Source organism: Ambystoma mexicanum, chromosome 2p, assembly GCF_040938575.1.
Source record: "Ambystoma mexicanum isolate Mex_15411 chromosome 2p, UKY_AmexF1_1, whole genome shotgun sequence".
Taxonomy (NCBI): Eukaryota; Metazoa; Chordata; class Amphibia; order Caudata; family Ambystomatidae; genus Ambystoma; species Ambystoma mexicanum.
This window is the reverse complement of record NC_090923.1, coordinates 757,494,451-757,638,629: the sequence shown is the minus strand read 5'-3', so window position 1 is coordinate 757,638,629 and position 144,179 is coordinate 757,494,451.

Genomic DNA, 144,179 nt, shown 5'->3' with positions numbered 1-144,179 from the left:
CACCCTTTAAAACACTGGAACCCTCACATCCTCACCTCTTCTTCAACCCAGTTCCCAATCTGTACCTCTTTCCTATACCATCACAATATTCCTCCCTTCTCCCAACCCAGTTCACCCTCTTTACACCTCCCCGGAAAATGCCCCTTCAATGACATTTCTCAATCTGCCAACCCCTTTGTACACCAACTCCCTACTCCATCACCATCCACTACAACTAATCTCCCTCCCCCATAACAACCGGCCCTCCAGTTCACCTTCCTCTCCACCATCCCCTTACCCTCTGAAACCTATGCTAGACTGCTTCTTCCACCCCAGATAGGCCATCTCTCGAACCACTCCATCCCGACTACCACTAAGAATCCTTACTTCTCAAACACGTTTCTCATTCCGGCAAGACCAACACTGCCATCCGTCCTACTCCTTTACTGAGAAACGCCACCCCTTTCATCCACTACTCTCCCACCCTTGATACTGCCTCCTTCTATGCCCCTTCCATGCCCCTTCCATCCCCCTCCCATTGGTCCCTGACTCTCCCCTGGGAATTCCACCTACGAGTTCGCCTTCCTGGCATGCACTCTACCCCTTCTCCGATCCTCTTCCTCCTCCCTACTCCCGAGGCCCAACCACCCACACGGACCTTTGCCCTTTCTCTTGCATCGTTATGAACACCAGATCAGTTGCTAAAACCAGGTACAACTTTTTTGACCCAATTTCCTCTGAAAGCACAGACATCCTCTTCTTCACAGTAACCGATGACTTCCAACCCATTGCACACAAAGCATTCCCCCTGGCTACTCCCTGATCATGTACAACAGAACAGGAAGAGCAGGTAGGGGGTGTTAGCCATCCTCCACAAACTACACCTCACAGTCATACACTCCGAGAAACAACCCTGCAATGCAGACTGTCAATGTTATCTAGTGAAATTCCAAATCACCCTCACAAACACCCACAGATTTCTACTCTTTTGCAGACCTCCAGGCTACAATAGAAATTTCGCAGACACCCTCAGGGAATCCTTTGTGGCCATCCTGATCTCTCACTCCTCCCTCACCTTGTTAGGGGACGTCAACATTTGGTTTGATGCCCCTACCCATCCCATGACCCGGCCACTTATCAACAACATTTAAGCACTCAACTTGACCAAACTAACCTCAAGCCCCACTCATATAGCAGGGCACACTCTGGACGCAATATTTAACTACACCAACCTAATCTCTGCACTCTCTACCTGACTGCTAACATGGACTGACCACCCAACAATATTCTTCTCACTTACAACCACCACAGCCATGCCTCACCAGCACCAAAATGTTCTCCTGTGTATCTCTGTGGAACAAAGTCATTGTAACCCCCAAAGTGGCTAACTGCCTGCTTTCCTCCCTTCCAAACCACCCTCTCCAAGGAGGATTACCCTCTATCAAACACTTCAACCTTTGGCGCTCCAATGCCCTCTTCCCTCTCACCCCGACCAGATCCGCATAGCACAGACAAGGCCCTACCCCCAAGTGGTACACCCCCCCATCAAATGCCTCAAAACCCTTAAGAACTGCCTGGAGAGCAAATGACAGGCGAACCATTCCCCCCAGAAGAGAGCCATTTATGCCAGACCGATCAAGGCCTACAGGGCAGAAGTTAGGAAAGCCAAAAGATCTTTCTATGGAAACCAAATTGCCAATGCCTATATCTCTAGCAGGGAACTCCACCAGATAATTGCAAAATTCAAGGCCCCACTCTGCTCTACACCCTCCACTCCCAAAGTCTCAGTGATGCCTTCTTTTTGGGTTGCACTTTTTAATTTCTTTCATTTGAATTTTTGGCTCAGCTGCTGTTCAAGGAGGGTGCCCCACTGGTATAGAGATGCCATCCACATTCAGAGTGCCTGGTAATGTTTATGGCATCTTCAAAGGTACCTGGGACAAGAAATGTCAAAAGACTATGAATAAGGCGCCATTTGTTTCTGGATGTACTCAACATTGTACTACATGATACAATTAAACTCCTGAACGGTGCACATCTCTTGGAATTCTGTTTATTCAGATTTACAATCAGAAATCCATCACACATAAAGCAACAAGAGTGGTTTGCCTCAACCTCCTAAATATTGGGAAAATCAGGCACCTCCTTCCTTTCAAAACTGCCAATTATCTCTTCACCACTCTTGTCTTCTCGAAACTGGACTACTGTGCCACTATCCTCTTTGGTCTCCCCAAGTATCCTTTCTGTCCTCTCGACAAGATCATTAACTTTGCTACCAGGACTCTCTTTAAACCCCCCCACTTCACACTTACATCCTCGTACTGTCACCAGGATGAATGGCTGATGATGCAAAACAGGGTCAGATTTAAATGTCTTCTCCTGCTTCACAAATCTATCCACGGTAACGCACCACTGTATCTATTATCCTCTACCCAACTCTATAAGCCTTCTCTTAAACTCTTCTCTGCCTCATCGACTACCCTTGTGGCTCCTCGCCCTTCCTGTGCTTCCTCTCGCTTCTGCTCTTTCTTTTTTCTTGCTCCATTTGCGTGGAATTCTCTTCCCCTGGTCATTCGAGAAACAGTCCACATGTATTTGTTCAAGACCACACTAAAAGCATACCTTCTTGCCTCTGAGTTACCCTCTTAAAGTACCTCTCCTCTGCCTGCTAGCTAACATTCTCCCCTTGCCTCTAACCTACATCTGTCTCTTATGTCCTCTGCCTCCATTATAGCACTTCAACCATCATGGTCATATCCCGAGCACAGCTGGCCGTACCGCCTACCTGCATTTAAAAATGTCCAATATTGGTTGACCTTAATCTACGTATTTCCGCTTATGTATTGTCCCCGCTGACTGTTCCATTTTCTCCTTTCCACAACCAGGTCAGAATGTCCCTCAAACTCACCTCATTGTAAGACGCTCACTACTTCCTGTCACATTTCTTATCTATTGTATGTTCCTTTGTGATCAAAAGATCATTGTGCCTCCTGTATATAAATAAATAAAAAAAGTAAAACAAATGCAGTCCTTAATAAGACAGTTCCAAAAAAAAAATTATATTGCATCTTTTCATTGTTAGAAAATATATTTTTTAAAACACGCAACAGCACATGAAGATAAAAAGCGAGGAGAGACGACTAATACCTTTAAACATACCAGCATCATGATTTATCTGCCTCACAGTAAAGAATACTTCTTTCTGGCATGCTGATTTTAAAAAACAGGCAAAAGCCAAGACAGCTTCAACCTTGGGGAGAAATAGAAAACACATAAAGGCAGGTCTCCATTGGGGTAAACTACTTAATCTAAACACATGTTGAAGGCATATTTGCATGTGTCACTATACAGTGGGCAACACTACGCAAAATGTGACAATGTGGCACCCCCACACAAATATTTATCATCACCTATTTTGGAGCACCTCACCCACTTACAAGTGATAGCTTTGAAGCCCAAAGCACTGAAGCAGGCCCTAGTTAACAAACTCTGGTGATAAATATGTGACATCCAGATAAGATATTCTGCTGAGCCCCCCATAAATGCTCAGCGGAAGGTACATTCTAATGGTTGCTTTGAGCCAGTTTGCAATGCTACGCAAATTGCTCTGATCAGACAAAAGGCGTAATTTAAGCATTGATATTGACAGACTCTGAATGCTTTAGGGATTGCTAAAATAGCAAACTATTCCCATGCTGCCCAATGCTCTTTTAATATAGGTAACCCACTCTGTGGGAATTCCCTAGACTCAAGATGTTCTTTAATGTAAGCCTTGTTAAAGTTCCCTCTTTAATTGTCTACACAGAGTGCCACATCAGAATCACCCTTAATCTCAACACATCTGTAAGGAAGGGGACACCAGTCTGCATATGTGTCATATGCGTGGCCGTATTTGGGGGCACGCCTAAAAGACAGGCTAAAAAAGGTTTCTTTCCTCACTCACAGCCATAGGCCCCGACCCAATAGTCTTCTCCCCAAAAATCTTGAGCACGTGTACAACCGAAAACTGTCCGTAGACCTTGTGAATGTGAAAATACCTCCAATGACCTGGTTCAGTTTTACCCTCTGGTTATTTATATTAAAGTTCCAAATAGGCAAAGTCATGGCAGATCTGAGGTCTTTGGCCATTTAATATGATGCCTGCCCCCTTCTGCAATTGTAAACACTCGCATTTGCCTACTTTGCAGTTAGAACTCTTGCCTATATATACCACTGTAGGTATCCACCAGTACCTGCAAGGATTTATGAGTTCTGACGAGCCAGGCCACATTATCCGTGTAACTCAATGCAGGCAGTCTTCTGTCTAGGCATTGAGGAATATTGGCGTCTGTGACAGCCAGGGTTGACCCAAGAGAGTTAACATAAAGGTTAAACAGAAGGGATGCAAGTACGCACCGATGTCTGATAAGCTTACTTGTCTCACCCAGCTTGCTTAAATTGCCTTCTCTACCAAAGCAAACCCAAACATGAGAGTTAGTGTGAAGACACTCAATCAACTGCAATCAAAGACTTTCATATACCCAGCTCATCAAGAGTCTTCCAGAGCAGCACCCTGTCCACGTGGTCAAAGGCCAAACTCAAGTCCATAAGGGCCACATAGACAGGAGACTACATCATAAAAACATATTTGGACAGAATGAAGTATAGGTTGAGGCACTGTTTCACAGTCCCCACACCTGTCCTATATGCCAGAGTCTTATCAGTTAACAGATGGTAGTCCCCGACCTACTCATCCAGTCTTCTGATCAAGGTCCCATCAAAGAGTTTTGACGTGAAATCTAGCAATGTACCTGGGTGATGGGGAGAGGGGGTTTGGCCCTACAACCCTTTTTTTTTTTTATAAATGAGAACAATTATTCCTATTTCCCAACTCACAGGGATTTGTTTAGTGACTATGGTTGCATTAAAAACCTGTGTTAAGAACAGAGCACCTAAATCGAAGTTGGTGCAAAATAAATTGTTCGATAAGCCATGGAAACCAGGGACTTTAAGTGGTTTTTGTGTTCCCATAACAGCTATCAGTTCCCCCATAACTTAAAGGAGCAATGTCTCTGTAGACTCTGCAGTAACCTCCTCACTCGACTGCCTTGGAACCACACCAACATTGTATAGGGTTCTAAAATGTCTAACACAATCTTGTTCCTGAAAATGTATCTCTGGAACACATGACCAAAGTCCAATCTGCTGATGTTTCTAAACACAATTTTCCAGGTAAAGTTTGTGTCACGGGAGGCTGCTACAGAACTCAAAGCATCTCACGGTGCACTTGCGATTCCCGCACTTCTATTTTTCGATTCCTGTTTTTTAATCTTGCCTCCTTAATCTCATTGTTACGGCATTTGGAGAGGGTATTTTGACATCTTGAGTAACTATTTCCTATCCTACCCTAGGTGACGGACCCTGTCTTGAAGATGACAAGTTATTTATTGCGCATTGCATCTAACAAGCTCCTTCGCCTGCTGTACCTGATGTACTCTCTACCTTTCCTGTGATGCACAGTGTCCAATATCAGCCCAGAAATGAGCGACAATCTGAGGGAGCGTTTTAGTACTAGGTATTGTATTACAAAAATACATCAATGTAACTCAAGGGAATTTGCTGATGCACTCTGCTGCTACTATCACATCAGGGGAAGTGCACCCTCAAGAGAGGAAAATGAAGTATGGGCACTTGGAAGTGTTGTACTCTGTACTGTAGCTGGTAGTGGTGTTGGTGGGTGTTGTAGCGCACCCTGTAGAAGCTGGGAGTGCTTTGAGTTACACTGAAGGAGATGGGGGTGCCCAGACAGTAAATGCCAACCATCCCTTTTAGGGAGAATCATGACTTTGTTGACTAAAATGTGGCTATGTTATGTTGATTCTTTCTTTCTCCTGCCTTAGACACTCCAAAAATACCATGCGTCCCAATGCAAGTCAATGGGCGCATTCCATTCTCTGTTTCCTTCCATTCCAGAATCTGCCTCCTGGCTGATCTGAAATGTAGGCATGTGTTTGGTGCTGCCTTTCCTGTATGGGCAGTGCTGCATAGGGAGTGCAATGATATTTGTGCTTGGGTATGGTTTCTGTGCAATTTTCATTGTTTTCTGTACCTTTAGTTGCATGCTTGAAACCACTGATTCCCTGATTAAGGGATATGACAAATATACTGGTTACCAGCTCAAATCTGTTCTATCATTAAAGGATTAAAAAAAAGAGACATTAACCATACTCACAATCTCCCGTTTGTAAATAGTGGTCTGGCACGTCAGTCAGAATGTACAGATGTCTTAGGCTGAGTTGCGTGGTTGGGCAGTTTTCTGTTTCAAGTATTCCTAGCAAGGCACGATTCTCAACTCAACCTCGTTAAGGTGAAGGGTGTCATCTCACGTCAGTGGTATGACCTGCCAAACAATTGCAATCTGGACAGGCAAAATAAACCCTTTCCTCTTATTTGTACTGATGTGCACTATTTATGTGCAGCATATAAAGGTGCATTTTGGGTGGATACTAGAGTAGGGTCCCGGGGGTGCTCCGGTGGTGGGCGGGCCTGCATTGGAACTATAACCTCAGGAGTCAAAAAAGCAGCCTTACACTTTGTGCAGAGTAGATATGCATTGTTTGTATATGTAGTGAATTAATGGCACCTGCCCATTACATGCTAGGCTGTAACCTAAAATATATGATTTGAATAAGGCAGAGATAGTACTATAGACAAAACATTGAATCCAGAAAGGCAAGGACGTCAAAGACGTGCTGTTCGTGGTAGAGACATATGTTGCACTTCAGTTGTGTAAATGTAAGGGATTTCCGAAGTGAGAGTATCGGTAAAGTAACCATAGTTGAAGCATCCAGTGAAAGTCCATCCATGGGCGTGGGGGGCATCTCCTACAATGGCCATGCCCCATAGTTATCTTTGAAAGGATAATTAGCAGCAGATCATGTTCTGTGTGATGCTGATCCCGCATGTGCATATATTATGTCCCCATGACACCTGGACCCTTAGAATAATACAGCCTGAAGTAATGTAGAGTGTGTGTGATCAGTGCTTGCCCGTCAGTATGATGCATATAAACTAAGGGGGTAATTCGTGGATTATTTGCGCTGAAAAAACGGGATTTGTGCGCCATTCTGCCCGCAAATCCCCATTTGTTAAACAGGGATTTGCGGCAGAATGGCACACACATCCCGTTTATTTTGGCGCAAATAATCCATGAATTACCCCCATAATGTTACTGAAACAGATTGTCAATTGCTTTTGTATATAGATTTCCCTGAAGAAGCGCTGATGTGTCGAACACGTGTAGGCATTCACTTAGGATCAATGCAATAATCACAATGACTTCATAAGCTTAGATTTATGAATAGTTGTGAATGAATTATGTAGTTTAAAATGTTCAAAAGTAATATACTATGCTATAAAATGTATAGGCCAGCACTGATCACACAAACCCTAGATTACTTCGAGGCTTCTTATAGTTTCATTTCATGATATAGGTCAGTGCATATTATCTAGGGACTGTCTAGCAGCTAAACCTTACTAAATAAATCATCTTAGAACAGAGGACACAGTCACCTGTTCCTTTCCTTTTGTTTATGACTAAAACAGGACAGCAATCCAAACTAATGCTCAGCTGCAGGATTCATTGAGAGCCAGCGCCTTCATTGAGTCTGGACTCTGCCTAAGACTCCACGCCTAAAGCCAATCAAATGGTATGGGCTCAACTGAAGGAATAATTGTAGTATGTTAATAAATGCATGAACAAGTCTGAGCTAATCAATGCACAAGTTTGATTTCAAATACTTTCACAGGACATTTAATGCAGGACAATTCATCATGCTAAAAAGTCTGACCAGTGGTTATTAAAAGGTACTGGGCAGCAACAAATATGTAACGTGCAGATTGTGAGTACTTTTTTAATTAAGGCTGAATGCTTTCTAATGCTACTGATTTTTACAGATCAATGAAGACAGAAATAACTTCTATTTGTAAAGCACGGACAAAATGGAATGGCATGACACTTGCTTATTTCTCTGGGTTGTTACTCATAACTTGCAGGGTGATGGCTGCATTGAGTAACAGAAGGGAGAGGCAGACACTGAATTTGCTTCTCTCTGAAGTTATTAAAGGGCTCCAAACATGTTAACCATGTCAGAAAGAACTAAAGCTAGAGTTTTATTTTTAAATGTGAAAATGGATCTTGACTTGATGTGCAAGAACTCTGATCTGTGAATGTCCTATTGCAAGTATCAAAGCACTATACTTTTAATGTCCACACGTTTCAATAAATGTGGCATGGCTCGAAATTGAGGGGCACTGGGAGCTATTTAGCTCATGCCTGTAGAGCCTGGAAAGCTTGATACCTACCTCTAACAGGTGATAGTTTTGACTCACCAGGTCAACTGATGTCGAAGAAACCCATTTATGTGAATTTAAGTATGTGCATTTGGGATAATCTATAAATAAGTATTAGAACACACCTAACCAATATTTTAAGCATAGGGTCATGAATAATGGACAACATTGTATGTTTGTATTGAAAGTGGAAGTTAGATTTGTGGAACGCTATGTACTAGTTCCTTCACTATGTACTAGTTCCTTGTTCCCCAGTGGTAGCACCTGGTCACTGGCTAATGCTGGGCACCCATGAGCTAACTTTAGCCCCTGCTTATCCAATCGTAATTTTTATCCTTGTTTGATAAAATACTAGTTTTTAAAGAGAAAAATAAATAAATGTGGATAAATGTAGCAAAATAGCACACTATAATTGTGAATAAATACAATGCTTTTCAGCACCACCAACACAGAATGCATGTTCTATGAATGTGATTACTTATTATGGCCAGCAATAAAACAAAAAAAAAGTATGGGCATACTGGATGTCATTCTCAAGCTGGAGCAGCCTTTGGAGAAAGGGGATGGTCTGGGGGGCTAGTGCAGGGGTGATGTGGTAGGGATTTTGACCATGCATAGTTTTCCTTCACCTTCATGGCAGCCAGGGGAGTGGTAGGAATGGAATAGCAGTTGACTTCACTCTAAAATAAATCTGTGATCAAACATGTACATTGTCTCAGCTAAAAAGTGCACACTGTTTCTTATGAGGCACCATGCATGCTCTGGAAGTGCACAGTTTGCAACAAAAAAAAAAATACATTCTGGTGTGCAATGTTGGTGCTAGAGAAAATAATCATACAGCATGTTAATGTCATGATGCTTACACATGTGAAGACACACAAACACAACATACAGCCTTGTTACCTCTCCTCCCATATAAATCTCTTGTAGGCCCATATTATAGAAACAGGGTGGGATATGTACTAACTAATACCGTACTATTTTAGGGAAACAGAGAAACACATTGCACAGTAGAGCCTTTAACAGAAGGGGATTCATAAGTATATATTGTAATACCTGCAGTGGTGATACAATGAAATGTCTTGGTGGACTTGGGGATGTGGGAACAGACAGATCGTTCTATACAAGATTCTTTGTGGACACATATAAAAGAGAGATTTGACAATGCTAGTTAAGTTTCAAAATCACAAACAACGCACGCATAAATGCCTTTTATTTGCCTAATTGAACATATGATGTTGAGATGCTAGAATGCATTAGCTTTCAAGGTCCTGAAGTCCCACTGATTTCCTCATCAGATGGTGGTCACACAACAAAATGAGCAACAATGGAAACCACAGCTCTTGGCAGGCATTTCACATACAAAAGGAAAGAAAGACCTTTTCACTTTAAATTATATTAGCTGCAGGAAAGATTATGCATGGAATTCAGTACCCAGGTGGCCTCCTATCCACAGGGCAACACATCTAGTATATGAATAGACAGGCAACACTTGGAAAATAGTTCTCAACTCAAGCAGCGCTGGGAAATTATATTTTCAGCAGGGATGTAGTGTGTCCAACACACTTAAAAGCATGAAGTAAAAAAGTCGAATCCAGTAAGAATGAAAACACGCCTCTGGCACTGTAGAATAAACCCAAAATGCACGATTTCCACGGACCACCAATTTGAAAGTAGAATGTATTCAGACGCAGCCTAAATTAGTTTCCGTTGGCGGTATGCTTGAATTCAATTTTTTCAACCAGCGTCCGGATTTTCCGAATAGAATGTTTATCTGCCTGGCATGCACACACACATGCAAGTACCTGCAATAATTGCAACACCCAATCAAGCCTATTAATGGCACACTGCAGCAGTATGCTTAAAATAAAACAATATGTCAAGGGCAAGAGCATGTTTCTGCAAGACTCCTGCAGTGCAGGTCGCACAGTAGGTCAAACAGAGTTGCGTATAGCTACTAGTCTGCAAATAATAGAACCAATTAAGCAATATGCCCCAGGCAGGGGGGCATTACCACTTCAGGTAATGCCCCGGGGCCCATAGTTACAGGCCTGAGCAAAGCGAATTCCTTAACAAATGCCCCAGGCATTACCTGAAGTGGTAATGCCCCCCACCCTTGAGGGGTTTATTGCTCTTAGAACCCCAGCCCATAAGACTGGGGTAATAAAAGCATTTTTTTCTGTTCCAAAAGGCTGTGGCGTTTTGGAACAGAAGAAAAGTCACAAAAATGGCTGCAGGGGAAGGGAAAACAAAGTCTGTTTTCCCTTTCCATGGCTGCCGTTGAAAAGAAGCGAAAATGTAAACAAACAAAATGGCCACCATGGAGATGGAGAAGGGACTATGTGTAGTGTAAGAGGATTCAATTCAACACTACAGCTAAGTCAACGCCTAGTCTATAATACTGAATGAAAACCCTTATTGATATATCTTTATGTCCAGTTCATGCGTTCTGGATGACTACCCCTATATAACACCCCTCTCTTGGAACCCTCCTGACCCCACTGAGCCAAGAAGTAGTTCTGTTTTGCAAGTTAAAAGGTTTATTTGATAATTTAAAATATATATATATCACACTTTATAATAAATTAATAATTGAATATCACACTTAATCTGACATGATAATGATTAACAACGGAGAATCTGGCACTAGCACACTTCTTTATAATCACTAATGAGTTGACATGAAATGGATGAGATAGCACACTGGTAAATAGGAACAAAAGAAGAATAATGTGATAGAGAATGCTTTATAGAGTTCAAATGGATGGAATGTTGAATGAATGAAATGCAGTATAGAAAATACTCAATATGATTTCAACAAAACAATGTAATCACTTTTCTCTGGCAATCCCCTCCCCCCCTTGATGCAATGCAAGGAAATGGAAGGAAGCACACAGTTCTCAGAAATGCAATCAACTGTAATTCAGTTCACCCCAGCAAGCTTAGACTACAGAAGTTTGAAAACACAGGCCCAAATTGCTTTGATATGTGCTGGCAATGAATTAAAAAATATGCTAAAATGCTTTTAATTCCCTTTCAGAGGTTCAGGGTGAATGGTATCTAGTTAATATTAGCTCAGGCTCACTCTTGCAATGATTCAGGAATGATTAGCAGGTTAAACGAATTTCTGGCAAATGGAAGGCAAGCAGCAGCTGTTTTTACACGAGGAGAAATGTGCAAATCGCGGTAAAATTCGCGGATGCGTGTTCCGCGATTATGGCAAAACTATAGGGGGTAGGAATGCGGTTCTTAGTGCGATTAAAAGCTTAGATTCTCAACTTTCAAATGAAAGTTACTGCAAGTCTCTAAGACAAACGGTCGCGGAGATATGAGCGATTTTGTGAAGGTCGTTTTTCAGATTTGAAATTTTAAAAGCTCAAAATGACAAGTGACAGATTTTGCAGCTAGAATGACAGGTGACAGATTTGGAGCTATCAGGCAGTTCTACTTAGGTTAAATAGATTGAATTAGATGAATTTAAACTAAGAGATTGGTTCTACACAGTTTTCTAGGTACTCACACTATATTCTTGAATGAAATGGGCCTCGCCATGGATCTGGTCAGGTTTAGGACTGGATTCTGGTCTCTGCACTTCACAGTGATCTGGGTCAGCTCTCTCTGGTTCTGCTAACAGTGGTCTGGATCAGCTCTGCTCTGCTGGTCTGGTCTAGGTTTCTGGTTCTGGATATTTGATAGATTTGAAGTCTCTATGTCTGCTCTCTGAAGGTTGAGGAGGTAAGTATGGATTTTTCCGGCAGAGCTTCCAGCGGCAGATGGAATTGAAGGTCTCTACCTAAGTTTCAGTGGTCCATTTATATGTTCTGCAAGTGGGTGTGTGTGTTGGTCATAACTAAACTTGCCCCTCTCCCCTGTCATTGGTCAAATTTCCATTCCTCACTTGATTGGGGAAGGAACTGTGAGTCAGAGTGATGTCATTTTATGGCTTGCAGATACGTCACTCCCCTGTCAGATTGCACATATTCTATATTTGATAACAAAAGACATATTTCACAGTTACACAGTTGCTTGAAATTACATATACATGGTGTGGCTGAATTTAGCCATGTCTCTGTCCAAATCTGTTGTTTCTAAGAGCTTGCATTCAGAAATGGCACATAATTGACTTTTTAACTGATTTTTCAATTTCTGACATTGACCCAACTTTACATACATGTGCGCAGGGAGTATGGACATTAACTGATGAAGTTTCAGATTTTTAACATGCATACATTTAGAGTAATATCCACTTTTCCGCTAAAACCCCCCTGAACATACCACCGGTTCTAAAAACCTCTTAAACTGTGGGCAGAAAAATCACAAGAATTATGGTATCATTTATAAAGTTTTCACATGTCCGCTCTATGAATGATCCATCTTTTTAAAGTTATGTTCTGGCTCCAAAGGGGTGTGGTTTCCTCTCAGCACAAGGTAGAAATACGGGTTTATCCAGTTCTGCCAAGCCAGCTTCTGTCTCCAGTTTCTCCCCCTCCCAGTTTCTGCCAAGAGTAAGCCACTTTTACGACCCCTGCAATATAAGATTTGCTTGGGTCCTGAAAGGCTCATTGTTCAAGAGGAAGCCATTTATGATCCTCTCAATAAACCCTCTGCCTGGGTGAAGGGAGTTGCATTGTTCACTCTCCTGCAGAGCACAGGTAATTCAATTATCAGATAGATGGTATATTCTTAGTGTGGCCAGCAAAAAGGCAGATAGTCCTGGGAACACAGCTGTGACTCAAGTTTCACTCCTGATGGGGGTAGTTGTCAAGCAAAATCAAGTTCCTTAAGCCAGACTTTCAGCTAACTGTCATGTTTTTTGTTGCTTTTTAAATTAACTTGCAATTTTACACATGCAGCTAGAATGCTGATTCTAAGTGCAAAACTATGACATTTCAACAGTTACAAAGGCATGTGACACCAAACATAGGTCTCTCATTTAATCTAAACATTTTCGATTTTAGTGTCTTTAAATCCAGTGCAACTTAAACTGCTGACTCCATAGCTCAGCCAGTTTTGTTATAAGCATTGTTTTGGGCTCTTCATTTCCCAGATTTTGTAAGCACACAAAACTCCATTCTGCCAAATGTCTGCTGGTGTTCAGTGAATATTTTGCACATGTTGCAATGTTTGAAAATAGGCATTTTGAGCCTGCCTTCAGAGAAACACAGGGTGGTTTTAAACTGCCGGCTTTTGGATAGTGGTGAGTACTGGTACTGCACCCATTTTTGGGATTTAACAAATGAATTCCCCACAATTCTAGGTTGCATTTGGCAATCAGCATTGCCATTCCCAATGGTTTCAGACTACTGTGCGGGTAGTCCAATGGTGGTTTTAAAGCGCTTTGAAGCTAACCGGCGCTACTGTTTTTCCTTTGGCAACCCATTTCCCTCATGGCAACCCGGCCTTTCATTCTCGCACTGGTGGGTGGCAAGTGCGGCAACCATTTTGGTGGGCGCACAAACTGCGCAGCTTTCCTGGATTTCGGCGCACATGTGGGTTTTCCGCCATCTTGAACTTTCTAAGCCCACAGCACCAAATGTTGTGGCATGATAGCTTAAACGTGGGTCAGGACACCCAACAGTAGTCCCTTCTCCCTTCCCACATCGCGCATTAAAAAAATAGGTAAACAAGTGAACAAAATAATGGCCGCCATGGAAAGGAGAGAAGGGAATTCATGTAGTCCCTTCTTCCTTTCCATGATGGCCTGTCGCAGCTTGGGAGTGGACGCACTGGGGACAGAAGTGTTCCCAGCATGTCTGCTCCCAAAATGGAAAGAAATTAAGGTAAGTGGGGTTAGGAGGGCAGGGAGGGAATTCTGTGGATAGGGGAGGGAAAGACGTACCTGACTCCCCGGTGAGGGGAGATGGCGGCTGACAGCCCTGAGGAGGCTCAGGGTGACAGTATTACTGTTTGGTAACGCTAGCGTTCTGAGCCTCCCATTAGCTGGGAGGCCACCACCCCTCCCTCACCGTGGACTAATACACAAAAGTTCCTAAACCTCAAATAGTGCGAGTGTGGACAGCAGGGAGATCTCAATGTTATACTCTCCTCCTACACAAAGTGTGTTTATGGGCTTGAGAACATCACGCAGGTACTTAGACCCAGATGAATGACAGAAGCCACCTAGTGGTGAAATAATGGACAGTGTTTCAGAAGGCTGGGTCGAGGGTGTATCAGAGATAAAACATGTCAAAATGTGCCGCTGAGATGGCTGATTCAGCCAATAACAAAGATTGCCCTATATACAAATATTGCTCTCAAGAACAGTATATAAGACCATGAAAATTAGGGAATATACTGCTTGATAAGCCTTACTTGCAGCAAGATGAGAGCATTGTGCTATGCCAAAGGGCAGACACTGGTTTACCAGCCATGCTTAGGCAAAGATGGCATCACCATCATGCAAACATGCAAACATGCTAGTTATAAGTGTTGTAAGGAAGATCTGATAACATGAAGGCCATATGCCCATTTTGGCTGAGAAACATTTTTTTTTAAAACTTCATTTATAGAGTGCTTGACATTACAACAGAAGAAAAAGACAGTAGCATTGACAGGAGTAGGTATATAACATTTTGTTTGTTAATATTAACTGTACAGTGAATGAAACATAGTTTGTTATGAGCAGTGACTTATGCACAAGCAGACCAACAAAAAGTATACGGGGAGAGGAGGAATTGCTAATTGATATCATGTGTATACATTTGAGTTGATAACAAGTAATTGTGGAATGGGTGCCATATGCATATAGGCTTGCAGTTCACAGGTTGCAGTCAGGACCAACGCTCCTCCATGTCCTTTGCCCACGTAACATCCTGCAGCCGCTTTGCCACAGATAGGCAGGTGGGACATAGCCACAACATCAGAACACAATGTATTGCTAACAGCAAACAAAGGCCCGCCAGTCTGTGAAAGCTACATTGTAATTGTTCAGATTGATGGAACAAACAGTTGGATGGGGTAGGTTCTATAGTGCAGTTGAATATCTCTGACATGATATCACAAATCCAAATCCAGTATTCTCCCAATCCTGGGCAGCTCGAAAGAGCTCTTAAAAGTGATGACACTGTAAGTTCATCATTAACAACATGAACACTGATAGAGACTCATTTGCCTTGTAACACACAGATACCAGATATGGAATTGCAGAACTTTTGAACGTATCCACAAGTAACCACTCCTGATGAAGGAAAGTGTTTTTCCGAAACACGTTGAGTTTTTAATATGAACAACTTCTGACAGTCTTTAAGACCTACCAATATAACATTGTACCAACATGAAAGTAATATTGTAACTTTGTTTGAGTATTTGGAAGGTTGTTCACTCCACTTCTTTTAGTTAAATTAAATATTATGTTCAATATCGTAACTTCAATGCATTAAATTGATTTGTTTCAGTGATTGATAATTAATGAAGCTTTAAGATATGAATTAAGTTTATAGCAAGTGGGGTCCACTTATGGACTCTCACCAGTGAACATTGTTCCTTTAACAAGATATATTACTTCATTTGATGGGCTTCCCTCCACCAATAACTAATTGAATTACACTTATTTAATGTTTGTTACCATACATTCTCTTGAGTGTGCAGGGGACGTGAGTGATTCACTGACTGTGGACACTTTCTTTCTTGCTGTACTTTGTTCAACGCAATCTAGTGTCAAGGTTGCGTTACTCTCCTCTGCACATCACTAACTTAGTCAATATCCTCACATTTTAAAATACAAACAGGTGTGCACCCTACACACATTCTTGTTCTAGGTTACATTTTGTTATTAGGATTTTGCATAATTCACTCTGGTTGATCAGAACATGAGTGGGTGGGTTGTATTAGTTGGGGGCTGAGGGGAAATGTAATATGGTGGCACTTTGCATGGATTATGCTGATTGAAAGTACCCTAAGCTCTGAATACATGCCAGAAATCTAGGTGTGATGTTTTTGGACCATTGAGGGCCTTGTGTCCAGAATGGAGAAGTTGTGCTTGCCATGTTGCTGTGTGTTGGCCAGTTGGCATTGGAGCTATGTTGCTTGTAGTTTACAGAGAGGGTCTTTAAAAGCCATGTTTTCGTGGGTAACTTGAGTTTGCATGTAGTGTGCAAGGTGATGAAATTAAGGTTTTACGCATATTAAGCAATACAATAGCAATGCATATTTGATCATCTGTATTTTGATTTATTGCAATGCATGTATCGCTTTTGCTAAAGCGCTACACATAAAAAAGAATACAGTACAACATTAAAAAAAACAAATAATAGGCGCAAATGAATAAGTCCAAAAATCAGTTTGAAAAAGTAGAAAGCAGATGAGCTTTAAGAGAAGTGTGGAAAAGATGGAGAGAGGGAGCGAGCGAAGAGGGAGTGGGAGAGAGTTCCATCATTTAGGAGCTAGAAGTGAGAAAGAACGGAACCGAGAGGGAGGAGGAGGGGCAGGAGTGGAAAGCGGAAATTGAGATTGTGAACAATGTGAGCAAGAAGGAATACATAGAGAAATGAGGGAAGAGAGATAAAGGGGCCCAATACCTTGAATACAATTGTACACAATACTAAGAAAGTGAAAAAGAAGATGAGAATCAAAATGAAGGAGATAGAAATAAGAGACGGAGCAATAGAGGTGCGTGGAGAAAGATAAAAGAGAAGATGAACACGAGAGTTAAAGACAGAAAGTAGAGAGGTGATGGTGGGAGATAGGAAGACCCAGCCGCAGAGCAATAGCCAATATGGGAAATGAGGCGAGATGTAATGAGGAGTTTAGTGGCAGAGAAAAATAAAAAGGAGCAAGCACACCAAATGTTAAAGAGATGAAAGTGACAAGTGCGAGCAGTGTTAGGCATGTGAGAGAAAGACAGAGCATACTCTGAAGTAATGTCTAGATTTTATTTCAGAGGATGGGAAGGGTGCGGATGAGAGGAAAATGAGAGTGAATGGGCTCGTAGGAGAGGGGTGTGCATACTTGCAGGAAAGAAGAGAAGCTAAAATGAAGAAAGTGGGAGGCAATGCCAGATTGAATGGAAGAGAGACAGAGAGACACATAGAAACAGTAGTGTGAAGGTAATCAGCGAAAGAAGAAAATGAGTAGAAGATGTGTGTATTGTCCCGATAATTCAGAAAATATATATATATATTTTTCTTTTCATCGTGATATTGATTGCCAAAGCAACCTTACACAAAAGAAACACTATATTAGGCACATAACCAAACCATAGGCTGAAAGTTGTTATTCAGATAATTCCTAAAAAACTTCACATACCAAAAAAATAATACACAACATACCCATATTACACCCAATTTATACAATGCCACCTTAAAAAAAGAAATCGTTGGGATAATATGTTTTTTTTTTCAAAATGCTAATGTTACTATCTATGAAGAGTTACATTCCGTTTATGGTAATGCCAGCTTCACGGATTTAAACTTTTTTGTATTTCAGGTCATTTTGTGGATGTGTGATGGCTTTGGGGTGAGTTCAAGAGTTCCTAGAATGTGTGGGGGCTACTAACCACGTAATCATATTGTATTCCCTCCTGCTGAAGCCTTCGAGCCAGGAACAGGCTATGTGCAGAAGGAGTGCTGGGGGACAGAAAACAAATATTTGATGAAAAGGATAACCTCCGGTCATACCCGATTGACTCCGGATGGAGAATGATGAAGAATAACCATGATAAAAAAGAAGGATTATGATAAAGGAAAAGGACTATGTCGGAGAAGAAGGACCTGGACATGGCAGAATGCTATGGTGAAACACTATGATGGAGAAAGGCCTGGATGAAGGACTGCGAGGAAGGAGGGCTACGATGGAGAAGTACTACTACAACTAAGGACTCTAATGCAGGAGAAGGACTAACATAAAGATCAATGATGAAAAAGAAGGACTATGAAGAGTAGAAAGACTATGGGGAAGGATGAAGGAGGAATACTACAACGAACGAGAAGGGAAAAGGAGTAAGACTCTGATGAAGATGGCGAGACATAGCGACAGACGTTGACAAAGAACTACAAGAAAGAATTGTGAGCAGAAAGCCAAGCAAGTATTGCCAGTTGGCAAGCCAACCATATATTCTGGTTCTTGATACCCTATCTTTTCTGCCCTCGTCTGTAGGAATGTGTAAGTCACAGGCACCACCATATGTGCCAAAATCAACTACCGCAGTTGAGGACATCATACACATAACAGACAAAAGACAACGGTAACAAAATGATTGCTTCGTGGGTGAGGTTGTCTGCTTGTCAAAAGTAGTGTGGCTTCATGTGATATCATTCAATCTGCTACTGAGCTCATTTATTAAGAATGTGACCTCTGTTGCCAGAGAGGCCTGTAGTCAAATAGCCCTCTCAATTTGATGCTGGGACAGCACAAAGAAACACAAGGGTGACAGATGCCAGATGTGTGCGTTTAAAAAAAAGAAATAACCATGGCAAATTGCTGCCAAGAAATATTTGTTAAGATGACAGAACCTAAATTGCAAGGAGTTATTTTTTAGAAATGTTTTGGAGTTCAAAAAGCACTTTGCGGTGAATGCAGGGGGCCTTGTTCTTTGTTTTCTGTCCCAGGGGGCACAAAACCATCCACCCTGTGAAGCCGCAGCCACCTCAGTCCTGGTCCTTCCAGGTCTCTCTGACAGAAGAGGCTTCTTATTCTCACGCTGAAGAAAAACATGAGTTCATTGCAGCTTTCTGATGAGTCAGGCTTCAGGAAGTATTCGCACAGCCCAAAGTCTTTAATCTGAGTAAGGCCAAATGAGCCCTGCTCCAGCCTTCTTCCTCCCTCCTGTTTTGTTATTGTAATGACACGTTCTGTGGGACCTCACACAGCCTCTGCCAAGTCACCCATTAAGCCCAACTTCAGCCTCTCCCTTCACTTAATAGGTGCAGGGTCAGGATCACCTTTTGGGCTTACTGCACAAAAACACCCAGACTCGCTTGCAGTGGAAAAGGCCACTTTAATGTGACAGGCCAAAGCTCACACATAAACGCTAACCTGGCTTGTTGGCCTTACAGACTTACATAACTGTTTTTAACAACTTGCCAAACCAATTTAATAATTAAACACTTTCAATTCCCCCAACAATTAAATAATTAAATCAGTTCAACTTCCTCCCTACCTATCCCCTGCTCCCTACCGTCTCTTTACCTTCTTCTCAAGACTTCCTTCCTGCTTTCTCCCATCTTCTCCCCGGGGCTATGCTCTCCATCTTCTCATCTTCAATACCTGTTCCCCCTCTTTGCATCCCCGGGGTAGCCTGATCGTGCAAACAACACTCCATCCTTTCCCACGCTATTGCACCATTGTGCTTCCCTCTCCCCTCATCCAAAGGGGCCATGCCCCCAGCACCCGAAAAAAAACCTCCCGTGAGGTCTTCTTTCTGCCCCACTTAACCTAAACTTACCTCTACTTAAAATTCGTATTATGTCCTGGACCGCCCATGCCGCCCCCTAATTCACTAATATTCCCATATACCGATAGATGCACTCCCTCCTCTTGCAACAAAAAATTCTCAAAAGCTGTGCCCCTGAACCAGCACTTGTGCCCCCACCGCACTAATAACAACATCCCCCCACTACCCAATAAACTTTTTCCTAGACCTTCCCACTGCCCCTTGATTCACCATCCCCATGCAACCCTCCTCAGTGACAACTTTGTCCAACCACCTTACCTTGAGCCCCATCTCCTGAAACCAGTTAGGTCCCCTGTTATTTCCTGTAGCAATGCTACTCCTCATTGACTTACTAAGCCATTCCCACCTGTGTGAACTACTAATGCCTCCTAAACCCCATGATGCTCCCTTCCTCACGCTCACGGCATCAAATAGACCCACCTAAGCCCCTATATCTCAATAACGCACTGTTATGACTGCGTCCTCAGTTGTGTCCATACAATCCAATCTCTCCTCACATTCCCTGACCGATAACAATTTGCTGGCCGCAGTTCCATGTCTATGGCAACTCACCTATCCTCCATGCCCCATCTGCAAAAGAAAATAGTATAAGTCTCTCTTCGCCACTGTCAACCCCCCCCGCTCCTGCCCTTGTTCCGAATCTGCCCCACTTCCAGGAAATCGCTACTTATATCCCCTGTACTTCCCTTATCCCAGCGCACTCCTCCCCCCTTTCTTGCTAGCCCCCCTCCAACTACCTTCCGAAAGTTGCCCGCCAACCTCCTAGGCAATATTGCCCGCCTCTGCTCACTCCCCCACTTTCTCCAAAACCCTCCTCCTGACCCCTAAATACATATGCTGCCAGCTCTGCTGACCCCTCTTAACGCTGCAAAAACCACCGTTCTTTTACCCCCATATGTCTCCCCCAGGACCACCCCATCCTCACCTTGCCAACTCTTTACTCCCACTACATAAGCACCCCCTGGCCCTTCCCTTCCTGGACCACCTTCAATTTGTGCCTTTAACCCCCTTCTTCTAACGAATACACCTATCCCCGCTTAGACCTCCTGCCTCTGCTCTCCTATTACCCTCCGTTCTCACTTGCCCCCATCCCCCATCACCTTACTACTATTGCACCATGTTCCCACATTGCACCAGGGACGCACGTGCACTCTGTCCATGCAGGCCAATCCACTTAACCTGCCCCTCCAGCACCTTGCACCCATTACACCATATTTCCCAACTGCACCATGGGCCCTCGTGCACCCCCGTCCATGCAGTCACCTCTCAACTCTTCCCCCCACTAAACCAGGGTCCCTCGCGCACCCCTGTCCATGCAGCCACCTCTCATCACTTCCCCCCACTGCACCAGGGGCCAAACGAGCACCCCGTCCATGCAGTCCATTCCTCATAACCTGCTTCCTCATGTAGCTTCCCGCCACCCTTAATCCTCTTGAGTACCTCTCTCCTTCTGCTCCTACTCGAGCACCAACTCTGCTATAATCCCTTTTTTGCCTCCCAGAAAATACTTCCACTAACCCAAGCTGAACTTGCAACTCCCTTCACCTCAACTGCCTAGTTCCTCCTGTGATGTGCGTGCTGAATTCCCACCCTAGCACACTCCCTGTCACCTGCCCACATGCGGACCGGGGCTACTACCGTACACTCAAAATTACGATATCCACTTAGCTTCTGTGAGTCTCTCCGTATTGACTTTGTGCCACTATCAACCTCTCAAGTCCCCCCAAGCCTGTTCACCTTGTCGTGTGGCAAGCGTGAGGGCCATGGCACAGTCTTCCTCACCCCCTTTATGATGGCCACACACCCTATTGTTTTTTTGGTTATATCCCCCCACTGCCGTCCCCCACCCTACCTTAACATCTGCCTCCTCACCCACCTCCTACTTCTGTTCTCCCCGCTCCGTTGGGGTCACCCCGCTAATGTCCCCCCTACCTAGCCCACCTGTCAATAACCTTGTTTCACCCCCCACACCAACATGTGCTCCAGCACCTGGGAAATACCCAACCCTTAGGCACCACTTTGTCCACCTAACTTTGACCTGTGAATTACCTCCACCTCACCCCGTCCCTCGATAACTTACTTAAAATCCCGAAAACCTTTCCCCAAACTTTGCCCCCCCACCCTTTCCAATAAACTGAGGACCACCTACAGAAACCCCAACTTTAGCTGGCATACGGTCCTTCCCCACCACTTCCCTGCCCCGCTCCTCGCCCTTTCCCTCAGTCCCTTGCCAGAAAACAATGCGTAATTGGATGCCATCCCTCACATCTGCTGCACTTGTGTTTAAATTTGCACATCGTGCTCGTGCAGCCTTCTTTATTGCTGTCCCCTGCCTCCTCCCCCTTCCCTTCTTGTCCCCAACCTCATGCCCCCCATGCCATGCCACTGACCATTCCCCTACCCGCTCACCTCTTTCTGCCCTGCCGTCGTCCATCTGCAGCCTGGCCTCCACTCCAACCCTCCTCCTCTCCTTCCTCATTGGGCTCCTGCTTCAGGGACAAAACATGTCAACAGTCTCACCCAACCAGTCTCCCCCAACCTCTTGCACCCCAACCCCATTGCTCCTGGCTTTCCCCTTCCCACCTTAACCCCCTTCTCACCCTATCCTTCCTCCTTGCCACACTGTACCCCTCATCCTCCCACTGCCCCACATACTCTTCCACCCCGTCAAGATCCCTAATTCAATAACATGGCTGTTGCGAGCACATGCTCGGGCTGGGCAGCTCCTCTTCCGGTGAACTTGGGACATCCACTCCGCCGCTCCATTGCTGTCTTCTTGGCAGGGCGTGGAAACCCCTGCTTGCTCCTCACTTCTCGGATGAGGGGTCCTCACCTCCACCCTTTGATCCTCTGTGCTAGGGGCCATGCTGCACCTTCTAGTCTTCTACCAAAAGTCCTGCAAAGGGGCCGCTCTAAAACCCTCTCCTGTCCACTCCTCTGGAACTGTGGGGGCCGTACCATGCCCTCCGCCTGAAGTCATCCTAGCCGGGTAGGCAGTTCTGCACCTCTCCCTCTCCCCACTACTCGCTGGCTACCGCTCCCTCCTTCTACCCTAGCACTCTTCTGTAGGTATTTAACTCCCTTATCCCTCCGCACCACAACCTCTCTCTGGTGCCCGGCACCCCTGTCCGTAGCCTCTAACTGCCTTGCCCCGTCTTGCAGTCCCTTTCCCCCCTGAGACATCCGCTGGCTCCAATTCCCCCACCACACTGCCTGACCCTTCCCCCCCACCATCCCCTTGACTCTCTCCTGGGAATCTCCCTCCTACCTCTCCTGGCCCCATTATCCCAATACTCCCCTCTCCCCGTTGCCAGGCTGCAAGCCACCACTGTGGCAAGAGCCCCATCCGCCGCAGCTCTCCACTGCGGCCTTCCCATATCAACCTCTTTCTCCCCAGTAACCTCCCCCACCGCCCCCTCAAGCTGTGCCTTGGTTGCCCTGCTCATAATTGCCAGGGCTTCCCTCAATGCCTGGGCATCAATCTGCCCCTTCTTCTTTGCCCCTTGACCCACCATCCTGCTGCAGCAGTGCTGCTTTGAGCTTGAGCTTGAGCACTGCCATGACAAACCCAAAATTAACAGCAACCCCCGAGCCACATACTCCCTTAGCACACTGCCCGACAAGGGGAAAACAAACTTCTTATTTGAAGCCCAGCAATTCCACGTGCCACTAACCCACAAAATTGACCCTAATTAAATTTAGCCCTTCCCTATTTATGAATTAACAGAAACTGGCTGTCTATTAATCACATATTCCTACTTAACCTCTATAAGCTTTTGTCTTATTTTTATTTCATTTTATTATTATTTCTTATTTTTCTGTTATAATATTTTTTATTTTTGGATTTTTTATTTTGAGCCCTGCCTACCTGCAGAAAACTACAAATGCCCCTTGTAATCCCACACCCAGACTGATAGGTAAACTGCAGCCCCTATGCGCTGCTTGCTTCCTCCACACGTGAGATAATCTCCAGTGTGCTGCACTGCCACCCAACGGTGCCCCAGCGTAACCGCACAGCAGCCCGTGTCAAAAAGACAGGTGATTATTACTACAATTTCTGAGGCCCTCACACTGCTCTGATGCTAAAAACTATCCCCGAATGCCTATTAAGAGCACCAAGCTAAGCCGCCTGAGCTGCTACGTAGAGGAGCGGCTAACTGAAATGCCACCTACACGGCACTTAATACAAGCCTGACAAGCGCTGGCCCTTTAACGTGGCCGCACTGCCCCATGGCTGCTCAGCAGGGGCACCACACTCCCTACACAGCTGACAAGCCACGACACACACACCCCCGGCTGCCCCACTGTCCCCTGCCTGCCCCCCCACTGAATAGATAAGCTGTACCGCTCAACCCTGCCGGAATCCCGCGGGTGGACCGAAATCTCGCCAGGTGTGAAAAAGACTGGTGGCTCCTGCAAACGTCCCGCTGCACCCACCGTCCAAGGAAGTCCTCTACCAGCCATGGGGCACACCTGCTACCAGCTGCCGAAAATGCCTCGCCCGCCGGGAGTACCTAAACTGGTAAGAAAAAAGGGGGTACTTTATGTACAGTAAACCCCAGACTATGGCCCTCATTACGAGTTTGACGGTAGGCATGGAGCTATTAGCTCCATGGCTGCCACCAAATCGGGCTCGTTTACCGGGTTCCTGCAATGAGGAATAACCGGGTCATTCCAACATTGGAGGACTTGATAATTCCTCCTTGCAGGAACCATTCCCCATTCCCATTTGAGCCCCCATAGGGCTCAATGGGAATGGGGAGGGAGGTAAAAACGGGCACATTACAGGTGTCCCATTGTTACCTCCTTCTTCCCCTTGCGGGACCCGGAAAGCACGCCTGGTTTTACCAGGCGTGCGATCCGTGTCCCGCAATGGGAAGCTTGTAATCGGCCCTGCTGGAATGAAAGGGGCCGGTCCCGTACCAGCCCCCTTCATTCCGTCAGCGCCAGCCTTATAATGAGGCCCAATATCTTCAACAAGTAAACTGCATGCAGTCTCAATCTAGCCCCCCTCCACTATCCTCCGCTCACTCTACTGGATCTTGCCTCACCAACCCGCTAAGAAAAGGCCCAAAGCAGGGAAAGGCTCGGGAGCAGGCAACCCGACAAATGATCGTCCTCAACCGTCGCCTGCTCCCAAACCTTCCCTGCCCCCTTAAATACACCTGGGCGGCATGCTATGCACAGGCCAGCTCACTGGCCTGTGCAGTGCTCAAAACCACCCCAAGTGGAAACGCTTCACGTTCCCCCCGGTCCCCCCTTCCACATCCAGTCATAAGACTGTGCCCTTTCTGCAAGCAGCACGGTAACATTGATGCTCAGACCATTACAGCCATTCCTGAGCTGGGGTGGTGAAAGTAAGTTTGTGTCCCCTCACATCTCCAGCAATCACCTGAGCAGACAATGGTCCTCATTCCGGGTTTGGTGCTAACCATGCAGTAATTAGCTCCATGGTTGCCTCCGAAACCGTCCCAAATCCGGCATGGTGAATGGAGTAATTACCGGTCCATTCCAGGGTTGGAGGGACTGGTAATTCCCCATTCACCTTTTGCCCTTCCCCATTCCCATTTCTGCCCCATAGGGCTCAATGGGAATGGGGAAGGAGGTAATTATGGCACATTAAATTACGGTACCGTAATTACCTCTGAGGTACCTTTGCGGGTCCCGTACTTAACTCCTGCTAAAAGCAGGAGGTAAGGAAGGACCCGCAAAGGGAACTCGGAATACGGAGGTAAGGGATTACCGGCATGGGCACCCTTACCGGTGCCGGTAATCCCTTACCTCCAACCTCATAATGACCCCCAATGTGCTGCTCGCAGTAGCTCCCTCTGTTGACAGCTATCAAGATTTAACTTGACGAGAGTGTATGACATACCATGACTTCCCAGGAGATGGTGATGCAGGAGGGTTGGTGGAAAACAAATGACACTCATGAGGTGCTGTGGGATGCATTGACCCACTCTGCTATACTACCTGGCCTCACTCTGCTATCTATGGTGCAAGAAACAGTGAAATGGCGGCAAAACCTTTGTGCGCGCCAAAACCTCCAAAACTGCATTTTTCAACACACAAAAAGATGGCTGCACAACCGGCCATTCATGGTGCATGTGTGATGGAATACAGCACACGCTGCACAAAAAGTGCCAGTGGGCTCCATGACACGCAAACATAGAGTGCAGAGGGAAAAGCAACGCTTTGTAAGTGAAACTCCAAAATTCACCTGCAATTGACATTTACTTTGCTGCTAAAACTCCAAAGTGCCTGTACACAATGTGTCTCAACACTCAAAATATTGCTTGGCACTAAAATTCATTTAACTTAATGAAGCACTGTGAATGTACAAAGTCCTGAAATGTTAAGAGCAAAAAAAATCTGCAAAACTGGATTGCCTGTGAATGACAGTTCCTGTCAAATGGACTCTCCTGATTAGACTTTAAAGTTATCTAAACTAAAAGCCTGCCGGATTAGCAAATATAAAAGGATTGTTGCTGAAAGAAACAAAGATTTCAGTTGTTTTTCATCCCACAGGTTTAAATCTAAGAAAGTAATTTATCTATGTCATTTGATGCAACAAGTTTGTTTTCTGCTGGATTTTAAGTCAAGAAATTAAGAATAAATTAGCCTGACTCAGCTGCAAGAAGTGGAAAAACAGGTTTCCCCCAAGGGGAGGGCATTCTTCTCAGCACATACTCATTGACATATGATAATTGTGGGGTTGGGGCAGACTTTTGTCTGCAGCCAGAGACTGAACAATGGCAGATTCTCCAGGCCATGAAATGGACATGTGAAGAGGTCGTAAACCTGGCTTGCAGAAGGTTCCCAAAGGTGTGGCCTACTCCTTGAGCTCCAGGGAGAGACAAAAAGCGGACCATTTGCTGCTAAGAACATCTAATGAACAATTTTTAGAGACTCATAACTTGTTATCAGAAATTGTGAAAAATATAAAAAGGGCAGATTTGTTAGTCTAATTTTTGGCACTACGTTTCAAAACGTAGTGGAACTATGTAACATATTCGGAAGAGGAATGGCGAAATATGTGGTTTTATGGGAACTGTATTTATGCTAGAATGGTTAAACTTTACACACACATCCCTATGATAAACACACATATTTGTGGAAATTTGGAGAACGTTTGGAAATTGTTTTCATGAAAATGCTGCAAAAAGGCTAAATAAGATCTCACAGCTGCAGGATTTTGATGAACAGATACTCCATAACATATGGAATCCTTGTATGTATTTTTCATCAAGGTTACAAATGTATAAATATGTATTTAGGACAAAATTCGATTTTAATACTAGTGGCTAGGGGAGGTTTCTAAGGATTGTAAAAACCAAACCATAAACTTGACATCACCTGTGTTTGAGCCATTCACTCAGATGCAAGACGGAGATGAGGCTCTGATCCAATCCCAGTCCATAGGGGCAAGTTTAGTTAAGCTGGCCCAAAAACCCATTTTTGTGATGTCATTTGAAAGGATAAATAGAGACAGCTGACAACATATAGGAACTCACTCTTCTGATTCCAGTGAAGCACTCTGATCCAGCTTTCAACATCCAGCATTCAACATCCTTCCAGATCCAGATGCCAAGGACCAGGCCAAGCAGTAGCTGAACCATTTTCAGCAAGGCCTCAATCCTCAAACTAATTCTTACAACCCAGTGAAGCACTGTGGTGTGAGAAAGCATCCTGAAACTAGCATCCTGAAACTATCTGGCTTGCTACCATAATGCTTGCTTGATGAACTTGCCATCCTGCTGATTTAAAATACCCAGAAACAAGAAGGGCAGATCCTGTGCAGTTCCGGTGACCGGCCTAGCTGATCCAGTCCCGCGCCGGATGTGCTGTCTTTCCTTGATAGACCCAATCCTTTGACCAGAACCGTGACTGTCCAAAAATCTTAAATCCCAGTGGATTGTGAGTATTAACAGGACGCTAGAGAACTATTGTATACCGTGTTTATCTGTTCCTCTCTAATCTCTGAACTATCCCTACTTTCATAACCAGTGACAGTGTCAAAATCTTTAGTGCTATCTTATTCTGTCTAGTTGATAAAGTGCCATTTTCATAGTCATCTTTATTTGTGTAACTCTGATACATAAATCCCACTTAGAGTGTTTGGATTGGTGCCGCCGGTGAAGGTGATGGGGATCTGTTACTGAAGTCATGAATCAGTCTCAGAGCTTACTTTGTCCAGACTTGGTTGCCTAGCCTGAATGCGCTAGCCTTCAATGAAAGCATAGGCCATATTTTCTGATTCTAAACTGAAGTCCTTGTCCAAAGTTGTGTCTTTATTTTCGAAAAACACCTCTCACTAAAAACGTCATCACTCCCTCAGTTTTTAAGATAGAAACGAAATTTCAACTGCCATTTGTACCTAACATCATCAGCTACTTTCACAACTCATAATTGCAAAACAGTGCGGTTGACCCGTTTTTATTAAAAATCGCATAAGTAAAAGTTTGCTGCAAATTGACATTTGGAAAAGTTTTACACATGTGAATTACATTTAAATGATTTCCCACTTGGCCTTTGAGATCCCAATTGTTTCCTTTTGATTACATCATTGCTTGTGTTTTGTTTGCATCTGTTCAAAGTGGCTCCCATAGGAATTTACAATAATTTAAGCATTTTTGAACATATTTTGTGTTTGTGCTCAGCCAATTTCAAAGCCATCTTGACAGTTGAAAAGTCAAATCCGTATTTCTCTTGTGTTTAAAGGTGGATGGTGGTAGTGATATTTGGTTTGGCCTGTGTTATTCCTGAGTACCTGCTCTCTCCTTACATCTATTTAAATTGCCTATTGGTGGGTTGAGGGGTGTTGCAGGGGGAACCTCTAACCATAGTGCTATCTGTTCCAAACCAACCCAAAAGTATTCTTTTCTCGGCTGCATTCTTTTTGTGTTCATTACTTGATTCCAAGTACATTAAAGATATTATTCATTGTTCCTGTCACCCCATTGGTGATTGTTGTTACCTATTAAAACTATATTGTGATTTTAAATTCTAAATAAATAAACAAATATTTACCTTTACAACTAGCCTGATTCCAGGTTCAGTGTAACCTGGGGGGTATTTTGAGAAGGGTGTGATATGAGTGGTATATCATTCAGAATACTGAATTTATAGATACAAATAAATAAGGGTTTCATTTGCGCACTACATGCTGGGCGAGACTTGGGTGTGTGCCTGATTGAAATCACTTACAGTGCACAGATTAATTGATGCCTTCAGGGTTGCCCAACTCCAGGCCTAGAGGGCAGAAACATGCTAGGTTTTCAGGGTACTCTTCATTAATATTCATAAGATAAATTTGCATACAATGATTCTAAATGTATGCACATTTTTTCTCAAGAATATTAATGAGGGATATGTTATATTACGTTATGTGAAAGGTTCTTATACTATGCACTGTTGACACCTGGTGCTCTGCCGGATCTGTAAAACAAGGGTCAAAGGTGGGGGAGTAAGTTAGTAGGACTGAACTGGAGAAAAGAGCAAGAGAGTTTTGATGTGCTTTTGGTAGTTTCATCTCGGCTGACACAGGTCACTGAGTGTGGGTGTGTTTTTCAGTTGGTAGCCGCCATGTGCTGTTGGGCGAGTTTATGTGTGGTTTCTTTTGTTGTTGTCAGGATTCCAACCCTCAAGGACTCGAGCATAGGTAACCTTGCGTTAGGTGCACTTTCCCAAAGAAACAAAGAAAGAGACGTTGGCCATATAGTTTGAAAATCTTAAGCAGAGTCCAGTCTCAGTGGCAGAGTGGGAGCAGCTGTGCATGCAAAGTGACTCTTGGCTCCAGGCTCATTATAGTCTTGATCATCTGAAAACAGTAACAATGTATTGCCCTTGTACCAATGAAGGGTTGGTTTGGTCCTATCAGAATTCCGTCCCATGACTAGAGATGCCAAGGATTTCTGAGGCAAGCACTTAACTCATTGAGCTATGACATTCTAGACCAGGAATGGTCCCATGAGAGGTTTGGGTGCTCTGTGGGCCTTTCAGTAGAGTACTGATGGTTCAGACTGCAACAAGACTAAAAACTATGACAAGGATCCAGATTCTGAGTAGAGCGCCAGCGGTACATTTCACACCTAATATCCTCAGGTAGGTATTCAATTCTGGATCAAAATGACCAACTGAAGTGCATTTTGGGTACACATGCTCCTGTTTCTCAAAAACGTCAATTGCTGGTCCGTGATCTAATTTTCAGGCACCAGACAGCAGAGAGCACTCTTTGACATGTCACATCCCATTCACTGTGACCGGCTAACCTTCTAAGTAATCTTGCAGCTGCTTCCTCTTCTTGAGAAGGAATCCACTCCTTAGATTTGGGTGACGCTGGGCAATGGGTACCAGGACTTCACCATCTGTTGTTGTCCTGCAGACCTGGATGCTTCAATACCGGAGAGCGGGAGGCAGGAGGGCCTCTGTCTTTTTGTATTTTGTGTTTGTATTTATTGAAAGCACTGGGGGCAGGGGGTCGTTCTCTGTACAATCCTTCCACAGCCCTTAGATTCCTTGGAGAACGTGCCTTTGGTGCTGTGCTGTGCTTTGCAGCGCTTTAGCAAAGTGTGCCACACATCTTGAGTTGGATTTCTCAACATTAGCTCTGCCTTTATTTTATTTGTTTTCATTTGTAAAGCGCACAACTGCCCTCGGGAATCGCGGCGCTGTTAAGAAGGCTTACTTTAGTTACATAAGTGTGTTGTGGAACAGATATGCATACATGTTACCTAACCCCATCTTGCAGGGCGACAGCACATACAATGAATAAAGTCAAATCCTGTGGCATAAACAGGATGGCCAGCCCCATCTTGAAGGGTGGCAGCAGCATGTAATGCATGAGTCGGTATAGGTGGCGCAGACAAGCAACCTGACCCTATGTTTCAGGCGACGGCATATACAGTGCATAAGACAATCCGGTGGTAAAGGCATGATGGCCAGTCCCCTCTTGAAAGGTGGCGGCAGCAAGTAGTGCAGAAAGTGTAGGTGGCACAGACAGGCAGCCTAACCTTATGTTGAGGGCGCCAGCGCATACAATGCATAAGGTCAAATCCGGAAGCATATGTGTGATGGCAAGCAATTAATGCAGCAAACAGGCAACCAATGGGGTGAGGCCATGACGCAACAAACAGGCGACCATGAGGGTAGTGGGAGACACACACACAGCATACAGGCGACTATGGGGGTGGGGAAAGACACACGCACTACATATAGGTGACCATGGGTGGGGGGAGACACATGCACTACATACAGGCGACCATGGGTGTGGGGGAGACACACGCACTACGTACAGTCGTCCATGGGGGGGGGGACACTTGCATGACATACGGGCGAACATAGGATGGGAGGGTAGCACACACTACTACAACACGGAACCGGGAACGGCTGTGGTGGGATTTCATAGCATTACAGTGAAATTATTTCAGAATGGACATAATACGAGTTATAAAAAGCGAAGCCATTGAGGTCAGTAGTAATGTTCGGAAGGCAGTTTGTGAGTAACCATGGTTACGATCAGCTGGCTACTCGTGTGAGAAGGATTCGAAAGACAAGTATTACGTTACAGAGTACCTGCGGCAGGGTAGCAGAGACAGGATCATGGTCGTAGGGATGGGATCGGACGGGCATCCCAGTAAGACTGGGAAAGACTGGGCCCTTAGTGTAACCGCTGATTTGCTACATCAGGCGGCCAATCAGCATGCTGCTTTCCCCGGTGTGCTTCTCCAGGCAGGGAGAGATTGGGTCAGGCAAGACGAGAAACGCTATCGCCCATCTTGATGGTGTTTCCTGACCACTGCAATCAATGCAGGCTCAGTCTGGGTGTCCACACTGTGCCCTGGTGGGGTGGGGACACATCATTCTGTATACCTCAACAGAAGCAAAAGAAAAGCTGTATCACCAGACCCGACAAGCACCCAGGGCTCGTATTGGCCCTCTGGTTGTGAAGTGATTACACCATCAAGTGCACTGTACATTTGGACCAATTGTATCTCTCAATCAGTTACACATCACCTGTGGAAAGGGTGAACATTTACAAACGTGTCCAGGATGAATCAGTCGTTTGTCTTTCTAGTTTGTCTTTCTAGGGCTGGTAAAGCCATTTTGAAAGTGGAACAATGTTTTCAGAACATATCTGGTATGTCATGTACGATAAAAGCTCTACATTTAAACCATATTTAATATACTTTGGAAACAGTCCTATATAGACACTCGGATCTGCTTAACAGGTCCAGACATGCCCGCTGGTTTCTGCTTTTGGGCTGTTTACCAGACACGCCCGCCAGTCTCCGCCTTTTGGGTGGTTTACCAGACATGACCACCGGTCTTTGGGCCTCATTACGACCCAGGCAGTAAGTTAGCGCCGGGGCCGTGACTTTACCACCATGGCGTAAACTACGTTTACGCCATGGTGGTTGGCGGACTTACCGCCCCATTCCGAGGTTGGCGGGGCGGTAAGTCCCCAATCCCCATTTACCCTTCCCCATTCCCATTTTTGCCCCATAGGGCATAATGGGAGTGGGGAAGGCGTTAATTACGCCACCGTAAATTACGGTGGCGTAATTAACTCCATGGTCCCTTAGCGCCATGGATTTTAACACCTGCTAAAAGCAGGTGTTAAATCCGCCATGGCGCTAAGGGACCTCGTACTCAGGCGGTAAGGGTCGGCGCTGTTTACGCCGCCGTAAACCCCTTACCGCCTGAGTCCTAATGAGGCCCTTTGCCTTTAGACTGGTTTACCAGATACGCCCGCCGGTCTCTGTCTTTGGACTGGTTTACCAGATATGCCCACCGGTCTCTGCCTTTGGACTGGTTTACCAGACACGCCCGCCGGTCTCTGCTTTTGAGCTGTTTACAAGACACCCGCTGGTCTCTGCCTTTGGGCTGGTTTACCATAAACACTCGCCAGTCTCTGCTTTTGGGCTGGTTTACCAGACATGCCCGCCGGTCTCTGCTTTTGGGCCGGTTTACCCGACTCGCCCACCGGTCCCTGCCTTTGGGCTGGTTTACCAGACATGCCTGCTGGTCTCTGCATTCGATGCCCGCCGGTCTCTGCTTTTGGGCTGGTTAACCAGACACACCATTAAAGAAGACCCACAACCTCACAACAAAATAAATCTGGCACCTGGTAGAGTAGGGCTTGCAGTGCCGACCCACAGAGCCTCACTTATCACCAGTGGTGGAGCCAGGGTGTGGGTAGGAGGGGAGCCACCCCCCTCCTTGTTGCCCCTTGGTGCCCAGTGTGCCCACTAACCTCCTGCTGGCCCCCTATCATCCGCCCCCCAGACCCAGCAGCAATAACTCCCTCCACTACTGCTTATCACCATGGCCAACAGATAGAAACATATTATTCTCCACTGAAATCATTACATGAACATGATCGAGGTGTCTTCTTTGTGGAAAGCCTAAAAACCTTGAGCAGTGTTTCTATTCAGTAGGCAGAGCTTCTAAACTTTTTGGGAAAGGAATCATACAATTCCATGCTTAAACATTTGTAAGTCAGTTCATTTTTCAACATCAAAATACTGGTGTGCTCAGAATTATTGGGCGTATTTAAATTCTGCGTAGAAAATAATGTTTGGGCCTGAAAAGATATAAAACTATCCTGCCTCATTATTTAATATCTTTCAGTAAAATGTAGGACAAAGAATTAAATGGATTGGTACCAGTTCCATTATGGCCAGATGGCGTGGAGGCAGGGACTCTGGGAGATGGGCAAGAAAAATATAAATACTATTAGCATTTTTAAGAATACTTCTGAGACGTCCCAACTGACACTGACATTTTAAGCTTAGTGGAACTTTTGGGATCTCTGATATTGTGGAGGGTTTTGACCCATGTGGAATCATTAGACGGGGTAAATGTGGGGATTAAGCTGTCGCTGCCCATCATTTTACCCCAGAACAAAAATAAATTATTGGAGTGGGTAAAGATGGGGATGCGCTGTCGCCGCCCATCATTTCATCCCAGAATCCAGGAGAGCTGCGCAGTTGTGCGCACACCAAAATGGGTTGCCAAAGGAAAAACAGTAGCGCCGGTTAGCTCAAAACAGCGCTTCAAAAACCACCCTGGTTTCCCTGAATGCAAGCTTCAAATGCCCATTTTAAACATTGCACATATGCAAAATGTTCACTGAACACCAGCAGACATTTGGCAGAAGGAAATTTTGTGTGCATACTAAATCTGGGAAGATGAAGAGCCCACAACAATGTTTATAACAAGACTGGCTGAGCTGTGGATTTCAGCAGTTTAAGTAAATGTGGACTGAAAGACACTAAAAATCTAAATGTTTAAAAGAAATGAGTGACCTATTTCTGAGTGTCACATAGGTTGCAATTGTTTAAGTGTCATAGTTTTAAACTTAGAATCAACATTCTAGCTGCATATGTAAAAATGTTTAGTTTTATTTGAATGCAGAAAACTGGGGAACAGAAATGACATGTAGCTAAAAACTGGCTTAAAGAGATTCCAATTTTGTCTGGCAACTACCCCCCATCAGGAGTGAAACTTGAGTCACAGCTGTGTTCCCAGGCCTATCTGCCTTTTGCTGGCCACACTAAGGATATGCCATCTCTCTGATAATTGTATTAAGGGGAGCCCCCACAGAATACAGGAGCTCTGAACAAAGCCCTGTCCTGACTCAGGCAAATGTTTTATTGGCGGGAGTCGTAAATGGAGCTTCCTCCTGGAAGGACAGGGGAGGGGCACTGCCTGTGAGAGCAAGCTGGCTTGGCAGAACTGGAAAAACCAGAAATTCAACCTTGTGCTGGGGGGAAACCACACCCCTTTGGGGCCAGAACATAACTCTGAAAAGATGAATAACTCATAGTACGGACTTGTGAAAATTATTTAAATGACACCATAATTCTTGTGATTTTTCTGCCCACATTTTAAGACGTGTTAGGACCCGCTGGTATGTTCAGGGGGGTTTTAGCGGAAAAGAGGATATTACTCAAAATGTGTGCCTGTGAAAAATCTGACACTTCATCAACTAATGTCCATACTCCTTGCGCACATGTGTGTAAATTTGGGTTAATGTCCGATATTGCGAAACCAGTTAAAAAGTGCAAATGTCGCCATTTCTGAATGCAAGCTCCCAGGAAGAGCAGAGTTTGAACAGGGGATACCTCCTGTGATATGTGAGGGGTGCATGTAATTTTAAACAAATGTGTAGGTATGAAATATGTTTTTTGAGCAAATATAGATTGCGTGTAAAGTTGACAGGGGTGGGTTCTCTGTATCATAAACAGACCTCATCATGATGACACTTCATTTCATTCCCCCAATCAAGTGGAAGCGGATGAAGTGGCCAATGACAAGTGGAGAGGGGTAGAGCCTAGTGATGCTGCACACACACCCATTTTAAAAACAGATAAAAGCAGACAGACAGGACAGATAGGGACCTTCAAATCCATTTGCTGCGGGACGCTCTGCTGGAAAATCCATACTTTACCTCCATCAATCTCTAGAGAAAGCTGTGCAGAAAGATCCAGACTTCAAATCTATCAATATCCAGAACCAGAAACCCAGACCAGACCAGCAGAGCAGAGCTGACCCAGATCACTGTGAAGAGACCCAGACCAGACCGGAGTCCAGTCCAAAACCTGACCAGATCCATGGCGAGGCCCATCTATTTCAAAAAATATATTGTGAGTACCTAGCAGACTGTGCAGAACCAATCTCTTAGTTAAAATAATATAATTCAATCCTATTTTAATCTAAGTAGAACTGTCTCCTAACTGTCACCTGTCATTTGTAAAGCTGTCACTTGTCATTTTCTAGTTGCAAGCTGGACTTGTCTTTTTGAACTTTAAAATTTCAAATCTGAAAAACGACCTTTATTTAATCGCTCATATCTCCGTGACCGTTTGTGCTAGAGACTTTCCTCAGAAAGCTTAGAATCGTGGCTTTCCTACGAACCTAGAAACGCATTCCTACCCCCTATAGTTTTGCCGTAATCGCGAAAGACGCACTCGCGAATTTTGCCGCGATTTGCAAATTTCTCAACGTGTGAAAACACCGGTTTTCTTGCTTTCATTTGCCAAAAATTTGTTTAACCTACCAATTACTCCTAGATCCTTGCTAAAGTGAGCCTGGACTAATATTAACTTGATTTCACTCACCCTGAACCTCCTAGAGGGAATTAAAAGCATTTTAGCATATTTTTTTTCTTCATTGCCAGCACATTTAAAAGCATTTGGGCCTGTGTTTTCAACGTCTGTAGTCTAAGTTCCTGGGTGAACTGAATTACATTTGATTGCATTTCTGAGAACTGTGTGCTTTCCTTCCATTTCCCTGCATTGCATAAAGGGGGAAGGGGATTGCCAGAGAAAAGTGACTACATTGTTTTGTTGAAATCATATTGAGTATTTTCTGTATTGCATTTTCATTCAACATTACATCCATCTGAACTTATATAAAGCATTCTCTACCACCTTCTTCTTCTGTTCCTATTCACAAGTGTGCTAGTGCCAGATTCTCCATTGTTAATCTTTATCATATCAGATTAAGTGTGATATCCAATTATTAATTTATTATAAAGTGTGATATATATCTATATTGTTTAAATTCTCAAATATACCTTTTAACTTGCAAAACAGAACTACTTCTTGGCTCAGTGGGGTCAGGGGGATTCCAAGGGAGGGGTGTTATATAGGGGTAGTCATCCAGAACGCATGAACTGGACATAAAGATATATCAATAAGGGTTTTCATTCAGTATTCTAGACTAGGCGTTGACTTAGCTGTAGTGCTGAATTGAATCCTCTTACAAATTGGGGGCTCGTGCCGGACGTTTGGGTTAGATCTACCATTTGTGCAGATTAATACAGCGTGCCAGCTGACCAGATACACATATCCGGTCGGATCACCACGTTGTGTTACGCTGTAAAGCACTCCTCAAAGGAACGCTCTTAGGAAAAGGTCTGTTTTGCAAAAATAAAATACAAACTTCTGTAAGTCAGGACAGAGACCAATCTCTAGAATGACGACCTTAGTAGACATGAAAATAGCCAGAGAGCACTTCTTACATAAGTTATTTGTGAGAGGTGAGTGGACTCACCAGGACCAAACAGTCTGGTTGCAGGCCATCACGCAACAGGTCACGGAAACAGGGTCAGATAAATGGAGAGATCAGGGTCCCTTACATGTGGCCCTGAGTGAACTATATATATCCTCTAAGGCCAAGGATGAGCACAACAAGATTGCCCGGGTAGCGGCATATTTATATTTACATATGGGAGCCATGCAGGACAAATGTGCTGAAGGCCAAGATTTGGCGAGTAGGCAACTGCGGGCATTAGAGAAGGCCCGATCTGATCTGGCCTCTTCTGAGCAGAGGCTGCAGAGGAGCCAGGAGTCAGAAAATGATAGTAGGCAATATATCATTAAAATAAAAGAGGATATGGGCATCCTACAACAGGAAAAGACAGACCAGGATACCAGATTTCTGGCCCTGCAGAAGGAGCACCAAGACAGTTTGGACTCCTTACTGCAGAACCAGAAAAAGTTGGAGCAACAGATCAATTTCAACAGGGCATGTGCGGAGTAGGTAGTCACCCTGCAAAGCCAGCTAGATAGAGAGAAAGAGGAGAGCAATAAACTGATTCTGAAAGACCTGGATACCCAGGCAGAGTTTGATGAGGAGCGCCAAAAAGCTGGTGCCTTTCAACGACAGAGGGACGACCTGGCAGCACAGATGCAGGCTCTCAGTCAGGAAAGAGACACTTTAGGCCAGGAAGTCTGCCACTTAAAAAAGGAAATTGAAGAAAATCATCTGGCCCTCCAGGGGCTGGGTGACCTCCGAAAAGAAAACCAGAACTTGGTAGAGCACACCAGAAGGGTGGAAGATGCTCTGGCAAGAAAGGAGCAGGCCAGTAGGGATGGGACTCAGGAGGTAAAACTCCTGCAGCAAAGACTGGCCCAGTTCTTCAGGACCAACCAGGAAGCACAGAGGGAAAATGAGGCCCTCTGTCAACACAATGATAGGCTCCAACAACAGGTAGCGAAGCAGGAGAGACTGATAGAGTCTAATAAGGCCTTGACTGAGGAACTGAAAGCACAAATGCAGGCTCTTGCATTGCAACAGGGAGCAGGGGCGGATAGAGATGAGGTCCGCTGGGAAAGAGAGACTCCTGACCATAACCTCAGGAGCCCTAACACCAGGGGCCTTCATCTCTCCCAGTCCCTGGACTCTACCACCCCCATGTCCCCTGGTGCACATGAGCACAGGGCCACAGGGATGGCAGATTACTATCCAGCTAAAAGTATGGGGCTCATAGGCCAGTACCACTCAGGAATGGAGGGGTGGGCATCCGGGTATGGGCACCCAAGCACAGTGCAATTTGCTGGGGAACCCCAGGTGAGTAGGCCCATTAAGGGCATCCTGAAAACCTCTGCCCGATTAGGTCAGTGGGGGGGGGGTACCCAGCAAATCCTGGCCGCAAGGAGGGATCTGAAGACTCCTCTGAGCACCACAGGAAACAGGAGACCAGGTCCCCACATTCTGCCAGCCATTCCCAGGCTCGCAGAATCCGGGAAAACCTGGAAGATCTGACGGGAACCTCTGGGAGCAGTGCCTCTGAGTCAGAAGATGAATGGACCAGGGTTACCCGAACCAAAAGGGCCAGTAAGGCAAAAAGGGCCTTGCTTAAGGACCCCTTAAAGCAGATTAAGGCGATCAGGAGCGTCATCACGCCTTACCATAAGAACGCTAAGTATTCTGTTTGGGAGCACTTAGAGTTGTTTGAGCAAATGATGGAGACTTTCCATTTGAAGGACAGCCAAAGCTGTATTCAATATGTAAAGTGGACCTTCTCCCCGGAATACTCCAGTTTCTTTGCGGGGCTGGAGGACCAAAATCATTTAAGATGGTCCACCTATAAGGCGGCCATCTTGAAACATTTTTCTGTTCACAGAAATCCTCAAGAGGCTCGCAAGGCAGCCTACAATTTGCAATGTGGGGAGGATCAGGCCCCACAAGAATTTGTGCAAGAACTGAAACGTGCTTTTGCGCAGACCACCAGAAGGGTGCGCACAGACAGTAGAGAATTCATTAATACATTTTTTCATGCCTTGCCCAAATACATAATGACCCAGCTCGTGAGGGATTTTCACGAGAAAAGATCTTTAGACTGGGTCATTGAACAGGCTACCCGGATCTATGAGGTGCAGAAACCGGTAGATAGCAAAAGTGATGCCCAGAAAAACCCCAAAGCCAACAGCACCCCTGCTGCTGCCAAGGTGGCAGAGGTATAGGTCACCCCCGTTTTGGATTTGGAGATGGGGGGGCCTAAAAACCTACCTGCACCTAATAATGCTAGGCCCAGAAGGTCCTCGGGCCAGTCACAGACAGGGAGCCAGGGAGGCAGCCCCACAAATGGGGTCCCTCGCTCTCCTGATTATGTAAGCCCCCGTTACAAGGGAAACAGACCCATCCTGGGTTATGTGTGGACTCCTCCAGCCCAAGGGAGGGCGATCCAGCCAAGCACCTAACCCAGGGAACTTCCCTCCTAACTTCCCACAGGAGGGCAGAAATTCTCCAAATCCTGGGCAGAACTTTTTCCCCAGGTATCCACCCAATTTCCAGCCCCAAAATCCTCCACCCTTCTTTCCCCAATTCCCTGAGCCCAGACAACCGAATCCGGGAGAGGGGAGGCCAAGGGTGGAGGGGTATCCAAATCTTCCCAACCAGGGGTACTACCAAAGAAGGGATAGCTACCCTTCCCGGGATCAGCCCAGGGGAGAAAACAGGGCCCCGTATCAGCCTGAGCGGGTTTCCCAGTTAGAGCGCCAGGTCCAAAATAATGCACGGGATCTGGGTCAAATACTGAGGGCGCAGCAGAACCCTCAGATGGGCATGCCGGCACAGAATGCCCCAAACTCTGGACCTGGTACTCCAGAACAATGACGGGGGCAGCACCCCGATAACTCACCGGTTCCCAGGGAGGAGGCACAAAGGGAAGGGGGGTGTAAAGCCTTGGAGGAAGCTTCCTTCCTCACTTGTAAACAGCCCCTGGAAACCCAGGAACCGGAAACAAAATCTCCTACCCCTGAAAGTCTGCCACCCAAGGAGCAGAGAGGGGGTAGGAGAAACAAAAGACCCAAACAGACTCAGTTTGAGGAGGAGGTACAGATCTTCCAATTTGAGGGAGAGGGATCCTCAGAGGATCCTGGGAAAAGGATCTTCTCCTTCAGAAAGGGGGGAACTCCTCCCAAAGAAAAATGGGTCCCTAGGGATGCAAATCCAGACTGGGGAGATGGGGAGACTGAGCTACCGCCGCCCACCATCTCATCCCAGAACCAACAGCAAGAAAATCCCCTGGTTCAAACCCATCCTGGTGACTGCCTCCAAAAAGGGGGGGGGGGGCGGCCCAGAACCGGAGCCAGGGGAACCCACAATGGCTCTGATCTCCAGTTGCCAACTTTTTCTTTCAGATTCCCAAGACTCTCCACAGAATTCTGCCCAAATCTCTTCTCTCGCCATGTCCAAAACCAGAAAATTAGCCCACCAGTTGTCCAAAAATGTACATTATCTGTGCCCCCTTGAGGAGAAGGAGGGAAGATATTATGCCCCGGTACAAGTACAGGGGCAGGGTACAATCTCAGCACTGGTGGACACTGGATCTCAAGCTACCCTTCTGTCCAGAAGGGCCTTTGATGAACTGAATGCAGGAAGGGGAGAGAATTACCAAATTACTCTCACCTCTCTTCCTGGACAACTGCAGAACTTTGATGGGAAGGAAATTCCCGTCGAGGGGACAGCAGACTTGGACATTAAAATTGGGCGACACAAGTTGAAACACCCGGTCATAGTTGTGACTCCAGAGGGCACCCCTTGTTTACTAGGGAATGACCTCCTGAGAAGGTTGTCACCCCTCATAGATTGTGTAAACAAGGTCCTCTGGACCCAGACTAGCCGACCAATAAAATTAAAACAGAGTGTCAACCATGTTAGTTTAAACGGCACCTGCCACATGGTTGAACAAAAATCTGACCAAGTAGAATTTCACTTCCAGAATAGCCAAATTCCAGACGTGACAGTAATAGCAGTAGGACAACAAACTGGTGATGGAGGGTCCTCTCTATTTCTGAAAATCAACCTTCCTTCCAGTCTAAAGTGGTACTCCACGCTGGAGGGAAACACTCTGAGATTCTATACTAATCCACAATCAGAAACTCCCACTCCTATAGTCCAGAAAGATGTGAAATCAGCTCAGAGCCTGGCTGATATTCAGCAAATTGGAGAGCAGTTGTTCATCCCTGTCCAATTAAATGATGGGAAGGACTCTGTTCTCGCTCGAGTGTGTGTGAACAACGGTAAGAGCTTCATCAGCGAAGCCATGTTCCGCCAACTCCCAAAAGATCCAGCCATTCCCACCTTCAAACTGATAGACAAATGGGAAATGGACCTGGAAGCACCTAATTCCAAACATCTCCTGCCAAGCAGGTGTATGCTCAAAATCTCCATTGGCAACAAGAGCATAGTCCACAATTGTTGGGTCGTACGAGACGTCCCTGCCGCCTTTTACTTAGGCAGTGACATTCTCAATCGCTTTGCCATTAGTTTGGACCTAATAAACTTCAAAGCTTGGTCCCGGTTAGCGGATAATCCCATGGGCTTTGATGATCCAGAAAAAGCATTTAGGTCAGCTCAATTGCAACCTTATGCAGTTGAAATTCAGATCAAAGAGGAAGTCACCATCCCAGAAAGGACCCGACAATTCTCCCTGGAAGTGAAAGTTAAAAGAGGACAACATTTGAAAAACCCTGATGCTTACATACATCTAAATGCTTCTCTCCAACTGCAAGGGTTAGGGGTAAACCCAACTCCATTAGTCAACATAGAACATGACACCATTCCAATAGAGGTGGATAACAGCGACTTAAAGAGTATTACTCTAGCCGCAGGCACCATTATTGGAATGGCGGTTGATGACCGACATTTTTCCATAGATTTAGGTAATAAACTGTTAGGGCCAATCCCCAAGGACTGCTTTGACAGTGACAGGGATGACAATACAACACCAGACAGGATTTTTACCCGGCATGGGTGGAACTTCCTGGTGTACACTTCTTGCCCTTATGGTAAGGAAGATGTGACTTGTGACTTCAGGAGGGATGAGGTGATTTTCCAGGTCCATGAGGGATGCCTTTCCCACCTGAAGCCTCCAGTCCAAATCAGCACTCTGACCAGGGACTTCTCCACCCAGCTGGAGGAGGCCGCTGAGATAGCCAAACCAGAAGTCTTTCCAGGCTTCAGGCAGATGGTGGAAGAGAGAGTCAACCTAGCTGATGCCTGTGTGACTCTGGAACAAAAGCAAAAGTTGAAACAAGTTTTCTTGGATTTCCAAGATCTCTTTGTGGTAGACTCATATGACTGTGGTCGCACTGACATCCACACAACAACAATCCCCACGGACCCTGGCATGACTCCTGTGTTTGTGAAGCAATATCGCTTGCCTCTCACATCAATGGAGTCCCTTACTGAAATAATTAAGAACCTGGAGTCACGGGGAATAATCCGTCCAGTCCACAGCACCTTCAATAATCCGGTGCTGGGAATATTGAAGCCAAACGGCCAGTGGAGACTCTGCGCTGACCTTAGGGAGCTCAACAAACGGGTCCATACTTCCCGATGGCCTCTGCCCTACATTGACCAAGGGCTGGCCGAGATCCAGGGGTCACAGGTATTCATTGCAATAGACCTGACCAATGGATACTGGACCGTGCCTGTCAGCAGGGAGGACCAATACAAACTGGCTTTTACCTTTGGGGGCCAGCAGTATACATGGACCCGGACTCCCTTCGGATACCTCAATTCCGGTAATGAGTTCAATATTTTCCTACATAAGGCCATGCCCGACCTGGGTGCGAGGGGTAACATGGCTTATGTAGATGATGTCCTCATCAAAAGTTCATCTGTGGAGGAACACATAGCGGAGATCCGTTATGTTCTGACACAGTTGAGGGCCGCCGGAGCAAAACTTTCCTTTCAGAAAGCACAGTGGTGTAGAACCCGTGTTAATTTCTTGGGGCATGAGATTACTCCTCAGGGTCTCTGTCCCCAGGAAAAGAAAGTGGAAGCACTTCAAAAACTGAAAGACCGCACAACTCTGCGGGAACTAAGGAGCCTCCTTGGACTGACTAATTACAGCAGAAAGTTCATTGAGGGCTACGCAGAGATCACCAGACCCCTGATTCATCTCCTGAAGGGGGGTTCAAGTGGGAATGGGGTCCAGAACAAGCCGAGGCAGTAAAACAACTCAAAAGAAGCCTCTCACAAGCGCCTTGCCTAGCTTACCCTGTCAGAAACAAGGAGTTCTTCCTGGAGACGGGGTTCTCTAATACGTGCTTGACGGCAGTATTATACAAAAAGCATGACAAGGTCAATAAAGTAATCTCCTATGCGAGCAAAACTTTATCCTCTGTGGAGGAAAAATTCAACGATTGTGAGAAAGCACTCTTGGCAACGGTGTGGGCATTGAAGAATTACCGCCCGTTTATCCAGGGGGAACACATCATAGTGGAGACTCCACACCAGCCTCTGCAATATCTCCAAAGTGACAGAATCCGGGCCGGAAATGTGAGTAATTCCCGAATTACTTCCTGGATTCTGTCAATGCAAGGCTTTCCTGTGGAGGTCCGATATGGCCAAAACAAGAAGAGTCCCCTCGCGCAAGGTCTGGCTGACTTGCAAGATTGTGCCAGAGAAAACTGTCTCGAGGACGAAAGTCTGAAAATCAAGGACAACATGGAGGCATACCTTAATTCCCCCCACAAAGTCTTTGAAGAGGACAAGTGTGAGGGAATGCCCACTGTCTATGTGGATGAATGCTCTTACCATGTTGACAACAACGGGGAGAAAGAACTGGTGGCCGGCGTAGGGAATGCATGGGTGAATGACTCCCCAGAACCCTCCGCTGGATACAAAATTGGTCCCCGAAGTAGTCAGGTGGCAGAATTGATGGCTGTGCATCAGGCCATCCTGACTGCTGTCCAGCATCAACTCCACGAACTGGTCATAATCACAGATTCGGATTATGTACGGAACGGGTTCGTGGAGCACCTGGTTAATTGGAAAACCAGAGGCATGGTATGTGCCAACAACAAACCCTTGAAACATGGGAAGTTGATCCAAAACATTGATGATCTGGTCACCTCGAATGAGATGACCATCTATTGGAAAAAGATCAAGGGTCATTCCAAAGTAGAGGGACCAGACAAAACTGGAAATGACTTAGCTGATCAGCTGGCTAAAACCGGAGCCATCCAAGGGGATCTAATTGAGATTGAGTCCCTGTTGGGGGAAATCCAGGTCACTGCTATCACTAGGTCCCAGACAAATGCTCACAACGACCTTTCAATTGCACAATGGAGTAAGGAGACCCCTGATGCTGATTTGATTACAGCTCAGAAGGGGGATCCAATTATTGGTAAGTTTTACCAACACCTTGAGGACCCTGAGAACTTTCCCCTGACGGATACCGATTACATTGGGAAAGAGGACCTAAGAGTGTTGATGAAATGTCCAAAAATGTTCCGGATCCAAGACGGTTTGTTGGTAAGGAAATCCAAAGCTGGACACGATCAGTGGGTGGTTCCTACCTCATTCCGAAGCCTGATGTTAAGTCACGCCCATGATGCGGCCACTGCCGGTCATAGGGGGTTTCATACAACATTGGAAATCTTAAGAGAGGTTGCCTACTGGCCACACATGGGGCAGGACCTTGACCAATATTTGAAGGGGTGTCTCGTGTGTGCACAATTTCAGCCATCATCCCTCACACACCATGCGCCTCTCCAAAAGAGGGGGATGACACTGCCATGGTCAGATTTAAAAATCGACTTTGTAGGCCCTATGATTCGCTCTGCTAGGGGGAATAAGTACATGTTGACTGTGACATGCTTGTTTACCAAGTGGGTGGAATGTCTCCCAGCCCCAAATTGCAAGGCAGAAACCGCAGCTGCCCTGATGATTAACCACATTTTTTCCCGTTTTGGTCTACCTCAAAGGATTGAGTCAGACCGGGGTAGCCACTTCACCAGTGAAGTAATGTCAAAGATGTGGGAGATACTGGGAGTCAAAAGAAAGTTGCATATTGCTTACCGGCCAGCTTCTTCTGGGGCAGTAGAGAGATATAACCGAACCATTGTGAGCATATTAAAGAAGTTTGTGGCAGATTCTGGGCCAAGTTGGGATATCCGATTACCCCTGGTCCTAATGGCCATCAGATCTACCCCTTCATCTGCAACCAAAATGTCACCATTTGAGTTGATGACTGGGTGCAAGATGGTGCTTCCGCAGCATTTGCTCTACAGGACCCAAGAGCAGACACTGATAAATGCCTCCACAACTCATGAGTATGTGGAGAATTTAAGGAAACACCTTCAACATGCTTTTGCTTATGCTCAGCGGAATCTAGAAAGATCGGCTGATAGCATGAAGACCCATTATGACCTGAAAACTTCCAGGAAGGAATATCAGGTGGGAGACCGGGTCTATCTATACAACTTCCAAAGGAACCAGGCAAAACAGCAGAAATTCTTGCCTACATGGAAGGGACCCTTTGAGATCATCGACAAGATCTCCCCTGTGGCCTACAAAATCCACATCCCCAAAGGTCCTTTGGCAGCGGGGGAAGACAAGTGGGTCCACATAAACCAGTTGAAATGTTGCCATCCCAGGCACACTCTGCAACAACTGGAGGAATCCTCTGGAATCCTAGCGGGTACTGTCTCAGACTAATTCAGTTCCAACCATAAAACATACCACATCTAGTCTCTAAAATATTGTGATTTGCATGAAACTGTCTCTTAGTTATACTGTTTTTTTTTCAAAATAAGAATGTAATGTTTCGTTATGATGAAATGCATATGCTGCCCCACTATCTCAACAGTGGTGGAAAGACGTCTATGAGTAGGTATTGCCGCTTTTGCTTCATCATCCTAGGAGAGATGAAACCATGGAGAATGACCAAGGAGGACGACCCAGGGACCGGGAACGAATATCCAAGGGGCCCGGGGTACCACCCAATATTCCCATCAGGACCGGCAAGGAGAACTGACCGATCCGACCGGATGGAGAGGAAGATGCTGAACTGTGCCATCTACAGAATTGGAAGAAGATAATGTGGACATACCAGCGCCAGGGTTCAAAACCTCCCTTGCAACCGACTCCCCCTCGACTCAAGTCAAAGCGCAGTCGGGCGGGGGGGTTTGTGGAGGGTTTTGACCCATGTGGAATCATTAGACGGGGTAAATGTGGGGATTAAGCTGTCGCTGCCCATCATTTTACCCCAGAACAAAAATAAATCATTGGAGTGGGTAAAGATGGGGATGCGCTGTCGCCGCCCATCATTTCATCCCAGAATCCAGGAGAGCTGCGCAGTTGTGGGCACACCAAAATGGGTTGCCAAAGGAAAAACAGTAGCGCCGGTTAGCTCAAAACAGCGCTTCAAAAACCACCCTGGTTTCCCTGAATGCAAGCTTCAAATGCCCATTTTAAACATTGCACATATGCAAAATGTTCACTGAACACCAGCAGACATTTGGCAGAAGGAAATTTTGTGTGCATACTAAATCTGGGAAGATGAAGAGCCCAAAACAATGTTTATAACAAGACTGGCTGAGCTGTGGATTTCAGCAGTTTAAGTAAATGTGGACCGAAAGACACTAAAAATCTAAATGTTTAAAAGAAATGAGTGACCTATTTCTGAGTGTCACATAGGTTGCAATTGTTTAAGTGTCATAGTTTTAAACTTAGAATCAGCATTCTAGCTGCATATGTAAAAATGTTTAGTTTTATTTGAATGCAGAAAACTGGGGAACAGAAATGACATGTAGCTAAAAACTGGCTTAAAGAGATTCCAATTTTGCCTGACAACTACCCCCCATCAGGAGTGAAACTTGAGTCACAGCTGTGTTCCCAGGCCTATCTGCCTTTTGCTGGCCACACTAAGGATATGCCATCTCTCTGATAATTGAATTAAGGGGAGCCCCCACAGAATACAGGAGCTCTGAACAAAGCCCTGTCCTGACTCAGGCAAATGTTTTATTGGCGGGAGTCGTAAATGGAGCTTCCTCCTGGAAGGACAGGGGAGGGGCACTGCCTGTGAGAGCAAGCTGGCTTGGCAGAACTGGAAAAACCAGAAATTCAACCTTGTGCTGGGGTGAAACCACACCCTTTTGGGGCCAGAACATAACTCTAAAAAGATGAATAACTCATAGTACGGACTTGTGAAAATTATTTAAATGACACCATAATTCTTGTGATTTTTCTGCCCACATTTTAAGACGTGTTAGGACCCGGTGGTATGTTCAGGGGGGTTTTAGCGGAAAAGAGGATATTACTCAAAATGTGTGCATGTGAAAAATCTGACACTTCATCAACTAATGTCCATACTCCTTGCGCACATGTGTGTAAATTTGGGTTAATGTCCGATATTGCGAAACCAGTTAAAAAGTGCAAATGTCGCCATTTCTGAATGCAAGCTCCCAGGAAGAGCAGAGTTTGAACAGGGGATACCTCCTGTGATATGTGAGGGGTGCATGTAATTTTAAACAAATGTGTAGCTATGAAATATGTTTTTTGAGCAAATATAGATTGTGTGTAAAGTTGACAGGGGTGGGTTCTCTGTATCATAAACAGACCTCATCATGATGACACTTCATTTCATTCCCCCAATCAAGTGGAAGCGGATGAAGTGGCCAATGACAAGTGGAGAGGGGTAGAGCCTAGTGATGCTGCACACACACCCATTTTAAAAACAGATAAAAGCAGACAGACAGGACAGATAGGGACCTTCAAATCCATTTGCTGCGGGACGCTCTGCTGGAAAATCCATACTTTATCTCCATCAATCTCTAGAGAAAGCTGTGCAGAAAGATCCAGACTTCAAATCTATCAATATCCAGAACCAGAAACCCAGACCAGACCAGCAGAGCAGAGCTGACGCAGATGACTGTGAAGAGACCCAGACCAGACCAGAGTCCAGTCCAAAACCTTACCAGATCCATGGCGAGGCCCATCTATTTCAAAAAATATATTGTGAGTACCTAGCAGACTGTGCAGAACCAATCTCTTAGTTAAAATAATATAATTCAGTCCTATTTTAATCTAAGTAGAACTGTCTCCTAACTGTCACCTGTCATTTGTAAAGCTGTCACTTGTCATTTTCTAGTTGCAAGCTGCACTTGTCTTTTTGAACTTTAAAATTTCAAATCTGAAAAACGACCTTTATTTAATCGCTCATATCTCCGTGACCGTTTGTGCTAGAGACTTGCAGTAACTTTCCCCAGAAAGCTTAGAATCGTGGCTTTCCTACGAACCTAGAACTGCATTCCTACCCCTATAGTTTTGCCGTAATCGCGAAAGACGCACTCGCGAATTTTGGCGCGATTTGCAAATTTCTCAACGTGTGAAAACAGCAGTTTTCTTGCTTTCATTTGCCAAAAATTCGTTTAACCTACCAATTACTCCTAGATCCTTGCTAAAGTGAGCCTGGACTGATATTAACTTGATTTCACTCACCCTGAACCTCCTAGAGGGAATTAAAAGCATTTTAGCATATTTTTTTTCTTCATTGCCAGCACATTTAAAAGCATTTGGGCCTGTGTTTTCAACGTCTGTAGTCTAAGTTGCTGGGTGAACTGAATTACATTTGATTGCATTTCTGAGAACTGTGTGCTTTCCTTCCATTTCCCTGCATTGCATAAAGGGGGAAGGGGATTGCCAGAGAAAAGTGACTACATTCTTTTGTTGAAATCATATTGAGTATTTTCTGTATTGCATTTTCATTCAACATTACATCCATCTGAACTTATATAAAGCATTCTCGACCACCTTCTTCTTCTGTTCCTATTCACAAGTGTGCTACTGCCAGATTCTCCGTTGTTAATCTTTATCATATCAGATTAAGTGTGATATCCAATTATTAATTTATTATAAAGTGTGATATATATCTATATTGTTTAAATTCTCAAATATACATTTCAACTTGCAAAACAGAACTACTTCTTGGCTCAGTGGGGTCAGGGGGATTCCAAGGGAGGGGTGTTATATAGGGGTAGTCATCCAGAACGCATGAACTGGACATAAAGATATATCAATAAGGGTTTTCATTCAGTATTCTAGACTAGGCGTTGACTTAGCTGTAGTGCTGAATTGAATCCTCTTACAATATCTTGCCTGCTTTTTGAGGATTTTGTTAGACTAGGTTTACAGAAGCATTGTAGTTAGATCAATGGACCTCATTATGATTCTGGCGGTGACGGTAATGTCATTGCTAAGATGTTTTTTGGTGGTAATAAAATGACCGTAATTTTACTGCACTGCCGAATTCTGAGACTGGAGATGAGGTGGAGGGTTCACCTCCAGCACGTAGATGGAGGTGACTCCTCAATTTTGCATACAATGAATCATCAGATCTACCATGGTGGCTTTAATGCGTGTGATAAATCCATCAACAGCCCCTTGGAGTCCCATGGATTCTAGAAATGTGTTTTAAAGTGCCTTACCACGACTCATAATCCAGTGGTGAAGACACCACAAGGAGTGGCAATAGCAGTAATTCAGTGGAAAGAATCGTGATATTACCACCACACTGGTAAAGAGGCCTAGTGCCCAACTCTACAGTGGTGTTCACTTGGACAGGCGGTAAAGGCCTAAAGAAAACACTGGATGTTGGAAAAAATAATATTAATACTCAGAATCGCTGAACTTTGCACAAAACCTGTGTTCAAGCTGTCATTCTGAAATGCTGTAGTGTATGGTACCTGTCTGCCTTTGATAGCCGGAAGTCACATAGGGAAAAGGGTGAGCTCTTTCTGTTTATGTGGGTGGCTGTATCAACGCGGCGCAACGCGGGTTCGAATCCCGATCCTGCGCCGAGAAACCACTCGCTGGTATCAAACGCGTTATACATGAAAAATGCCAGTAAATAAAAAATAGGCGGATGCGCTATATCAGAGAAAGCAGAATTGTTGGTTCTGTGCCAGTGCATGAGCCATGCCCAAGAACACAGTGCATGCAGCGCAAACACATACCACAATGCCCTGCAATGGGTTTCTAGGTGGGAGCGTGCAGAAACCCCTCGGATTAAATACTTCTGCGTTTTGTGACGTCAAGTTACCTGAAGAGTAGACAGCATGAAATCAAACCTAACACAATGCAAAGGGAAACTGTGTGAACAAAAATGTTTTTAGCAGAATTAAATGATGTGCATTTTTGGGGAGGGAGTGCTGAGTTTAATACCCCCAAGTAGTAAACGAACAGCAAAACACCAGAATTATTCAACTCATTAGTTCAACAGGGGGACACTAATATAGCACTTTGCATCAAGGAACGTAGAAGTGTGAATGTAAGCGGTGCTGGTTGTTGTATTATGCAAATATAGCTGATAAACCACAGAGCCTTGTGTGATAAAAGGATAAGATGATAGAATACAATGATAGGGCGAAGATAAGAACGATATTAGGGGACGCAGAGGATTACAGGCAGGGGGTAGGAAAGCTGGCCCCAGCTTGTATTTCTCGGTCCTAGCACCAACTGAAGCATTATTTGGGGTCGAGCGAGCTGAGGTCGCGCAGTTCGGGGTCGGATCAACTCTTACTGTGAGTTCACCTCGATCCTTTTACTCCCAGAATACTCGCTGGGGGCGAGTGGCCGTGCTCTGAGGTCACCCTCCACCACCTCCCACAGGAAGCGGAGGTCGCAGGGCGGCCCCCGGATTCGCAGAGCGTTCCGTTTGTTTTCCTTCTGTTTTTGTTATTGTTGCAGAAAACAGCTGGACGGATTCCAGGGCCACATCTGCTCCGCGAGAACGGGCTGGCGGCACGCCTGCCTCCGGGGGCCGCAGGAGGCTCCAGCTTTCAGGCCGGGTGCGAAAAAGGCGAGCTTGGCCAGGGTCGGGCCTTTGTCCCTGTAACTGTAACTACCGTTGCAGCCTGGGGAAGGGGTGCATACATGCCAAAAACATGTCCCTTTCCAATTGCGAGGTGCTTTTCTAGCCCGGTTGTTTTCGTTCCATCCCGGCACTTGCACTCATGGAATTCCAGTTATAAATACGGGACTGCGAGTCCCAGAATGCTGAGGAAAATCAGGACCTGGCCAATGGAATTGGACATTTATTCCACTGCAGAGAGTGTGGGGGTGGGGAGAGAGCGATTCTGCTGTGCTGAGGACCACATCGCGCAGACCTCATTTGTGGAGAGACCTCTTTCTGTTGAGGCCTCTTTACGTTTTTGCTTCTATGCCAGCATGGGATTTTGGACGTTTAAAGCGATGTGAGCAGTGACATGACTGAAGCTCATTCTTGAGTCAGGTCGTGGAAGGATACCGTTTTGAGTGGCGATAGCAGGATATTCGTTCTTTGTCCCTTTCCTGTTTCCAGAGCACCATTCACAGCCCTGTGCATTTTGTCACCAGGCTCCTTTCTCTGATTCCTGTTGTGGATATCCAACAGCAAATGTAACTGTGTAACAAGACACTACCATGCCTTCATGCTGGTTTCCTCAGGCTTCTAAACATTTTAATATAGGTTGTCACCCGTTGTATTGCTACTCAATGGATTGACCTCATGTGACACATAGGTCTATGAGGCAACATTTAAATATGTGTGTTATCTTAGCAAATTTCAGTGTTTAGGGACACACTACATAGCCGTTTACCCAATGCATGTTTTAATATTTACTATTAGCACAGGTATGGAGAAAGTGATGGCCCTCACCATCGTGTGACTTACGCCGCCGCCTGTACCCGAGTTGGTAGTATCAGTCGAGTTCCCGGTGGAGGTGCTCTCTTTACTAACACTAACATCCCAACTGTTTCCATTTGACAGCTTAGTTGCCAGCATCAGCCGAGAGTCCAAGGATGGTATGGGAATGGAATATGAATCTCCCGAAAAACAAATCATGACGACTCGATTAGGAGGATCACAAGAAATAACAACGACAAAGAAGCAAGTTGCTACGAGGACAGAAGCGATTACAGGCAACGTACAGCATATACCAAGCATTTAATCTGGAGAGACATGGAAACAACAGGAATCCACCATCACGAGAGGGAAAATGAACATCAATAGCCACTAACCAAACCAGAAAATTCCCCCCTCTCGCTATGTTCATGGAGTACCCGCGGACACACTCACCTATTCAACACTGAAAGATTAGATCTGGTCAATTTCCACATAATCTGCTTTCAAGAATCACGGATCTCCCAACAGCTGATCTGCGACGGCTACACCACCTTGATGAATCCAGCGATAAAGAGATCCAAAGGACGCTCATCGGCAGGACTACTGTCTCAAATAAAAGCAGGGGTGAACCTGGAATTACTCAAATCGACTAAGATACATGCCTGGATACAAATAACCGTAGTTCAACAGCTACGGTCGCAAACCCAGAAAAACTTATCTCATACAACAGAGATATTCGGAATAGTAAATCTCTACTGGAATCCAGCCGCAATCTCAGACGAAGCCTTCATAGATTGCATATCTTCAGCAATAGATCGAGCCACTGAAAAATACAAACATACACACTTTATAGTATTCAGTGACCTAAATCTACACATGTTTGACCCAGCCGGCTCCCTATTTGAAGACTCCTGGCTCTCCCCACGAGCCTTATGCTGGAACAAAAAAAATGGCAGCTAGAGCCCTCTCTAGAGTTGACATCATAGACAGAAATACAGGTCTTCCAACGCCGACATGGGCACGTGGCTCCACTACAGCAACAATTGATTACATCCACCTCTCAGTCCGAATCGACACGAAAATCAGCAACAATGAAAATATTAAATCTGTAAACTGTGACCACTACATCATGACCATATCTTGGACAATAGAAAATGCACAGAATGAGAAACTAAAGCTACCTGTGCTTGAAATCTACAATGGGATGAACAGGCTCAGAATAAGCCAAAGGGAATTGGAAAAACTGCCAGAAAGATTCGAGGCAAGAAAACTTAACAATCTGAGGAGATTAAACTATCAATGGCTTCTCGGCCCCTTCAGACAGCCTATGAAACAACAAAAAAGCATCAACCAGATACACACCCATGCATTTAACCGTCTAATTGCAGAAAAAAAGAAAGAACTACGAAGGACCTTAAAACACATAAAACAGACTGCTCCTGACAATTTCCAGATGATCAGACAGGCTAAATAACATCACAGAAACTGGCAAAAAAATACACAAATAATGCAAAACCAATTTGATGCGGAAATGATGCTGCAATCTCTAAACAAATACAACACAAGGGATCTGTGGAAAACATCTAAATCCCCAAACCTCAAGACAACAGATGATGATCACAGACGTACCAGAGGCTAGCTGGACGGCTCATTTCAAGGAGTTATACAAATCGAGGCCATTTATTGATCAGCAAACAGAGGCAGACCATACCAACAGCTGGGTCTTTGCCTGGGACACCGAAGATATCTAGAAGGCAATTCATAAACTCAATCCATCAAGGGTCCCTGGTCCCGACGGCCTATTCAACAACATCATCAAACGTAACCCTGAGATCTGGATGGAAATATGTGGCAAACCTTTAACGCTTATTGCCAGGACAAACACCATCCCTCGTTCCTGGCAATTAGCCATCATCATCCCCTGTTTTAAACAGGGTTCGCCGAAACAGCCACAGAACTACAGGCCAATAGCCCTCCTCGACCCCCTCGGCAAGATCTTCACCACCATTCTCCTAGACAAACTAAACAGATGGGAAAAAAAAGAAAATAGACATCCCATTAGACAAACTGGCTCTTTGAAACAACTTGGAATGAACATCAACCTACTCTTGCTTAACCTTTTAAAACAAGAAGCAATAAAGAACAAAATGCAAATCTATGCAGTATTTGCCGACCTCCAGCAAGCATTTTACCTGGTAAATATAAATATACTACGGAAAAAGCTGCACTCGTGGGGATGCCCCAATGACATACTGGAACCCATAAAGAAGCTTTATTCGAATACGACTTTCAGAATCAGACTTTAAAAGGAAGGTGCACTCACGGACCCTAAAGCAACATGGAACGGTCTGAAACAGGGCTGCCCCTTAGCCACAACCCTATTTAACCTTTTCACAGCAGATTTTGAGAAGAACATTTGCACTCCTCAGATGAATCCACCAAAACTGAATGCAACAATCTTGCCTTGCCTAATGTATGGGGACGAAATTGTCCTATTAACTAAAACTCCACGAGGTCTTCAGATCGCTTTCTATAAACTTGCAACATACATGGAAATAAACCAGCTCAAAATAAATACACAAAAAACAAAAGTCATGCTCCTCTTACAACAATCCATGCAAAAGCAGAATAGTCACGCCTTCTTTCAGCACAACCAAAAATTGACGCAAGTCATAACAATAAAGTACCTGGGCATATGGCTAAATCAATCTTCAGTAGAAAAAGACTGGGCGCAGCCCCTGAAATCAAAGGCACTCTCCATAGTCCACCAAGGGTGAATACTTCACCACAGATATGGGAAATGTTCGGTACAGCCACTGATTACATTCTACAGACAGAAGGCTGCATCTATCCTTACCTATGGTGGAGAAACGATGATTAACATCAACCGGAGAATATGGCAGCAAGTTGAGGGGATATTCTGGAGGGGTGTCCAGACATTTGGTCGACCTAAAACTGGTCGAATGACATTTGGTCGACGCAATTTGGTCGAAAACCAAATGGTTGAATTTTTTTTTTTAATTATATATTTATTTTTCGGGTTTTCGGTTTTTACAAAAATGGGTTTTTAGAAAAAAAGGGGGGTTGGGGGGGACCCCCCCAAAAAAAAAAAGGGGTGAAAATGAAAATAAAAAGAATTCGACCATTTGGTTTTCGACCAAATTGGTTCGACCATTTGTCTGGTCGACCAATTTTTTTCGACCAAATGTCTGGTAACCTTCTGGAGGAAGGTATTATCCCTCCCTACTTCACTCCCGATGCCCTGTTTATGGTTTGAACTGGCTCTCCAATCCCTAGAATCAATCATTACGTGGAAACAGCTCAACCTACACAGGAAAATAATCTCAGAAGAACATATTCCAGCGCTCAAAATCCTCCACACAAAACTCATCACATCCAATGCTTCAACTCTAGTCGCATGGAAAAGTCAAGTTGAAATCAAAAGAATAGCATCTGAGATCTCCTTAGAAATGCTACTCCAACGCCCCGAAAAAGCCAAAATAAAAAAAACACCCGCAATGACTGGATCAATATAATAGAACTGAAACCCCGATACCAGTTAAACTTACACTGCGAATATGACAGAAGACCGCTAAATACCCTACCTACCTATATACAAATTGTATGATTATATGAGACTACGTCTGAATCTACTTCCAACACAAGAAATCTTGGCAAAAAGAAAAAAACATACAAAGGATCTGGAGAACTGCTGGTTCTATAGGCAAAGAGATGTACCTGAAACGTTATATCACATACTAATGACATGGCCAGCTCTATTACAAAAAAGAAGTCAATTCAGATGCATGTATATCAAGTCTTCAACACAGCTTGAACCGGCAGAGCGATGGGGTCAAATTCTTCTGGGACATAACAAAATATTGATCTTCTCCATTGTCAAATTTTGGAAGGACATTATAGAAGAGTCAGAAAAAATCTAATTGCGAGCTTTAAATATCTCAACATAACACACGGAGTAACAGCTCATGCAGCCCCACCTCAGCAACATGACAAGCATCTGTACATTCATGAAAATAAACACAAAACAGAGCATTGAGACAGAGAAGAAAAGGTGAAAGGTTTATCGAATAAACCATATCATCTAATAAAAAATAAATAAATAAAAGAATCTTGAGTAGAGGAAAGTGGTGACACAGAGGGCTTCAACCCGGCACTTGCGTCTCTTTTCTTCAGCCTTCTCACTAGGTATATACAGGATGGGTGATCTCAAGTTTCTGAATTCTGCCCTGTGTACAATTACTTGTACATTTCCTATTGCAATGAAATGCTTCTTCAGACGGACTGCCATCACAATGACCATACCGCACACCCCAGGGGCCAATCTACTATTGCACAGAGTTGCTATTACAATTGTTTAGCCTAATTGCGCCGCCACAGTCAGATAGCTCAAAGAGTGAAGTACTGACTCTGGAGAACTGGGGGTAATTCATAGGTAAGAGGCTCAGATCAATCAGGTCCAACTCTCCCTTTCAACCACTCGATGTAAAAAAAAGATCAAAGTCTGCCTTTTACCAATTGATGTTAAAATAGGTATTGCACTGGTGTGCAGTGACACCTGCGATATAAGGTGGCGTGAAACAGCAAACACTGAGAGATGAAGCAGTCTAAAAGCAAAACACTTGAATATTGTGTGCGTGTGTGTGTATCCAACAAAGCAGGAGGAACCCTCAGGAGTAGCAGACAGGGTCAGCAGGAAGCGGGAAGCATGGTGGAAAGACTCTGCTTCCAGGCATGTGCATCTCTCCAGTGAAGGATGATAGCTGCGAGGTGAAGAGCTCTGCAATGCGGGGAAGGTGCTTGTGGAGATTCCAGTCGCAAGGGTTTGATGCAAGGAGGCAATCCCAGATCCAGAAGGGTGCAGACAAAATGCAGAGCTGTAATTCTGCCCAGCTCGGAGAAAATAAGGACAGCACGCAGGACTTCAAAGGGAGGGAGCCACCTCGTGCAGGTCTCTCCTTCTGAGAAGTAGGCAGATCTTTGCTTGCCACTGGTGGGCTGAGCCAGTGGTGGTCACAGCTGCAGTCAACTGGCATCCCTCTTATGTTCCTTCGGTATGGGATGCTTGGCTCCAGGGGTCAACATGAATACAAGGCTCCAGACCCCCTTCTTCTATCTTAAATTCAGGCTGGGGTGACTGCCCCCTTCCCTCAGTAATACTTGCTTTTGGGGCTCGATGGCAGCCAAGCAAAAGGAAGGTAGAGCGGGGTTGTGGCAAACCAAGTATAATTATGTCTGTGTGTAGTGGGGGACGAGAAACATGAGAAATGGGGGCTAGGGCATCAGGGCACCAGGTACAATACCGTATATGAGGGGTAGTGTGGCATGCCACCAGGTGCTCATTTTCATTTTTGTAATGCCGCGGGTTGAGAGGAGAAGGATCCTAGTAGTTGTCATGGGATAGGTAGGTCCCTTGTGTCTCTCCTCTCCGGTGCATGCTATTCTGGTCCACGTGACAGTGCATGCATTGCGAATGGACCTCATGGGAGGGGCATACACAACCAATGATTAGAGATAGGGAGCTTTCAACAATGGGGAATAATTCAACTGTGGGTTCCAACTCCAAGCGACATGAAAGATAACTCGCGTTTTGCTCTCATTGCCTACTAGATGTCAACTGGAAGCCCATTTGTGAAATAGATCCCCACAGTTGATAGATGCCCCCTATAGGCATATTCATCTTTCATATGAGTGAACCCAAACATACATAACACACGTAGCCGAGAGGGCATTAACACTAACATTGGGTCAGTCCACTTTCCCACTACATCTGGGAACTGATTTCCTTCAAAACCTGCCCAGTTGAATGTTTTTTGTACATTACTACTCCTCATGAGGTATAGGATTTCTTTGTATCCCTGTTCATGAGCCCCTTTTCTGTCCTTTTGTGTTCAGAAACGAGTGCCGGACGAGAAAGGAATGAAAGAGCTTTTGATTGGGCAGAATACCACCAATCAGAAGTCTGGTAAGCTATGATTTAACATGTTATGGCCATTCTGCTGAACTATTGTTGGGATCGAAGGGCAGGAACAGAATGCATCATTGAGACTTGCTTCTAATTTCTACAATCCTAAAGTATTTTATTGCGGAAAAAGCCATCAGCCAGACTTGGTGAAATCAACAGCAGCACTATTTGCTAACAGAAGACACTCTCATGATAGGCATTTAAAGTTTCTGGGAATTTCTCCATCCAATGTAACCACCCCACTTCAAATCAACATTCCTACAGTTGTAGACCCTCCAGCAGGACATCCTTCCCCTGGGCAGCCTAAGCCGACACGTCACTGAAACACACACAATTATTTCTCCTCCAATGGGCTTTGGTAAAGGATGGGCACAGAGGAATTGTAAAAGGACTCACATTCATTTCAACACATGTAATGTAGACATCCGTGTAGACAGGTCGGGAAACAATAAGAAGGGAGACAATGTCGTGTATTCAAATTGAATTTACGGAGCTACATTGAAGGATGCTTAATGGCTGTTGTAGGGTCCCCCGTGCCTCGGGGAACCGTCATGCACGCATGCACTCACACGCACGCACACGGTAAAGGAGGACACGGGACGCGCTGGTGGTCTGTATGTGTCCCGGCGCGAACTGCCACACGTGCGCGGTTTATTTCAACTGCGCATGCGTGGCCAGGAACGAGGCCCACGCATGCGCGATAGTGGCGCTGGGACATCACATCCCTTCTTTTTTCTAACAACATAACAAAACAAACCTTTGGTGTATGGAACCCTTATAGTGAAACAGAACAGTAACATGACCATGATAAACGGTGACCACAAGTGTAAGTCACCCCTCGCTCAGTCCCCTGAGTCCAGGACATAGGGCCTCATTACACGATGGCGGTAAGGGTTTACCGGTACCGGTATTTTACCGGTACCGGTAAATCCTTACCGTCTTACTACGAGGTCCCTTTGTGGGTTGGGGAATTTAACGCCTGCTTTTTGCAGGCGTTAAAAACCCAACCTGCAAAGGGACCAAGGAGATAATTACGGTACCGCAATTTGCGGTACCGTAATTAGCGCCTTCCCCATTCCCATAGAGCCCTATGGGGCAAAAATGTGAATGGGGAAGGGCAATGGTGGAAGGGGGAATTACCGCCCCGCAAACCTTGGAATGGGGCGGTAATTCCCCTTTCCACCAAGGCGGTGCCGGTATTTTACCGGCAAGAACCATGGCGCTAATAGCGCCATGGTTCTCTGCCATCCGTGTAATGAGGCCCATAGTCTTTAAGATGAGCTGGAGGTCTCCTGCTCCCACGCACAGGATATCTCGATGTGACTGTAGGCAAAAGGCGGTCTGCCTCTGGTGCGGGTCCAGGATCCAATGAGGGGACGCCCTCCTGGGCCTCAGATGTTCCTTCCTGGCCCGAAGGGTCTTTCAAGACTTGAGTTTCCGCCGGGACATCCACTTTCTTGAAAAAGCATCGATTGCGGGTAACGGTACCCCGTTCACTGGCTGCGGTCACCATCGTGCCCTTCACATGAGTCACTTTCCATGGGCGTGGTTCAAACGGTAAGGACAACTTTCCTTCCGGATGTCGATTCTTGACTAGTACTGAGTCCCCAACTCTCACTTCCTTGTCTTGTAATCCTCTGCGTTCACTCTCCTTCCGGTTGCGCACCGCTCGTTCTTCACAAACTTTATCATTGTCTATGACCCCCGGCCTCCTGTCCTCCGTTTCTGGTAACATCCCCCTCGGGCACCGCCCAAAGAGCGCCTCAGCTGGGGCAACCCCTGTGGACTGATGGGGAGTTGAGCGATACACTCGAAGAAACTCCACAACTCTTTTGACAAGATCCTCACCTCTGCTGGCCGAGATCCGCATTACTTTGTTGAGCGTTCTCATCATCCTTTCGGCTTCGCCATTGGCTCGCGGCCATAGCGGGGAGACTCTTCTATGTTGTATCCCCCTCTCTCGTAGATACTGCGCAAACTGGCTGCCAGTAAACGTTGGTCCATTGTCTGAGCAGATGGTATCCGGGAATCCATGCGCAGCGAACATTTTGTCCAACGCCGCCGTGGTGAACTCAGTCGCCGTTGACTCAACCACTTCTACCTCCGGGTACCGCGACCATTGATCGACAGCCACCAAAAAGTACATGCCTCGACCTGTCGAACCAAAGTCCACATGGACCGTACCCCACGGCTTCTCACTACGTTCCATCGAGCTAATGGGTGGAGCTTTGTCACCCGGTGTCGACGCCTGGCAGACCAGACATCTCTTCACAAAGCTTTCAACTCTCGCCTCCAGATCGGGAAACCAGACTTTGGGCCTTAACCTAGCCTTCGTCTTGACGACACCCTGGTGTCCAATGTGTGCCAGCTCCAGCACACACAGCCTTAGCTCCCTCGGGATGACGATCTGCTGGCCCCTGAGAAGCAGTCCATCGTCGGAAATCGACAACTCATCTCTCACCCTCCAGAGCGCTTGTAAGTCCTTCTGTGCTTCCTCCTGGCGCCTTGAGTTGTTCCGCAGCACTTCTCTCCAGTCCCTGCTTCTCACTGCTGCCTTGATGATGCCGAAGACTTCATCATTGGAGGACTCCGTCGCTACGGTGAGTCTCGATAACGCCATGGGAAGTGCACCTTCTACCACTTGACATAGCAGACCCTTACAGTCCACTTCCCCGTTTTCTGCTTCTGCGTTCTCTTTGTTAGGGTGACGCGACAAATAGTCTGCGGGGTTATTGGTCCCCGGCCTATATACAAGCTTTACCCCATATTCCATTAATGCCAGCATCCACCTCTCGATTCGGGGCGGCGGCTTCGATGATGCGCCCGCCAGTATCGGCAGCAACGGCTTGTGGTCGGTGACCACCACAACCGGCTTGCCCAAAATGTACAGGCGGAAGTGCCGACAGCCCCATAGGATGGCCAGTGCTTCCCTTTCTATCTGTGAGTATCTCATCTCTGTACTAGAAAGTGCTTTGCTGGCATAGGCAATGGGTCTCATCTCGACGCGCTCATCCGGTTGCAGCAACACCGCACCTACACCAACGGGGCTTGCATCTACTACCACTTCTGACTCGACGGCCGGGTTGAAGTACGCCATGGTGTCTGCATCGGACAAAGCATTCTTGAGGGCCTGAAATGCCTCTTGTTCTCGGGACTCCCATTTCCACACCGCGTTGTTTCTTGTCAGAGCCCTGAGAGGCTCCGCCATCGAAGCTAGTCCCCTGATAAAACGCCCACAATAGGTCACCATCCCCAAGAAGCTCCTTACCTCCGTGGGGGATTGTGGTGCCGCTGCCTCCTTTATATCTCTGACCTTTGCCGGGTCTGGTGACACTCCTGCAGCCTGAAAGATGAAGCCGAAAAACCCTATCCGGTCTTTAAAGAATTCGCATTTTTGGCGATGTAAAGTCAGACCCAGTTCTTTCAACCTCCTTAGAGTACCTTCCAACCTTCTCAGGTGTTCCGCCTCAGAGTCTGCGAACACTAAGATGTCGTCACTCATGTTTATAACGTCTTGAAGGCCGGCTAGTGCCCCTCTAATAGTGTTCTGAAAAACTTCAGCCGCCGATGAGATGCCAAAGCTCAGGCGCTTAAATTGGTAGAGGCCTTCGTGGGTTGTGAAGGTTGTAATAAATCTGGAGTCCGGGTGGAGCTCCAGTTGGTGATAGCCGGCCCGTAGATCCAGCTTTGAGAACACACGTGCCCCTTGAAGTTCCCCCACAATGTCGTCCAGTGTTGGCGTTAAATGTCTCTCCCTCTTAATCGCGGCATTAGGGAGGAGCATATCAACGCAGATCCTTACTGCTCCTGGCTGCTTTGGTTTGGGAGCGACCACTATAGGTGAAACCCAGGGTGTGGGTCCCTCCACCCTTTCAATAATATCTATGCTGATGAGCGACCTGAGCTCTTCCTCGACCTTCTCCCTGAGATGAAACGGGATCCGCCTATGCTTGAGGGCAACTGGTCTGATGGTGTCGTCAATGTGTAGCCTTATCGGGGGCGCCTTCAACTTCCCGACCCCTTCAAAGATGCCCGCATACTTGTCGAGCAGGCTCTCAATGTCCACTTGATACACCTCCAATGCAAAATGCACCAAGTTCGAGGGCTTCTGACGCGGCACAGCTGAGTAATGAATGGGGACTCAGGTCCGTGACAAAAAATCGTGCCCTAATGATTCGGTCTCCCTTGGCGACTGGCGTGATAAACACCCCCTTGATGGGCAGTGGGGCATCCCCTCCAAAGGTGAATATCTTTGCTGCCGAACTGTCTAGTGGGGGAGGACCTGGCAACTTCTGATAATGGTCCTCGGCCAACACACATACTGAGGCACCTGTATCAATCAAGACCTGTGTCGGCACACCTTGAATGTCCACCATGCATTTGGGCTGTCTCATCTTTCTAGCCCCAGAGGCCAGGTTTGAGATGAAGAACACCTCTTCATCGTCCTCCTCTTCCTCTTCGGCCAGCTGCAGCCGCTGCATTTCTTGTTCAAGTGCCGCAATGCTCCTTTGCCTTCTGGGTCCACTACCACTACTCCTTGCTGGGCCTCTCGGCACAGAAATGGGAGCTGGAGCATGACACATCCGGGCGTAGTGCCCCGGCTTGCCGCACCGGCCGCACGACCTCGACACGGCTGGGCATTCTTCTGCGTGGGGTAGGTCGTACCCACAAGATGGACACATTGACCCCGACTCGGGAGGCTGATGAGTCTCTTGTCTTCTTTGCCCCCACTTGTCCTTTATTCCGGGTCGTTTACTTACGGCAAATGCATCTTCGGACATGCCTGGATGCCTTGCAGCGTGTTATTTTGGCGCCTCTCAAATCCGCCAGCTCATATATTCTGCCACTGTCCAGGATTTGTATCAGAGTCCACCCCGGTTCCCTTAGCACTTGCCTTCTTAACGTTCCGGAGCTACAGCCCTGGATGACTTGGTTCCGTATCATTGACTCATCATTGTCCCACCGACACGTGGTGGCCATCAACCTCAACCTGGCGCAGAACTGATCAAGGGATTCACCTTCTCTCTGCTTCTCGCCAAAAAACAGAAACCTCTCGTAGTCAACATTTGAGAGAGGTATGAAATGGTTCCCTAGCGCAGTCTTGACAGTGCTGTACGTAACCACCTGTAGGTTGCATGATTCGAAAATACGTAAGACGTCTAGCCCCGCAGAGTATAGCAGCGTGGCCCTCTTCGCATTATCATCGGTGATGCTGGTTGCTGTAAAGTACATCTCAAGTTTCTTAATCCAAAGCAACCACCTAGGCCCCAATTTGGACGGCGGACCAGACACATCAAACTCTTGCATTGGTAGCAGAGACCCTTGTTGTGGCATCATTGTACCTGTCGCAGGTCCTGCATCCCCATCGTGTCTGCCATGATTTCAGGTCGCACAGGCACCTCCTGGTGTCACAGAGGCCGCAAACCTTACTTGGGGGGCTCTCTTGTGTTGTTGAAGCTGCTGCCAGATGGTTGCCCACTGTGTCTTGTCTTGGGTTCCTTTCCTGGAAGTGTCAGTTGTACGGAGAAAAAAAAAGTCGTCCCTGGGTTATGGGGAACAACCAAGGTTCCAAAAATTGGTTGTAGTATCTGTGCAGCGGCGCACGAGCACCTTTTCAGGCCGCTACTGCTGCACAAGCATCACGGAATTATTCGCGTCGGGTCCGTGTCTCGCTACGACACGTAGCACTGCCGATTCTACGCTTGCCGTGCGTTTGTGCAAATGTTGCCGTGGCGATATTTCCCCTCGTCGCCAGTTGTTGTAGGGTCCCCCGTGCCTCGGGGAACCGTCATGCACGCATGCACTCACACACACGCACACGGTAGAGGAGGACACGGGACGCGCTGGTGGTCTGTACGCGTCCCGGCGCGAACTGCCGCACGGGCGCGGTTTATTTCAACTGTGCATGCGTGGCCGGGAACGAGGCCCACGCATGCGCGATAGTGGCGCTGGGATATCACAATGGCCTTGTTCATTAGAGGAATGTAGCTCCGGCTGCACAAAGCTACACGCAAACCAAAAATCCCAATAGAACAAACTATTAGGATGTCTCATCGCATAACATGTGTGCTGGGGCGTTTGCAGAAAATTCCTCTAAGTTCAAGCCCCCCCTCTGTCCTTCTGTGTTCCCCAGGACAGAGTCTGCTCGTTAAACTAGATATTGTGGCTTTTGTGGCAGTTGAGATCAACTTAATATCTGAGTCACGAGATCAGAACAGTGGAAAGCGAGGTTTTTAGAGGAAAGTAGCCAAGCAGAAGAGCCCGTGTTCGTTTTGCATTGAGAAATTGTAAGGAGTGAAGACATCGGCCATATGGTTCATGGAGTTTGCACTCCGAAAGGTCATAAAGGTTACAATTCAAACAAAGAACTGCCTTGCTATTAAATAGATCTCATCGAGGTTCGACAGCAGCACCTCGAAGAGAAGCATATTTTATTGCATGCATGCAGCCACACAGCCTACATGCCTGGGTGTATTACTGTGAAAGGCTTTGCATGCATGCAGTTACACAGCCACCAGGCAGGGGTGTATTACTGTGAAAGGCTTTGCACGCATGCAGCCACATAGCAGACATGCCTGGGTGTATTACTGTGAAAGGCTTTGCATGCATGCAGCCACACAGCCAACAGGCCAGGTTGTATTATTGTGAAAGGCTTTGCATGCATGCATCCACACAGCCTACAGGTCTGGGTGTATTACTGTGAAAGGTTTTGCATGCAGCCACACAGCCAACAGGCCTGGGTGTAATGCTGTGAAAGCCTCTGCAAGCATGCAGCCACACAGCCAACAGGTCTGGGTGTATTACTGTGAAATGCTTTGCATGCATGCAGTCACACAGCCTGCAGGCCTGGGTGTGTCACTGTGAAATGCCTTGTATGCATGCAGCCACACAGCCTACAGGCCTGGGTGTATTACTGTGAAAGACTTTGCATGCATGCAGCAACACAGCCAACAGGCCTGGGTGTATTACTGGCCTTGCATGCATGCAGTCACACAGCCTTCAGGCCTGGGTGTATTACTGTGAAAGGCTGTGCATGCATGCAGCCACGCAGCCTGTACTTCCGGCAGCCCTGCTGAGTGATGCTGATGCTTACGTTCCCTTTAAATCTGTAGCAGCCCTGTGCAGTAGCGTACTGCTGTCCCATGAAACCTACAACAGTCATGATGAGCAGCGCCAGTTGTGTACTGCTCCAGGGTCAGAAAGAAAAAGTGAGGTTTATCCCCATGGTGGACCGTTGGTATCAATGGATACAGCATCGCATACTGCAGTGCACGGTCGTGAAGAATGCTTAGCTGCCAAAAAGAAAAGGCTGGCACGCTGGATAGACTGGATGAAGTCTGGGTAGAACGAGACCCTGGCTCACTCGTATTGCAGGTCACCCAGTTCAAGGTGCACTCTACCACACAGAATAGATACAGGGCAGTGTGGCAAGCTCGTGTCACATACACAAACCAGTTACAGTACTTGCACCCACACACATAAGCACAGACAATCACACACACATACCAGAGGTAGCAGTACGATTTAGCAAACCTACACAAAAAGATCAACACATGCCACAAAATGCGACTGCGCTCTTTGAACGCTGCACAACCGGGCGCTCATTAAACTGTTCAAAAGCGACTTCTCAAGCAGAATGAAGTCAACATTCCCACCAACATATCATGAATAATATTTTTATCTTAAGATCATGGCCAACACATGAGGCACAGAAATAATAATGATAATAATAACAATGATAATGTATTTCTTATAAAGCGCTACACACCCATAGGTCACAGAGCGCTGATGGTAAAGCAACACTAAGCCGGGAAGAAACTTCCAGAATCCCAGCCCTTCATCTCTGTTGCCTCATCTGCTAGATGTGGGTGCTTGCATCAGAGCCCTTTGGGAAATACTGATGCCTGAACTATTCAGGCATCGGCAAACCAGTACCTAGATTTGGAGCATATTGGAATGTGATATTCCTGCAGGATACAGCTGCTCTCGTGTGGATTTGTGTGAGATCTTAAATGGAAAATGGTGTTCTGACGTCTATATGGAGCATTCCAGCCTGAACTGCTTGGTGAAATTCCTTCTGCACAAGAAACAAAATCAACCCCTGACATGTTTCGGCCACATTGGCGGCCATCATTGAGGTGTAGCTTGGGTTGTGACTGGTTTTATTAGTGTGACGATGTTCTTTGCCATCACACTTGACCACTAAGAGGGAAACCCAAGAACGAACCTTTGAAACTACTCGAGTTAACACAAGAAAAGATGTAGCAGTAGGCCCTCTTTGCTGGCTCCTATTGCTGATCAGGTTTAACTTTTGCCATTGGCATTAACACTGTTAGCCCTATGTTACACTTTTTCCATTAGGCTGTGGAAGGACCGAGAATCAAACACTATTTTTTAGTACCATGGTTGTTGATGTTTTCTTATCATCGTTCCCCAGTAAACAAGGAGTGCCCTCTTGAGTCACGACCATCACCTGGTGTTTTAAATGATATTGCCTGATTTTTATCTCTAAATCTGCCGTCCCTTCAGCAGTAATATCATTTCAATTGAACATTTGCAGTTGTCCGGGGGGGGGGGGGGGGGGGAGGTATGAGAGGAATCTGTTGACTCATCCTCCATTATAAATTCTGTTGGTTAAAAGCCTTTTTGGACAGAAGAGTAGCTTGGGATCAAGTATCCACCAGAGCCAATAATTCGCACTGACACTGTGCCTTGTCCGCACATACAATCTGCCCTCTTTTTTCTGAAGGGTGCAAAGAAAGTGTTGAGTTATTTGCCAGCTTGGCAGCCATTTTCTTACTATTTAACTCCATCACAGTGTGATCTTGGTCAATTTTCTGCTTCGAGCAATCAGGAATTTGGAGGAATGAAACCACATTTTGAAATCGTGTGTGTAGTAGGGAGGTCCACTTTCTCCCCATATTCTTGTCTATGGCAGGGTATTTGAAGACTGTTCTCTGAACATGTATGTGGGGAGGATAGCTCTACACTCTTTGTATGATCTGACTTGCATGGTTGGGGTTTAGGAATCGCTTGATAGTGGTCATTCTCTATACATAGCCTGCTGTACTCAAAGTCACTTGGAACCTATTTTTATTTGGGGATCCCCCGATTCCTGAAAGAGAAGGTGTCCTTATCTGAATCCTCTGAGAAGTCTTCTCTTTCAAATGGGATGATTTTATTTTCTTTCTCCACAAAGTGGGTTTTTCTTTGACCTCTTCTACTTTCCCTCTGTTCTTTGGGTACTAAGTTCCTGGGAGTAGAAGAGTCATTACTAGGCTGTGAGGTTTCTAGGGGTTCTGTTCTGGTAAGAAAGGAAGCTTCTTCAAAGACTTAGCATCTCCCTTCGACCCGGGCCCTATCCTCTCAGGAACCTGTTGATTGTTGGAATTTTCCTTCAGTCATTTCCCCCCTCTCGTGGGGCATCAGACCTGTCTGGTGGGGAGATCTGGGAAGCAGGGTTAGGTTGAGGGTTTGACTGAGCCCTCAGCATGTGCCCCAAGTTGTTGGTCAATTGTTGGACTTGTCACTCCAATTGTGTAACTTTTTCCTTGGTTTCTGGGTTGTAGGCATGTCTCTGCTCATACCGCTCCTGCTCCCTAAAAAGGGTAACTGCCCCTTCTAGTGAAGTGGCTCCGGAATTGGAAATTTCCTCCATAATTTTCAGTCCTGATTCTACCTTCTCCTTGGTTCAGGAATCTATTTTCCTGGAACCGGGGAGAAGAAGGAAGATTGTTTTGCAAATTAGGATTTTGAGGGTACCTGTTAATACAATTCATTTTTGGCGGTGGAGGGTTACTTCTCTCCTGTGGGAAATTTGGTTGGAATTTCCTGGGGAATTAATTACCTGCTCTGGCACCCCCTTTTGTGCCAGGGTAGTGGACGGATAACCTAGGATTGGTTTTGTACCCTTATTTTGAATGCTCACACAGGTAGCCGGGTCAGTGGGGTCATTTTGCTGATAGTGTGCCTGGCTGTCATTCAACTGGACCTGGGCTGAGGGTCTCCTCTACCTCTCATTCTGCTTTTCAGCTGGGAGAGTGTTTTCAGGTCCCCGTCTCCAGGTCCAATAAAGGGGTAGTTTTCACCTCCACCACTTACACAGCAGCAGGTGTGGTAGATGGTTTTGTGGTTTTAGGGTTGTTTTTATTGGCAGTGGGTTTCTGGCCTCATATATCCTGGTGGCTTGCTCTGTTACCCAATGCAGTGTAAAGTGCAAACTAGTTGGGTAATTATATATTTGGGTAGAGTGTGGAAGTATGCAGTCACAAATTCCCTGCTATTCGTATTCACCCGCTTGGAAGTCTACGCAAATCCATGTTTTAATTCTTGTTCAAACTCCGTAGGTGCCTGATCTTTCCCACATTATAAATTATACATAGCCTTGCGTGCCTCTTCTTGTGAGTGGAGAAGTGTTTTGAAATGGCCACCTTATTGGTGGACCATTTGCAATGATCCTGGTCTTCCAGTCCCGCAAAGCAGCTGATATGTGATTTGAAAATATCAATTTCACAAACTCCATGCAATTTACATCATTTTAAATTTCAAATGATGTCTAACAGTTTAATGTGAGCCCACCCTCAACACGGATAGTTCCTTCCTCCCCCACTAAATACGCCATCAACAAACAGTTTAATGAATTATTTTCTTCAGCCCTACTTCAGACGCATATCATGCCCCTTAGATCCATCCCCATGAGCTACCAATGGGCCAAGAACCAAGCCGTGTACAGGAAATATATTTGTATTTATTTCTTTGTGGTTTACCAATAACTTCCTGTTACACAAATTAATTACACAAATTAGTAAAGAAAAAAACAAAAATCCCAATTCTTTACTTTCTACAAATTTCACTTCAAGAAATTATTAAACTGAACATTAGCCAAAACAATTATAAAAGTAGTGCTGTGCAATTTTGATTTTCCTGCATGCTTGAAAGCTAGCAGTTTATTTTTAAACATTTGTTCAAATGCATGTGGCAATTGTTATTTCACCCACATGTTCACTTTAAAATAAACACAGGGTGATTTAGCAGTTTGTTTTCTGACCCCCCACCTGCTTACTTTCGTCTGAGTTGTTGAAGTCAGATAAACATTTGAAAGATTTTGAAAATCTTTAATTTTGAACCTCCCTTCCCTGAAAGGCCAGTGTGGGGGAAACTGAATGGTAAAAATTGGGATTATTTGAGAACCTGTGATTTTCAGCTTCCCCCACTTACAGTCCTGTGTTAGGGGAAAGTTGGACAAAAAGATTGGACTGATTTAAGAACAAAGACACCCCTCTCCCTTAAAGAAGTCGGGGTCAACCGGACAAAAAGGAGTACCTAATGAAATTATAGGCTACAGTTTTTCAGCGCACACTGGGAAGTGAGCTTTGTTAATTTTGAATTTTAGCAAAATAAAAAGCTTTTAGGCCTTGCAAGCAATAGCCAGATGCACTCTCAGCAATCTCCTCTGGTGTTTTCTTGCCGCTGTTAGAGGGTAAATTGCATAATCACTCTTTTCATGGTAAATTTCTCCATCTCTGTCCCTTCCTCCTACTGAAGTCCCCCTTATATAGCATTGATCACACTAAAAATGTTACAATATTGGGGAAGTACCCTGCAGGAGTTCTCACAACTAGGATTAGACAGTTACCCTTCTCTCTCCTCCCAAATCCATGCCTCCTCAACAGATTGGTTAAAGAATCTGGAGCAGACATATGGCAGACCCATTTGCAATCCCCATGTGTTCTCCTGTCACATTTTTGCCAAAAACTATTTATGTAGCACAGCTTCATAATTTTACTAGCAACTGCCATAATATATATATTTGTTCGAGTTAATCATGGTGAATTAAATAAAATGACAGCGAGGTCTGCACCATGTTGCATGGCCATTTACCAATTATCCACTGTTTTTACAAAAGCATAATAGTTAGGAACATGTCATTTATTACCCATATTCCTAATTGTATGCCCTACCCATTCACCTACTCTCACATTTGAAACATTTTCAGATCAGCCAGAAACCCATTTTAGATGGCCATTACAGTTCCCTGAGATGCAGGTGGATGAATTTTATATCACTACTATTGCCTGGAAATTACATAAAATAATTACAAATAAGTAAAATAAATCAGATTTATGGTTGTTAGGAAAAAGGCCTACGTTATAATAGTCCTTTTAAATTAATTGTAAATCTGTATGTTCTGCAAATGGGAGATCTGTTTCATCCAGCCATGTGTCTCTCTAAGCCAGCATGTGAGTTGTTTTCAGAGTTTCTTTGTGTTGGATGCTTACTCTTTGAAGTTGGATATTCAGCCTCTCTTAATAGTAGCCTCTAATCTTCACACCTTCTGGTCATGCATCAGCCAAGGGAAATTGTCCTGCAGAGACAGTGAATCGAAAGGACACTTGGTTTTTCACACCTTCCAGAGCAAGCCAAATTTAGTTGTAAACACTACGACTCCAGCCTGAAGTTCTTTGTGACATGCGTCCCACAGCCAACAAAAGGGTTTGCCTCTGGCCTACAGAAGCTTTTCAATGTAAAACAGAGTGGCTTTTCAAATGTATGCTGGTATTTTGTATGCTAAACATAATATACATAACTTTTTGTCAACACGCACCATGTCTTTATCCCTGACATTTTTCTGTTAACAGGGGTACAGTTTTCACATTTAAACTGCAAACACACATGCAACGCTGTTTTTGTGTCAGTGTCTAAAAATCATGTTTTTCATGTGAAAGGGACCTTTGATTACTTCTTCTTTTGTGGATTAAAATGCTGCTTTTCCTTTGGTAGTGACAGGAAGGTCTTTTCCACAGGGTCCTTCAATTTTAATTGAAAAACACACATGCAGAGGATAGAACACAGTCTCTTTTTCAGACTGTTGCCAATGGGTACTATACCTCCTTTGAGGTAGTCTGAGGGAATTATCCATTCACCTGAATATGTGGAGGTTTTTAGAATGCCCTTTCGAAGCTGACCCTTTTGATTTTCTCTTTCAGGCAGGCAAGTGAGATGATCTCTTTGCAAGATCATTTTCTGCAAGTCCAACTCTCTGATTTTCTCATATAAATTTTCAGGGTCAGAAGTACTCACAGGACTAGTTTTGGTCTCCCATGACACACTGGTCCAGACACCTTGCCTTCTTTCTGGTAGAGGTGACTATTCATCAATGTCAGATAAGGACGGTCCTTCCTGATTAGGTTGGCTAGTAATAGGCAAGTTCACCTGCCTCATGTTTCCCTATTCTCCGAAGTGGGATGCATGAGGTCAGTTCCAGTCATTACCTGGGTGTTTGTAGGTAATTGGCATGATATCCTTGATGGAAGGGGCATCTCTCCTTGGTCACAGATCCCTATCCCATACCCTGATTGTTCAGGGTGTCTCAGTGCCTGTTTATATTTTTGGATTTCAGTATTTAATTCCTCACACATGCTTCTCTCTCCCATGAATTCCTGCTTATATTCAGAGAGTTGAACTTTTAACTCTCAAAGTTTGGATGACTTTTAGCAGACTGCTTTGAGCCACCTATCGATCCTTTATTTTCTGAATCTCTTCCTGAAGGATTTAAAATCCCCTCTGAGATTCGTGTGTTATGTGCACATTCTCTATGTGCTCTTCTTTTAAAATAACAAGATCTCTCTCTTGAGTGTCTCTACTATGCACTGCCTCCAGTAGTCAGCCTCTGCTTGTCTCAAATGCTGTTGTACATCTATATTTTCTTCCCTGATTCTAGTTAGTTCCTGAGGATTTGACTGACCCCTTTCTGCATCCATATTCAACTGATTCACTTTTTGTAACAGGACCCAGTTATCCTGTTGTAAAATGTATTATTCAATTGCATTTTCTATTGTTTCAGAATATGTAAATCATGGTGCAAGTCATGCTCTTTTATAATGAACTAACTATTTTCTTGTTTAAACTCTGATCTTAAAATCTGATCATTCAATTGGTGTTTAAGATGGCCTATAGTTTCTGTACTCTCTGTCTATGTATCTTGTAGTGTAGCAAACTCAATTTCCTGTTCTTCGTTGGCCTGTAGGTAGGTTTTTGCCTAATATTGAAGTTACTCAATGAGGTTTTCTTGTTTTAATTCAAGAATGTAGGTCTGTTGTGATTTATCTTCTAGTTGTGAGAGTGATTGTTGGGCTTGTACGAGGCTAGCACCTTTATTATGAAATCTCTCTTTGAATTATTTTCAAATGAAGATATAACTGAGCCATGAGTTGAGCCACTTTAGTCTGGTCCTCATGCACATTTTGAGCCATGTAAATCTCCTCCAAAACTTTATGTAAAATTCCACCTTCAAGCCAATTCACAGTGCCTACTGATGTAACTTCTGGTACCATTCTAGCCTGCCAGCACCCAGTCTCTTGGTCATCCCTGTCTCCCCGAAGGAACAGCTTGGATAGGAGATGTTTTCTGGCATGTTCCATTTCAATGGCACTTATTTCAAAAGTGGCTTTTAGCAATTTTATAATCTCTCCCTATGCCAGAACAAAAACCTTGCACTTAATTCCTTCTAGATTTCAACAATCAATACCAAATCAGATTACTATTGCATTACTCTGAACTATCGCATTCCTCTGCACCCCTCCCTGACTGTCAGTAGTCAAGCCAACATTGGTATTCTAACAAAGCAACAACAACCTGCCTCACCTTACCGACATTGCACTAAAATTACTGGCCTGCTAACAATACACTTGTCATGAATCCAAAACAGAAAGCTACTCCCCAGATAACAGCCCCCATTTATGTAGGAGATATTTATATGGCAACAATCAATACAGGGAAATCTTTCCCTCCCCAATCAAAAGCGCCACAGTAAGATTTGTTTTATGTTCAATCTAGCTCTGTCTGTAACTCATATAGAACCATGTAGATCCCTCACCTCTGTGCCATAGGTAAGCCAAAAATCCGGACAGTGAGTAGAAAGAAGGCATATTTATTAATGAATAGCAACATTTATATTTGTACAAATCACAAGACACACCACTTTCTCTGTGGCCAAAACAAAGTTTCTATGCAAAGAAACCACGTTTAGTGAATAGCTATTAAGAAAAGATTTGAAATTACACCACATGTATGTTCTCACTTTTGTGGCCTCATGTAAATAAACAAAGGTCAAATAAACAGTTCAAAATTTTTATCACACATAGAAATCCCTTAACACCAACAATGACACAACAACTTAGCAAATGACTAGATCATAAGCTTGGTACTCTACTTTATATGAAGTTTAATTTAAATAATATGCAACACTTTTCTATTTCCAAAAACAATTTCACACATGCAGCGCTCTGTATTGTTAATCTCCCTGTGAACTAGGCAATGCTAGCAGTGGTGGAGCCAAACAGACTTTTAAAACAAAACACTTTTTATATATATACAACCCTGCTTCCTTCACCACAATGCTATGAAGCATCTTTCTTCTATCAGGCGTAACTTTCTCACTCTCTCTAGAGAGTATGCATTTCAAATCCGGGATTTCACACTGTTTAATTTGGCAAGACACTTTTCTGCCCCTGCACAGAAAGCCAGATATTCAGTTTACATTCAGCACCCCTCTGCTTTCAGGCATGGTCTGAGGAATGGTGAACAGTTAGGAATTTCGCTTTGACAAGTTTACCTTTCCCTTTAGGGAATGTTGGGGTTGGCAATGAGAAATATGAGTACCCAAGTACTTTAACAATCTATGGGCTTCATTACACGGTAGGTGGAGGACCAAGGTGCTTTTAGCACCTTGGTCCATGCCGGTAAAATACCGGCACCGCCTTGTTGGAAAGGGGAATTACTGCCCTATTCCAAGGTTGGCGGGGCGGTAATTCCCCCTTCCCCCATTGCCCTTCCCCATTCCCATTTTTGCCCCATAGGGCTGTATGGGAATGGGGAAGGAGCTAATTACGGTGCTGCAAATTGCGGTACCGTAATTAGCACCCTGGTCCCTTTGCTGGTTGGTTTTTAACGCCTGCTAAACAGCAGGCGTTAAAGTACCCACCCGCAAAGGGACCTCGTAGTAAGGCGGTAAGGGTTAATGGTCACCGGTACCATTACCGGTGACCGTTAACTCTTACCGCCTTCCGTGTAATGAGGCCCTATATCTTTATTCACAATGGAAGTGAAATTGTTGATTTTTGCACTTCAACAAAATAACCCTTTGTTTGTTGGCTTTGGGGGAGTTAATTAAATTACCATTTAGTAAAAATACTAAGTATCTACTTAGTTTAGCCACCTAATCAATAATGGTATATATAAATCAAAAGAGAATCCCACAAGCAGTGGTTTGGTTTGACATGCAACTTCCAAAAAATCTCTCTGTTCCCAGGAAAAGACACCACCTCAGGATCAATATGGGGATAGGATAGGTATCTGGTCAAATGGCCTCAGCCATGGGTAGCCTCCAGCATCAATACCCTTATATGAATCCAAGCCAGATTTTAGTATTCCCCCGGTTTACTTCCACATCCCAGGCAATCTTGGTTCTCCAACAGTTTTTCCTAGCAGTTCCCACTCAGATGATATCAGACAGCTCTCCACTATTTCCCTTTTGTGGTCTGAGGCTATAATCACTACCCACATTAAAATGAGGCCATGTCAGGTAATTGGCTCTTGATTTGGATTGGACCTCTATTTTGATTATGATTGCAACGATTGGTTCCTGAAGTTACAGGCATCATTCCTGAGAATTTTTGACTCCACTCACCTGCAATAGCATTTTCACACATTTCAGTTTTGCACCTAAAAATTACAAAGTGTCAAAATTCACAAATTTCTAAACACAAATAACAGTAGATATATATATATATATATATATATATATATATATATATATATTTTTGGTCAGTCTTATCATGCTGGATTTGAAATGAATCTCGTTTCGGCACAATAAGCGCATCTTTCTTACTTACGCACGTTCTCATTTACTTTGTATTGACTTGAGTAATACACATATCGGGCTGCAGCTTGCATTTAAATCACTGGTTGTGTTTTCTTGACTTCCCCAACAATTGTCTTCTTCTTCTGAGGTCAAGGTCAGGGTCTAACCATCTACCATTCAGACACTCCCGGGCTCCATTATTAGCACAGGGGAACAATCATTTTCCGAACATCACTACAAAAGGGAATGACATGTCTCCATGCTCGCTTTCACAGATTCCTCTGGCTGCTTGGATGCATGGCTCCCTCACCACGCGTTCACTGACTGCTTCAGCTTGCAGACCCTCAATGTCTCAGTATGCCGTCTTCTTGCAGACCCTCAGCATCTCGGTACGTAGTTCTCTTCTCCTTCCAGCTTTCTCTCTCTTGACCTCCCCCTCAAACTCTCTTCTCCTCCAGCAGCCCAGGCTTTTATGCACCTGTCTGTGCTTAATAGGTGGCAGGTGTAAACTGAGGTTTTTCCTTGAATGGCTTGCCTGACCCCAAATTAAGTGAGTTAATGGGAAATGCCTGACGTTCAGGCCTCTTCTTCATGTCAGTACTTGAATGGTAAAAGGGAGCTAATCTTCATAGCTTCTAATGGTATCTCCCTTGTCCCAGTATTACTATGCCTTTCAAAGGGAGAGGAAAGTGGAACACTTTTGCAATAGCCCATAAAGGTCAGGGGAAGATAAGTTTGACTATCTCAAATATCCCATTATTATTCTTTCCCTTTCTTTGTTTATCCTGGCAGATTAATACTGATTCCTACCCTTCTCAGAAACCATGGGACTAGATGAACAATATCCTATTATTACATCTGGGATAGGGGTTCCTTCTGAATAGGAGGAGCCAGAATACCATGTCTCGTCTATGGGTCTCTCACCTCCAATCCCTAAGGACCCTGTATCCAGGTGATCCTCCCTTGTTTGTCCTTCCCTAGGGGCAGGATCCAAAAATGATGGCCTATCCCTGGCCATCTGGTTTGTGGGATGTTGTTACCCATGCATCCAAGCCCTACCATAAAACTGTGCAGTAATGGCATGGAAAACATCACGATGGCCAGAACTCCCCAGAGAGTGCAAAGGGAAAACATGAAGAATAGGCTGCCACCCATTTTTGTTGTGAGCACATGAGGGCACTGCCTAAAACCACCATTGGGCTACACACACAGCAGCCTGAAACCATTGGGAATGGCAATGCTGATTGCCAAAAAGCAACTCAGAACTGTGGGGAATTAATTTTCTTAATCCCAAAAATGGTTGCATTACCAGTACTCACCACTATCAGAAAGCCGGCGTTTTAAAACCACCAGACATTTGTGTAAAACTGAACAAATGAAACAATACCAGACAAAGGAAAGACTTGCTAAGAGGTGGATAAAATGTAAAACTATATTCTGAAATGACTTGAAGGAAGTAATTATTTAATGTATAGGTAATAATTGTCAGTTTGATTTGAATGTAGAAAACTGGGAACAAAAAGTGACATTTAGCTGAAACCTGGCTTAATGAAACTGAATTCTGCCTGACAACTACCCCCGACAGGAGTTGAAACTGGATCAACAGCCACTCTTCCCAGGCCTAGCTGCATCCTGCTGCCCCTTGCCAAAAGGAGTTGACACCTCTCTGATTAGATTAGGGGTGGAGCACCTGGGATCTGGAAGGGACCGAACAATGCAACTTCCTTGACTCAGGCAAATGTTATATTGGGGGCATCGTAAAATAGCTTCCTCTTGGGAGAAACTGGGGGGCAGCTGTGCCTCTGTGAACAAGCTGGTTTGGGGGAAGTGGATAAACCAGTTATTCCACCATGTGATGTGGGAAGCCACACCCCTTTTTGACCAGGGCATAATTTAAAAAAGATGGATAATTCATAGTACGGACTTGTCAGAATTATATAAGTAATACCATTATTCTTGTGATTTTTCGGTGCACATTTTAAGAGGCGTTAGGACCCTGTGGTGTATTCTGGTGTATTAGTGGAAAATAGGGTCTTACTCCAAATGTCTGCATGTTAAAAATCTGACACTTCATAAATTAATGTCCATACTCCTTGCGCACATTGTGTAATTTTGGGTAAATGTCCGATATTGCAAAACCAGTCAAAAAGCGCAAAATGTTGTCATTTTTGAATGCAAGCCCCCAGGAACATCAGAGGTGGACAAGCATGGACCATAAGGAATATATAATGTGTACATGTAATTTGAACAAATTGTGTATCGGGGAAAGATGTATTTGAATCAAATATAGATTTGTGGGCAAACTGACCAGGGGAGGATCCTCTGACCCATAAACAGACCTCATCATGATGACAATCCATTTCCTTCCCCCAATCATGGGAGAGGGGAGAATTGGGCCAATGACAAGTAGGGAGGGGCAGGCTTAGCTAGGCCCAGGCACACACCCATTTTCAAAACACATAAAAAGAGACTGCTGGGACAGGTAGGGACATTCAATTCCATTTGCTGCGGAGCATGCTGACCGACAACTTCACATCCAGAGATCCAGACTTCAAATCCATCAATCTCCAGAACCTGTAGCAGAAATTAACTCCAGAATTTGTAGCAGAGAGGCCTGAATCCACCAGCTGAATCCTCTTCAGCAGGCCTCAAAACCAACCAAACTATTCAACAGCCGGGCGAGCTGTTTGAAGTTTTGTCGAGAATGTTTGCAAGAACCTGTAGCAGTACCCAGAAAGCAGTGTTACATCCAGAATCCAGAGAGGCTAGACCAGCAGAGCAGAGCTGACCCAGATCGCTGTGAGCAGAACTGGTGCCTGATTGAACCGCCGAGCAGGCAGAACCGCAGCCGGACGTGTTGACCAGATCTGTGACGAGGCCTATTTCAAATTGATATTGTGAGTACCTAGCAGAACTGTGCAGAACCAATCTCTTAGTTAAAATAATCTAATCCAAACTATTTTAACCTAAGTAGAACAGCCTCCTAGAAATCGTGTCATCTGTCATTTTTAAAGCTGCACAACTGTCACCTGTCAATTCTGCAGCTGCAAGCTGTCACCTGTCTACTCCCTATACTTTTCCCGTAATCGCGAGACGCGCACTCGCGAAATTTACCGCGATTTGCGATTTGGCCCGATTTCTTCATCTGTCGAAATCAGCAGCTTTTTGCTTCTCTTTGCTAAAATTTGTTTGCAATCTGCGAATCATTCATAGAGTATTGTTAAAGTGAGCCTGAACTAATATAAAGTAGCCATCACCTACTCTGAACCTCTAGAGGGAATTAAAAGCAATTTTAGCACCTTTTCACTTCCTTGCAAACCACATTAAAGTAATTCGCCTGTGTTTAAAACTCATCCCTGTTTTCCCTAAGCTTGCTGGGAGAACTGGAACTGTGTATTGCATTATAAAGTGTGATTTGTTGGGATTCTGAAAGACTGTGTGCTCTCCTTCCATTTCTGGTATTGCATAGGAGGGGAGTGAATTGTCAAAAGAAAAAGTGATCATATTACCTTTAGCTAAAATTATAACAAGTTATTTCTGTACTGCATTTTATTCCACCTTGCGTTTCCTTGAACCATATAAAGCATTCTTTCCCACCTTGTTCTTCTGTTCCTATTCATAGTTACCTCTTGGTGATTACTGCTCATATTCACAAGTGTAATAACCATTATCAATTTATTTATAGAAGTGTGATATATATATTGTTTAAATGTTCAAATAAACCTTTTAATTTGCTAAACAAACCTACTTCTTGGCTCAGTGGTGTCAGGGGGATTCTAAGAGGGGGTGTTATACAATGGTTGTCACCCAGAGTACTGAACTGGATATAAAAATACATCAATAAGGGTTTTCCTCAGCATCCCAGACTAGGCATTGACTTAGCTGTAGTGTTGATTGAATATCGCTTACACTATAGAAGATCCACAGGGAGTAAAAGTGAGAAAACCCTCAGGTTTCTCACATACCCTTCCACAATGTGGTTTGGAGCATTCTGCTTCACGAGGGAAACCGATAGAAAAAGCCTTCACTGCCTTGCTCTTGACTTCTTGAGGTTCCACATTGGGGAGACTGAAACATGGTGCCAGGCATACAGCATGCCCCTTAAGCTAGTTTTCTTTGCCTTAGACATGAGAGTTTCCTTCTGATTTACTTTTTCTTGAAGTCTGTGGGATAGTAGGTTTCCTGAGGCAGAAACTTCAATTTGTATTTATTAAATTTGTATATAGCGCTTTACACCAAATCGCTTTATAAGAGAACCAAAAGAATACAATAAGCATTGTAGAACAACATGTGAATCAAGTAACAGAGAGCAGTGCATGCAACAGTTTACAACAGTTTACTTGAATGCAGAGGTGTAACATGAGTGATGTAAGACAGCAGTGGGAGAGGCAACAAGAAGGAGTTAGGATGGGTGGTAGGATCAAGAGAGAGAGGTAGTAGAATATGTCAGGGTGGGGATTGGAGGGAATGTGATTTTTAGAGAAGATCGGAAAGTGGGGTAGGAGGAGATAGAGCGGATAGGGAGAGAGAGACAGTTCCAATGGTAAGGAGCAAGAAGTTGGAAGGAACGGAAGCGGGATGGGGGGCAGGGTGATGGAAGAGGAGCGAGTAGGAAAAGATCGGCAGAGCGGAAGTGGCGAGAAGGGGTGTAGAAAGTGAAGAGAGAGGAAAGGTAGGGTGGAGCAAGACCATAGAGGGATTTGAAAAGGAGACAGAGGAAATTAAATTTAAGCTGGGAGTGAAAGGGGAGCCAGCCTAAGGAGAAGAGAGAAGAGGAGATGGAATCATAAGGTGAAAGAAGAAAGAGGGAGTGGGTAGCAGAGTGGTAGGAGCAGTAGAAGAGTCTAGAGAAGACGAGGGAGGAGATTAGTCATTTGGTAGCATGGAAGGTTAGGAAGGGACACATTTTCCGGATGTTATAGAGGTGGAAGCAGCAAGATCTGGCAGTGAGAGAGATATGGTGGGAGAGGGGGAGATTAGAATCAATGTGAATGCCAAGATTGCAAGCATGGGGAAAGTTGGGGAGCTGAGAAGGGGGAAGAGAATAGATAGTGGGGGGGAGGGAAGAGGATGTTCTTAAGCAGGGAAGAAAAGGACTTGTTTTTTGTCCGTATTGAGAGTTAGAAAGTGAGAGGACATCCAAGATTTAATCGCGGAAAGGCAGGAAGAGAGCTTAAAGTCAATTTTATTTGTTTTCGATTTTATCTGTGCTCTCTGGGTAACACACTGATCGAGCTGAGGTAATTCTGTTCCCAAGAACAATGGAATTGGCAAGTTGGGAACTTCAGCCACTACCAGATTGGTCTCTTTCCCTAAAATGTAAATGATATTTCATCTTGTGGGTAGGTTTCAAGATGACCATGTACACAGCCCACCCTTTCTTTATTCTTTTCTCTCCATTTCTGGGGAAGCAACTTTGCTTGTAATGCCCACCTTTCACTCCCAATGTCTAATTGAGGCCCACAGGATGTTTCCTTCCAAAATAGCAGGGATTCGTAAGAAGTTGTATCCCATCTACATAAGAATATCTCTGCTGGTTTCTTACTTCCCTTATTATTATTATCATCTTCTTTTAAGATGCATTTGAAAAATACTAGATTCATGTGAATCCTCCTCTAACAAGTAAATTATTTCCTTTCCCTGACTTTGGTGGTTCACAGTTACTGGTAATGAGCGAAAAGGATCACCTTCCGTTATTGGACAGTGTTTTTCCACATGTCCATACCCTTTAGAAGAGTAACATTGTTTGTAGGGGTCACACAGGGAATTCATTATCAAAGGATAGCCTCTTCCCCTCTGTTGTTCTTCTAAAGGGGAATCTTCCTGTTCCATTGTCGTTGTGATCAGAGTAAGATGGATAGATAGTAATTCTTTAGGTTTGGATATTAAATTACAAGAGCTCTCTGAAGTGCTTACACCTATCTTTCCCTGCAAGGTTTCTCTCATGTTCTCATACCTTAAACAGCCCACCAGTTGGCCCTGCTTGATTTCCCTTAGGTCATCTGAAAAGTAGAACAAAACAAGCAGCAATTCACCTCCCCAAGAGAGGATGAGGGAGATGTGTAATTTTCTCGTCAGTGGGTATAACATACCTATGCTTAGTGGGAAATTGACTTGTGACCCCAGGGGGATTATTATTTTTTTCTCTTCCCGGTATGCGACAATCATATGGGCAAAACAGATCAAAATCATTTCCCTCTACATTTCTCCTAATGGGAAGGATATCATGAGGACCCAATACCTTAAGATGTAGTCCCGGTGATGGATTCTGATTATAGTTAGGGCTAAAACCTATTTATGGATTCTAGAACTGTCAGCTCCAGGGATATTAGCTTGAAACTGGGCTCCTGTGCACAAGACTGACTCCCTAGACATTGCTGAAATCAAAACCAAGCTCTTCGATTCAGAAGACAAATTTGTGGAGCTGTTGCTGAGGGTTCATTCAGCATAAACAAATCCAAATGCAGTGGATGATAAGAACCAAAGGCTGACTGATCAAGTGAGGGAACTGATGATACTTAATCATAAGCTCACTCTGAAGATCTCTGAACAGGAGAATATTTCAAGGAGAAACAACCTCTAGATAGCTGGATTTCCTGGAAATGCTGAGAGAGGTAATGCAATTGATTTCCTACAGACACATCTGATTAAAATACTTGATTTAGACCCAGAAATGTAATTGGAAATCAAAAGAGCTCACCCATCTGTGGACCCTAAAACACCCATGGGACAAAGAACTGGACATTTTATTGTCAAATTCCTGAGATTCCCAATTAAAGAGCTAATATTGAAAAAAGCATGGGAACAGAGAGATCTGGCATGGGAAGGGCACAAAATAATTTTTTCTGTTGACTTGAACAGAGATATTTTGGAAAAGAGACATGACTTTGACAAAGCTAAAGAAAAGGCGAGAGATAAACACATCAAATATTATATGGTATACCCTGCACATTCAGAATAGTACTGGAAGGTCAATTACATTCCTTTACTGATCACAAATGTGGTGAAGCTTTTCTGTCAGATCTAGACTCTGATACAATGGGAGGCACCTCTACTGAGCAGGATTGTACCAAAACATCAAAGAAAAAAAGATAAAAGGGAGAAAGACTTTTTTATCATTGAACTTTATTGGCATTACGTTTTTAAGACAATATTTTAGTTCCATATTGAGTTATTGATTCCATTTTTCAAGAATTAACATAATAAAGATGGCCACTGGAAAATGACCATTATTTTCGCTTCAGTTTGGAATCCTAAGTATGCCTTTTGTTTTTGCTTGGTGAGGCAGTGTCCATGCAGCAGAGGAAAGAACCCACTAGCATTGGTTAATGACACAAGGCTCATTACGACGTTGGAGGTAGTCGTGCTGGAAATTACCGGCACGTCTGCTGCCGGAGTTGTTTTTTTACCAGCACTTAGCAATGGGGATGTACCGGGGCATTCCAGCCCCGGTGGACCTGGTACATCCCCATTGCCGGGTGCCGGTAATGATTACTCCCCATTCCCATCTGAGCCCCAGAGGGCTCAATGGGAATGGAGAGGTCGGGTGTACCGGCACCATTCACGAATGCTCTGCCAGCGGGTGCCAGGTCAGACCAGGCGGGCTGTAAGGCACCAGCGAGCAGAACTCATAGTTTGCTGGTCTGTTAGTAAAGGTGCTGGTAGCTTACCGGCACCAATACTACTGGTCCGGCAAACTTGTAATAAGGCCAAATGCGTTAAGCCCGCAGAGACAGGCAAGAGAAAGTAGATTGCTTGGGAAATAAAATGGGATGATACATATGATGAAACCACCAGAGGGCGCATGGAATTATGGACAACATCTTGCAACAAAGCATTATGTGAGGCTGGACACATCAATAATGGGAGATCCCGGCGTGGAACTACAGCATACAGACATATTCCGGCTTGAGGATTGCAACAAATGAGAAATGAGGTGCCTGCTTTGCCTTTACTAAACTAGATGGTCCGCGTCTAGTGAAAACAAAGCAGCATTCCAAAGGCAGCAAGTGTTGAGTGCGAAAACAGAAGCCTGAAAGGAAAAAGGTGAAATGTGAAATACAATTAACTTAAACGTTCAGATAGTATGCAATATTCTAAATGACACAAACGTTACAGTGTGAACGCTTGGGATATATTGGCATAAACTCTGAATACATTGGGCCTCATTACGAGGTGGGCGATAAGGGTTAACGGGCACCGGTAAGGAGACTGGTGCAGGTAAACCCTTACCGCCCTATTCTGAGGTCCCTTAGCGGGAGCCGCTAAGGGACCAGGGAGCTAATAACGGGCCCGCCTAGTAAGTGACTCCAATCAAGCAATCCCACTAAGTCAGGGCCTTGTCCAGGATGCCCAAGGGAAGCCCTTATTTATGTATTTTTATGGCAAGTTATAATCTGGATGATGAACCCTTGTATAACACCCCTCTCTTAGAATCCCCCTTGACCCCACTGAGCCAAGAAGTAGGCTTGTTTTGCAAATTTAAAAGGTTTATTTGAAAAATTAAACAATATATACATATATATAACACTTCTATAAATAAATTGATAATGGATAGCACACTTGTGAATATGAGCAGTAATCAGCAATAGGTAACCCTACAGTAGCACAGTTCTTGGTTACTTATGAATAGGAAAAGAAGAATAAGGTGGCAGAGAATGCTTTATATGGTTCAAGGAAATGTAATGATGAATGAAATGCAGTACAGAAAATAACTTGATATGGCTTCAACAAAAGACAATGGCCCTCATTAGGACCCTGGCGGATTTTTACCGCCATCCACGGACTTTCCGGCCATGGCGCAAAGTCCCTTTACGCCATGGCGGATGGCGGACTTACCGCCCCATTCCGAGGTCGGCGGGGCGGTAAGTCCCCATTGTCCCATTTACCCTTCCCCATTCCCATTTCGGCCCCATAGGGCTCAATGGGAGTGGGGAAGGAGTTAATTACGCCACCGTAAAATACGGTGGCGTAATTAACACCAAGGTCCCAGAGCGCCATGGATTTTTCCGCCCGCAAAAAGCGGGCGGAAAAGTGTCCATGGCGCTCTGGAAACTCATAGTTGGCGGTAAGGGGTCGGCGCAGCTAACGCTGGCGCAAACCCCTTACCGCCAGGGTCCTAATGAGGCCCAATGTAATCACTTTTCCTTGACAATTCACTCCCCCTCTGCATGCAATATAAGGAGATGGAAAGAGGAGCACACAGTTCTCAGGAATGCAATCAAATACAATACGAAATTCAGTTCCCCCCCAGCAAGCTTAGAGGAAAATAGATAGAAGTTTGAAGCACAGACCCAAAATGCTTTGAATGTGATGACAATGAAGTGAGAAAAGTGCTAAAAATGCTTTTAATTCCCTCTAGAGGTTCAGGGTGGGTGATATCTAGTTTATATTATTTCAGGCTCACTTTAGCAATGCTCTATAAGTAACTCGCAGGTTAAAACGAATTTTAGCAAAGGAAAGCAAAGAGCTGCTGATTTTTACACGTGGCTGAAATTGTGCAAAATGTCAAATCGTGGCAAATTTAATCGCGTGCGTCGAGCGTAATTACGGAGGCACTATAAGGAGTAGCTAGTCGGTTCTTGGTTCGTTGGAAAGCCTGGAATCTTAGCTTTAAGATAAAAGTTAAATTCGCTCCTAGCACAAACGGTTCAGGAGATACGTACGATTTTGTGAAGGTAGTTTTTCAGATTTGAAATTTAAAAGTTCAAAATGACAGGTGACAGTTTTCAGCTTTAAAAAGATGACAGAATGACAAAATTCTAGGAGGCAGTTCTAATAGGCTAAAATAGTTTGGATTAGATTATTTTAAACTAAGAGATTGGTTTTGGCACAGTGAGTACTCACACCATATTTTTGAAATAAGCCGTCAAGGTCTGGTCAGGTTGGACGGGACTTCCGGCGGGTGGTTGTGAAGTCCCGGCTATCGGGTCAGCTCTGCTCTCTGGGTCTGTCAAGCACCGGTTCCGCTCACAGCACTGCACAGTTCTGGTCTCTCTGGATCTCTGGTCTCTCTGGATCTCTGGTCTCTGGAGGTTGATGGATTTGAAGTCTGGAGTCTCCTGGCAAAGCGTCCCGCAAGAAAGTGGAAAGTGAATGTCCCCACCTGTCCTGCACTGTCTGCTTTTATGTGTTTAGAAAGTGGGTGTGTGCATGGCTTAACTGAGCCTGCCCCTCTCTACTTGTCATTGGCCAAATTCTCCCCTCTCCCATGATTGGGGGAAGGAAATGGATTGTCATCATAATGAGGTCTGTTTATGGGTCAGAGGATCCTCCCTTGGTCAATTTTCCCACAAATCTATATTTGATTCAAATACATATTTCCCAGATACACAAGTGGTTGACATTACATGTACATATTACAGATGAATTAAGACAGGTCTCTGTTCAAGCCCCATGTTCCTGCAAGCTAGGATTCAGAAATGACAACATTTTGCGCTTTTTGGTCGGTTTACCAATATCGGACATTTACCAATAATTACACAAAGGTGCGCAAGGAGTATGGACATTAATTGATGAAGTGTCAGATTTTTAACATGCAGATATTTGGATTAAGACCCTATTTTCTGCTAGCAACCCCCCAGAATACACCACAGGGTCCTAACACCTCTTAAAATGTGCACGGAAAAATCCCACGAATAATGATATTATTTATATAATTTTGACCAGTCCGCACTATGAGTTATCTATCTTTTTAAAATGATGCCCTGGTCAAAAAGGGGTGTGGCTTCCCACATCACATGGTGGAATAACTGGTTTGTCCACTTCCCCCAAGCTCAGCTTGTTAGCAGAGGCACTGCCTCTCCCATTTCCTTCCAAGAGGAAGCCATTTTACGACCCCCCCTAATTTAACAATTGCGTGAGCCAAAAAAGGCCCATTGTTCAGTTCCCTGCAATCCTCAGGTACCTTTCAATCAACAGGGCCATGTGATCTCCTTTTGGCAGGGGCAGCAGGAGGCAGCCATGCCTGGGAATCCAGTTGTGCAAGTCTCAACTCCTGTCGGGGATTAGCTGTCAGGCAGAATTCAGCTAAATGTCACTTTAGTTCCCAGTTTTCTACATTCAAATCCAAATTACATGCAGCTATTTTTTATATATACATTAAATAATGACTTCCTTCAAGTCATTTCAGAATATAGTTTTACATTGTATCCACCTCTTAGCAAGTCTTTCCTTGGCCTGGTTTGGGTTCATCTGTTCAGTTTTACACAAAAGTCTGGTGGTTTTAAAACGCCGGCTTTCTGATAGTGGTGAGCACCCGTACTGCATCCATTTTTGACATTAAGAAAATGAATTCCCCACAGCTCTGGGTTGCTTTTGGCAATCAGCATTGCCATTCCCAATGGTTTCAGGCTACTGTGTGGGTAGCCCAATGGTGGCTTTAGGCAGTGCCCTCCTGTGCTCACAACATAGGCAAAAATGGGTGGCAGCCTATTCTTCATGTTTTCCCTGTGCACTCTCTGGGGAGTTCTGGCCATCATGATGTCTTCCATGCCAGTACTGCACAGTTTTATGGTAGGGCTTGGCTGCATAGGTAAAAATATCCCACAGCTATTAGCGGGCTCGTTATTAGCTCCATCCCCATTCCCTTTGAGCCCTATGGGGGCTCGAATGAGAATGGGGAATAGTTCTCAGAATGGGAACTTACCGGGTCCTCCAAGGTTGGAATGACCCGGTAAGTCCCTATTTCGACAACCCGGACCCGGATTGCGGTAAGGGGGTAGCCATGGTGCTAATAGCACCATGGCTTCCGCCTACCTCGTAATGAGGCCCATAGAGTGCATGTTCTTTAAATGCACGATAATAATACGAGATAAGAATGTCCATTCACTCGCATATGTATTTCCATGAAATACTTAAATGTTGCTCAAGTCACAGGTCAGATTTTAATGAGATGGTGCTCTGTAACATCAGTTGTAAATGAACTAGTCAACAATAGCAGATCTTGCCAGAATCCGATCAGGTGGTCGAGCGTTATTACATTTGAAAATTTAGGGCATGCACCCATTGTGAAAAGCCTCCTTTTCCAAGCTACTCAACATCCACTCCAGACTCCATTCACTTGCTATTATGGCTTTACAGAACATCAAATATCGATTGGGCCGGTTTCAGTCAATGGCAAGCTGTGTAGATACCAAAACCTATAGCTAGACTAACTAAAATGTAAGGGTACATGAAGCTGACATACGCAAAACCATGCAGCCTTTCACATCTCTCCATAACTGAAATAGCATAAATTATGCTCAATTATTATACAAACAAGCACTGCATTTAACTACACATGTATATGTCTTGGAATATTTCGGAGTGCTTATTACTCTATATCATGGGTGCACAACATACGGCCCGCGGGCCAGTTGCGGCCCGCCATGCCGTTTTGTCCAGCCCGCCAGCAACAAAGACTTTCCTAATGGAGGGCGGCCCGCAAGCAGCATCGGCCGCCCTCCATTAGGAAAGTCTTTGTTGTCTTCCAGGCCGGACAAAACACTGGCCCTCATTGGTTCAATGCACACGAACCACGCAGCTTCTACGAGCCACGTAGTGCATGTGTGCTGCACCAATGGAGTGCCAGCACTACGGCTGGCGTGGACAGTAAGGCTTGATGCCGGAAGGCATTTCAGCCTTGCTTGCCACGCAGCCCGTAGTGCCAGAAGCCTCACCAGCGTTCCAGCACGTCTGGGTAAGTACATGGGGGAGGGGGGGCTGTATGTTTGTGTGTGTGTGTCTGTCTTGGGTCCATCCTGACTGTGCTTTTTGTTTTTGTATGTATGTTGAGATGCAGAGGTGGGGGGGTGTGTCGGGTGTGTATGGGTGTGTTTGTATTTGTATGTCTGCAGTGTATGTTGAGATGCGGGGGTAGGGGATGTGTCGGGTCTGCTTGAATGTGTTTGTGTGCAAGTGCAGTGTGTGTTGAGATGCGAAGGGGGTGTGTGTGTCGGGTCTGCCTGAATGTGTTTGCGTGCAAGTTCAGTGTATGTTGAGATGCGGGGGTGGGGTGCGTGTCGGATCTGCTTGAATGTGTTTGTGTGCAAGTGCAGTGTGTGTTGAGATGCAGAGGGGGTGTGGGGGTCGGGTCTGCCTGAATGTGTTTGTGTGCAAGTTCAGTGTATGTTGAGATGCAGGGGTTGGAGGTGTGTCGGGTCTGCTTGAATGTGTTGGTGTGCAAGTGCAGTGTGTGTTGAGATGCGGGGATGGGGTGTGTGTCGGGTCTGCCTGAATGTGTTTGTGTGCAAGTTCAGTGTATGTTGAGATGCGGGGGTGGGGTGTGTGTCGGGTCTGCCTGAATGTGTTCGTGTGCAAGTGGATTGTGTGTTGAGATGCGGAGGGGGGGTCAGGTCTGCCTGAATGTGTTTGTGTGCAAGTTCAGTGTATGTTGAGATGCGGGGGTGGGGTGTGTGTCGGGTCTGCCTGAATGTGTTTGTGTGCAAGTGAAGTGTATGTTGAGATGCTGGGGGGTTGGAGGGGTCGGGTCTGCCTCAATGTTTGTTGTTGTTGTGTGCACGTTCAGTGGATGTTGAGATGTGGGGGTAGGAGGTCCGGGTCTGTATGCGTGCATGCTTGTGAGTTTGTTTGGTGAGTTGGGGGGTGGGGGGTTCAGGTCTGTATGGATGCATGGTGTATGCTTGTGGGTTTGTGTGCTGAGTTCGGGGTGGGGGTTCGGGTCTGTATGGGTGCATGGTGTATGCTTGTGGGTTTGTGTGCTGAGTTGGGAGTGGGGGTTTGGGTCTGTATGGGTGCATGGTGTATGCTTGTGAGTTTGTGTGCTGAGTTGGGGGAGGGGGGTCTGGGTCTGTATGGGTGCATGGTGTATGCTTGTTAGTTTGTATGCAGGGGTGGGGGGGTTGGGGTCTGTATGAGTATGTATACATGGTGCATGCTTGGTGTCATGGGGCATAGTGTTTGCTTGAGGGATGGGTGTCTTGGGGCATAGTGTTTGCATGAGAGGTGGGTGTCTTGGGGCATAGTGTTTGCTTGAGGGGTGGGGGCCATGGGACATGTGTTTGCATGAGTGGAGAGTGTCTTGGGGCCTATTTGCATGAGGGGTGGGGGCCATGGGGCATAGTGTTTGGTTGGGGAGTGAGGGCCATGGGGCATAGTGTTTGCTTGAGGGGTGGGGGCTATGAGGCATAGTGTTTAATACAAATTAGGGGTTGAAAAAGCCTCCTGCCACGCCACGCCCCACCGCGCCTACCGCCCCACCCACATTTACTTTTCGGCCCACTATAGCCATCATGTAGGGTACTTTCTGCCCTCTGTCAAAATCAGTTGTGCACCCCTGCTCTATATGTACTGAGATAGCTAATGAAATGTACACTGTTAGTGGCTGACTGCCCTGATGGCGCTGAATAGATCAAACTGATGCAGCTGCTAATACAGATGTTATAAACGCTACCGTGAGCTAACGTTTTTTTCTCGCAGCTATTATCACTGAGGAATGTTTTTATCAGTGGTCGAAGTGAACGGGAGCGGTGCTCCTCTAATTTTTTTAATTCAGGTTTACTGTTCCTATGCTTTTATTTTAAAAACAAACCGTTCGGGAATGGTTTTATTTTAAAATAAAAGTGTAGGAAGAAGTTGAAACGTGCACTTTCAGTGCACTGCACTGAACGTTCCCCTAAACAACAGGTGCATGTGTTTAGGGGTTTGTATTGTGCGTGGGAAGAGGGCTGGCTATGGGGTCTGTGGGGAGCGATGCAAGCCAGGAGGGAACATAGTTCCACTGCTTCTTTTCGTACACTTCGACCACTGGTTTTTTATAATGCATGGCATGGCCATCTGTGCGTTCTCTTTGGGAAAAGGTGTATGTAAAGCAAAGGAATTTCTACTGTGCTGTAGATGAAATCGCAGCCCTTAAGTAACTCATTTGTTCCACCTCATAATAATATTATCTCTTATTGTATGTGTCGGCCTCCCCGGGATTTTCGTCAGCTAGACTGAGCCAATTTCCCTTTTCTGATGAACTGTAACAAGCTATTGTGTGAGCCCGCCTTTGTTGCTGAAAGTCATTATAATGCAAGAATGAGTTTGTTCACTGGTTATATTTAAGCATGAGAACCCTGCCTTTGAGAACGTATTGATTTATATGTTAGATAGTGACTATACTAAAGTGACTGTGGCAGCTGATAGAACCAAGTTATTTGGAAATCAGAAAAAAATGTGTTTATTGTTGAGAAATGGAGGAATGAAAAACTCAAATGGGTAGAGTGGAATTTTTATTTGGGTATGAATAAACAATTACCATATGAGAATAGCCTCTTGACACATACACTGATTGGATGTAACTCAATATGCAATATAGTAGTGTTTGGAAGTTGCTATAGATGTAGAATAGATGGAGATGGGGGATGATGACAACAAACTTCCTTATATTGGGCATAGGCCTTACTGGTGAGTATATTTCGAGATAAAATGACTTGTGTATATATATTTACTCACAATGGGCCTCATTACAAGTATGTCATTCTGGAAATATCAGTGCCGGTCGCTCCGTACTGGCACCTTTTTCCGGACCGGCATATTCCGAATTGCGATGCCACTAATACCGTCATCCCAAGTGACCTACCGTATCTGGCAACACCGTGAATGGAATCTGCACCAAAATGCGTCGGCCGTACCTGTGACACCGGCATGGCAGTAGTATGTGCACATTCCAAGTACCACTTACACGGAAACACTGGCATGAAAGTGCCAGTAGCACCGTGAAGTCAGGACCGGAAACACTGGCATCGCGGACTAGGTGTTAAACAGAGGCAGGTGTGTAGAAACAGGCCATAGGTTGCCCAAATCAGGTGGCCACCATGAGTACTGCAAATGCACAAAAGGATCACTCCCACAACCCACACCCCTTCCAACACTACCATGTTTCCAGCAGCAGTAGCAGTAATGGAGCTGGAGGCCCCACATGCAAGGATACAACTTGAAGAGGCCGATAGGAACAGGAGGTGGCTGAGGTACCATCATGGACATGCAAAACAACAATGGCCAGCAGGTTGCACCCCGCAGGCAGCCACCCATACCACGCATAAGGGCCACCCTCTTCAACCTAAGCCTAACCCAGATCCACACCATCACATTCATAGTGGACGTGATCCATGACAACCATGTCAGCCTCACCCAGATCCGTACTGCTATCCCCCCCTTGCTCAAGGTCGTGTCTGTGCTACACTTCCTTGACACCGGCATCTACCCACACACTGTGGATGAACTGCAGGGGCTATCCCAACCCTATTTCGCGGATCGACTTTCAGGTTATTGATGCACTCCTGCGGCACATGTCAGATCACATAGGTCTACCCAGAACACCTGACCAGGTTAATGCCACAAAAAATGCATTCCATGCCCTTGCCAGCATGCCCAATATGATTGGTGCATTGGACTGCACACATGTTGAGCTGGTGGCCAGGCATGCCGTTGAGGCAGTGTACAGGAACCATAAACGATACCACTCCCTCAATTTTCAGATGGTGTGTGATGCACGCCACCTCATCACCCATTGCTGTGCAAGATTTCCGGGATCAACCCACGATTACATGGTGCTGATTTACTCCACGCTGCCAGGGTACATGGCACATTACAGCTGAGAGCATACCAGGCTGTTGGGTGAGTGTAATTACCAAACATGTGCACTGTGGAATTGGGAGGTGGGCATAATACACCAAAGTGTACCTGGCTGTTCAGTGAGTGTAATTACCAAAGCATGTACATTGTGGAATTGGGGGGGGGGGTAACTATCTGCAGTGTATGTGTACAATACAATACCCAACACACAAATAGCATGCCTGAGTTGAGGGGCTTGAATGGCATGTGAACAATGGCCAGACAGAGAATGCACATGCATAATAACATCAAAGCTGGACTGCAACATTAAATGCACTACAGGTACCAGAATGCATCACACCAACATCCAAAATCCCTGCAAAAACTCACTGAGCACAACCCACACCACCTGCAGCACAGAATAATCATTCTCATGCAGCACAACATCCCACCTGCAAACCACTTAGCGTACCGCACACCAAGTAGCCAGGTCCCCTGCCTGTTGCAAGTGTACATACACATATGCATGTGACCATAATGGCAATAAAATAGCCCGATATATCAATGGATGGGTTATATGACCATCATAGGACATGCAAATCGAAACATAATTGGAACACACATTAGTATGATTTGTGTGTGTCATAGTGAAAGGGTCATAGGTCAAGGTGGGTGTGAATGGGCCATTGAAAAGTGACTGCAAACCACACATCCACCACAGATATTGAAAAAGCATATTGGCTGCTTAGCAATCATTAGACTTCCATCGCCGTCCCCATCCAATAAATTCCTCCTATGGTGGCCCTCTGTGTATACATCCACATCCATCATTTTCCCAGATTCATTTATGCTCAGCAACCACTCCCATGCAGCACATCCTTTATATCAAAATACAAGCATGCCTTCACGCATGTACTCAATCTCAAAACAATAGCAAATCTTTTTTCCTGTGACAGCTCTGCCTACCAGGTCTGCGACCCCCGGCAGGGTCGGACCAGTCGGGCACACCGGATGAGTCAGGCAGATTTCCATTTTGCAGGCCCAGAAACATGCCACCTAGTAATGCCACTGACACACTTACACATGCCAAATTTACCGTTTGCCCATGTCATTACATTGACATTGATGACTGCAGACAGAAATCCGTAAGATCACTCTGATTGTATGCAAAAATGTTTATACAATGCATGGACATCAATTCCCACTAACAATGCGCATGTTAACATGCTCATCTATGACAAATGCTATGTCTTCAGCAATTTGCATGTAAAGACTTGCATTGGTTGTGAACAATATACAGACTGTACCAACATGTAACAGGCCCCACAATTACTTTTGCCATTTTCTGTCGCTGTGTGCAGGTGATGCTGGATACCCCCACCATGCCATGGCTAATGACCCTCATGAGGCAACCACAGAACCAGCACGAGAAAGGATACAACTGTGCTCAAATCAGAACACTGTGTACGATTGAGCAAACATTTGACCTGTTAAAGGCAAGGTTCTGCTGCCTGAGCAGATCAGAGGGGACACTGATGTACAGCCCTGTGAAGGTGGACAAGATAGCCCTGGCCTGTGCCATGTTGCACAACATGTGTATCAGGCGCAACATACCACTGCCCCGGACAGGGACATGCACCCACCTCATGCGGAGGATGAGAATGACAGTGATGAGGAACTGCCATTGGCACATCACAGGGATGCCATGGATGGCTGTGAGGCACGCAATGCACTGATTACACATTATTTCTGAGAGCATCAGATGAGCACATGGCCTAGGACAGCTAACACACTCAGCATTGTACAGGAAATAAATCAGCCTGTCACACTAAAATGAATGTCCAGTTATGATTTCAATGCAACACCAAGTGTAATGTACATAATGGAATGAATAACAAATGTGGAAATACACTAGCTACCAAAACTATCCCTCCCCTCTGCCCCACCCCAACTATCCCTCCTCACTTCCCTGCCACAACTATCCCTCCTCTCTTCCCCTCCCCAACTCCTGTCATGTTGTACAAGTGTACACGTAGTCCTTGCAGAATTCACATACAGGGCACATGTCTGGTGTGGCCCTATTTGCATCCCCTTTTGGTATCTGCCGTGCAACTTTGTGCAGAGGTGGAGAGCGTATTGAACATCACCTTGGGTTGTGGGACACAGAGCTAGCAGGCATGGAACTTGTGTGTGGGCCTGTTCAGTGGGGTGTCTGTCGAGGAATGCTTGATGGAACATTGCCATTGTCCTGGCAGTGGAGGACATGATACTTTTGCCCTTGCTTACCCTCCTGGCCATCTGTACAATTTCAGTCATGCAACGTCCACGGGCACGTGCATTTTGCTGCCCACTGACCTGGACACTCTCCCACATCAACTGCGCCTCCTGGTGGTGCTGCTGTACTAGGGCAGATAAGGCATCCTGTCTCTCCTTGATGTGTCGGAACCTGCATCCATTTCCCTTAGACTTGGAAAGGGTGGGCATTGTGGGCTTATTGGGTCCATGGGGAAGAATACCAATGGCTCATAGCTGCTGTGGTAGCTGGTCTCTCCTTTGTCCCCTCCATCATCTTCAGCTATGCCCTCTGCACTTGATAGATGGGCACGTGCATGTGTCTGTTCTGCTGGTGGTGATGGTTCTATAGAAGCTGGGGCTGCCGGGATGGGCGCAGCAGTGCAGACTGTGATAGTAGGTGCTGCCAGGATGGGAACAGCAGAAGCAGACTGTGATGGCAGGTGCTGCCGAGATGGGCGCAGCTGAGCTGACTGTGGCAGTTTTTCCAGTGGAGGCTTAGATTTCCTGGTTGGTGCTGATAGTGGTGGTCTGTGGTGTCCTGGGGTGACTGGTGCCCCTTGAGATGCTTTCCTGGCCCACTTCATTGTGAGATGATGTGCCTAAACGAGTCAGAAAGGAGGGTTGTCAGTGAACAGTGTGGATTGATGAAGTAGAGGTACATGCATTATGTTGGTCATGCCTGTGCTGTGTTGGGGACATTCATAAAAAACCCTTGGCTTGGAAGGTTTGGTCTAAACTGGCGACATCCGATAGTGGTAAGAAACTGAATGTCATAAATGAAAGTAGTCCAATAAGTCCTTAAAGTCGCGTCCCACCAAGTCGGGGGTTTAGCCAAGTACAAGACCCCTTGCTGAATAGTGTAAAGTATAGGTGACCTGGAAGGAGACTGCGCCTGATTCTTGCACACGAGACTTATTTTTTTTAATTTTATATTTTTTATTTTTTATTTTTCAGAAAAAATTGCCCTTAACGTTGATGACACGTGTTTCGGTCCTCCAAGGACCTTTCTCAAATCAGGGCTATTGATTAGTCTTAATCATAATAAAGTCATACAAAAACAAAAAATAAACACATAAATAATCACAAAGAAAAGTATGTGCATGTATCCAAAACATTAAAGTAACGGTTTGAGTATTGAAGTTAGATCAGCATGGAAAAATAAACATTTTTAGGTGAGATGCATACATACAAAAGTACATAGATGTAAAAATAATAAAAATAAAAATAAAAAGCCAGACAATAAATGGATGGGAAAAAAGGGTAGGAGAGAAGGGGTGAGATTCAAAAAGAAGATAAATACAAAATCTCAATTAGTTATTGTACACAATAAATTACTAAAACAAGCAGTTTGTAATGGTCATTGTATGTCTCAGAAACAAGTGGAAACATGTTACCTTATGGTCATGTAAGAGGCCCCTGTCACAAGATGTGAAAGATAAGCTTCCATATATCATTGGGATAAATCCCTGAAAAAGCAAAAATAAACAAAATAAAAATAATATAAAGCTCAAAAAGTGAATATTGCACTGGGTATTAGGTTACCAAATGGCGTGTGTTCTTGAATATTAAGGATTATTAGTGGAAACCAAAATTACACGTGAAAAGATTAGCTTCGCACTCCTAATAACTGATGGTACGCTTTCGCGTGTGAAAATATACGTGGAAAGACATATTACACGTATGAGTACTTGCAAGGTAATCCCGCGTGAGAAAATATGATACAATGAAAGGATCCTAGTGCCTCGCGTGAGAATGTCAACCCGTAAAATCGTATTGCTGGCTTGCCACGTATACTGAACTCAATGCGCACAAACGCGTGCGCGATAATCCATGTTGGAGCGTAAAAGTACATCTCTACAATTATAGTACGCACATTCGCGTGCGCGTGAAAAAATGCTCTTATCGCATCTGACCGCGTGAAAATGTGATCGCGTGAAATCGTAAAAAAGGATAGGGACGTATTCTGTACTGAATGCGTACGATCGCGTGCTGGCTTGCCACGTATACTAAACTCAAAGCGCACAAACGCGTGCGCGATAATCCATGTTGAAGCGTAAAAATACATCTCTACAGTTATAATACGCACATTCGCGTGCGCGTGAAAAAATGCTCTTATCTCATCTGACCGCGTGAAAATGTAATCGCGTGAAATCGTAATTATGGATAGAGACGTATTCTTTACTGGATGCGTACGATCGCGTGCGCCTAAAACATGATAAAGCGTGCGAGTAGTTTTATACGGGGTGAGTATGCACAATCGCGTGCGCGTGAAATTACAGAATCTTAGCGTGAAAAACTTGGTAGTCGATTCACACGCGTTCGCGTACGCGGAAATCGCATGAGAATGTGGACGCGTGAAAAATTCAGACGCTCTCTTACCTGCTGTTCAGATTAAGCGCGTACAATCGCAGAATTGCTACAAGTCTCAAGGGGGCGCCATTATGCGTCCTCCCTGTTGTTTTATATGTTGCTAAGGGAACAAGTCTCATAGAATGTCCTTCCTTCATGTTTAGTCATATGTTTACTGGTGGCCATATTGTAATGGAGTGAAAATACGATAAAGGTATATGTTGAGTGGCAAATTGAGAAGTAATATGTATTCAAATAAAGTCTGCACGTCATGAACTTTTGATAAATTATCAAAAAAAGGCAGAATTGCATAGAAAAAACATGTGTGTGAATATATGAATGAGAAAATGTCTTAATAAAGAAGACAATAATATGGAATAATGTACATAAACTGGTAAGAATGTTTACTCTTCATTATAGTTACCACAAAGTTGTAACTATAAAAAGGACACCATTTCATTATCAGAATTAAGTCCGAGTACTGTTGAATTGAATTTGCAAATCATTTTCGCCTCAGTTTGTCTGAGTCTCTTTTCTCTGTCACCTCCACGTCTTCCAAGGGTAACTTTTTGAAGGCCAATGAACTTGATGTCAGCTTTGTTATCCAATTGATGTTTCTCTTGCCAATGACAGGCAAGAGGCAGTCTAGGGTCCTGGCTTCCAATTTTGGCAAGATGTTCACGTACTCTAGTCCTGAGTTCCCTAATAGTGCTTCCAATATATATTAATTTGCACACACATACAATCGCATAAACCACATATTTTGTCCTACAGTTTATAGATTGCTTGATTTTTATAGTCTTGTTATTGCTGCCCTTGAAACAATCTGTTTTTTCATGTGCATATTTGCAAATGGTGCAAGTTCCACATTTCCTGAAGCCATGGGTAGATTGTAGCCAATTCGATGTTCCCTCCGGTAGGTCTGGTAAGTCTGAAGGGCTTAGTTTGTTTTTGAGTGTCTGTGCTCTCTTAAAGATGATTCGTGGTTTGTTGTCAATAAAATTGGAAATATGGTCATCCAATTTCAAGAGATTCCAGTGTTTGGCCAGTATTTTTCTCACATGTTTGTGGTCGTTACCAAATTTCGTGATGAATCCTATGGTGGATGGCTCCGCAGATCTGTTCTTACTAGCTAGAGTCTGTTCCTGAGTTAATTGTAGACTTTTGTCCAATGCCTTAGCGACACAATTGTTCGAATATCCTCTTGCCAGAAATCTTGATTGTAGAAGCCCACATTCTTTCTCAAAGTATTCTTTGGTCTGACAATTTCTTCTTGCTCTTATGAATTCACCTGCTGGTATGTTGAGAATCGTTGTACGATGATGGCAACTAGTAGCATGTAAGGTGGCATTGACCTCCGTAGGTTTACGAAATGTACGCGTTTTTATCTGGTTTTGTTCAATATATATTGTAAGGTCCAAAAAATCAATACTATTAGCATCGCAGACACCCGTGAATTGTATACCCATTTCATTAACATTGATTCTGTTTAAAAAAGCCTGGAATTCTGCTTCTGTGCCTTTCCATAGTATCAACACATCATCAATGTATCTTAACCAATACATAAGATCCTTCTGATACACTTTGTCCTTGTATATGACTGAATCCTCAAACAGTCCCATGAAAAGGTTTGCTAGGGCAGGGGCATATTTGGTGCCCATAGCAACCCCTCTTGTTTGTCTATAAAAGACATTGTTGAAATTGAAAATGTTGCATTGTAGGGAAAGCTCTAACATTTCCTTGATCATGACAATTTGATGGTACATCGAGGCTGACTCCTCCCTAAAGGTATAATCAATGGTTTTCAGAGCCCATGTATGTTGAATTGAGGTATATAATGCTTTCACATCCATAGTTGCTAAAAGACAATCATGTTCCCAGTTCCAAGATTGTATCTTAGTGATGACATCTGTAGTGTCCTTAAGGTATGCCTTTAGTTGAGTTGCCCTGGGTCTCAAAATATTGTCCAAATACTGTGAGATATTCTCTGTTGCCCAACCTATCCCACTGACAATCGGACGGCCCTCTGGTATTGAATCATATTGCTTGTGGATTTTCGGTAAGAAATATATTATAGGTATGGTTGGGTTCTTGATAGTAAGAAAGCTCTTTTCATTGTCCGAAATAAGACCTTTTCGATACCATTCCGAAATGTAGAGTTCCACTTTTTGTGTGAACTCATTTGTAGGGTTGACTGGTAATTTCTCATAACAACCTGGGGTGTTGAGATGATTGCCGGCCATTTTCAAATAATCATCTCGGTCCATAATAACAATAATCCCTCCTTTGTCCGCTTCTTTGATGATTATTGAGCGGTCGGTTTCCAATTGATGTAATGCTTCTTGTTCCCTGAAGGTAAGATTGGGTTTAGTTTTGGATTGAGGATTTTTAAAATCCATTTTATATAGATCTTGAGATACTGCCTTGTAAAAGAACTTTTTTAGTTTCAATTTTCGAACAAACTTGAAAAGATCGATATGTAGATCTGTCTCATTATGAATTGTAGATGGCGCAAACGAAAGTCCTTTGTTAAGAAGCATACTTTCTTCAGTTCTATCATCTAGACCGATTTCAACTGAAGAAAGTATGCTTCTTAACAAAGGACTTTCAAGTTTGTTCGAAAATTGAAACTAAAAAAGTTCTTTGCCACTAAGGCACCAGGCATGTACACACATCAACCCAAAGCCATTCATGGTGACCTAAGCATTAAAGAGATTGAAGAGATTTACTTACTAAGATCAATCGCAGAACCTATGGATTACGACATCACCAATGTATTAAGAGACTTCAATGTGCAACCCGATTCCTTATCAATGAAGGAGCTGAAACCGACATCTAAATTTGTACCTCAATTAGCAACTGACAATGTCATTGACACCTTTTACAAGGCAGTATCTCAAGATCTGTATAAAATGGATTTTAAAAATCCTCAATCCAAAACTAAACCCAATCTTACCTTCAGGGAACAAGAAGCATTACATCAATTGGAAACCGACCGCTCAATAATCATCAAAGAAGCGGACAAAGGAGGGAACATTGTTATTATGGACCGAGATGATTATTTGAAAATGGCCGGCAATCATCTCAACACCCCAGGTTGTTATGAGAAATTACCAGTCAACCCTACAAATGAGTTCACACAAAAAGTGGAACTCTGCATTTCGGAATGGTATCGAAAAGGTCTTATTTCGGACAATGAAAAGAGCTTTCTTACTATCAAGAACCCAACCATACCTATAATATATTTCTTACCGAAAATCCACAAGCAATATGATTCAATACCAGAGGGCCGTCCGATTGTCAGTGGGATAGGTTGGGCAACAGAGAATATCTCACAGTATTTGGACAATATTTTGAGACCCAGGGCAACTCAACTAAAGGCATACCTTAAGGACACTACAGATGTCATCACTAAGATACAATCTTGGAACTGGGAACATGATTGTCTTTTAGCAACTATGGATGTGAAAGCATTATATACCTCAATTCAACATACATGGGCTCTGAAAACCATTGATTATACCTTCAGGGAGGAGTCAGCCTCGATGTACCATCAAATTGTCATGATCAAGGAAATGTTAGAGCTTTCCCTACAATGCAACATTTTCAATTTCAACAATGTCTTTTATAGACAAACAAGAGGGGTTGCTATGGGCACCAAATATGCCCCTGCCCTAGCAAACCTTTTCATGGGACTGTTTGAGGATTCAGTCATATACAAGGACAAAGTGTATCAGAAGGATCTTATGTATTGGTTAAGATACATTGATGATGTGTTGATACTATGGAAAGGCACAGAAGCAGAATTCCAGGCTTTTTTAAACAGAATCAATGTTAATGAAATGGGTATACAATTCACGGGTGTCTGCGATGCTAATAGTATTGATTTTTTGGACCTTACAATATATATTGAACAAAACCAGATAAAAACGCGTACATTTCGTAAACCTACGGAGGTCAATGCCACCTTACATGCTACTAGTTGCCATCATCGTACAACGATTCTCAACATACCAGCAGGTGAATTCATAAGAGCAAGAAGAAATTGTCAGACCAAAGAATACTTTGAGAAAGAATGTGGGCTTCTACAATCAAGATTTCTGGCAAGAGGATATTCGAACAATTGTGTCGCTAAGGCATTGGACAAAAGTCTACAATTAACTCAGGAACAGACTCTAGCTAGTAAGAACAGATCTGCGGAGCCATCCACCATAGGATTCATCACGAAATTTGGTAACGACCACAAACATGTGAGAAAAATACTGGCCAAACACTGGAATCTCTTGAAATTGGATGACCATATTTCCAATTTTATTGACAACAAACCACGAATCATCTTTAAGAGAGCACAGACACTCAAAAACAAACTAAGCCCTTCAGACTTACCAGACCTACCGGAGGGAACATCGAATTGGCTACAATCTACCCATGGCTTCAGGAAATGTGGAACTTGCACCATTTGCAAATATGCACATGAAAAAACAGATTGTTTCAAGGGCAGCAATAACAAGACTATAAAAATCAAGCAATCTATAAACTGTAGGACAAAATATGTGGTTTATGCGATTGTATGTGTGTGCAAATTAATATATATTGGAAGCACTATTAGGGAACTCAGGACTAGAGTACGTGAACATCTTGCCAAAATTGGAAGCCAGGACCCTAGACTGCCTCTTGCCTGTCATTGGCAAGAGAAACATCAATTGGATAACAAAGCTGACATCAAGTTCATTGGCCTTCAAAAAGTTACCCTTGGAAGACGTGGAGGTGACAGAGAAAAGAGACTCAGACAAACTGAGGCGAAAATGATTTGCAAATTCAATTCAACAGTACTCGGACTTAATTCTGATAATGAAATGGTGTCCTTTTTATAGTTACAACTTTGTGGTAACTATAATGAAGAGTAAACATTCTTACCAGTTTATGTACATTATTCCATATTATTGTCTTCTTTATTAAGACATTTTCTCATTCATATATTCACACACATGTTTTTTCTATGCAATTCTGCCTTTTTTTGATAATTTATCAAAAGTTCATGACGTGCAGACTTTATTTGAATACATATTACTTCTCAATTTGCCACTCAACATATACCTTTATCGTATTTTCACTCCATTACAATATGGCCACCAGTAAACATATGACTAAACATGAAGGAAGGACATTCTATGAGACTTGTTCCCTTAGCAACATATAAAACAACAGGGAGGACGCATAATGGCGCCCCCTTGAGACTTGTAGCAATTCTGCGATTGTACGCGCTTAATCTGAACAGCAGGTAAGAGAGCGTCTGAATTTTTCACGCGTCCACATTCTCATGCAATTTCCACGTACGCGAACGCGTGTGAATCGACTACCAAGTTTTTCACGCTAAGATTCTGTAATTTCACGCGCACGCGATTGTGCATACTCACCCCGTATAAAACTACTCGCACGCTTTATCATGTTTTAGGCGCACGCGATCGTACGCATCCAGTAAAGAATACGTCTCTATCCATAATTACGATTTCACGCGATTACATTTTCACGCGGTCAGATGAGATAAGAGCATTTTTTCACGCGCACGCGAATGTGCGTATTATAACTGTAGAGATGTATTTTTACGCTTCAACATGGATTATCGCGCACGCGTTTGTGCGCTTTGAGTTTAGTATACGTGGCAAGCCAGCACGCGATCGTACGCATTCAGTACAGAATACGTCCCTATCCTTTTTTACGATTTCACGCGATCACATTTTCACGCGGTCAGATGCGATAAGAGCATTTTTTCACGCGCACGCGAATGTGCGTACTATAATTGTAGAGATGTACTTTTACGCTCCAACATGGATTATCGCGCACGCGTTTGTGCGCATTGAGTTCAGTATACGTGGCAAGCCAGCAATACGATTTTACGGGTTGACATTCTCACGCGAGGCACTAGGATCCTTTCATTGTATCATATTTTCTCACGCGGGATTACCTTGCAAGTACTCATACGTGTAATATGTCTTTCCACGTATATTTTCACACGCGAAAGCGTACCATCAGTTATTAGGAGTGCGAAGCTAATCTTTTCACGTGTAATTTTGGTTTCCACTAATAATCCTTAATATTCAAGAACACACGCCATTTGGTAACCTAATACCCAGTGCAATATTCACTTTTTGAGCTTTATATTATTTTTATTTTGTTTATTTTTGCTTTTTCAGGGATTTATCCCAATGATATATGGAAGCTTATCTTTCACATCTTGTGACAGGGGCCTCTTACATGACCATAAGGTAACATGTTTCCACTTGTTTCTGAGACATACAATGACCATTACAAACTGCTTGTTTTAGTAATTTATTGTGTACAATAACTAATTGAGATTTTGTATTTATCTTCTTTTTGAATCTCACCCCTTCTCTCCTACCCTTTTTTCCCATCCATTTATTGTCTGGCTTTTTATTTTTATTTTTATTATTTTTACATCTATGTACTTTTGTATGTATGCATCTCACCTAAAAATGTTTATTTTTCCATGCTGATCTAACTTCAATACTCAAACCGTTACTTTAATGTTTTGGATACATGCACATACTTTTCTTTGTGATTATTTATGTGTTTATTTTTTGTTTTTGTATGACTTTATTATGATTAAGACTAATCAATAGCCCTGATTTGAGAAAGGTCCGTGTTGGGGACATGGCGTGGTTCATGGCATGGTGCACACATGCTTGGGTAATGCGTACTGAGCTGAAGGATGTGTGATGTTTGTACATGGTGGAGTAGTGTGCTGGGGATATTGTCGTGGTGTACTGCCAATTGCTGAGTACGGGGTTATGGTGAGTGTACAATCACGCTGTGGGATGTTGGGGTGGGGAGTGGTGTGGTATGGATGGGGTCATCCTGGTTTTGCTGCCTGTACCAGTTACGGGGACATTGTATGCATTTATGGCCATGGCTCGGGCTGGCTGTGATGAGGGGGTCACATGTTTACTTTGTGTGCAATGGTGATCATTTGTGAGGGGAGATGGGGCTTAGCACTGCTGTGATTTTGTGCCAGGGAAGCATGGCAGACTCACATGAAGTACTACGCTGTGTCAGGGTGATGTTTCTCTCTGTGGGAGCAGATGCATGTTCAGTTGGCAGTACAGGGTGTCACTGCTGGGTTCTACATGTATTACTGGGATGGGTCATATTTTTGTGGCCAGGGTGTATGTCTATATGTAAGCACCCAAGTAGTTGTTCTATTGGGGGGAGGGGGCATGCAGGGTGTTTTTGGGGTTGTGGACAATAAAATTTACATTTCTGTGATATGTTGGTACACTGGTGGGTGCAGGGTAGCTGGGGAGCTTGATATTACATTGTGGTTACAAGTGCTCACTGGCTTCTTCAAGTGTTTGGGCTCCTGCCTCTGCAGCAGCAAACCCTTCAATGGACTCTAGGTATAGCACACTGCTGCACATCTCTTCCCATGGCATCAGGCGGATTGGGGATGCACACCCGCCATCTGTGGCCATGCCCTGTCTCTGCTGGGCCTAGAGGAGGTTGCGTACCCTCAGGCACAGGTCATCCCATTGCTTGTGGCAGTCTCGCACTGTGCGGGGGGGTTGTGCCAACTGCCGACACCTTCTGGGCCACCTCCTCCCAGATACTCTTCTTGCTGAAGAGCTCAGTGGCATGGGGGACAATGGTGTCCGCTAGCATGTTCAGTTAGGGCTCAGAGAAGCGTGGCTTCTGCTTGCGTGATTCACAGTCTCTGGATGACACGCTGACAGTGGAGTTTTTCTGCTCAGGAGGGGTGGATGTCACCTCTGTTTAGAGGATTGCAATTGAAAGTGTTTTTATAATGGCCACCGGGTAATTTCCTATTACGGTGATCACTTTGTTTTCGGTCACAAAAATTGCAGTACCGCTGTTATCGGTGCCGGTGGGTCCGGGACCGTGATGCCTGATTCGGAGGCATTGGCACTGGGGAAGACATTGTTGTCAGGTTTTGTGTATTTTAATAGTGTCCGTGATGCCGGTACTGCTGTTTCTGGCATACCGGAATGCGCGTGCCCAACAACACGTAATCAACCAGTGATTCCAGAATCACAGGTGGCCAGAAATGGTGGCACCGGCGTGACGGTAACTGGAAATACTTACCGGAATACTTGTAATGTGGCCCAATTTGTCTGATGAGGTTTAGTCACTATTATTATGCCTTTGCTCATATGAAATGTTATATGTTCGTTTTGTCTTCTTGTTTTATTTTGCATTTCTGTCCTGTTTGTTTAATTGTTTTGTTTATACTACATCACTCTGCAATTTATAATAGAGGTTGTTCTGTATTATGCTTTAAATGCTTCATTAGAGAAAATAAAAAAGTGAATTGTTATTATAACATGAAACCATTGATTTAGTTTCATGGAATGTTAAGGGGTTAAATTGTGTACACAAAAGAAGGAAATTAGTAGCAAGGATTTGGAGAACTAAAGCAGACATTGTGCTTATTCAGGAAAGACAAATAATTGAGCAATCTGACAAGTTCTTAAATAACTCTAGGTATACACGTGCACTATTAATTACTACAATTCAAAATCAAGGGGAGTAAGTATATTGTTTAGAAGAGGACTGTCTGTTCAGATAGAGAAGATAAGGAAGGATGATGAGGAACGTATTTTGTTAACTGATGTATTAAATGATGGAAAGAAAATGACTGCGGGAGCGGTCTATGCTCTGCACTCACTCAGTATCCCCTTCTTTGATGGGTTGAGTAAACTTCTAAATAGAATGCATGGTGATAACATTATTTTTGGCAGAGATTTCACGTGTGTACTTGACAGTAAATCAGATATAACCACACCATGCAGATTCACGGGCAAAGGACTAAGCAGAGAATTCTGTAACTTCCTTCAAAAATACAACCTAGTTGATGTATGGCGAGAGATGCACCCAACGGGAATGAAATATACATTCTAGTCATCCGTACACAATTCACAATCAAGAATAGAATATTTTTTGATCAGTGATAGGCTGGTTAACCGAGTTATACGCACCGATATAAGGGAAAGAGCAATCTCTGACCATGTATTGGTAGAATTGCAGTTGATAATTACAGATCTAGGGGGTAAAACAATAAGGTGGAGACTACATGCAGGGATACTTAATGATTCGACAGTAACTAGAGGGCTGGAGACCTTTATTATTGAATATTTTATTGGAAATATATAGATGGCTGATATAGCAGTAGTTTGGGACTGTATTAAAGCAGTAATGAGGTGAGAATTAATTAGTAATGCAGCACATGCTAGGAAGAAAAATATAGAGAGTTTGATAAAATTAGAAGATAAAATAAGGAGGCTGCAACAAACATTTGCCAAATCGAATACTGAAACAAACAAACTTGTGCTAAAAAAGGTGAAAGCTGCTTTGATGAGTCAGATAGACATAATGGCGGAGAAGGGGATTTTTATACAAAACAATAATTCTGGGAAACCGGAGTCAAGAGCGGCAAATTATTGGATAACAAATTAAAGGGTATAGTAGATGATACTTGTATTAAGTGCATAGAAACTCATGATGGGAAAATGTTACTGAAAAATTCAGAGATTTCTGGCTACTTTTGGTAATTTTATTCAAAGCTATATACAAAAGATATATTTCCGAGTAATATTGATCTTGAAAACCTTTTTAGAAAAGTTGACCTCCCAATCCTGTCATTAGAAGGAACTACTAATATCGAAACAAATGTTGAGATCATTGAGGTACTAGATGCAATCAAACAACAATTGGGAAATCTCATGGGCCTGATGGATTAATATCTGAATTTGATAAACTATTTGCAACTCACCTATCACCATTCTTATGCAAACTGTTCAACCATTTCCTATTAACTGGGACGTTGCATGAAGCAATTGGAGAATCCTTGATTATTCTAATCCCAAATCCATGCAAAGATCATATACAACGCAGTAACTACAGACCAACATTACTGTTAAATGTTGATTTAAAGATGTTTTCTGAAATATGGGCTAATAGGCTGAATGGATACATGGGAAATTTGATTAATGAGTCTCAAGTAGGTTTTACGTCAGGTAGGTTTATGATAATATTAGAACTATTTTGGATGTACTGGTAATACAAAATAATACAGTGTCAGATTCAGTGATTACCTTTTTTGCTTCATAGAAAGCTTTTGATAGAGTGAAATGGAAGTTTTTGGAATACACACTACAGAAAATGGGGTTCGTCCGGCTTTTATAAAGGCAGTAAATTGTTTGCACTGGGAAATATTAGAAAAAGTTCAAGCTAATGGTCTAATATCAAACTTACTTTAGACTGTGTCCCAATTCTGAATTTTGTGTTAACTAAAATGGATAGAAAATGATGTGTGTTGTGGCTGTGGAAATATTACAGGGACATTGTTGCATTTACTTTGGAATATTTTTTGGAAGAAGGTTTTGGATAGAATAGATATGGTTTAAAATATTACTCTCCTTAGGTCAGCTGCACATATGGTCCTATTGATACTTAGCGGGAGATGCTCAACTGCAAAATAATATGGTGAATGGATTGATAAGGCTTTGGTGGTTGCTGTGAAGTTAATTCTGAGAGTTTGGAAAACTAGGAAAAAGCCTACTATAGAAGACTGTTTCAGTTGTTTTACTTCTTCCAACACCTTTTTCTCAAAATCCAGAGTCGCTGAGTGTCTGTGAGAGGGGGATTAAAAGTGGATATATTCCTTAAACCACTGTAGCTTTTAGAATCAAAATCAGGTTGGTCATAGATGTATTTTACACCTAAAAGCCTGAAATTCAGATCTAAACTCAATTGGATCATGCTGTTTGGCGACCGCAAAATTCAAACCCTTACTAAGAGAATATTCCTCTTCCCTAATTAAAATATAGGTGGACAAGTTGACTACAACTGTTTTTGGCTTTGTGTGCACATATGGTAATTGTGCCAATTCCCTCGTTGAGGGCCCCAATGTAAAAATGAGGTTTGACCCCATCTTGACACACTTCTTCCTCTAGTTCCACAACATCGAGGAGATCTGGAATTTTGTTCCTCTCCTGTACTGCTAGTTCTGGGTGTATTGCTACCATTGTCCCCTTTACCATCCCTACTAGAGCTGTATGATGTGTTTTGAAAATGTACCGTGCTGGTACGATTGGCTTCACCATACCCATTGCCAAAGATTTCTGTTGTGTAAGGAAAAGCTTTCTCATGCTTGGAAAGCTGAACATTCTTCTTCATTCTATACATTCTCTCAAGGGTAGTATAATTTTTAAATACTGCCATTTCCTTGATGTGCAGATCCAAATTTTTGTTTTTAATTATCCAAATCCAATTATTTTTGTATTTCTTCTTGAATTTTACTGAGATCTATATCTATTTGCTTTGACGCCTCATTGGCAGTATTTATGATCAAAATCAGCCAATCACGGCCACATTTGTAAGTTATATAGCTCCATTTGATCTTAAAATCTTTATTATCTAAGAATAGCCGTGGGTCTTTTCTTACAGTTAACCCTTGAGGTAGGCATTGATTCTTTAGGTATTCAAGAATGATGGCTCCATGTAATTAATTTATCACCAAACACTTTCTCAATTATGTCAATTCATTCCACGGGTCATTGTCAGTGTGTAATTCATTATTGGCAACTCCTGTCAAAGCAGAAGCTGGTTCTAAACGCTTGGCGACATAGGCCTTGCTGTAACCCAAACATTTGTCAGATGGTGTGGTCCTTTTGTACATTTGTCTACACAGACACAAATAGTAGTCCTGTACTCACTCAGGGTTCATACTCATACAGTGGTGGAGTGATTAATAAACACTGTACAAAACATATTGAGGACTCCAAATATCATGTATAAATGGGTCAAAAACCGAGATTTATCTGTGACCAAACAAGGGCCATGGAATCTTCCTTTCTACTGTCTGGGTAACAATATAATGAGTATATAGCAAAGAAAGAAACTTTAATTACAAACAACAAATGCTAACGACTCCAATCCCAGGCCTTACTGATTAATATGGTCGAACAAATGCATCATATAATACAAGTTTCGTTTATATATAAAATCAATGTAAAAAAAACAGAGGTTACAGAACAAGCAACATCACATAAAAACCCACTACACATAAAAAACATATATACATAGAAATATATTTATAATAAATCACAAAAATTCATCTAAACTACAATTAGGCCTGCAAACATTTCTATAATAGACCCAAATAAGTGGTTACAGAAAATTGCTCAACATGTTTAAGTCCTCACACATAAGTATTGGGACATTCCTCAGGGGTTAAAACAGCCACACCATCTAAAATGATTGCCGGATGGGTCAGCTGGTCTCCACAACATAACCTGCACTCCACAAACTGAGGAGAAGGAAAAAGGGATAAAGGGAGTCACCATTCATTTCTTGAAAAAATCCACTAAGTTCATTAGTCACAAAGGTCTCTGATTGCACCATAAATGGAAACACAAAATAAACTGAAAAGTGCATTAACACACAGTCAATACATCTATGTTTGATCAACCATACCTGTGCTTGGTATTTGTTTTAATGCAGAGATGCATTCATACTTCTTTGGAGTCCGACTAAAAGTCCAATACGATAGGGCATCCAAGGTTTGCCCACAACACACCACTTTAATGACATAAAAGAGTGAACCCTGTGTTAAGTCCAGAACCTCATATTCGCATAGTCACATATTGTTCACCTATAATACCAATGTCCTCAATTCCAGTGTCTGAAAAGCCTACCTTCATGGTGGCAGTAAGACCTTTACTTGTTTGATCCGTCTTTAAAAAAAACTCAGATGGTTATCTGTTAAACAAAAAAGAACAGATACACTGGTTTAAATTCCGTCCACACAGTGCTAAATAAACACAGTAAACTTTGGAATTCATTCTCCTCACAACCGTAGGCAACCATTCCAATGTCAAAAATGCATGCCCATACAGGGAGCAGTCCCTGAAACCAAAACCCCTGGCATTACAGATAGACATCACCCCTGCATCCTGTATGACATTTTCACCTGTGTTCACAATCAATGTGAGTCAGATGTCTAGCCAGAAGTTAACGGTAGAGCGTGCCACGCAAAACAAAGCTCCATGTATTTCATAACAATGCGTCATTCAAAACTCACTGTTTCACTGTCTAGTTATGCTCGGAACACTATGGAAACCACACATCCGGCCCCCGGACCAATATTTAGCCGCTTGGATCTAGTCGGCAAGAAAGCGTATACAAACACTAGAAATAGACGGCACATTCCTAATGCCAAAGATCTCTATATCTTGGCAAGAGCATCTTCAAACACTCAACAAAGTAGGCAGACTCCTGTTACCAAAATGGAATATGAAGTGGCGTTTGAGGGCCATTTTTAAAATAAAACCATTTTTAAAAGAACCTACACATCATATGGTCTTACAGTTTAGGAGACCAGCATAACCATCCGTCATCCAAACGTTGTGAAGAAAAATAAAACATTCATTTTGGATATATTTACAACACCTGGCACACCAGCATAGATAATCTAATTAAGAAGCAGTATTGATTTAGCACCACTAAATTTGACGGTATAATGTGCATTGCATCTGTGTGCTATATGTCCTTTTAATGACACAACCATAATGCACCAAATCAATGTAAGCAATAAATGCTGCATGAAATGACGATTTATCACCACCTATAGAGAGGAACAGCTGGGAAAACAATGACAAAATAGTTTCATTTTTTCCACATATCGTTTGTTTAGGCTCATATCAGGTACACATTCTACAAAAGACCCTCAATACAGGAGTGTCCCCCAGAAAGGTCGTCATAGTGTCAACAAAACCTTCATTGTGTCAGAAATACATGATGCCATTCTAGACCCTTATTCAGTCCTGAAATATGACTATTTGTTTTAAAAATCATTTTCTGTTCAAAGGTCACAAGTCTTTAGTTCACTTTTTCCCTATTACGACTATTGATTTTCTTTAGAATGACCCAATCGATGTCATTGTGGGTATGACCCTTTTCTAAGAAATGTGTGACTAATGGGGCCTGAATGATGCTGTTTTTTTTATACAGCTCTGATGTCCACATGGAAAATACCCTATCACAGGTGTCATTCACCACAATGTAGATTGTTTGGTCATCCTCAATGGATTCTCAGTGATATCATTACGAATAATCATCTTCCTGATATTCTGGCTTTTCTTGCCACAGGGGGTAAAGAATAATTTTTAGTGAAAATAATTTTCCAATTTCTTGTAATCACAGAGTCTATTTGGTATGAAAGATCTGAGAAGGTGTTAACAAAGACCAAACCCATTTCCCTTTTTCTTCTGGAAGGCATGTCCTCTAATGGGGCATCTTGGGTTGTTATTGTAAGCCCTCTTGGCTGAATCCTTTACCAAATGGCTAGGATACTCTCTAGATAAAAGTCTGTTTTAGAATATTAGCACTATCTTTATAATTTTTTTTAATGCTACTATTATGTTTTAGCCTGAAAAACTGGCAAAAAGGTCAATTAGCCTTAATATGTTTTGCCTGACGACTAGAGAAATGTAGGAGGGCATTCCTGTCTGTGGGTTTACTGAATGATTTTACCCATAGTTTATCCTATTGATGGAAGATAGTAACAGCCAGAAAGTGGATTTCATCTCTATTGATCGCCTTAGTAAACTTCAAAAAATGATTCTGGGTTTTGAGTCAGTTGACAAAACTAATCGCCTCGACTAACCTTCCCATATGACGAAATGATCGTCTATATACCTCAGCCACTGTTTGATGTGATTCATAAAGGGGTTCTTAAATATCCCACCTTTATTCTTTCTCTTCTATGTTTATCCTGGCTGGTATACTACTGAGTCCTACCCTTCTCAGAAACCATGGGACTAGATGAACAATATCCTATTATTATTTCTGGAATATGGCTTCCTTTCGAATCGGAGGAGCTAGAATGCTGTCTCTCACCTATGGGTGTCTCACCTTCGAACCCCAAGGACCCTCTATCCAGATGATCCTCACTTGTTTGTCCACCCCCAGGGGCAGGTTCCAAAAGCAATGGCCTTTCCCTGGCCACCTGTATAGAGGATCCACAGGGAGTAGAAGTGAGAAAATCTTCAGGGTTCTCACATATCCTTCTTCAATGTAGTTTGGACCATTGGGCCTCACAAGGAAACTGATAGAAAAAGTCTTCACTGCCTTGCTCTTGACTTTTTGAGTTTCTGCAATGGAGGTCCCAGGCATCCCACATGCCCCTTAGGCTAGTATCCTTTGTGTGAGGGATCAGGGCTTCCTTTTAATTTACTTTCTCTTAAGTCTGTGGGATAGTAGTTTTCCTGAGGAGGAATCTTCAGTTTTATTAGTTTTCAATCTTATCTGTGCTATCTGGGTAAACCACTGATCGAACTGAGGTAATTCTGTTCCCAAGACCATTGGAATTTGCAGGTTGGTAACTAAGGCCACTACCAGATGGGTCTCTTTCCCTAAAATGGAAATGGATATTTCAACTTGTGGGTAGGTTTCAACATGAAATGCACAACCAAGGCCAGTTGTTGACAACAGGAAATCCAATGTGCACTCTTAAGGGACTACAGTCCAGTGAAGTTTTATTGGGTGCAGTTGTGAGCTACTAATCTAACTCAACTCTTTACACCCAGAAAGTACATTTTTTGTGAAAACAAAACATACAATATATATATTTTTTTTTAATTCAATTTTATTGGTTTTTCATGGCAACAAAGAGTTAATACAAACAATGACATTGGGGCACTGGCCCGTGCCAACCTCCATTAGAGAATCATAATACTCTGCTGTATACACCCTCCCTCCCCCCTCCCGCACAAGACCCCTAATGATAGGGCACACGATCCACGTCACCATGATTATCCTTTTCGGGCAGTTCCAACCAGGCATACAAGGAACAAACATTAGTAAACTTTACTTGGAAAAGTACAATGAGTCTTATGTCACGACCAGTTTCGGGCCGGGAGGAGTATTCCTGTTAAACTCCTGCCTCGTCCTCTATGTTAGAGAACGCCTCCCTGAATTGTAGCCAGTCGGTCTCAACCTGTGTGCTGGAGCCAAGTATTGCTGCCGTTATTCTCTCTATAAAATAAATGTCCTTGGCCACTATCACCCATTTCCTCCTCGAGGGGAGAGATGCTCTCTTCCAGGTCCTGGCCCATGCAGCTCTGGCTGCCAACAGCAGGAAGTGTGTCAGGTCCGGGAGTTTCTCCCAGTGGTCATCCCTGTGGCGGAGTCCAAATATTAGTGGAAATGGCTCTAATGGGTAAACCCCCTCTCCAGCCTCTTTAAGCCAGCTGAGCACTTCTGACCAGTAGGCTTGCACTTTCTTGCAGGACCACCACATATGCCAGTAGTCTGCTCTTTCTCGACATCCGTGCCAACACAGCGGGATGGTATCTGGGAACATCCTAGAGAGGGAGATCGGGTCATACTGCCACCTATGGAGAGGCTTGATGGCGTGGGACTTGTACTGGCATGAGATAGATGTCTTAAATGCCCTGCTACATAATTTCCCCCAGAGCCCATCTCCAATGGCACAACCCAGGTCCCTTTCCCATTTCCCTCTGAGGCTTTTAGTTGTTCCCTCGCGGGAGTTTAGTAATGCTCCGTACAAGAGGGAGATGAGACCTTTCATTTCTGTGTGGGGGTCTAGAATTTTCTCAACTGCGGTAAGCCCTCTTTGTATACAAGGTTTTAGTTTCGGCCTCATTAGCATGCCCTTGAGGCAAAGGTATAGAAGCGGGGAGAGCCTGCCGATTCCCAGTGCCGCCTCCAGCTCCTGGATGCTTGTAAAAGTGTCCTCCCTTACCAATTGGCCTACCCTACACAGGCCCGCGTCGAACCATGACTGGTAGTGTTCATGGCCTGGGATTTCTTCCAGGACCGGTGTAGACCAGATGTGGCTCAGGGGAGAGGGCCATGTGGTGACTTTCTCGCTAGGGCCTTTCCCCGCTAATGCTTTCCATATTGTACCCAGTATTGGGTGGTCCCTGATTCTTTTAGGGAGCTTTTTCAGTGGGACCCATAGCCATTCACCCACGGTAACTGGGCATAGGTAAAAGTTTTCAATGTATACCCATTGTTTATTGGGGTCCTCTCTAAGGTGGGGAGCCAAGGCCCTAAGGTGGGCTGCTCTATGGTAGGCATTCAGGTCCGGCAGAGCGACCCCTCCTCTATCCTTGGGGAGGGTGAGAGTCTCGTATCCAATTCTATGTCTCTGGCCCTGCCATATAAACTTCACTATACGCCTCTTGGCTTCTCTGAGGTATGTTTCAGGAGCCTCCAAGGGGAGCATCTGGAAGACATACAGCACCCTAGGGAGCAGATTCATTTTTATGGCATTTATTCCCATCCAGGAGATCTGCCCCTTCCCCCAACCCTCCATGTCCCTGAATAGTTTATCAAAGAGCGGGGGGTAGTTTTCCTGGCCTAAATCCCCGTCGGGACGGACTATGTTGATCCCCAAATATTTTATCTCCTCCGTGCGAATTCGGAGGCCCAGTGGGACGAGTTCCTCCAAGTCTCTGTCCGCATCGGGAGCGAAGGGGAAGATCATTGACTTGCCTAAGTTTACCTTAAATCCGGAGAAGTGGCCGAACTGTGAGCAAGATGTCATCTGCATAAAGGCCTAATTTAAAGGTACGTTCACCCTCCTCAATTCCTCTCGCCATTGATGCGCCCCTGAGGTACTCTGCCAGGATCCCCATTTTCATGGTGAAGAGGAGAGGGGAAAGGGGGCAACCCTGCCTCGTCCCTCTCTGGAGGTGAAAGACTTGTGACAAACGCCCGTTAACTGTGACTCTAGCAGTTGGTGACACGTATAGGGCCTTGATGGCTTTTTTAATCCCTGTACCGAATCCCAGCTTCTCGAGTACCCCCTGAAGGAATCCCCAGTCGACCCGATCAAACGCTTTCTTGGCGTCAATGGACACCAGGACAGGGTTCCCACTCTTCGGTGCTGCCTCTCTCATCAGGTGCAAAGTCTTGCGCAATGTATCTGCACCTTGCCTTCCCCGTATAAAACCCACCTGATCTGGGTGAATTAGCCTCGGCATGTAGCTTTCCAATTTCGAGGCAATGATCCTGGTAAATAGCTTAGCATCTACATTCAGGAGGGAGATAGGTCTATAGGAGCAGCAGTCCACTGGGTCCTCCCCCTCCTTCGAAATCACTGTGATCAGGGCTTTGCCAAAGGATGGGGTGCCCTCCCCGTCCTCATAATATTCGAGAAACGGTCCGCCAGGAATCCCGCCAATCGGCCCGAGAAGGCCTTGTAGAAGCCTGCCGTGAACCCGTCCTCCCCCGGGGCCCTGCCCAGTTTCAATCCTGATATGGCTCTAAGCACCTCCTCCTCTGTTATAGGGGCATCTAGGGATGATGCTTCTAAGGGACCAAGGACAGGGAGGGTGACCCCATGGATATATGCCTCACTTGCTTCCTTCTCTATCTCCCCTTCCCTCCCGTGGAGCTTCTCATAGAATGAAGCAAAACTCTCAATGATCCCCTCTGAATCAGATCTTTCCCCCTCTTCAGCGCTAACTACTCTTGCCACCCATCTATCTGCCCTTTGGCCTCAGAGTTTTGCTGCCAGCATAGCATCAGCCTTATCCCCTTTCTCATAGTATTTCTGACGTAGATGTTGGAGCCCCGCTACAATTTTCCCCATCTCCATTTCTCTCAATTCTTGTCTCTTATCCCTCGCTATGCCCAGGTCCCTCTCTTTCTCTGTCTCCACCTTCCCCTCCAAGCTTTCTAGAAGGATTATTTCAGATCTCAACCTGTGGGTCAAGAGAGTCCTAATTCATTTTTTGGATGCCCCTTCGCTGATCAACCTACCCCTCCAAGTCTGTTAGCGGATTCATTTCAATACTACAGCTAAGTCAATGCCTAGTCTGGGATGCTGAGGGAAACCCTTATTGATATATTTTCATGTCCAGTTCGTTTACTCTGGATGACAACCCTTATATAACGCCCCTCTCTTAGAATCCCCCTGACCCCACTGAGCCAAGAAGTAGGTTTGTTTTGCAAATTAAAAGGTTTATTTGAAAATTAAACAATATATATATATATATATCACTTTTATAGTAAATTAATATTTGATAGCACACTTGTGAAGATGATAGTGATCAACAATGGATAATGTTACAGTGGTACACTCTTTTTGATGGCTTAGAAGTGATATAGAGAGGATAAAGTAGCTGAGAATGCTTTTATGGCTTCAAGGACAATGCAATGATGAATGAAAATGCAGTACAGAAAATAAACTTGATATGACTTCAACAAAAGACAATGTAATCACTTTTCTTTGACAATCCCCCCCCCCCTTATGCAAGGTAAAGAGATGGAAGGAAAGCACACAGTTCTCAGGAATGCAATCAAATATAATTCAGTTCCCCCCTAGCAAGCTTAGAGGAAAACAGGTAGGAGTTTTACACACAGGCAAGATACTTTGATGTGGTTGCAATTAAGTGAAAAATATGTTAAAAAGGCTTTTAATTCCCTATAGGGGGTTCAGGGTAGGTGATAGATACTTTGAATCAGTTCAGGCCAGCCCTATCAATGATTCAGGGATGGTTATTAGGTTGAAAACAGATGTCAGGGATGGAAGCACAAACAAATATTTTTACCCGTGGCTAAAATGAAGCAAAATGTCAAATCGCAGCAATTTAGTCGCGTGCGTCGAGCGCAATTACGGAAGCACTATAAGGGGTAGCAAGTCGGTTTTAGGTTCTAGCTAAAACGGTTCCGGAGATACGGACAATTTTGTGAAGGTAGTTTTTCAGAAATGAAATCACAGTTTCAGAATGACAGATGACAGTTTTCAGTTTTAAAGATGACAGAATGACACGATTCTAGGAGGCAGTTCTAATAGGTTAAAATAGTTTGGATTTGATTATTTTAAACTAAGAGATTGGTTTTGGCACAGTGCTAGCTGGGTACTCACACTAGATTTTGGACTAGATTTTGGACAGGAATGCGACTTCGTCACGGATCTGGTCAACCGGTTGGACTGGACTCCTGGCGGTTCTCTCGCCACGGACGATCTCTGCCTGGTTCTGCTCATAGCGATCTGGGTCAGCTCTGCTAGCGGCGCTGCACAGCGGTCTGGATCTCTGGTTTCGACAAACGTTCTTGGCACTGCACGGCGGTCTGGTCTCTGGTTCCGGGTACAGCTCTGCTTTCTGGGTGTTTCTGGCACAGGGTTTTAGCCAGAATCAGACAGCTCAGCCCGGCTGTCTGAATAGTTTGGTTTGGTTGCTAGGTTTTGAAGGCCTGCTGATAGGAGTTCAGCTGTTGGGTTCTAGAGTTCTTGGAGTTTCTGGATGTGAAGTCTGAAATCAGGATGTGGTATTGTCTGTAAAAATGCTCTGCAGAAAGTGAAAAAGAAAAGTCCTATCTGGCTTCCAGCGGCTCTTTTTATGTGTTTAGAAAGTGGGTGGTTCGGCTAATTCTGCATGCCCAACCCTCTCAACTTATCATTGGCCAGTTCCTCCTCTCTTCCTTGATTTGGGGAAGGAAATGGAGTGTCAGAGTGATGTCACCCATTTATGATCTATTGAAGAACGCCCCTTTACTTTTGCTTTAGAAATCATTTTTCATAACTACACATATTTCCCAGATACACAGTTGTTTGACATTACATGTACATATTACAGATTACTTAAGGTACATTCTGGCCCAACTCTGATCTTCCTGGGGGCTTGCATTCAAAAATGACAACTTATTTTCGTTTTTAGTTGGTTTACCAATGTTAAATCTGTATACAAAATTACACAAATGTACACCCTCCTTCTACACACATTCCAGTAATTTACTAGGTCTCTAGCATAAACCCAGTGTCTGTAATATCAATAAATAGCGGGGTTTTGCCTCAGAACATGGTACAAAGTTGAATCAAGTCTTAAATTGTGGGTACATTTCTTAGATTAATGTTCTCCAAATTGCACATTTTTGTGAGCTTAATACAATATTTTAGAAGCATTTAACTTAAACATATATGTGCTGCAATATGATTCCACAAAAGTGTCTGGGTCCGCCCCCAGAAACCTGGGAGTACCACATGTCTCTCCTCTCCCAGGCAGGGCTCTGTTTACAGTCCACACTGAAAATCAACATACCCCATTCAATTGCAAGGGTCTATTGTGTTGGGTCCAGCAGGCTGAGGTCAACAGACCAGGGGGCCACTCTGCATTTGATTAACAGAAACCTGTGATTCCCTGGGCTGTTGTGTGGGTCTCTGAGGTGAGAAGGTTTCCCAGCCTCTTGGCCTGTTAATGCAATCAGATTGTCTCTGGGAACAGCAGGTGGTTAAAAGTTTTAATTAACCAGCAGGCCTCTGAAGTTTCCAGCTGTCTCAGGAGGCTGATTAGCTTCTAAAGTAGCAGTTCTCCTGTCAGAGTTTAGACCGCTAGCGCCGGTTTGTGGACAAAGCTGGTACTGCACCCCAATGATTTTAGCAACTTTTTGACATCAAGAAAATGAATTCCCAACAGCTCTGGGTTGCTTTTGGCAATCAGCCTTGCCATTCCCAATGGTTTCAGGCTACTGTGTGTGTAGCCCAATGGTGGTTTTAGGCAGTGCCCTCCTGTGCTCACAACATAGGCAAAAATGGGTGGCAGCCTATTCTTCATGTTTTCCCTGTGCATTTTCTGGGGAGTTCTGGCCATCATGATGTTTTCCATGCCAGTAATGCACAGTTTCTTTTTGTGGTAGGGCTCGGTTGCAATGGTAAAACATCCCACAATCCGCCTTAGCCGCCTCCCACACCATCTCCCGGCTCACTTCTCCTGTGTCATTTACCTCAAAGAATTCTTTAATTGCAACGGTCATTTCTTCCTTAAAGAACGCATCCCTCAGCAGGAAATCGTTGCACTTCCAGAGGGACTCCCTGGGTTTCAGGCCTGCTATACTGACGTCCCACCAGGCCATGTCGTGGTCTGACCAGCTAACCGGGCGGATGTCACAGGCCTCTATTCTGCTCATATGCTGGCTCCCCATGAAAAGGTAATCTATCCTAGTCCTGGTTCCATGGACTGTGGAGTAGAAGGTGTATCCCCTTTGCCTAGGGTGCAGCTCCCTCCATATGTCCACCAATCCCTGTTCCCACATTACTTCCCGCAGCCCACCACGATGTTCAGCTCCTCTGTTACCTGATGTGGCCGAACTCCCACTATGGTCCAGCTCTCGATCTGCCCACATAATAAAATTCCCCCCAAGGAGCAAGAGCCCTTCCGCTTTAGCCATCACCTCCCCCAAGGCCACTTGAGCGAACACTCTCTGACCCACGTTAGGGCAGCATATCACTGCTAGGCTAACTCTAGAATTATTTAGATTGCCAGACACTACTAAGGATCTTCCATCCTCCCTCTCCCACCGGGACACCTCTGTCAATTTCTGGTTCCTTTGGAGTAGGATGCCCACCCCGCCTCTCTTTACGTGGCCCGATGCCCAAAAGGTCTGGCCAACGTGAGATCCTGGGATGGCCCTCTCCTCCCCCCTCACTGTTCTGGTTTCTTGCACAAACAAGATTTCCACCTTCCCGTTTTTCATTTCCCTCCCGAGAAGGGAACGCTTTGTCGGGTATTTGAGCCCCTTGACGTTGAGTGAACCCACCCTGAGTGACTCGACCCGGCCCCTTTTTTCATTGACTGCCATTGCTTTTCCTTCTTGGGTATCTTGTCCTCCCGAACATGTCGGCGCTGCCCTGCGCCCATTTGAAGTGTGGTGGATATCGTGCCCTGAGACCCTTACCGTCAACTCTCATCCCTCCCCCCTCCCTCTTCCCTTCTTTGTCCAAGACGCCTGCCAACAGGCAAGTCACCAGGGTATGTGCATGTTCCTGCACCGGAGTTCTCTTGGTAAAATCTGTGTCCCCAGCCCAGTGTCCTTCACTTCAATCTATCTTTACACTCCTAGTCCCCTTCAGCTTCGGACGTCGGAGTGTTAGGTTTTCTGAATTTTCTCCTGCCCTTTGTCTTCTTCTTCGTGGACCAGGGACCCGCCGGTTCTCTCACGGTGTCGCCTGGTTCTTGAGTCTCCATCAAATTTCCCCCTTCTGGGGCATCCCCCTTAAGCACTTGTAGTACTTGCAAGGCTTCTTTGCCACGAATCACTCTATAGTCTACCCCAGGCCGTTCAAAGGAAAGGGTGAAGGGGAAGGACCATCTATATCTGATATCTTGGCTTGTGAGCCACTGGGTGAGTGGACAACATTCTCTTCTGCGGGTGAGCGTGAGGGATGATAGGTCCTGAAATATCTTAATTGTATCACCTTCAAAGGTAAAGCTCCCCAGTCTTTTTGCCTTCTCCAGGACCTCCATTTTCTCTCTATAGCAGAGGAACCGCACTACGATGGACCTCTGGCCACCGCCTGCACCCCCACCACCTCGATGCGCTCTTTCCAGCTGGACCTCCTTGCCGCCCTCCAGTGTAAAGAGCTGGTTTATCAGACCCTGGAACCTTCCTCCCCACATCCGCCGCAGTTTCCCCTCTTTCTTGAGTCACACCCATAATGCACAGGTTGTTTCGGCGCTCTCTGTTTTCCAGATCATCCATCTTCAAAATCATGTCCTTCTCTCTCATTTCCAAGTCCGTTAGCCTTGCTTCATATTTCATGTCGAGCAGGTCTGCCTGGAGGTGATTATTTTCCATCCCTTCCATTTTATCCTCCAAGGTATCCACCCTTCCCTTGAGGTCCACTATAGAGGCTTGAATGTCTGTGTGCCTTTATCTCTTGGAGAATGTCCTTGAGATCCTCTTTGGTGAGTGCAGCGGGAGGGGGTTCACTGCCAGCTGGCATGGTGGTTATGGTGTTCCTGCGGACCGCACTCGTGACCATGGGGGGGCGGCGGAGGCGCTGGAGGGATGAGATCGCCCCGGGCACTGGGGATCGCGCCAGGGTCCAAGAGTTCCGGCGCACCTCAGGGCGGTGCTGCTATCAGGATTCCCCCTGCGAGGGACGGTGTCAGGGTCGATGGTCCAAGGCCTTTTCAGTGGTCGGACTACTGGGAACACGCGCAATGTGAGCACGTGGCTCTGTAAAAGGCGCCGTACCCCAGCCGGGGCCTGCTGATCTAAGTAGGGCCTCCGAGGTACTGGCCCATGATGGATCTGTAGATTTCAGGCAGCTCCGACCTCCCTTCGTCGCGCCCCGACCGGGCGGCGTTCCAGTGTATAACTAAGGAGAGGGCCCTGGGGGGGGGGCTGCCCCTAGATGGCTTGTCCACTCAATTGTCCCTTCCCCCCACGCTCTCCTCACCTCCAACCGCTCCCCGTCACTGTGCTGGGCCCGGCCAGGTAGGCCGAGGCGCTTCCGTCTGGGCGTTGTCTGTCACAGGGCCGCCGTATGCCATCCCCGAACCGGGCCTCCGTGTGCTGGGTGTGGGCTGGGAGCAAGGTCTGGGCCCCAGCCGGGACGGAATCTCTTTGGTGTGCTGGAGGGCGCTTCCTCTGTGCTGCCCCATTCCGATGCACTGATACAGGGCGGGGAGCCCGGGCCGCGCCCTCTTCAGCCCGCGGCTCTCGTATGGTCACTGTGTCCACAGGGGCCACGTTCGTATGAGCCCCACTCCGAGCCCCCCACGGTGCGGTGTGTCCCCCAGCACTCCTCTGCCAGATGCGCTTCCGCAACAGGCGGGCGTGGGGCACCCGGCTCCACGGGCCTCTTCGCGGAGCCGCGGGGGCAGTGTCGCAAGCCCGCACCAGTACCCACTGCTCATGTGTACTCCTCAGGATTCCACTGTCGTCGGGACCCCGGGCCACGCTGCGGCGGGTCCCAACGGCGGGTCCCCAGGTACTCTCCGGGTGGGGCCAGCTGATCAGGGGCCAGGTCTTCTCCGGCTCAGTTCCGTATTCCAGGCCGGGGACTGGGAAGTCCACTAGGCCCTGCGGTGCTATCAGGAGCGCGATGCTTACACGTCCTGCATGCTCCGCGCCCCCTCGTGCTCTCCCCATACAATAATTTTTAAGAAGAGATTCAATAGAATAAACATTTAACAAAAACATATATATTTTGAATTTTACCCAGTAATACCAGGTATGCTATTCAAATGTAAATAAGTTAAGATAAACAATATTCCTGATATGAAATCAAAATGCAATGTGTAACAAATCAACTAAGTTCTCGAAAATGATAGCTTTTGGTTTTTGTAAGTGTCAACATATTACTCTGTTGTGTTACAACCTATGTATCATTCATCAAATACAAATTAGACATTATTTTAGTCATCCAAGAAGCTCAAATGTTGTGTCAGCAACAACTATAGCCAACGCATTTCGGATATTAAATCCATCTTCAGGGCTCTGAGACTGTTCAAATTACTCTCTGTGAGGATTCAGTCGTACACCTGGAAGGACAACAGGTGTAAGTTGAAGCTATTTGTGCAGAATGTCAGTTACCTTAAGGGTGTCATGCAAAAGTACTGAAATATATTTAAGCAGGTATACCCTTGGGCTAACCGCAGCTGATTATCTCATGTTATTCCCGCATTTTCAGATTGCCACCACCAGGCGGGTGAGTAGGTTGCTTAAATATATTTCTGTACCTTTGCATGACACCTATAAGGTAATTGACATTCTGCACAAATAGCTTCAAGTTACACCATTTCCTCATTTTACAGGACACTTACACTTCTGAATTTTGAAGGACCACAGGCCACTGTACCCATGTACTTATAAACTTAATAATCAATATTTAATGCCTATATTGTAAACAATCAGATTAAATCAATACACCTGCTGTCCTTCCAGGTGTACGACCGAATCCTCACAGAGTGTAATTTAAAAAAATTGGAACTCAAGGCTGTGGGCCTCATTATAACTCGCCCGGTATGGAAACAACGGTGGCGGTAAATACGCCGCCACCGTTGTTTCCATGCCAGGCGATCACAACTCCTGCAGGCGGAGGCGTCGGTTTAACACCGCCCACCTGCAGGTGGACGAGGAAACACTATCACCATCACGAGATGGTGCCGGTGTTTCGATGATCCTCATCCCCATTGAGTCCTTTGGGACTCAATGGGGATGGGGATTAACACCATTCCGCCTCTGGAATTCCCGGGACACCTGGGTTGTAATGCCCCGGTAATTCCGGGAGTCACAGAGGCGGAATGGTAATACGAGTCCGGCGGTAACCAGGCGGTTTTACCGCCTCGGTTACCGCCGGACTCGTAATGAGGCCCTATATCTTAAAGCCCAGAGAAACCAACTGAAACATGTGTCAACTACTTCCACCTGTTGGGCTGAATACTCTTTCCATCATGCAAATTAACACCTCTTTCCATGCTGCTCTTCCTTCCACCCTTCCTTGACTATACCCACTTTTCCTCACTTCGCCCCCAAATCCACTATGCCTACGATGTGTCTCGCTCCTTCTAGGCATCACCTCCATTACACTGCCATTCCCTCCTCCATATTACTACTCCCTCTACTACACTACTGCCTCCTCCACACTACTACTCCCTCCTCCACATTACTGTTCCTGGCTCCATCCATATACTACACAGTTACCCTCCTTTCACCTAGTACCAAACAATTCACAGTCATGACTTACACTAACCTTTCTAACAACATTTGACACACCAACATGCACACTGACACATCAGTGCCAATTTTTTCACGCAGTAGCCAATATCTCACATTCTTCAGAAATCACCTACACTCTCTGCTGCTTTTTCCTCCCTTATGCTTCTTCTGCTAGTCTATTGGTCTTCTACCTCCTCCTCTTCTGACCTCACCCAAAAAATCCACACTTCCAGTTTCCTGTGATCTTGTTTTCTCTCCCTCCTCCTCAAAGAGACATGGCATGAGACAAAGGTGGACTGCTTAAAGGCAGACTGGCACAAAGGGAGGAGAACAGGAAGTTGTGCCCTTTCAACTGCCGCCATCAATATCATTAGTAGGACCGGCTCTATTTCTCACTGCTTGGATTCCCATCCCTGGCTGAGATGGGTTCCCATCCCCTCTTGGCAATGCCAGCGACCAGGCCTTGTCACACAGAGAAGATAGATCATAATGCCTAATGTTTGAGGACTCATTCTGTGGGCTTGCTGGATGGTTAGCAAACGTGAAAGAGGCAAAGGGAACCTAATAGAACAATGCACTAAAATGTTTTGCATACATTGGATATGTCAACAGATTCACATTCCTCAGGTGCCCAATAGATTCTGAGATTCTTTCTCCAGTTTCTCTTTTCAATATCCTCACCCTTGAACACAGAGGCGCAAACTTGGTTGCCAGTTTACTAATCTTCAATGATTCATCTTCACAAGTGTTATAATCTGGTTTCAACTGCTTCAATGCAAGTTGCATATTTCCAAGCTCAAAGTGGATGAGCCATGCTTTGGTTGGTTTATTCCATGAACCACTTAGGAGACAATATTATATCAGCAACTTTGGATAGTGAATGTTCGGGACTCTGCTTTGAAGGTAAGTTAGGACCACATTTCCTCTTCATACCAGCTGATAGAAGGACAGAGATATACTATATACCTGTGTAAGAGATTGATGGGTCAGAGAGTTTGGAAGAAGCATTTTCTACAATGGGATTCTGCAGAGATGAAGAAATGATGGTGCTGCAAGCCAGACCATCTGCTACATGTGGTTCTTGTAGGAGATCCTGCATTATAGATGTACATTAATGGTTTACTCTATTTGGGCAATCCATTTTGTTGTTGTAATTGGGGTATTTTAGAGCTTGCCGAGCCCCTCTCCATTTGTGCTGTCACCCCAGGATTAAATGAGGGTGAGGACAGATATAGCACTACTAGGGTAATTACTAAAAGGCCCAGATAGTCAATAGATATCAAAATACCCAATATTGAGTGTGATTCAGGAAATCCTTGTCCTTTATTGCTTTATCATGTGTTCTGTCTTGTTTTCCACGCAGGAGTTCATGTGGGACCCCTGGAAGTGCGGGTCTTCCTGTATTTGGTTTGGTGAACAGACCCTTGGGATACCCTTATGGCACCCATGGGTGGGAGTACGACCCTGTACTCCTGGTGTATGTTTTTGGGCACCTGTGTGTGGCCCACAGAGCAGGGTATGGGCTGGTGGCAGCTCCGTGCTGAATTGACAGGTGCCCTGAGTGTCATCCATTTTGAGATGCCCAGACCCTGTCATTGGAATCAGTGGATTCCTGATAGGAAACAAGATGGCCCCTGTGACCTCTTGCTTTCTATCGCCTGTTACCTTACTTTTCCCGAAGTCCCGGGAAGCCCTGACACTGTCCCTTTCCCCCCAAATGGCTTTTGGTGGAAGTTCCATGTATGGTAGTGTGGGGAAGTCCAGGCCAAACTGGCTGGAGCCTTCCCAATGACTGTATGTTGTCGGTGCCTGTGAGATGGGACTTGGGTGAATTGAGTGTGTGACGAATACGCATTCTGTGTTATGGTTGTCTAGTATCTGGTGTTTGACACAATGACTGAGACAGCCCTGCCCAAAACTGGTATGAATGGAATGCAGTGTTTAGTGCTGAATGGCAGAGTGATTGTCCGAATCCACATTCTGTGTTGTGAGTGTCTGCATGGAGAAGAATGGCCTGAATGCACTCTCCGCCTGATTGGCTGCCTGACTGCCTCAATGCCCTTCTGAGTGATTGGTTGTCTGAGTGTGACCCAGCAGAGGGAATGGGAGATCAACAGTATATCTGGGGGTCTCTCGCTGCCAGAAATCATTCAGAAGCTAAAGTTGATACTTGATACTTACTCTCGAAGCCGAGCCGGAAGAAGAAGGTGAACCGCTGTTCCCTTTCTTGAAATCTGAAAGCTACTGGGCCTTCAAGAACTGATCGAAGGGAGGACCTGAGTAGGAGACCTCTCCCCGAGCTGCGAGGGACCATCATGCACCAGCTGATCTTTGCCAAAGCCCCCTGGTAGACAGACCTACAAAAGGATGCCGACCGGAGAAGGGGACCACCGAGAAGAACGAAGAGAAGAACCGGACAGCTGTCCACTGTCGACGACCGCTTTCGACGACCAGAGCTGCCGTGCTCCCTTCGCCTAAGAACATTTGATCCAAGGACTCCCTTGTTCATCCTCGTCGACCGCTTTCGTCCTGCCGGAGAAAGTCAAGGCCGCCGACGACCGAGGAGAATCCACTGGTGGGTTTCCCGCCACCCGAAGTCCTCAGAGACGCTGACAAAGCTACTGAAGCCCGCCGTGGTCAGGTCCCATTCATCGATGCCAGACGCCGACCACTCAACGCCCTTGCTAGGCTAAAGTTCTTCATTGACCCTTTGCGGCAACGAACACTCGTTGTCGAGGTGAACCGCACACCTCCCCTGTTGCAGGATGTTTTCAACAAATCGTCAATGAGCACCGCAAGCACCGAAGCTGCTGCCACAATGACAACGTTCAACTTTCCTTCATCTCGGACGTTCGATGACCCGTGGCTCCTGCCTGAAAGGGAGTGCACTCAAGAAGGATCTGTTGATTCCCCGACGAAGAACTCTGCAACACAAGGTACATTTGGGTTGCAGAACCATAGAAGAAGATAAGACTCTAATAGACAGTATATGGACTGGGCTTGTAGTGTATCTTCATTTACAGGTTGCCCAGGTGGGGGGATCCTAATACAGAACTGTGCCTAGGTAAACTGGGCCAGTAGTCTGCCAATTGTCTAACCAACTTGTCTTCCACCTAATTCCCTGGTTGGTATCGTTTTGCTGTGTTGATTCATATGCTATTTTGAACTGAGTACAGTTGATGCATTTTAATGGAATCAGAGCAATCATGGTACCACTTAGAACTGTATATATTTACCATCCTAGAATTGTCGAAGCACAAACTGTATTATCGTGATAGTGTATACAAGCGTTATTGTGATAGTATACATACCTTTGAATATCAATTATATAAAGACTGTGTTTTCAGTAATGCAGTGTGTGGACATTCCTTTGTGGATGCTTGGGGACTACACTGTAATTAAGATCCAGCCGTAATAGAGAATCTTGGCTGTGGGCCTCTGTGCCTCTCCTCTACCAAATAGAGAGCAGGAGTACAGACACCCCCCCTCTGGTCCTTTACAGTGAGTTCCAGTGTAGGTTCTTCAGTACACATAACTGCATTGCTGGTGCACATAAATCAGGAATAGAGTGGCAGACTTTCTTTCACGGAAGGTGTATCACAGTTATCATAATGTTACTGTACTCAACACTGGTACAAGTGCAGAGTTGCAGAGGTAGATTCAGCAGCTCACACTGTAGTTCCCTTGACTCTCACGGCCTTTTAGAGGAAACCCAAATGATCTTTATGTACAATTTACTCAGCATAGAGCTCTATACCAACACACACAGTTTATTGTATGACTATAGGTTATGTATGCTGTAACACACCCCCATAACACCACTGAGAAAAACAGCTGATCATTCACATGGTTGAATATCACATTAATAAATGCGGCAAAAGCAAGCAATTGCTCATTGTAACGAAATGGCTTCTGCTCTGCAGAAATACAGAGAGGAGAATTGATTTCTAAACACTTACTCAACCCCACACTACATCAAAACACTTACTCAGCTTCAAACTGCTACTGGACCAGCCGTGATCTCAATTACAGAGGTGGAACAGGCACAACATGAATGGCACACCTCTTTTGCTGCTTATGACAATAAGAGGATATATTCTTCATGAGGAATGTGAGATAACACAGAGGCAACATTAAATAATTTCAAAGTTATAGGAAAAGTAGGAGTCTTTAATTAAACTTAAAATACAAACTACTAAAAACACTAATAATCCACCCATGCACAGGAAGACACATGGCATGCAGACTTGTGGATGAAAGGGGCCCTATGGGTCTGGAGAGAGGGGTACAAAGGCATTAGTCTTTGCAACAATGTTCAAGTTCATAGTATATATCATTTAGAAAGGCAACACGTTGGGTCTTAAATGTCACTAAGGCCTTTAAAATTAGGACAGAGAAACAGAACCAATAGCACTACTATTCAGTCTTATTCTTTTTGGCTCACCTGTGTGGATGCCCGAGGTTTGGACCTTTCTAAGGTGGAGACTGGGAGTTGGATTGGTGTGTGAATTGACTGGGCCACAAATGCTGTCCAGTTCAAAAAGTGGCAACGGTAGTTGGCATGAAGACATTTGGGGCAGGCAGGCAATGTGCGGGTAAACATAGATGAAAAGTGTTTCTAGGTGGAATCCAATGCACCAGCCATCTCCTTAGTTCTTAGGTTAACGGGGTCTCTAAGAATAAGGTGAGAACTTCTGTCCTTCCTAGGAAGGTTTCAAGAGAGCACTTCCAGAGCCTGCCACCTCCAGTGAGCAGAGTTCTGCTTACAAATGGTCTCAACTGCATGCAGGACTTACCCAGCTGTAGGTCATGCCAAATGGTTCTCTAGGATAGGTAAGGTCTTGCTCCTTCCTTGGAGCGCTGTGTCTTCACCTCAATGGCTAAGGGTATTGGGCTGAACAATAATCCAATTAGGTTCCAGTATTATCCTTAATTTTCTTCTGATTGCCAATGAAGGTTCAACTTAAGGAGTGGTCTCACAACCTTGTATACTAAATTTGCCACATTTGTCCATTATAAGCCTTCTCTAAGGCCCCAATCAGGCTGCAGTACCAGGCACTTTTCCTGGTGATGTAAGACCCAAGTCTTACCCATGGCCAGCTTTGGATTTCCTTACCAACAAACCGTCTTGGATTCGGAACATTTTTGGACATTTCATCAACACTCTAAGGTCCTCTTTCCCAATGTAATCGGTATCCGTCAGGGGAAAGTTCTCAGGGTACTCAATGTGTTGGTAAAATTATTGGATCCCCCTTCTGAGCCGTAATCAAATCAGCATCTGGGGTCTCCCTACTCCATTGTGCAGTTGAAAGATCATTGTGAGCATTTGTCTGGGACCTAGTGATAGCAGTGACCTGGATTTCCCCCAACAGGGACTCAATCTCTATTAGATCCCCTTGGATGGCCCCGGTTTTGGCCAGCTGATCAGCTAAGTCATTTCCAGTTTTGTCTGGTCCCTCTACTTTGGAATGACCCTTGATCTTCTTCCAGTAGATGGTCATCCCATTCAAGGTGACCAGATCATCAATGTTTTGAATTAACTTCCAATGTTTCAAGGGTTTGTTACTAGCACATAACATGCCTCTGGTTTACCAATTAACCAGGTGCTCCACAAACCCGTTCTGTACATAGTCTGAATCTGTGATTATGACCAGTTCGTGGAGTTGATGTTGGACAGCAGTGAGGATGGCTTGATACACAGCCATCAACTCTGCCACCTGACTACTTTGGGGACCAATCTTGTATCCAGCGGAGGGTTCTGGGGACTCATTCACCCATGCATTCCCTACGCCGGCCACCAGTTTTTTCTCCCCGTTTTGTCAACATGATAAGAACATCCGTCCACATAGACAGTGGGCATTCCCTCATACTTGTCTTCTTCAAAGACTTTGTGTGGGGAATTAAGGTATGCCTCCATGTTGTCCTTGATTTTTAGACTTTCGTCCTTGAGACAGTTTTCTCTGGCACAATCATGCAAGTCAGCCAGACCTTGCGCGTTACAAATGCCATATCATATCATATCATGTGTTCCCCCTGGATAAACGGGCGGTAATTCTTCAATGCCCACACCGTGCCTTCTCACAATCGTTGAATTTTTCCTCCACAGAGGATAAAGTTTTGCTCGCATAGGAGATTACTTTATTGACCTTGTCATGCTTTTGATATAATACTGCAGTCAAACATGTATTAGAGAACCCTGTCTCCAAGAAAAACTCCTTGTTTCTGACAGGGTAAGCTAGGCAAGGCGCTTCTGAGAGGCTTCTTTTGAGCGGTCTTACTGCCTCGGATTGTTCTGGACCCCATTCCCACTTGACCCCCCCTTCAAGAGATGAATCAGGGGTCTGGTGATCTCTGCGTAGCCCTCAATTAACTTTCTGCTGTAATTAGTCAGTCTAAGGAGGCTCCTTAGTTCCCGCAGAGTTGTGGGGTCTTTCAGTTTCTGAAGTGCTTCCACTTTCTTTTCCTGGGGACAGAGACCCTGAGGAGTGATCTCATGCCCCAAGAAATGAACACGGGTTCTACACCACTGTGCTTACTTAAAGGAAAGTTTTGCTCCGGCGGCCCTCAACTGTGTCAGAACATAACGGATCTCCGCTATGTGTTCTTCCACAGATGGACTTTTGATGAGGACATCATCTACATAAGCCATGTTACCCCTCGCACCCAGGTCGGGCATGGCCTTATGTAGGAAAATGTTGAATTCATTGCCGGAGTTGAGGTATCCGAAGGGAGTCCGGGTCCATGTGTACTGCTGGCCCCCAAAGGTAAAATCCAGTTTGTATTGGTCCTCCCTACTGACAGGCACAGTATAGTATCCATTGGTCAGGTCTATTGCAGTGAATACCTGTGACCCCTGGATCTGGGCCAGCCCTTGGTCAATGTAGGGAAGAGGCCATCAGGAAGTATTGTTCCATTTGTTGAGCTCCCTGAGGTCGGCGCAGAGTCTACACTGGCCATTCGGCTTCAATATTCCCAGCACCAGATTATTGAAGGTGCTGTGTACCGGACGGATTATTCCCCGGGACTCAAGGTTCTTAATTATTTCAGTAAGGGACTCCATGGATGCGAGAGGCAAGCGATATTGCTTCACAAACACTGAAGTCATGCCAGGGTCCGTGGGAATTGTTGTGTGGATGTCGGTGCGACCACATTCATATGAGTCTACCGCAAAGAGATCTTGGAAATCCAAGAAAACTTGTTTAAACTTTTGCTTCTGTTCCAGAGTCACACCAGCATCAGCGAGGTTGACTCTCTCCTCCGCCATCTGCCTGAAGCCTGGAAAGACTTCTGGTTTTGCTATCTCAGCGGCCTCCTCCAGCTTGGTGGAGAAGTCCCTGGTCGGGGTGCTGATTTGGACTGGAGGCATCAGGTGGGAAAGGCAGCCCTCATGGACCTGGAAAATCACCTCATCCCATCTGAAGTCACAAGTCACATATTCCTTACCATAAGGGCAGGAAGTGTACACCAGGATGTTCCCGCCATGCCGGGTAAAGATCCTGTCTGGTGTTGTGTTGTCATCACTGTCACTGTCAAAACAGTCCTTGGGGATTGGTACTAACAGTTAATTTCCTAAATCAATGGAAAAATGTTAGTCATCAACCGCCATTCGAATAATGGTGCCTGCGGCTAGAGTAATACTCTTTAAGTCGCTGTTATCCACCTCTATTGGAATGGTGTCATGTTCTGTGTTGACTAATGGTGTTGGGTTTACCCCCAACCCTTGCTGTTGGAGAGAAGCATTTAGATGAATATAAGCATCAGGGTTTTTCAATTTTTGTCCTCTTTAAACTTTCACTTCCAGGGAGAATTGTCGGGTCCTTTCTGGGATGGTGACTTCCTCTTTAATCTGAATTTCAACTGCATAAGGTAGCAATTGAGCTGACCTAAATGCTTTTTCTGGATCATCAAAGCCCATGGGATTATCCGCTAATCGGGACGACGCTTTGAAGTTTATTAGGTCCAAACTAATTGCAAAGCGATTGAGAATGTCACTGTCTAAGTAAAAGGCGGCAGTGACGTCTCACACGACCCAACAATTATGGACTATGCTCTTGTTGCCAACGGAGATTTTGAGCATGCACCTGCTTGGCAGGAGATGTTTGGAATTGGGTGTTTCCTGATCCATTTCCCATTTGTCTATCAGTTTGAATGTGGGAATGGCTGGATCTTTTGGGAGTTGGCGGAACATGGCTTCGCTTATGAAGCTCTTACCGTTGTTCACACACACTCGGGCAAGAACAGAGTCCTTTCCATTATTTAACTGAGCAGTGATGAACAACTGCTCTCCAATTTGCTGTATATCAGCCAGGCTCTGAGTAGAATTTCAGAGTGTTTCCTTCCAGTGTTGAATACCACCTTAAACTGGAAGGAAGGTTGATTTTCAGAAATAGATAGGACCCCCCGTCACCAGTCTGTTGTCCTACTGCTATTACTGTCATGTATGGGATTTGATTATTCTGGAAGTGAAATTTTATTTGGTCAGGGTTTTGTTCAACCATGTGGCATGCCGCAGTCCCCTCGACGGGAATTTCCTTCCCGTCAAAGTTCTGAAGTTGTCCAGGAAGAGAAGAGAGAGGAATTTGGTAATTCTCCCCCCTCCCTGCATTTAGTTCGTCAAAGGCTCTTTTGGACAGAAGGGTAGCTTGGGATCCAGTGTCCACCAGTGCCAAATTTGTACCCTGCCCCTGTACTTATACCGGGGCATTGTATCTTCCCTCCTTCTCCTCAAAGGGGCACAGATAATGTACGTTTTTGGACAATTGGTGGGTTAGTTTCTTGGTTTTGGATGCTGACAGAAAGGTGATTTGTGCAGGAGTCTGTTTGGTTTCATGGGAATCTGAAAGAAAAAAGTGACAGCTAGATATGGGGGAAGCTTTGGGTTCCCCTGTTTCTGGTTCCGGGCTGCCCCCTCCCCCTTTTTGGAGGCAGTTACCAGGATGGGTTTGAACCAGGGGATTTTCTTGCTGATGATTCTGGGGTTTGATCATGGGCAGTGCTAACTCAGTCCCCACATCTATCCAGTCTGGCAGGGCAGCACAGAAATAAACTGATATGGTTTCAACAAGAGATAATATGATAACTTTTTCTTTTGGCAATTCAATCCCCCCTATGGAATATAAGGAGATGGAAGGAGAACACACAGTTTTCAGGAATACAATCAAATGCAATACAAATTCCAGTTCCCCCCTAGCAAGTTTAGACCAACCGGTATGCTTTAAAACAGGCAGAAATACTTTTAAATGTGATTTGCAATGAAGTGAAAAATATGCTAAAAATGATTTTAATTCCCTATAGGAGATTCAGGGTAGGTGATAGCTACTTAAGATTGGTTCAGGTGAACACTATCAGTGATTCATGAGGGATTGTCAGGTTGAAAACGAATTTCAGCAGTTGCAAGCAAAAGACAGCTATTTTTGACAGGTGGAGAAATTGAGTCAAATTCCAATTCGCTGCACTTTTTATGAGTGCGTCGATCGCGATTACGGAAAAACTATAAGGAAAAAAGTTTTAGGAAAGCCTAGGTTCTTAGGTTTAAAATGAAAGTTAAATCTCGCTTCTAGAACATGCGGTTCAAAAGATACGGACGATTTAGTGGAGGTAGATTCTCAGAAATAAAGTAAGATTCAAATGACAAATGACACTTTCACAGGTTTCAAATCACAGAATCGACACACAATTTCTATCCAGTTCTAAATAGGTTGAAATGGATGGGATGAGATTATTTTAGACTAAGAGATTGGTTCTGCACAGTTCTGGCTGGATTCTCACACTATAAATTTGAAATAGGCCGTCAAGATCTGGTCAACAGGTTTAGACTGGACTTCTGCTGAGAAGGATTCAGCTTTTGGTTCAGGCCTCTCTGCTTCAAGTTCTGGAGTCTATCTGGAGTCTATGGTCCTTCTGGATATTGTCTGGTCCAGCAAAGTGCTTCGCAAGAAAGTGGAAAGAGCAGACCCCACCTAGGTCTCAGTGGCTCTTTTTATGTCTTTTGAAAATGGGTGGGAAGGCTAACTTTCTATGCCCAACCCACTTAGGATCCTGATAGGCTAGAGGATTTTCTGTCCTTTAACTGGATAACTGAGTGGTGAGTCAGAGTGATGCTACCATTTTACAATCTATTGAAGAAACGCCCCTTTGCTTTTTCATAACAAACAGGTTTTCCAGATACACACGTGGTTCATAATACATATACACATCACAGATGAATTAAGACAGGTCTCTGTTCAAGCCCCATGTTCCTGTGAGCTTGGGTTCAGAAACGACAACATTTAGCTCTTTTAGTGGGTTTTGCCCTTGTCGATTCGGCATCAAATCTTCCCCTGGCGGTACACCCCCTCTCTGGGCACATTACAATAAGTTTTCAATTTTCTGAGATAACCACAGTATCTGTAATATTAATAATTGTGGGGTTCGGTCTCAGAACATCACACAGAGTTGAGCTTAGTCTCAAATTGTGGGTACATTTTTCATATTAAGAATCCCCAAATTGTACATTTCTGTCAGCTTAATGCAATATTTTATAAGCAATTTAATGAAATATTCGGGAACTTGGCTTGACTCAGAGATCATGTGTCTTGCCTTCCCCAGAGCAACTGTTGACAATTACACCTCAAATCAGCATATCCCATTCAGCTGAAGGCATCCTATGTCTGTTTTTTCCTGCTAGCAGCGCATCAGTCCAGGTTGCCACTGGACTGCCGCCCCCCCCCTTTTTGGAGGCAGTCACCAGAATGGGTTTGAACCAGGGGATTTTGATGCGGTTGGTTCTGGGATGAGATGATGGGCGGCGCTAGCTCAGTCCCCACATCTACCCAGTCTGGATTTGTATCCCTTGGGACCAATTTTTCTTTGGGAAGAGTTCCCCCATCGCTGAAGAAGATCCTTTTCCCAGGATCCTCTGACGACCCCCCTCCTTCAAACTGGAAGACTTGTACCTCCTCCTCAAAATGTGTCTTTTTGGGCTCTTTATTTCTCCTACCCCTCTCTGCTCCTTGGGTTGCAGACTTTCAGGGGCAAGATATTTTGGTTCCGGTTCCTCGGTTTCCAGGGGCTTTTTACAAGTGGGGAAGGAAGCTTCCTCCAAGGCTTTACGCCCCCCTGCCCCTTTGCCTCCTCCTTGGGAACCTGTGGGTTGTCGGGGTTCTTCCCCCGTCATTGCTCTGGAGCACCAGGTCCTGGGTTTGAGGCATTCTGCGCCGCCATGCTCATCTGGGGGTTCTGTTGAGCCCTCAGCATGCAACCCAGATACTGGGCCTTGTTTTGGACCTGGCGCTCTAGTTGTGATATTCGCTCAGGCTGATACAGGGTTCTCATCTCTCCCCTGGGCTGATCCCGGGAAGTGTAGCTATTCCTTCTCCCAAAATACCCCAGGTTAGGAAAGTTTGGGTACCCCTCCACCCTTGGCCTCCCCTCTTCCGGATTAGGTTGTCTGGGCTGAGGAAAGTAGGGAAAGAAGGATGAATTGTTTTGGGGTTGAAAGTTTTGCGGGTACCTTGGGAAGAAATTCTGTCCAGTATTTGGGGATTACTGCCCTCCTGGGGGAAGTGAGGAGGGAAGTTCCCTGGGTTAGCTGCTGTTTGGTTGGATCCCCCCTTGGGCTGGAGGAGTGCATACATACCCCAGGATGGGTCTATTCCCCTTTTAGCAGGGGCCGATGTAGTCAGGGGAGTTAGGGGTCCCATTTGTGGGGTTTCCTCCCTGGCTCCCTGTTTGAGATTGGCCCGAGGGACTTCTGGGTTTGGGGTTGCTTTGATTCTGTACAGGCAGGTTTTAAGGCCCCCGCATCTCCAAATCTAAAATGGGGGCAACCCACCTCCGCCACTTTAGCAGCAGCCGGGGTGTTGGTTGGTTTGGGGCTTTTTGGATTATTTTTGTTTTCCACTGGCTTTTGCACCTCATAAATATGTGTGGCTTGTTCAATGACCCAGTCTAGTGATCTTTTCTCGTGAAAGTCTCTCACTAGCTGGGTCATGATGTACTTGGGGAGAGCATGGAAGAAAGTATTCACAAACTCTTTGCTGTCAGTGCTCACCTTTCTGGTGGTCTGCGCAAAGGCACGCTTTAATTCTTGAACAAATTCTTGTGGGGCCTGATCTTCCCCACATTGCAAGTTGTAGGCTGCCTTGTGAGCCTCCTGAGGATTTCTGTGCACAGAATTTATTTTCAAGATGGCCGCCCTATACATCTAGAATGATTTGTATCCTCCAGCCCCACAAAGAAGCTGGGCTACTCTGGAGAGAAGGTCCATTTTACATATTGAATACAGCTTTGGCTGTCCTTCAAATGGAAAGTTTCCATCATTTGTTCAAAGAGCTGAAGGTGGTCCCAAACTGAATATTTTGCGTTCTTATGATAGGGCGTGATGACGCTCCTAATGGCCTTCATTTGTTTTAGGGGATCCTTGAGCCAGGCCCTCTTGACCTTGTTGGCATTTTTGGTTCAGGTGACCCTGGTCCACTCATCCTCTGACTCAGAGGCACTGCTACCAGAGGTGCCCGTCTGGTCTTCTAGGCTCTCCCGGATTCTGCAAGCCTGGGAATGGCTGGCAGAATGTGGGGGCCTAGTTTCTTGTGTCCTGGGGCACTCAGAGGAGTCTTCTGATTCCTCCTTGCTCCCAGAATTTGATGAGTACCCCCCCACTGTCCTAGCTGGGCAGAGGTTTTCAGGATGCCCTTAGTGGGCCTACTCATGGAGTTCCCCACTAAATTATGCAGCACTTGGGAACCCATACCCAGAAGCCCGCCAATCCATTCCTGGGAGGTGCTGATCTATGAGCCCCATATTCCTCATTGGATTTACGTCTGCCATCCCCGTGGCCCTTGGCTCATGTGCACCAGTGGACATGGGGGTGGCAGAGTCCATGTATTGGAAGCGATGAAGGCCTCTGGTATTAGGGTTCCTGGGGTTATGCTCAGGTCTTTCCCTTTCCCAGCGGACCTCATCTCTCTCAGCCCCTGCTCCCTGTTGCCATGCAAGAACCTGACCTTTCTGTCTATCAGTTGTTCTTGCATAGCTATCTGTCTGTGGAGCCTGTCCTTTTTCTCACGGAGAGCCTCATTGTCTCTTTGTGCTTCCTGTGTCATTTTAGAGTACTGGCCAGTGTTTGCTGCAAGAGGGTTACCTCCTGAGTCCTGTCCTTATTGGCCTGGTCCTTCCTTGCTAGAGCATCTTCCAGCCTCCTGGTGAGCTCTAACAGTTTTTCATGGTCTTTTTGGAGGTCATCCAGTCTATGAAGGTCCAGGTGATTTTCTTCCATCTTCTCTTTTAAATAACTTGTGTCCCTTTCCTGAACAAGAGTATGCATCTGTACAGCCAGGTTGTCCCTCTGTCTTTGGAGCACACCAACTTTCTGGCGCTCCTCATCAAATTCTGCCTGGGTGTCCAGGTCTTTGAGAATTAATTTATTATTTTCTTCTTTTTCTTGGTCTAGGCGATTTTTGCAGGGTGACTACCTGCTCTGCACATGCTCTATTAAAATGTATTTGCTGTTCCAGCTTTTTCTGGCTCTGCAGTAGAGAGTCCAAATTTTCTTGGCACTCTTTCTGCAGGGCCAGTACTTTGGTATCCTGCTCTACCTTTTCCTGCTGCAGGATATCCATGTCTTCTTTTATTTTTATCAGGTACTGCCTGGTTTCATTTTCTGATTCATGGCTTCTTTGTAGCTTTTGCTCTGCAGAGTCCAGATCAGTTGGGCTTTTTTTAATGCTTGTAGTTGCTTGTTTGCCAGATCTTGGCCTTCAGCATATTTGTCCTGTATTGCTCCAATGTGGAGGTACAGATATGCCGCTATTTTGGCAATCTTACTTTGCTCTTCTTTTTCCTTAGGGGCCATATACAGTTCACTCAGCACCATATGTAATGGACCCTGATCTTGCCATATTTTTAATCCTGTTGTGGTGGCCTGTTCTTTAATTCCCTGCAACCACACATTCTGATCCTGCTCTGTCCATTCATCCCTTACAAATAATTTATGCAGTAGATGTTCTTTTGCCATATTGATTTCTACCAAGGTCGCCATTCTGAAAATATTAATTTCCTTTCTGACTTACAGGAGTTTATTTTATTTTTGCAAAATAGACCTATTCCTTAGAGCGTTCCTATTGAAGGGTGCTTTTCACAGTGTAACACAGTGTGGTAGCCCAACAGGGTTTATGTACCCCATCAGTTAGCACGCTGTATTAGACTGTCACAAGTGGTTTGTCTAATTCAGAAATCCCGGACACGAGCCCCCAATCTTGTAAGTGATTTAAAACCAGCACTTAACCTAAGTCAATGCATAGCGTGGGATACACAATTGAAACCCTTAATTATTTATTTATGTCTATAAGTGCTTTTATTTCTGAATGATGTACCACTTATATCACGCCCCTCTCTTTGAATCCCCCCCCGGTCACACTGAACCAGGAATCAGGCTGGTTTGCAAATTTAAAATATTTATTTAAGCATTTCACAATATATATCACACTATTTTAATAGTTATACAATGATCACCAGTGGGGAGATGTCACACTAACAATCTCTTTAATCTCAAGGAGTAATGATAGGAAAAATAATGCAACACAAAGACAATACTTTTGTGTGGGTTCAATCAAAATGCAATGTGATTACTCTTTCCCACTGCCCACTACTCAATCCCCCCCAATATGCAATATAAAGAGATGGGAGGAGAGAAAACAGGTTTCAGCAATACAGACTTCAACAAAATAGTATCAATCCCAATTTCCCCCAGCAAACACAGAGAAAAACAGAATTGATTAGCAGACTTGTCAAAAATGGTTTAAAGTTGGCTTTGCATGAATGGTAAAACTACTGAAAATGGATTTAATTCACTGAAATTGTTTCAATACTAGTGGGAGCCGCTTAGTATGGTATCAGCCAAACACTAGCAATGATTATAGATTAATTAGCAAGTAGAAAACTTAATTTTGAGGTCTGGTGCAATGAACAGCTATTTCACACGTTATAGATTTGAGCCAAACAAAACATTTGCTGCAAACTTTTCTGCGCGTGATAAGAACGATTGCGGAAAAATTATAAGACATTAAGATGGATTCATTGGAAAGCTTAAGATGTTAGCTTCAAGTAGACACTTACATTTCGCTTCTAGCATAAACTGTGAAGAAGTTATGAAGGTTTTTGTGGAGGTCATTTTTTTAGAAAGAGGCAAAATTGCAAAATAAAAATGTGCTTTTAAACTTACAAACAAGGTTTCTTTACACTAAGGGTAGACTATGAAGATGCAAACTACACGACAGCACAGCCACCAGCCCAGGATATCTCTGGTTGGTTTCGCCTGCCGAGACGCTCGCCTTTCTTCAGAAAATGTATCAGCGCAAAGAAGATTTTAACACTACTAGTACAGAAGAAAATAGGGATGGGATGGAGAGTTCTGGCAAGACAAAAAGAATTTCTAACAATGTGTTAGAACTCACCACCGGATTGCAAGGACGGTAGGAGCACGAATAGAAGAAAACTCTGGAAGTCGCTGTAGAATTCTTCCCACAATTGTAACCCTCTGCTGTGCAAGGTTTACATAAAGAAGGATCAAATAGTTGGAAGAGGAGACACACACACCCGTGGACACCAACTGGGAATAATAGAGAATAAACCAACATCAGTACTGTGAAATTTCGTACGACCAAAAGTAACAGAATAACAACTACACCAACTTGAACGGTGGAAGTCAGCGCTGATATTACAGACGGGTAGCGGAGGTTTCCTCAGTAGAGCCCGGGAATTTCTAAGCAAGCAAGCACAAGAACGAAACAAGAGTCTATTGAGAAATCTATGCGTAAGAATGACTAGGGTACAATATACATGGAAGGGGGAATGGTTCTTACCATTAGGTGTTTTAGTAGTCTGTCTGTGGTCCCAGTTCTAAGTTCGCAAGGTCCAAGGTCCAAGGTCCAAAGTCCAAGACCCTACCCCGATTACACAAAGACGCCTGAGAGTCACAACAATCCAAATGTCCAAGGACTACCACGACGGCATGAGGATGCCTATAAGAAAAAAGAGTCTCTAGTCTCTAATATCCAATGCGGTGGAGGCTAAGGCGTTTTCCTATGAACTGTTCCAAGAGTCCAAAGAAGGTAGGTCTCTCTGCAGACAAGATGGTCAGACTCACCAGGCAGGGGCAGTCTGATATGCAGAAATGGGTTTGCAGCATGCAGGCAATGGAAAGCAGAATCACAAGGCAAAGGCAATCCCGTATGCAGAAATGGGTTGGCAGCGTGCAGGCAATAGAAAGCAGAGTCACAAGGCAGGGGCAATACGGTATGCAGAAAAGGGTTGGCAGCGTGCAGGCAAGGGAAAGCAGAGTCACAAGGCAGGGGCAATCCGGTATGCAGAAATCGGTTGGCAGTGTGCAGGAAAGGGAAAGCAGAGTCACAAGGCAGGGGCAATCCGGTATGCAGAAATGGGTTGGCAGCGTGCAGGCAATGGAAAGCAGAATCACAAGGCAGAGGCAGTCCGGTGAACCAAGAAAGAGTTCTGTATGCGAGGGGTTCAGCAGCAAGGACGAGAGTAGGAAATTGGGAGACAAAACAGGAAGACATGGGGCAAGGACAAGGCAGATCCAAAAGGAAAAATACAGGTCAAGGATAAGAGGAATCCAAGAATTAAGAAGCGGTTCCAAACACTTCAGTCAGAAGCGCTGTGCAGCAGTCTGGGGCCGGCTTTATTCTATGCGTGTCACGTGCCCTAGTCACATGACCGGCTGACGGCAGCGTGTCTGCGCCAGAAGCGTCCTCCTTGATGCCAGGGCAACCAGTAACGAGGGAGAAACAGAGCTCGATGTTGTAAATTATGTTGACGTCTGCAACGTGCAAAACGAACAACCAAGGATTTCTTTTTGGGTGTAAAACGTGCTGGCAAGTTTCTTTCCATAGGTACTTTAACCCAAGATTGCATAGAACAGCGATTCCTAACACAATGCAGTTCTGGATATAAAAGAGGATGGGTTTGGATAGGGATGACTTATGGACAGTACATATGCTAGTGACAATCCTATGCTATGGATACTCACTACCAATGGACCCATCAGGGATCTGGTCAGGGATACTTTCTGAGACAGCTGCTGGGCACCAGACTGGTCTGAACAGCAATCAGCAAGACCCTCTGGACACCGCACGCACGACTGGACTGGGTTTGCAATGGCTCTCTGGTCTGCACAGCTCTACTGGGTTGGATCTTTGGATTCTGGCAATAATTCTTAGCAGGAAAGCAGCTACAGCACAGCCAGGCTGTTCTTTGGTTCCCCTTAGAGGTCTGGGGTAAAATCAGGTTTCTGGATTTTTAAAGGCCAAGCTAAGAATGGTTCAGCTTTGGAAATGGGCCTTTCTGGTTTCAAATTTTCTGGAGTCTGGAGACTAGAATATGGATTTCTCTTGCAAAGTGCTCTGCCAGCAATCGGTTGGTGGGTGAATGTGTGTGTGTTTCTAGGTCCTAAGCGATCTCTATTTATGTGTTTCCTAAAGGGGTGGGTATGCTGAATTATCCTAGGCACACCCCCTAGGTAGTCAATCGGTCAAAGTCTTTCCTCTCCCTTGATTGGAGAAGAAACCAGAGTGTCATCATGACGATGTGTTTTATGATCCAGGGAAAAATCTCCCCTTTGTTTCTGCACATGAAATCTACTTTTCATATAATACATATTTACAATTCTACAAACTTGATAGCCATAGCATATCTATATCACATATTTTGTGGAGTAAGTATTCATCCAAGCCCCGTCGCTGGGAGAGCTTGGGTCTGGATTTGGCAACTTTTCAAACTTTTGTCCTGGACCCAATTGTCTGATTTGTCCACAATTTCATACATATGTGCGCATGATTTCTGGGAATAATCATAGGAAGTTTCATGCTTCTGACATCAATACAATTGTTACAAAACCCAAATTTTCACTACGCCTTCATAGAACATCACACATAGTTGAGAGTCCTTTTAAAACGTGCCCCCAAAAATTCACATTAACAATACTGTAATTTTGCAATTTTTACTAATTCGCACAGTCCTTTGTCAGTCCTTTTCAACAATATACTTTTCTGTGCTTTGAGAATCAACAAAACTGCCTGTTCCACCCCCAAAGTTTCTGGTGGCTCAAGGGCAATCCCTGCCTTCTTCCTCTGGCCGTAGCTACTGTTGACACCTTAATCTGCATACCCTTTCAGCAAAGGAAGTCCTTTGTCTCTCCCAGGAACAGCAGAGCTCAAATCTCCTCCCCTCTTCATCAACACCTGAATGTGATTTCCTGGCCGTTTGGTGGGAAGCAGAAGGGAGGAGTATTTCCCAGTGGGAGGAGCTTGTTTGTAGTTTTGCTGAATCTGGCTTACTTTAAAGTCAATTGTTACAATTGTTGTTGAAATTAAACTTACAATTTTAAAACAGGCAAACAAAACTCTAATTCCAGTCTTTAAAACAGGCAGATTAAATAGTTGCAACCTATATTACTTTTAATAGCAAGTCACATAATTCCAACCATTTGATTTTAACTGCACAAGTTTAAGTTTCTAATGCAATTCCTGACAGCGGTCATTCAGGCGGCCGGTGATACTGCACCCATATTTTGACAGATTTTCACAGGCAAGCACACTTTTTAATGTGGATATTCTGAAGATAGATTCTGCTTTTCCTGACATTGTGTGTTCATGGTAATTCCTTAAATAAAGTGACGGGAAACACCCAGCAAGGATGTTGGATATTTTCTGATGTTTGGAACCATTATTTTGTATTTTCAGCAACCAAGGAACAAAGGATTTCAGAGCACTTCTGGGTTTCCTTGCAATAAAGCACTGCCTTTCATGCAGTTTCCATGTCCCTTGATAGGCAGCCCAGTGACAGGTTTCAGCAGCGTGGTCTCCTTCCACTACTGACACAGGCAAAGTAGATTGACGGCCATCTTTTCCAATTTCAAAGCGCAATTTTCATAGGTTTAGAGCGCTTAGAGCTTTTTGTGGTCATTTTGCTGGTTCTGGTGCCACCAGCACACAGGGATGCCGCAGGGCAGAGCCTAGTGGGTCAATACATCCCACATCCCATTGCTTTTGTTGATGAGTCCCCCCAGTTTAATTTTTAGGACTCGACCCCTGGATGGTAGGGAGAGGCACAGCACTATGTCACTGATGCAGGATCAGAGCAACTCACAGCCCAACTTTATGAGTGTGATTGCAGAAGATAAAGGGTTCCCATTGAACAGGTTGCTCTGCAAATAGGTTATTTCAGCTTTTTTGAGTTGCTACACATTTTTATGTTTACATAAGCTAATGTTCAGACCTAAATGTTGTCGGGTACCCAGACCTAAAATGTCCATCACCTGGGATAATGGAAAACAAAATGGTGGTGCATTCAACTCACTGATTTCAGCTGAAGTAAACAATCCCTGGGATGATGACACATTTCAAAACCCTTAACGTGGCTGGTACATTGTGAGGGTGAACTTGCACCATTAGTCGGTCCTTGTCACGGCAGCCGGCTCAGCATTCAATTTATTCAGATTCTCCGTGGATGATAAAGAGATCAAGTCATGCTTCAAGTTTTCTTCAGTTCACCCTCTGGGGATCAATTGAGTATGCTTAGATATGACTGGAGACTGTAATGATTAACAATACGGATTCTAGAGCGCTCAAGCGAAGGCAGTGTTATGGAGCAGGCTACCTCAAGGTCCCCATGTATTTATAGAAGATTTGAAGAAGACCTGCCATTATCTGAGTTTGGTCTCTCACCACCACAGGGCCTTATAAGAAATCATAAAAAGATAAAAACAACCTAAAGCAACAAGTGAGGGGGGTCTAGGCATAACATCGCTGCCAAACCACCACTACTGAATGCAGGACTCTACCATCTCTTGTGATAAAGCCCAGGAGAATAAGACAGCCTGCATAATGAAACTTGATGAGTTTGATCGTGGGATTAAAGATAGCAGGAAAGGCCACACAGCGCCTGGAGGAGAGGAGATTTACACATTGCTAGTACCACACAGGTGTATGTCTTTTACATACAAATCACCAGGTGCCTTGTAGAGGTAACCATACCTATTGCACACCTTTGACTACCCTTCAAGAGAAAAATTCTACCATCCATAATATTGCAATGCGTAAAAACTATATTATTCAGTGAACCACAGTGGCCTGCAGACTTCACTGTATATACCCCAGTCACTGTTGATCCCCTTGATGACCCATGTAATAGCATGAAAGGGACAACCTCTGCACTTCTGGGCAAAAGGTTCTCTCTGTGCAAAAGGAACCACTTCACTTTTCTACTGCATGGTGGGAGTGAAAAATCCTCTCGCAATTAACAATTGCGAGAGGCATTTACAATGGATGCCTTTTGAACCAGCCTTCTTTTACAAGGTGTTAGATATAGGAATCAATTGCATTAATGGCAGCATGAAGATCAATGCTGTTTGTGCCAGAGAGTCCTGATGAATTATGGTGAAGGCACTAGAGGCAGGAGGGTGAGTGGGTTAGGGAGACTTGGAGTTATGGAGGAGGGCTGTGTGCGTTTGCGTGTTCACGCATGCTGAAGGTCTTGTTGGGATTAGAGTGGAGGTGTGGGGAAGTAGGGGTCTTTTTCGGAGGACAGAGACAGAAGCGTTTTTTGTGGGTTAGATGTATGTCAACTCAATACTTTGTGAAAGAAAAATGTTGTTTCTGGCTTAAATTAGCAAAAACATGTGTATTATTAAGTATTTTATGAGAATGTGATAATTATTCCTTACTCATCTGTGAGGCTTTTGTCACCTTTTTCAGGTGACTGACTGCACCTGTGTCTTTGTGGGCTCACCTGCATGTAGGTAGCTCCAACTCTCGAATGTAGTAACACTTCGGAGGTATTTTCAGCATTTTTCAGGCAATTTTACAACTCATAATCAGGCAATAAATACCGCTATCGCTAATAGTTTTCAGGAATATGCCATGCTGTATTTGATGTGTACAGTGCCTGCCCAAAACTACATGCCGATTGTTTGGGCCTCTGCTTGTGGTCATTTCTGGATGCATGTTGCCATCTCATAATCAGGCTGGTGTGTTAACTGGTGATAATTCAAAATCTGCCACTTTCTCCTAACAAAACGTCGAAATAACCGTAGATTAGGACTAAACTCCTGTGAGGCGGAATATTGGGTGGGATTGGTCTGCAATATTGGGTGCATGGGTCCTTGAGGGTGAATTACAATTCTCTGACTGCAGGGTTTGGGTGGCCCATTTTTAAAAGGCAAAGATACATTCGGGAAGTCTGTAGGAGGAGATAAAATGCATGTTACTGCTGTAAAATAGAAGAATGATGGAAGCACCCAAATACTGAAGAAGATATAAAAAGGCCCCAGTGTACATACAGCTACACAAAACAGTAAAATACTTGATAGGCCCCTGCAACCGTGTTGCTTCGCTCTCTTTTCTGGCCGGAACAGGAAGCAGGAAGGCAAAGTCTAGAATCCAAGCTCTGATGTCAGATCTGCAGCCGGGTAAGCATGAGGCGGTTTTGGGCTGACTCATCAGGCGCCCAATGCACGCGGCGTCCACTTCCTCCCATTGTGGGGCCGGAGGAACAAGCCACATGAAGGCGAACGTTAGCCCCAACAGAAGCTGATCACCGCACCAGGGCAGCCAGAGAAAGCGCCCCAGAATCAATAAACATGAAACCCACAGGGCTACAAGTAGAGAGCTAAGCGGAATATTAGCACGCCCTGGCTCAAGAATGATGTTTATTCTTGTCCTGGCTTGTTTGCAAAAACGTAAATCACAGCTTAGAGAAATAACCAGTCTAAGTGATTATTCATTGATGACACCCCTCTCCCCAGCGTCTAAAGGGCTAGGTGTGTTGTGTCATAATGCCTTTTGGCATTCTATGGGACAAGATGTTACACTGTACCAGGTTTTTTGTAAAGGATACTTGACTAGCGCTGGGCTGCGTCAACGCGCTTAACGTCGTGAGAGATTGAGACAGAACCCGCATCTGTGTGAGACAATCGATGCGCGGTGTTGTTCAAGATATCTAAGGGTATTTTTATAATGCTTATGCCACCCCAAGACTGCTTCAAGTACTGCCAGTCACTTATAGCGGACAGGGTGCAGAAAAGCAGAGGAACTCTTATGTTAAATGTTAATATTAAAGGTATTTATATAGCGCGCCGTCACCAACGGTCAGGGCTTTTGTGAGAGGAAAACAACATTGGAGGTGCCAAAGGACGTCAGTAGAAATGAGGGTCTGTGGAGGTCGACGGCCAGTAATTGTATTCTTAATGTATTATAAT